Source organism: Haliotis cracherodii, unplaced genomic scaffold, assembly GCF_022045235.1.
Source record: "Haliotis cracherodii isolate W230 unplaced genomic scaffold, xgHalCrac1.p SCAF_21, whole genome shotgun sequence".
NCBI lineage: Eukaryota > Metazoa > Mollusca > Gastropoda > Lepetellida > Haliotidae > Haliotis > Haliotis cracherodii.
In genome coordinates, this window is record NW_027266277.1 from 13261947 (window position 1) to 13388311 (window position 126365).

A 126365-nucleotide genomic window follows, 5' to 3' on the forward strand; every position below is an offset into this window, starting at 1 on the left:
GACGTTGAAAGATGGTACCTGTTGTTACCCCTGCCTGGTCCTCCGCATTAAAGGTTTGGTTGGTTGCTTGCTTTGTTGTTTAACGCCGCACTCAGCAATAGTCCAGCTATATGACGGAGGTCTGTAAATAATCGAGTCTGAACCAGACAATCCAGTGATAAATATCATGAGCATCAATCCACGCAATTGGGATCTATGACATGCATCAACCAAGTCAGTAAGCCTGACCACCCGATCCCGTTAGTCGCCTTTTTCGACAAGCAGAGTCACCTTTTACGGCAAGCCTGGGTTGCTGAAGACCTATTCTACCCCAGAATCTTCACAGGTTTCCGCATTAAAGGGATAAAACAATGACTAAGCAGCTTTAAGTCAGTGTACTGTGTGTGTGTCGGGTATCCATGTTTAAGTGCATATATGTGGTATCTCCACAAGGGCTTGTAACCCAAGAAATGGCAGCTTTAAGATAAACACATGTACCGTCATGAGCAATGCAAAAAGAGTGCAATAAACTTGAACATCAGTATTACTGTCTCTGAGGGGGGTATCCATGTTAAACCGATGGTATCTCAGTGGGCAATAAAACTGCCAAATGTCTGGATTAGTACAAGGAGACGCGCTCACAAACATAAGTGAAAGAGTGAGTGAGTAGGGTTTACCGATGCTTTTAACAGTATTCCAGCTATATCACGGCATGTCAGCTTAATGTGAGAGGAAAACACAAAGTGATGCAGGTCTCAGACCTTTACCACTTCGGTGAAACCCACGAGCACAGGTATGGTGCTGACAGACCTAGGGATGCAACTCTGCACAGCGAATCGCGGCGCCTTAGACGACTGGGCCACCCGTGCCCCCACACGCACATAAAGGTCTATCACTGAAGTCTGATAAACATCAAGAAAAACTCATACTCAGTCATGAAAACAGTTTATTTAGTATATTGACATGATTCATACATGTTCTACAATTAACAGATATGATACATACAAGAGCATTACAATTTCATCGTTAGCATCCATCAGCAGTAAGTAAACACACACAAAAGAAGGGGTCTCACACCAGAGGGAAACTTCAGGTGATTGTGAATATATATGGTACATGTTGCTTCCAATATGTCAGGACAGATATGTGAGTAAATACTATTTCAGGTGTGTCGATGTGTGCTGCGTCAATGTGTGCTGTGTCAATGTGTCCTCTGTCAATGTGTGCTGCGTCAATGTGTGCTGTGTCAATGTGTCCTCTGTCAATGTGTCCTCTGTCAATGTGTTCTGTGTCAATGTGTGCTGTGTCAATGTGTCCTCTGTCAATGTGTCCTCTGTCAATGTGTTCTGTGTCAATGTGTGCTGCATCAATAATGTTTCAGCAGCCTGTAAATGTTTGAGCAATGTCAACAATATTTCAACTGTGTCAATGTTACAATTGTATGTCAATGTTTCAACAATGTGTCAATACCATTTCAACTGTGTGACAATGTTTCAGTGATGTATTAATAACATTTCAACTGTGTGACAATGTTACAGCTATGTATTAATAACATTTCAACTGTGTGACAATGTTACAGCTATGACTATGTCTCACCTATGTATCTATAACATTTCAACTGTGTGACAATGTTACAGCTATGTATTAATAACATTTCAACTGTGTGACAATGTTACAGCTATGTATTAATAATATTTCAACTCTGTGACTATGTCTCACCTATGTATCTATAACATTTCAACTGTGTGACAATGTTACAGCTATGTATTAATAATATTTCAACTCTGTGACTATTCTATGTCTCACCTATGTATCTATAACATTTCAACCGTGTCAATGTTTCACCAATGTATTAATAATATTTCAACTGTGTTTCATTGATTCAGCAATGTGTCAACAATGTTTCAGCTAAATGTCCATAATATTTCAAGTGTGTCACTCTTTCAACTATACGTCACCAATGTTTCATCTGCATGTTGTTTGTTTGTTTGTTTGTTGTTTAACGCCGCACTCAGAAATATTCCAGCTATATGATGGCGGTTTGTGAATAATCGAGTCTGGACCAGACAATCCAGTGATTGACATTACGAGCATCTGCATGTAAAAGGTCTCTTCAGAATGGTTTTCTAACAGTTTCAGACATATATCAGCTTTCCTTCATGTATTGTTCTTTCGTCCAGCGGTATGGCACTCTACCAACCATAACATACACAAACATCTTCTCCCTCAAAATAGTTAACCAAAGACCAACTTTCATTCAGTAACAAAATCTAGTATAAGTAACGTTGACCTCACTGTATTCAATTCATTATGTAACAGATATATGATGAATAATACCACAACAAAGGCCATAACAAACCAATCGTATAGGTGCATCTCTATTTTAAGAGGGCCATTTTCAGTACCGCCATGAAAGTAATGTTCTTGTTCTATACACAAACAGCGCCAGTGATATACCGTATTTCCTCTAATCTAACAGACAGTGTCTATCTGTCTTAACATGGTAGTAAGTGAGTTGGGTTTAAAGGCACTTTTGACGGTATTCCAGTTATATCACGGCGTGTGAGCTTGATGAGGGAGGAAAGCCCGAAGTGATGCGGGTCTCAGATGTTTACCACTTCGGTGAAACCCACAAACATGGATGTAGTTCTGACAAACCTAGAAACGTGAACTGGGACTTGAACCCACGATCGCACTTTCTGGCGTGCCGAAGGGACACAACTCTGCACAGTGATATTGACAGAGGGTTGATGAGAGGCTCTTTGTCAGTTTCTTCTGGGAATCTGACATTTATTGGAGGAAATACAGTATATTGGCTGTGCAGGGTATTCAATGAGTGAGAGGGTAGGGTCAAAAACCTTCCAAGCAATCTTACAGTTGAGGACACAAACTGGGCTCACAAACTGCACCATGTGTGGAATCAAACCGAGGTCTAAAGTGGGATGATGGAAAGCATGAGTCCACTAGGCCACCCGAACACTCCAATGCAAATAGGACAAAACTTGGCAGAAATGACACTTCTTGCATATGAAAATTACAAAAATATTTCATAACTGGGGATGCACCTTTAATGCACAATATAACATCATAACAGGGTATTCATTATTTAAGCACATCACCATAAATCTTTCACTCACAAGTATATATATTTTTTGAAACAATGGATGAAAAAACCCAACATGCAGCAGCTTTGCTTGTTTTTTAGCAATAGTCCAGCAATATGAGGGCTGCCTGATCTGCTGCATTCAGCAATATTCCAGCAATATGTCAGCGGCCTGTAAATAATCAAGCCTGGACTGACAATCCAGTGGTCGATATTATGAGCAACGATCCACTCCGTCAGGGTACGATGCCACGCTATCAAACAAATCAGTGAATCTGACCACATGATCCATTTACCATATTCGACGTAATAGGCGCCCAGGGCGTTCTCAAAATTAGAAATAGGGGGGCTCTTATTAGAATATTATTTTGATGAAATAAAGAGAGTTGAAAGATAAATTGAAATTGAAAAAATCAATTTCAATCCTCATAATTTTTCGTGGTTTATCCTGAAATGTTTATGTACAACAGATATAGTTTTCCAGGATTTAATCGCCCATATTTAAGAGTGTATATAACACACGAGTACGTATTATACACGAATAAATAAGTCTTGTGTACATTGATCAATCAGAAGGGGTGCTAATCGGGATTGTTCACTAGCCAATATATCAGCAAATGACGTGGGCACTTATTAGAGCGGGGCGCTTATTTTGTCGAATACGGTAGTCACCTTTCATGACCAGAATAAGTTGCGGGGGACATATTTCAATCTGGAACTTCCACAGTGAGACTAATTCACTAAGAACACAAACAGCACTACCATGCATTATATTCCTGCAGACATTGCTCACAAGTCTGATCACATGAACAATACGAATAACGCCGCCAGTCCTTACTCTAGTGACAGCCGTTCTCTCACAGTCACAGTGTGGGATACAGTGGGTATGTTGTAAATATATAGTAAAATATCTGATCAGTGTAAACAATGAGTACAATATGAGACAGTATCCCCTGCCAACAATGTGATCTTAGCGCCACAACTCCAGTAAGTCCAGGAAATTAACTTTGCATTCTCGTAAGATTTAATTACCGTTTCCGGAAATACAGTTAACGTTACGATGCCATTAAGTTATGTCAAAATGCTTCGATAATAAATGTCTCTCATACTTCACAAAAAATCTTTTAAAAAATGGTGTGATTACGAGAGTACCAGGCAACTTTAAATGAAACAATCTTCGGACTCTATTGAAGATATCATATTAGGATTTATGGGACCTTACATTGACGAGACTTTCATGCAGAAAGGCCCTGGTGCGACACTTGTAGCGCTAAGATTTCACTTTGTGAAGCGAGGCTAAGGTGATCTGATGACAAAAGTCAACTCTGCTTGAAATGTATGTTCGTAAAGGGTCCCATTGTGTATGTTTCTCAGGGTGTTGAGAAAGACAAAATGGATGGAAATTGTCTACCTGTCGTTTCTATGGCAATGAAAATTCATATGAAAAAATGATACAGGGTAATATTGGTGCAAAACCACGGACTTGTATATAGTATACTTGGTTATATAGGTCCGTTGCAAAACTACCGAGGACATTGAACAAATATTACCTCCAATGAAAGTGTCTCAGAGTAATGGACATGGTAATATACAGAATATTCAGTACAAACAGCATTGTGTTTTAAGGGATACAAATTTCTAGGGTTTCAGGCACTTATACGGTGTCAAAACGTTATGATATATATGAATAAATACTTCAAACTAATTGTAAGCTTTAGTATGGCAACAACCATGAATGTTTGTAAAATTTGAGTAACCATGGTAACATGAAAAGCAGGAATAAGAATAAATATGCATGTATATCAAAGTTCATAACTAAACCGTGACAATGTTGAGAAGGAAAGTATTGTCTGTCCCTAATACCTATAAATACATTATACAATATTTCCATAATGCTGAAAAAAATTATTAATGTTTCATAATAAACATGATAGATATATCCTCTGCAGTATATTCAAGATCTTTGGTAAAGAATAGTTGGAAGAACAGTTTTCACAAATATTATTTGGCGTCATGCATATACTTGGATGAAGACATCCACACATATACAAGGTCCATATACCTTATAGTGAGTTGGGTTTGACATTGAGAAACATAGAGAGTGAGTGAGTATGGTTTTACGCCACTCTTAGAAATATTCCAGCAACATCGAGGGCATCACACATTGTACCCATGCGGGGAATCGAACCCGGGTGTTTAGCATGACACTGCCCCGAGAAATACAATGAAATTACAAGTTTGTGTATGGTGCTGACAAACAAAGGATAATAATTGAGTATAGGTCTGGAATTTGATTCCATGACTAGCAGATCCTGGCATGGCCAAGGGATGCAACTCCGTAAATATGCCACAAGTTGATCCCCATACAGCTTAATCACATGGGTAGCAACATGGACATGCTATAGATTGACAGATCAAATGATGTCCATGAAGAAAAAAAAGCCTCTTGTCCAGCCTTAGCATTTATCAAGTCAACATACGAAATGTTTCAAGCTCATCGAAAAGCATCAAAGCTATCATCACCTCTTGTCCAAATTGCATTTCATATCAGAATACATTTAAGAAAATACAGTATTAATAATATACAGTGTTTCACATTGGTTCATCTTCAAGTACGATAGAGAATACTATCAGAATAAAAACATGGTACAGCTCAACAAAAGAAACCTCGGCTTATCTTTGCATTGTTTTAAGTAGCAGTTCTTTGTGTATTCCAAAATCAAATGTTCACTAATACTTGAAGATATAAGCAGAAACACATTCTGACTTTGTGTCCAAGGCTGGTCAAAGCTCCCTACACGAGGTGAAAGGTCACCAGGCTCCACGGTCCAAGTCTGGCTCAGGTTCCTTTCCACAAGGCGATCTTAGCATTGTGATGATCCTAAGCTGATCATCTTAGTGCTAAGACCGGTTGATGGAATGGGGCCCAGGTCTAGATGTTATCATTTGTGCTATGTGTCAAGTTCCATCAATGCCTCTGTGTTAAAACCTTTAACCAGATTGATATTCATCATGGGCAGAGTGGGGTGTGACTGCAACCCAAGATCTGCCAACTGTGCACTATCCAAGAATGAACTGTTTGATTAGCATTCTAGCTTGCTTCAATACCTGTGTGCTGAATGTTATTCTTACTGTTCATTTGGCTTCATCCAATTATCAATGCCACTTGCTATCTATCTACATTGTTGTCAATGCATATATCCCTCATCCCTCTCATCACTTGGTTGTTGTCACTCCAGCTTGATAACAGTTTAAGAAGGAACCAGAAGTTGCTTACCATTAAGATGCAGGTTTTCTTATCCAAGATTGAGTGAGTGAGTGAGTTGGGTTTAAACGTCGCTTTTAACTGTATTCCAGTGATATCACGGCGTGTCAGCTCAATGTGGGAGGAAACCCCGAAGTGATGCAGGTCTCAGACGTTTACCACTTCGGTGAAACCCACGAGCGCAAGTATGGTGCTGACAAACCTAGAAACATAATCGGGGCGAACCGGGAATCGAACCCACAATCATAGGTTTCTGGCATGCCCATGGGACGCAACTCTGCACAGCGAATCGCAGCGCCTTACACGACTGGGCCACACGTCCCCCCCTCTTATCCAAGTGTTTGACCAAAGGTAAGGCAGATAGCATTGCAGGCTGAATACAGACAAATGATTAAATCTGCACGATACAGTCATAACATATAGATGGGAAATACATACATAGGGAGTTAGGGAGATCCATCTAGGAAATGATTCTGACACCTGATTTCATAAGTAAGTTTGTTTCTTGATGTAACTTTCTTTTTTGATGCGACCAGCTGTAACCATCGCAACTGACATGAGTACAGAAAGGTCATCTGGGTGCCACATCATTCTGAAATTTAATGTCGGTTCAAGATCTAACAGCACCTTCATTTTCCGACATGTTTTACAAAATTGCACAATATGACAGCCATGAACCTTTTTCCTCCTCTTTCTTGAATGACAGATCCTCGCTTGGGCCGTCATTTTCATCTTCATCCATATCAGGGTCAAGGTCGGTGTCACTGAGATCAGAATCTGACTCTGTATCAGAGTCACGTCCTGGACGATTTAATCTGGATATAAAGTGCACATAATTCTCTTCCTCCTCCTCGTCTTCCTGAGATGGACTGGAACAGAAAACAAGAAGATGAAGTACTGCTTGTTTTCATACACTGAACAATATACTCTACAAATCTCAAGCATACTATGCTAAACGAAACATGTTGGGGAATTAAATGTTTGAACAAAGACTTTGTACTATGGCATATCTGAATAGAGACTCATGTCCTTTGGACATTTCTGAATAAAGGCTGTTGTTCTTCAGACATATCTGAATAAAGACTGTTGTTCTTCAGACATATCAGAACAAAATGCTGTTGTTCTTCAGACATATCTGAACAAAATGTTGTTGTTCTTCAGACATATCTGAACAAAATCCTGTTGTTCTTCAGACATACAAATGTATCTGAACAAAAGGCTGTTTTTCTTCAGACATATCTGAACAAAAGCCTAGTGTTCTTCAGACATATCTGAACAAAAGGCTGTTGTTCTTCAGACATACAAATGTATCTGAACAAAAGGCTGTTGTTCTTCAGACATATCTGAATAAAGGCTGTTGTTCTTCAGACATATCTGAATAAAGGCTGTTGTTCTTCAGACATATCTGAATAAAGGCTGTTGTTCTTCAGACAAACGGTGATCTCTCGCTACAACATCACCTATGGGGTCCAAATAATAGAGGATCAGCGGTTGAACCGAGATGGAGTGGTAGGGTGTGGCGAGATGACCAACGCAACAGTACAGAGTTTGAAAAAAGAAGAGAACATAACGGTTGTTTATGATTCAAAATATAAAAAAACAGTAAAAAACTACCTCAACAAACTCAGGTGAATAAACAGGTGATAACAAACTAGGTCAATAAAAATGTGAAAATTGAGATAAAACATCACTAGATATGATGCTTTACCATTTACATTGTATTTCCAACTCACCAAGTCATTGTTTAATGTGCTGAGATTCAGATTACCGTGCGTGTTTTCTCGTGAAAGAAGTCGAAAAAAATAAGCAGTTCACATGAACCAGTGATTTGGTTAAAAACTACACAATGATACAACTTCAAAGAATGTTACATGCTCGCGGTGATCAGCTGGTAATGTTGTTTTTTTTCGGTGGAGAAAAACATTGGGTTAAACTTGAGTTAATCAAAAATGCACATAAATTTTGGGAGCCATGCTTTAACCGAGTGTTTATTGGAGGGCACAATAGCGAGGCAACACGATATCTGAATAAAGTATCTGATATAAGCACTACATGCATGTACAGGGTAAGAAATTGAAATAGATCTAGGAATTTCAACAAGAGTGCTCTGAGGACACAACATCCCCCGCATGAATTTTTTTAACAAGTCAAATGAAGCTCCGTAAAAAAGGGGCAGTAACTCTATCAAAATTAGTCGAAACGAAACGGGACTGCAATATGCGTATCATCAACATGTCGACATCTTGTGTGTAGAGTGTCAGGGATATTCTCTGGAAACTGTAGGAGGAGTTGATTTCACAAGCTTAGTACCCTCTCTCACAATAAGGCAAATGAAGCTTCGTAAAACAGGGGCAGTAACTCTGTCAAAATTAGTCGAAACGAAACAGGACTGCGATATGCGTTTCATCAACATGTCGACATCATGTGTGTAGAGTGTCAGGGATATTCTCTGGAAACTGTAGGAGGAGTTGATTTCACAAGCTTAGTACCCTCTGTGGGACGGACAGACGGACAGACGGACGGACTGCGCCACGACATAATCCCCCTTCGTCCATTTCTGGCCCGGCGGAGGATAAAAAGTGAAAAACTTTTGTTTTGACCATTTTCTTATATTCAGCGTAAAAAGGTCACAGAAACTTTTTCAAGGTTGCAGATGTTGTTAATATTTTAAAAGCACCTGCTAAGTTCATTGTCGGGAGGTTTGTGTCCTGTATACGACTTTGCCGAGACAAATGGGTACATTGTATGTTAATGTCATCACAATACAGGTACATTGTGTGTTAATGTTATCCCAACACTCATCTCATTATACCCAAACAATGGGACAGTTTGCACTTGTTTAAACATCACAATGGATAAGTCAGCCCAACACTAGACAAAGGACGGGCTGGTTCTCAGGCTTTTAAATACGACAAGGTCATCATCCCCGTCTTGACATGCTCACATCTGCACATCCTACACCGTGAATCCCCATTGGTCTGGACGGACCAATCACAGTGAATTAACCTGGATCAACAATGGGAAGAAAAGGGATGGGAAATGGAGATGTTTTGAAAAAAAAAAAATTGTTCATGGAAAAAATAATTTTGCAGGCTTGTCAAGTCTTACAAAGGATGTGACTGAAAAACATTCCGTCCCTAACTATCTATATCTATCTATCTCCAGGCCCTGACCAGAATAACGGATAGTCCATTATGCTTAACTACTGTCATTATATACTACTCAAAGGAGTGAGTGAGTGAGTGAGTAAGGTTTTACGCCGCTTTTAGCAATGTTCCAGCAACATCACAGCGGGGGACACCAGAAATGTGCTTCACACATTGTACCCATGTCAGGAATCAAACCCAGGTCTTCGGCGTGACGAGCGAACGCTTTACCCACTAGGCTACTCGACCGCCCCTCTATTCAAAAGAAGTTAGGCCCCTGAAGATTGGGGTTAGAATAGGTCTTCAGCAATCGGATCGAGTGGTCAGGCTCGCTGACTTGGTTGATGCATGCCATCGCATCCCAATTGCGTGGATCGATGCTCATGATGTCAATCACTGGATTGTCTGATCCAGACTCGATTATTTACAGACTGCCATAATATAGCTGGAATATTGCTGAGTGTGGCGTAAAACAACAAACAAACAAAACAAGTTAAGGAACACCTGTTTTTGTCATATAACTAAGACATATTAACTGTGCAGTAAACTATGTTTATAACGAACACTCTTATAATGAACTGAAAGATATGATAAACTTTTTTTGGTCTTGACCATTTGATGAACATATGCTTAGGACGAACCATAGTCATAATGAACCTAAATTAGTGGTCCCTTTAAGTTCATTATAACCATAGTTTACTGTAGCAATATGCAAGAACTGGGTCTTTTTTAACTACTTTTGAGTAGTATATATATACACATGTAGACATTCCTGAGTGAATGGTCCACTGTTAAACCAATGGAGCCACAAGGCGTTGTAGCTCACCTGACTTATGAACAAATCATAACTGACAAGTTTAAAACGAACACACAGAATTCCAGCTTGCCTTTAAACACTATAGATAGGGTTGTTTCAGCTCAATACACTTTATACTTTAAGATGTGTCGAAAACGTAAAAGGACGGACAATGCATCACAACATAAGCTCACTTGACTTCAAGTCAGGTGAGCTAAAGACTGGGTTATCAAAGACACAGGTATTTCTTCAAAATTCGTTTCAGTAGTTCATAATTTTCTTTGGAAGATCGTTGAACAATGAAATACAATATGATCCTTTTTAAATTGAAATACTGAGTGAAATCTCTAATTCCTTGTTACATATCAAATCAATTTATCAATTTATTTCATTTCAACAATCAGCACTCCAAATACTCTTAAAATAAAGGTAAGTAAAAGTAACAAAATCGTAAGGTAATACTTAAATATCATTTCAAACATTTTGTATTACAATATTCATTTACTAATCTGTTAAAATCAAAGCATACATGCATAAACATACTAAGCCAGGTTCAGACAGTGCATCTCCATGCATGATAATAGCAGCCAGTGATTGAGTGAGTTGGGTTTAACGCCGCTTTTAACAGTATTCCAATTACATCACGGCGTGTCAGCTTAATGTGGGAGGAAAGCCCGAAGTGATGCAGGTCTCAGACGTTTACCACTTTGATGAAACCCACAAGCACGGGTATGGTGCTGACAAACCTAGAAACATAATCGGGGCGAACCGGGATTCGAACCCACAATCATAGGTTTCTGGCGTGCCCAAGGGACGCAACTCAGCGAATCGCGGCGCCTTAGACGACTGGGCCACCCGTGCCCCCCATGATAATAGGAAACATGGAGGTGGATGAGCTGAGGGGATCCCCGTCATGTCACATCATCAGCTGTGTGTGGGAGACAAGCCCAAACTTTGTTGTTTAACACCACACTCATTTTCCAGCTATATGACACTGGTCTGACGATAATAGGATCTGAACCACACATACCAGTGACTGACATCATGAGCATCAATCCATGCAAATTGGATACAATGAAATTTAATAAACCAGTCACCGAGTCATAGCACCCGATGCATTTTGCCTGACCACCCGACTCATTGGGCCTGACCACCCGATCCATTATCCTGACCACCTGACTCATTGGGCCTGACCACCTGATCCATGGGCCTGACCACCCGATCGATTGTCCTGACCACCTGACTCATTGGGCCTGACTACCTTATCCATTGGGCCTAGTCATCCATCCATTGGCCTGACCACCCGATCTTTTTGGCCTGAACACTGATCCATTGGCCTGACCATCCAATACATTAGGCCTGACCACCCGATCCATGGGGCTGACCACTGATCCATTGGCCTGACCACTGATCCATTGGCCTGACCACCCGATCCATTAGGCCTGACCACCTGATCCATTGGCCTGACCACCCAATCTATTGGGCCTGACCACTGATCCATTGTCCTGACCACCCGATACATTGGGCCTGAAACCCGATCCATTGGGCCTGACCACCCAATCCATGGGCCTGACCACTGATCCATTGGCCTGACCACCCAATCCATTAGGCCTGACCACCCGATCCATGGGCCTGACCACTGATCCATGGGCCTGACCACTGATCCATTGGCCTGACCACCTGATCCATGGGCCTGACCACTGATCCATAGGCCTGACCACTGATCCATTGGCCTGACCACCCATCCATTGGCCTGACCACCCGATCTTTTTGGCCTGACCACCCGATCTATTGGGCCTGACCACTGATCCATTGTCCTGACCACCCGATCCATTGGGCCTGAAACCCGATCCATGGGCCTGACCACTGATCCATTGGCCTGACCACCCGATCCATTGGGCCTGAAACCCGATCCATGGGCCTGACCACTGATCCATTGGCCTGACCACCCGATCCATTAGGCCTGACCACTCGATCCATGGGCCTGACGACTGATCCATGGGCTTGACAACTGATCCATTGGCCTGACCACTGATCCATGGGCCTGACCACTGATCCATTGTCCTGACCACCTGATCCACTTCGTCACCTCTTACAGACAGCATAGGTTACTACAGTCCCGACCTATATTACCCATGGTCAAATGCCCAAAGTGACACAGGCTTCAGACATCTACCACTTTGATGACACCATGCATGAACATGTGTAAAGTGATGACAAACTGAAGATAGTGATCTTAATGAAATATGGATTCAAACCCACAACCAGCAGATCCTTGTGAACTAAGGGATGCAACTCTGGAAAGTGTGTTGACTACATCAAGAAAGATCAGCCCTGGGTCATGAAAACCTGTGGGTGATAGCAAGACCACCATTCTTGGTGCCAATGGCTGATACCAAGACCATTCACCATGACCCAAGTGCGTCATAGCAAGAGCTTGTCTTCTCAAGTGGATCCAATAAAAAATTAATTAAACAACTCTTAACAGTATTGCACTGCATTCCATTACACGCCACACTCCCAAACAATCTATGCAATTTAATCATCCATTCAGATACATGGCAACAATAAATTATTATCAGTTCAGCTACAGTTGTCAACGATAAACGTGTGAAGTCAGGTGAAACCATGCAGACCACCATCATGCCGCCACACGTCTAGCCAGTAACAACTCACCTCTGTAACCATGCAGAAAATAGCACACACAGCTGTACCATAAAGCAAACAAATTCCACTATGAATCAATTATGGCACCATGCACAAACCATGTTTCAAGGACAGATGAGTGCGTGAGTTGGGTTTGAAGCCGCTTTCAACAGTATTCCAGTTATATTATGGCATGTCAGCTTCATGTTGGAGGGTAGGGCAGATGACGACCAAGTGGTTTAGTTATGCCATCAATGTTTCAGTCACTTCAAAACATGTGGGGAATCAAACTCAGAATTTGTGCAGGATGAGAGCGTGCTCCCTTAGCGACCCTGAATCTCCATGGAACAGTGGTTATGGTTATGGTTTGTTGTTTAACGCCGCACTCAGCAATATTCCAGCTATATGACGGCGGTCTGTAAATAATCAAGTCTGGACTAGACAATCCAGTGATTAATATCATCAGCTTCGATCCACGCAATTGGGATCGATGACATTCATCAACCAAGTCAGCAAGTCTGACCACCCTATCCTGTTAGTCGCCTTTTACGACAAGCATAGTCGCCTTTTTCGGCAAGCATGGGTTGCTGAAGACCTATTCTACCCTGGAATCTTCACGGGTTGCTGAAGACCTATTCTACCCCTGAATCTTCACGGGTCCCATGGAACAGTGAATAGAATCTGTTACACTTCAGAGATAACTTCTGTAAGCACCAACAATATCATGATGGCAACAGTGAGAGGCAAGAGATGGGTCAATCCAGTGACTGATGTCATCAGCATCATTCTAAGCAACTGGGATACAATGACATGCATCAACCAGATCTAACCTGATCTTCACGGCGACACTTCGAGAGAATGGGCTTCACTTAATGTATGGAATTCAACAGGTCCTTAGCATCGCGAGTAAATGCTTAAACCTCTACTCACAATAACACATGTTATATATGGGATAACACTTTAATAGTAAAGTACAGATTCTAAGACTGTTTGGGGTTGAGTCTGATCCGGGATTCGAACCCACACTATACCTCACTGCTACTGGAAAGGCTTCACACATGGTAACCTTGTTGGGATTCAAACCTTGGTCCTGGTCACGGCGAGCCAACGCTTTATCCACTAGACTGCCAACTGCCCTCACACAACAAATACACACACTACACAACCATGCATCAGATGAACTACCTTCACAATTCACAACCACAGAAGTACAACATCAACAATCTTGTTTATTATACCTAGTCAACCACACAAAAAGTAGGCTACTAAAATGGTCTATGCATCTACAGTAAGAATTACGTCAAAGAGTAATTGTGAAAAGATAACACTAAAATAAATCTGGTGAAGAGTGATATTTTGTGTGTTCATGTGCCCTCAAATGAAATGGGTTGACAAAATGTTTTCATTTTTTTAATTTCAGAAGTTTTTTTGTAGGTACCTCCAGGTGTGATAAAAAAAGGCATGATCCAAAGGTGCCTGATCCAAAGTAAAACCATAGCTTACTCCAGTTGCAGAGCACAAGTAGGCTCCAGTCAAAAAGATAAGCACCACTTATATTACGAAATGTCTAAGCCATTTTCAAAAAAATCATATCCCATATTAATTTTTTAAATGTTTTCGCCATTTTCAAAATCATATCCCGTATCAATTTTCAGACAAAACATATTTCTTCCTTGTACCAACTTTTCAGCAGATATTGGACATTTATCAAAATATATCAGTGTACCAGTTGAGAAAAGCAAACGATGAATAGAAGTTTTGGGATATATGACAATATAGGAGAGATGCTTAAATTTTCTCTACGTGCATATTTGAGGCTTGGTTAATTTAGATACGTAAATGTAACTCTTGTAAGTGGGTGAGTGAGTGAGTATGGTTTTACGCCGCTTTTAGCAATATTCCAGCAATATCAGGGCTGGGGACACCAGAAATGGGCTTCACACATTGTACCCAGGTCTTCGGCATGACAAGCGAACGCTTTAACCACTAGGCTACCCGACAGCCTCTTAACTCATGTAAAATGTTCTTTATAATAAATTATCTTGAAAACATAGTAAAATGTATGCATAAATTTTTCATTTTGTCTGGAACCTGAGATATAAAAAATAAACATTGATACTTGATAAGCATAGACCAGATGTAGTAAGCCATCAATAATAACAGAAAGTATTACCTTTGGTTAGGTCTGACCAACCCTTCAAATCAGACCAGGTAAAACCCTTGTTGGGACAAAAAAAGAAATCAGTATAATACTTGTATGTAAATAGAAAAAGTCAACGCCAGAGAATTACCCGATTCCACTGGACATAAAAGGCAAAATAGCGGTGAAAATTATATGATCACTGAAAATCAGGGATGAAAACAGGTGATCGTGAAAAGGGTAAGCATGTCTTGCTCTTCCCGAAGCATCCTCAATGCACACAATTTGCATACAAAGTAATTGTTTGTTTGTTCCCCACAGTCCTCCTACTGCTAATTCTGTCATGAAAAGAAATATATGGAAACAATAGTACGAAAGGTTTGACAAAGCTTTGAACTATTTCATGTCAACTTCATCCAGAGAAACTCCATTGTTTGCATTAAGCTGATGGTGCTGACAAACCAAGGATAACAATGAGTTTGCCACTAACGTGGCTATATCCCCCGCCCCTGTTGCAGAATTTATGACATAATTAAATCTAAACAAACCCTAACCCTTTGTAAGCAAGGTGGAACTTGTCACGGAAATTGTAAAAAAAAGAAGAGTTTGGAACCTAAGTCCATCTTGTTGCCATGGAAACAAAAAATAAACATTTCTAAATTTTCTAAATACCAAAAGGCACCAGTTCAGCATGTACTTGACAGACCTGCAAAGTTTCATGAAAAAATATTGAACGGTTTCTGAGTTATGCTCCGGAAACGAAACGTGACGGATGGACGGATGGAGCCCGTTTCTATATCCCCCGCCAACAGAGGAATTTAGGGCTAGAACCATGACCTACCGATCCTGTTATGGCTAAGGCAGAGGTGCCTTCACTATTTATGCCCTATCAGTAACAACTGGATAAAACATGACATGCAAAGTAATTTGGAGTAGGTTTGTCTTATTTGTCAGTAATAACAGCATCTTCCTGAGGCAAGGGAGTTAACTGACTGGTAAAGTCCAGTTACCACCCTTGCCAAATTAGGCTGGAACTTCTGGGCTCGACTGTAGCGCCACTAGTGGCTTTTACGATGTCCCTTCTATATGTCCCTCCTACCGACCAATCAGATTCCACCTCTTATATCGCTTGTATTTTCTTCAAATAAAATGGCGTTGCTCAGTGAAGACAAACTGATTGATAATGAAGACCTATATTGTAATAAAACAGGTCTAACATCGCAAAGTACATCGAATCACGTTAGCACTTTGATTAAAAACATGAAAAGATTAGAAAAATATCTGTTGACGCTAAGTTGACAGTACACAACTTTGCAAATCCTGCAATCGACCGAAAACTACACGCAATTTTGATTGGACTGTGCATAGACTTGTTAGTCCAGCCAAAATATAACTCCATAATTCCAGCCTAGTTCGGCAAGAGTGGAAACTTGACTTTGATAGTCAGTTAACTCCCTTGCCTCGGGAAGATGTAATAACACGAGCAACCGGCAACGTTAGTTGGTCTGTTTTTTGTTTCAAATTTCTATCACCATCCGCCATTGCAAGCGACATTATTGCTTTTTTTTGTAGTACCCAGTGCACATGTCATTTTCACATACTGATCACACATTGTCAATACTTGCTCAACATACTATTACAATGCTCCCAACATGCATCATGTTCATCTTTAGGCAAAATTACATGCAATGCGACGAGTGAACTAATAATAATAATAACAAATCTGTATATTTCTTACCGAAATAGTTGACTTTATCATCGTAATATAGTAATTTTTAGATTAAAATCGTACTGATTACAGTGATATCGTAAAGGTGGTCACTTCTGCTGAGGAAATCAAGTCGTAACGCCTTCGCCCACATGGTCACCTGTACAGTAAACATCAACATGGGTAAAGTTAGTTCTTGATCGGCTGCTGATTGTGGGTTCGAAATCCCGGTTCGCCCCAATTATGTTTCTAGGTTTGTCAGCACCATACCTGGACACGTGGGTTTCACCGAAGTGGCAAACGTCTGAGACCTGCATTACTTCAGGCTTTCCTCCCACATTAAGCTGACACGTCGCGATATAACTGGAATACTGTTAAAAGCGGTGTTAAACCCAACTCACTCACTCTTGATCGGCTGCAGTCCATGTGTTTCATAGAAGTTGGTTGAAGACATGAACCTCTTACAACCTCTTTATCTTTAATTACAATGTTTCACGATACTTCTTGGTCAAGACCAGTGAAAGCATTGCAAGCAACCATCCACGCTGTTGGGGAAGAATCGCGCACAATCATCCACGTCAGCAAGCCTGACCACCCGATCCATTTAGATGACCCTTATGACCATGACCATCAAGTCTGACCACCCAATCCATTCAGATGACCCTTATGACCATGACCAGCAAGCCTGACCACCCAATCCCTTTAGATGACCCTTATGACCATGACCAGCATAGCCTGACCACCCGATCCCTTTAGATGACCCTTATGACCATGACCAGCATAGCCTGACCACCCAATCCCTTTAGATGACCCTTATGACCATGACCAGCAAGCCTGACCACCCGATCCCTTTAGATGACCCTTATGACCATGACCAGCATAGCCTGACCACCCGATCCCTTTAGATGACCCTTATGACCATGACCAGCAAGCCTGACCACCCGATCCATTTAGATGACCCTTATGACCATGACCAGCATAGCCTGACCACCCGATCCCTTTAGATGACCATGACCAGCAAGCCTGACCTCCCGATCCATTTAGATGACCCTTATGACCATGACCAGCAAGCCTGACCACCCGATCCATTCAGATGACCCTTATGACCATGACCAGCAAGCCTGACCACCCGATCAGTTTAGATGACCATGACCAGCAAGCCTGACCTCCCGATCCATTTAGATGACCCTTATGACCATGACCAGCAAACCTGACCACCCAATCCATTCAGATGACCCTTATGACCATGACCAGCAAGCCTGACCACCCGATCCATTCAGATGACCCTTATGACCATGATCAGCATAGCCTGACCACCCGATCCATTTAGATGACCCTTATGACCATGACCAGCAAGTCTGACCACCCAATCCATTCAGATGACCCTTATGACCATGACCAGCAAGTCTGACCGCCCAATCCATTTAGATGACCCTTATGACCATGACCAGCAAGTCTGACCACCCAATCCATTTAGATGACCCTTATGACCATGACCAGCAAGTCTGACCGCCCAATCCATTTAGATGACCCTTATGACCATGACCAGCAAGTCTGACCACCCAATCCATTTAGATGACCCTTATGACCATGACCAGCAAGCCTGACCACCCGATCCATTCAGATGACCCTCCATGACCAGCAAGCCTGACCACCTGATCCATTTAGATGACCCTCATGACCATGACAAGCATAGCCTGTGACCAACTCTGACTCAGAATACCCAGGGCTTGTTGCTTGTTAGTTGTTTAACGCCGCACTCAGCAATATTCCAGCTATATGACGACATCTGTAAATAACAAGTCTGGACCAGACAATCCAATGATTGACATCATGAGAATCGATCCACGCAATTGGGATACGATGACTTCTGTGTACCCTGGAACAACAATGACCCAATGACCCAAGGGGTAGACACAGTATTCCTGTTGTATTTGTGTCAACTCAATGTGGGAGGAAAGCCTGAAGTGATGCAGGTCTCAGACATTTACCACACAGGTTTCTGGCATGCCCATGGACGCAACTCTGCACAGTAAATCGTGGCGCCTTAACCAACTGGGCCACCTTTTCCCCCTGACAAGTAGAAGTTTCTTGATATGTGAAAATAGAGATAGGCAGGTCTTCAACATCTTTCCAGGTGTAAATTTGAAGGGTGGTTAATTGAGACGTGCCACCTGTACCCCCTCCTAACTGACACAACCATATGCAGAACAGTGACATGGAAATAACATTTCTGAACTACACATTCGCATTGTAGCACAATCTTGCTCGATTGTCAAGGAATGGCATAGTCATGTGACCTTTGTAAGCCAGCTTTCTTAAAAATTAAGAAAGTTCAGGCATATAGGAAAAAAATATTACAGGGTTTAAAATTGGTATTTAAAAAGAAATAAATAATTCTTAAATTCAGAGGCATTAAAATTGCATTCAGTGCAATAATGTAAACCTAAACATTCCTCATGTTGGTGCTGTTATCAGTGAAATATGATTCCCCTTTTCAAAGCCATAACATTAGTTTTTAATTCAAATGGATTTTACAAATGGGTGCACAATTTGGTGTTTAGTCTGATGCACAGGTAGGTTTGTTTGTTTGTTTGTTGTTTAACACCACACTCAGCAAAATTCCAGCTATTTGATGGCGGTTAGTAAATAATTGAGCCTGGACCAGACAATCAAGTGACTGACATCATGAGTACTGATCCACGCAATTGGGATACGATGACATGCATCAACCAAGTCAGCGAGCCTGACCACCCGATCCGGTTCATTGCCTTGGCCTCTTACGACAAGCATAGTCGCCTTTTATGACAAGGATGGGTTGCTTATGACCTATTCTACCACGATCTTAATGGGTGCACAGGTTAGTGTTCAGTCTGATGCACAGGTTAGTGTTCAGTCTGATACACAGGTTGGTGTTCAGTCTGATAAACAGGTTAGTGTTCAATCTGATACACATGTTGGTGGTCAGATTGGTGAACAGGTTGGTGTTCAGTCTGATCCACAGGTTAGTGTTCAGTCTGACACACAGGTTGGTGTTCAGTCTGATACACATGTTGGTGTTCAGTCTGATGCACAGGTTAGTATTCAGTCTGACACACAGGTTGGTGTGCAGTCTGATACACAGGTTGGTGTTCAGTCTGATCCACAGGTTAGTGTTCAGTCTGATGCACAGGTTAGTGTTCAGTCTGATCCACAGGTTAGTGTTCAGTCTGATCCACAGGTTAGTGTTCAGTCTGACACACAGGCTGGTGTTCAGTCTGATACACAGGCTGGTGTTCAGTCTGATACACAGGCTGGTGTTCAGTCTGATGTACAGGTTGGTGTTCAGTCTGATCCACAGGTTAGTGTTCAGTCTGACACACAGGTTAGTGTTCAGTCTGACACACAGGTTAGTGTTCAGTCTGATCCACAGGTTAGTGTTCAGTCTGATACACATGTTAGTGTTCAGATTGGTGAACAGCTTTGTGTTCAGTGTGGAACAACCTCTTCTGAATATTCCTTGAACCTGGGACTAGTCAGTATCCTTTCAATCCCGAGGCCATCACGACCAATTTGGCTGTCTAGACTTAAACATGACCCACACAATATAAACCTGCCATGATGTCTCCACAGTGCTTGTGACAACCATCTTGACATAACAGCAGTTTCCAATTTCAAGAAACAGGTTAGTATTCAGTCTGACACACAGGTTGGTGTGCAGTCTGATACACAGGTTGGTGTTCAGTCTGATCCACAGGTTAGTGTTCAGTCTGATGCACAGGTTAGTGTTCAGTCTGATCCACAGGTTAGTGTTCTGTCTGATCCACAGGTTAGTGTTCAGTCTGACACACAGGCTGGTGTTCAGTCTGATACACAGGCTGGTGTTCAGTCTGATACACAGGCTGGTGTTCAGTCTGATGTACAGGTTAGTGTTCAGTCTGATCCACAGGTTAGTGTTCAGTCTGATCCACAGGTTAGTGTTCAGTCTGACACACAGGCTGGTGTTCAGTCTGATACACAGGCTGGTGTTCAGTCTGATGTACAGGTTGGTGTTCAGTCTGATCCACAGGTTAGTGTTCAGTCTGACACACAGGTTAGTGTTCAGTCTGACACACAGGTTAGTGTTCAGTCTGATCCACAGGTTAGTGTTCAGTCTGATACACATGTTAGTGTTCAGATTGGTGAACAGCTTTGTGTTCAGTGTGGAACAACCTCTTCTGAATATTCCTTGAACCTGGGACTAGTCAGTATCCTTTCAATCCCGAGGCCATCACGACCAATTTGGCTGTCTAGACTTAAACATGACCCACACAATATAAACCTGCCATGATGTCTCCACAGTGCTTGTGACAACCATCTTGACATAACAGCAGTTTCCAATTTCAAGAAACCGTGGTGCAACAATTTAATCATTCTTTTGGTATAAAATCTGAGTTGGCTATATTTTTATGCATTTCTTTTTTCCATAAGTCCAAAAAGTTGAAAAACAAATACAACAGAATCCTGTCTAGGTTAATGTAGAGTATTTTATGGTAAATGTCTATTGTCCCAAATCAGTTCTAAGCAAGGGTGGTACATTTGTTGTTTTTATTTTCTGACCTATCCTAAAATTACAACCAAACTAAAATTTAGAACAAATAGGGCCATGGCAATATAGCTCACCTGAACATGTATTCAGCTGTAAAAAATGTCTATTTTTATCTTTTTATTTGATATTAAAATATTTTCTGCAACATATATTGAGGACAAATTGACACATTTGAAACTGGTAAATAAATTTCGAAAATATGTCTTTCAAGCAATAATCACTCACTTATCTACAACAATGGACGCTGTATGAAATATGGTACAACGTACAATGATGGAGTACACAACAAGGATATGACCATACAGGCCTCAAAGTTGCGACTAAAACGGTCACCAATGCGACCTAATTTTTAATTTGCCTACTGTCTAAAATTCAGAGGTAGCCAAATGACTACCTTGAAAAATATCCTTGTGGCAACTAAATTCTATTGCTACACATCTTTAGACACAAAAATAAATATGTCTGCTACTAATTGTACTCACAAATAATTCCTCCTAAAGTCAACAATGAACCAAAATACATAAATATTAATGTAATTAGTAATTAGATTAAAGATAATTTCAAATGCTTTTGGCTACCTACACTATTGGCTTGACTTCTTAATTTTACCACTGGCTACCTGGAAAAAAATACTTGTAGCCATATGGCTGGCTACTTGGTAAAGATTTCAACTTTGAGGTCTGCCATATCTTGCAATGTGTTCTCTGAGCGTGTGAAGAGTGGTGCAAAATTGTTTTTGGACTCATCAATTTGGGCATTATTAAGGGACCAGTTCAAAAGTTTAATGTCAAATAAAAAACTTTATTCCTTAAGTTTTGAGACATAACTCCACCCCCAAAAAAACCTTCATTCTGAAAATGTTGAATCGGCTCTTTTTTGTCATGTGTGTTTTGCCCTGCTTTTTCTGAATGTTTATCACCCATGAGTGAGTGAGTGAGTGAGCGAGTATGGTTTTACGCCGCTTTTAGCAATATCCCAGCAATATCACAGCGGGGGACACCAGAAATGGGCTTCACACATTGTACCCATGTCGGGAATCGAACCCGGGTCTTCGGCGTGACGAGCGAACACATTAACCGCTAGGCTACCTGACCGACCCTTATCACCCATGAAGGTCTGAGTCAGAATAGGTCTTCAGCAACCCATGCTTGTCCTAAAAGGCAAATATGCTTGTCGCAAGAGGCGGCTTATGGGATCGGGTGGTCAGACTTGCTGACTTGATTGAAACATGTCATCTTATCCCAACTGATCCATGTATTGTGATACGTAACACAATATATATCGCATGCATTCTTTCATCTATAATTTGTTATAAACTGAATAAATAAACTTCCCTGCACATTTTTGAAAACTTCGCATTTTGTTGGATGTTGCTATGGTCACAATGCATGCATAATAGACAAATTGTTCACAGGAAAAAATCGCAAATAGTTTTTTTTAATTTCTTAATTTTAATATGAGTAGTCACTCGTGTGACAAATTACCTACTGGAAGATGTGGACTTGCTGAAATTATACAGATATTATAATAAAATGTGAAAAACAAACTGAATTCACGAAACTACAAACTTTCTCTGGTGAGCAATCTTGGCTATTCAATCTTGGCTATTCAAATCATATAATTAGTTGTATTTAGGAAGTAGTATCTTATAAATAAATGATGTAATTAACATGATTAAAACCATCAAAACCCTTTCCATATTCATAAAAAAATATCTGCTTAAAGCTTAGTTGATTGTAACTAATACATTCCTGTGAGACCCGTGAAGATCAGGGGTAGAAAAGATCTTCAGCAACCCATGCTTGCCGTAAAAGGTGACTTTGCTTGTCGTAAAAGGTGACTTTGCTTGTCGTAAGAGGCAACTAACAGAATCAGCTGGTCAGACTCGCTGATTTGGTTGATGAATGTCATCAATCCCAATTGCGTGGATCGATGCTCATGATGTCAATCACTGGATTGTCTGGTCCCGACTCGATTATTTACAGCCCGCCGACATAAAGCTGGAATATTGCTGAGTGCGGCGTTAAACAATAAACAAACAAACAAACATCATTCCTGTGTAGTAATGATTTCTCCTTCCAAAAAGCAATGAAATATATCCCAAACACATTCCTAATTGCAAAACAGAATCGTTCCTGAAAACCTAATCCTTTTTTAGCACACAGTTTTGTAACCAGCCAATAAAAGATAAAAGTTTCAACTTTCATCGAAATCAATGTCACATCCCAGGGCTGGTTTCCATGTTGCCTCAAAACTCACTCACTCACCCACCCAGGGCAGTAATTAGGAAGTCTAGACAAAGGCACCTCTTCTCGGAGAGAAGCCACTTTGAAAACATTAGTCATCTAATCCATCCATTACCTTCCCTTTCAAACCCAGATACAATTTCCATTGAATCAAGACAAGATCAAACAAAAGAAAACTTTGAAATAAATTCAATCCAAGTACAGATGGCACTACAACAGGTTTCAAAAGTCAAACGAGCGAAGGCAGCACATTCAACAGGATGTCTTCTACCATGTCCTCATTTCACAGGACATAATTATGACAACAAGCAGACAGCCCACTAAGAAAGGGCAAGGCGGCCAATGATTCATCAGCCTCCAGGCCCTAGCTATTTCCCCAATATCCCACAGACATACGTTATATTTGTCTCAATACGTTCCTAGAATTGTTCCATTGTCTCGTATTGCTCAAATGACTCACTGTCGGTGTATTAATAGCCGGCTGTCATTAATTGGCCCGAGACAGTAGCAAGGCAGTATGACTTACTCGGGCTGGCGTTATTTATGCTTGTGTCACAGATCTATTCCGAAATAGAAACGAATATAATTGCTCTCAAGTGCTTAGCATGTAAAAACCCAGTTTGGTGAAATCAACAGGGGTGGGAGCTATATTTATAGTCTCCCATTACAGATTTAAACTGGTCACATCAGAGAAAACAGTGCTTCGAAGCTAATACACAGTTATTTAATCAACTTTGGTATTAGGGAGGTTGTAAATAAATGAAAACAAACAGCCCTCGAGTAAAGTCATACATTTAGATACGCGTCGAGGGCAAACTCGTCACACAAGGCTAGATTTTCTTGTAAACAACACGATTTGCAATAACAATGTTATATTTAGGTGTTTATGTTCCTTGGATTATGATTACCATAAATGCCATAAAAATTCACATCCTTTTTGTAACACACAGCAAGAATATTAGACAATTGTGTTTAGCAGCTAAAAAAGGTCAAAATCCAGTGGGAATTGCCTCACAAGGGACGTAAATGTTCAAAATTTAAGTCTCAATGTAATTAGCTGATTCAGGCCTTATAATATTTGTTTGGCAGAGAGAAAGGTTTTATTCATTTTGTTTGAGTGTTGTTGACCTTTTAATTTATGTAAACATACTGTATTCCTGCTAATAGCTGCACTTTCTTTTCTTGGAAAGACACTGAATGTGAATTGATACAAGTGAACAATTTCTAGACTCAGACAAACACCAAGGGCACAAGGCATTTTTTTAGGGAAATTTGTCAAAGAAGTTCCTAGTCATATACAGCCTTTGCCTCAAATGGGTCTAATCCATACCTAGCAAGTTTGATTCAAGTTGTTTAAACACATATTTCTTAGTCTGCTCGCTTAGATTTTTTGTTGTTTAACACCACACTTAGAAATATTTCAGCTATATGACGGCGGTCTGTAAATAGTCGAGTTTGGACCAGACAATCCTGTGACTGACATAAAAAACATTGATCCACGCAATTGGGATACGATGACGTGCATCAAAAAGCCAGTGAGCCTGAACACCCGATCCTGATAGTCATTTCTTACAACAAGCATAGACGCCTTTTGCATCAAGCATGGGTTGCTGTAGACCTACTCTAGCCAAGATCTTCAAGAGTCACATCCCAGAAGTAACACTATGACATCATGATGTCCGCACAGTCTGCGGAATTGTTTGGGTGTTAACAAGGTGGTGAAAGGGTTAATCAAAGATATTTACCACTTTGGTGAAACCCACGGGTAAGGTATGGTGGAGTGTGTGTGGTGTATTGTGCATATGTAGTGTGTGGAGTATGGTGTGAGATATGGTGTGATATGGGGTGTGATGTGGTGTGTGTGGCTGCCTGCTTGAACGAGGCCACTAGCCCACTGAGATACCATGCCAACAAGAATACCCCACTCAAACACAGTACACTGACTCCGAGCAGACCAGTTCTTGTTGCAGCCCCTTAATGCCGAGCGCCAGGCAGGGTAACAACAAGTACCATCTTTTAACATCTTTTGGACGTTGGGCCCGGGAACCGAATCACCGACATCTAGATTCAGTTGTATAGGGGAAGGAATGTCTCCCAAGGATCCAAGATCCTGCCCAAGTCCAAAAAACCAGAAGACAAGCTGCAAGATGGCTCCTGTGACAGTCGGTGATTCCCAATGAGACTGGCTGACCCTGGGCTTGAGATGAGAGACTACGGTACGACGTACTGTAACACTCATGGACCTATCTAGGGTACTCGCCTCATAGGCACTGACTACCTTGCCCAAATGAACTTCAAAACCACCTGAAAACATATAGCTCTCGGCCTTGACTTCACCAGGCTGAGGATGTGATCATATCCTGGACACCAAGGATGACGGAATACATGATTCATGAAATAATATACACTTCCTGACAAAAGATAAGAGTACTAAACAATTATTTTTTTTAAAATACATCTCTCAGTAGTAAAAATATTCTGAAGACTTGATTCATGCAATTTTCAACAGTAAAGATAGGAAGATTTGGAGCTAATCAGATACTCTGCATATGGAATTTCAAACAGAATGAGACCAGACAATGACTACTTAAATGTCTGGGTCCTAATTTAATGCCTAATTAAATCATCTAGAGACAATTTAGTCTGGAAAAAAAATCTGTGTTTATGAATTGTAAACGTGGCAGTGACAACTGGGCTAAAATGGTGGAACATAATTAATTGATTTCATACAGATGTAATTCCATCGCAGACAATGAAATCACTGATTATGTACAATTAGACAGCAACATACTGGCGATTGTTCTCATGGCAGTGAAATATTGGTGCAGCCTTCTTTCTGCTACAGTTCATTTCGTCTAGAGTCAGTTTGAGTCAGTGTTCTTAAAAAAACGCCTGCCCGGAGGCTCGTGTCAGGTAGATTTTGTGTCGGGCCTGCAGTTTCAAATTGGTATGAGTCCTCAAGACCTGCAGTAACTTTACGTGTTGATTTATTTGTCACAATAAGCTGCAGTTTGTTACATGAGGGCCTTAAGAGTCTAGTCAGAGCCTGCAGCTTCTAAAGTCTGTGGATCCATATGGCAGCCTGGCAATTGTTTTTATTTCAAACACTGAGTTCCACTACAATAATTGTGTAAGATTGGATGATTCGACTACGCTCAGTTAATGTCATCCCTCACTTGATAATGGACGGGTCCAAACTCCATGATACTGGAGAACAACCTCAATATAATTAAAACTTAAAATATCCTGCTCATGAGTAGCCTAGTAGAAAATATGTGGAAGCATTCTTTGACTAACACAACAATTATTAAGAAGCTAAGCTTCCCCCTTTCTCCGGAGTAGTCTGTGATATGTTTTTTTCAATTATTTTAGTATTAATAAAAACATACAACTTCTGATCATGTCGATCATGTGGCTCACTGGTAACAACTTGTGGCTTGTCTCTGGTGGGTCTATTGTTTGTAGGGGTGGTCGGGTAGCCTAGTGGTTAAAGTGTTCGCTTGTCACGCCGAAGCCCCGGGTTCGAATACCGACATGGGGACAACGTGTGAAGCCCATTTCTGGTGTGACATGCCGTGATATTGCTGGAATATTGCTAAAGGCGGCGTTAAAAAAACATACTCACTAAACAATTACTTGTACTTTCAGTCACTGGTTTGTCTGGTCCAGGCTTGATCATTTATATAGCTTTAATATTACAGGGTGTAAAACAAAATTTTGTCACTTCTTCAGCTTTTTAGCTCTATATAAGATAGATATATAACATATTCATGATAAATCACGAAGAACGACGTGTGGCTTATTTCACGATAAAACATTGTTCTATAATGACCTCATTTCTGAAGATTTGAACACGCCCTAAGCTACTTGACGACGTCTTTAACAGGACGACGTTATTTTTTAGATGGAAGTGTCTGTTGAGCTGTTCGTCATAGATGAAGCTGGACAGAGCAGCTGAACACAATGAACCTAATGATCACACACAAAGGTGGGAGAGATATGACAATCTGTATTGGAAGAAAAGATGCAGATTATCAACATAAAAACTGTGAGAATACCATACTTAACCCCCTGTACATAAAATGCAGTTGTCCGACATTGCCCAGGTTGGATTGTATTCGGGGACTCATCATTATCTAAATACAGGTGAATGTTTTCAAAGCTTGTACAATTTATTGACATCCTTAAAAAGGCTGTAGAAAATGTTGAAATCTCATATATGAACAAAACTACTTGTGGTCTTTTATCGTACAATAAAACACTGCAGAAAGAATAAACCTGCACCCTCATGTTTTATTCTCCCTGCAGTGTTTTATTGTACAATAAAGAACCCACAATCATAGGTTTCTGGCGTGCCAAAGGGACACAACTCTGCACAGCGAATCGCGATGACTTAGACGACTGGGCCACCCGTGCTCCCCGCCCCCAATGGGTAGTGAGGAAAAATGGGGTTTAATGTTTTTTCAGAAACATGCATGCAAAAGTCCAAAGGGAGAATCCAAAATGAAAAAAAAACATGTGGAAAAAAAATTTAAATTTGATAATTCATCATATGACATGTTGCCAAAACACATCTGATGAAATAAAGCATTTTGAACAGGTTTCTTGGAGCACATCCAATCATCACTGCGTTGTCGGAGTTTCCAAGCAAAGATTTATTTAGGTGTTGATGCATCTTAAACATCGGCTATGCTTCAAGGTGTTTAGTCATCTTCAATTCTGGGGGCTACGTGTGAAATTGAATAGAATTAAGGTTATCTGCTAGATTCATATACATCATAAAACGTGTGAAGCCGACAAACACAATGGCTTCTGAATGCAAATTAGTGGTCTGCCAATCACCTCAAGCCTGGCTGCTCTTTTAGGATGACAAGTCAGCTTTGACAGTCACAGGACGCGTATATTTGGTTGGTTGTGTCGCGATAATGAGCATGTTTAATGTCTGTAATAATCCCATAGACTAGGGAACAACTAGATATGAGTCACATCTAAACTCATAATCAGCCTCATTGTCTGACAAATTGAGGTGACATGTGATGTAACTGGTGAGGTTAATGGGGTTTAGGGTCGCGTCCAAGATTATTGCACTTTAATAGCAACGTGCATGTGTGTGTGGCTGCTTGTACTAGTCCGGACTGATGCCGATTTACAGTGCCAGCCCACTAAGATACCATGCTGCAGTTTAACATGAATACCCTACTCAGACACAGTATACTGACTCCCAGCCGTCCAGTCCTTGTTTTAGCCCCTTAATGCCGAGCACTAGACAGGGTAACAACAAGTACCATCTCTTAACGTCTTTTGGTATGACGCGGCCGGGCATCGAACCCCACACCTTCCGCTCTCCAGGTGGTAACTCTACCACTAGACCACAGGGGCAGTCTGTGACGTTTCATTTCTTTGTTTGTTTGTTCTTTAACGCTACACGCAGTAATATTCCAGCTATATGACGGCGGTCTGTAAATAATCAACTCTGAACCAGACAATCCAGTGATTGAAAACATGAGCATCTTTCTACGCAAATGGGATGCATCAACCAGGTCACCAAGCCTGACCACCCAGTCCCATTAGTCGCCTCTTACGACAAGCATAGTTGTCTTTTACGGCAAGCATAGCTGGCTGAAGACCTATTCTACCCCGGATCTTCACGGGTCTGGTCTGTGATTTAACACGACAACACAAGTGCATGTCAAGGGGTAAGAAACAGGGAAGGAATACATGTCAAACTGTAACTATTGATCGGACCATTGATGTGTCGCAGTCTCCACTGCCAGATGGTAATATATCAATACATAAACAAAAGTACTTCTAATATGTGAGTACAATTCAAAATCATAAAAATTTAAAAGAAAACACTGAATGCGTTCTTCAACACATTTCATTCGTATCATCAGGGAGCCTCATGTTAATATCGTAAATTTTACTACTTTGTTTGTTACATTTGCCTGTTATTGGGTACTGGAGACCTTCATTTCAATTGATGCACTTTTGGACCAAATAGCCAACCATCCATTTGTGGGTGCGTGGGTGGGTGAGTGAGTGAGTGAGTGAGTGAGTGGGGCTTGGGTGAGTGAGTGAGTGAGTGAGTGAGTGAGTGAGTGAGTGAGTGAGTGGGATTGGGTGAGTGGGATTGGGTGAGTGAGTGAGTTGGTTTCAATGCCGCTTTTAACAATATTCCAGCAATATCACGACCGGGAACACCAGAAATGGGCTTCACACATTGTACACATGTCGGGAATCGAACCTGGGTCTTTGGCGTGACGAGCAAACGCTTTAACCACTAGGCTACCTGAACGCCCCTCTTTGTACTTTTAAACTTTTAAAGTACACCTACCAGATGTTAAGTGTAACTATTGGTCGACATTTACAAAAGTACATTGGGAAAGCCATGATGAAACATCATGCATGTCAGGTGACATTCTGAACAGTTCGTCCTTGAAAAGGAGTGAGTGAGTGAGTTGGTTTTAACACCGCTTTTAACAGTATTCCAGCAATATCACGGCAGGGGACACCAGAAATGGGCTTCACACATTGAACCCGGGTCTTCGGCGTGACAAGCGAACGCTTTAACCACTTGGCTACCCGACCGCCCCCTTCAAACAGTGAAGTCATGTGAGCAATGAGGTGTTTTCATTGTACCCAATGAGTCACAAGAATGTACAACAAAATAATTGTGTAATTGTATAATTATATGACATTGTAGTTACTGTTAAGTTTCTGTCTAATGGTGCTGGTTACCGCTCTGCATTCATATCGAAAATCGTGTGTCTCAGATTGAACAATAACCGATTGTATTCACTTATTTTCTCCATACGAATTTTATATGTTTTTGGTCATCATACATGCTATTGTGCTTTAGCGAGTCAGCAGTCACTAATGATATAAACATGGATTGTGACCTCTCTTTAATTCATATTTTTATTTGTGTATAATGATGAATTCATGTGGACCATTCAAGTTGTACCCAGTAAACTGCAGTCTTGACTTTACTTTTGAGTGGAGTGAGTGAGTGAGTGAGTGAGTGAGTGAGTGAGTGAGTGAGTGAGTGAGTGAGAGTAATATTCCATGTGTGAGGGCACTGTGTAGAAAGTTTGAGTAGCTAGGTAGGCTGTATATATTGTGGGACAAGAGTATGTTTACACATCTCTCACGCATTTCACAACATCAGAACCAGCTTTCATGTGAGGATCACTCATCATCCCTGATTCCCTGCCTAGCCCATCTTGGAAGCTTGACCACTGTCGCTGCTGGGTGTATATATATTATTATCACTAACTTTTGCTATACCACTGTATTTGTGTATTTGATATTGACCACTATATATATACCACCATTGAATATTGTACTACCATTCTATTGTGTGGAGTAGTTTCTATTTATTTGTAAACCTAGTGAATTTTTGTGATACATTTGTTGATCGTATACCAACTGTTGGTTGTTGGTTTCACATTAAGTTCTTCATGTACAGATTTCTGGGTTAACATATTGTTTCGATTTGAGAATTGACAAGTAACAAAACTTACAATCAGTTTGACTTTCCAGACTGATCGCTTAACTGATTAGTCAATTAATTGCTCTTGCACTTACAGTCTAGGCAAACATGACCATTCCAGGTCTGGTGACAGACACAACCTGACTCTTTGTACAACACCATCATTAAAGGTGAGGTGAAATGGGGTTTAACGTCGCGTCCAAGATTATTGCACTTATATAGCGACGTGCATGCACACATGTGTATGTGTGTGTGTGTGGCTGCTTGTACTAGTCCGGACTGATGCCGATTTATAGTGCTAGCACACTGAGATACCATACCTTAACATGAATTCAGACATAGTATACTGACTCCGAGCCAACCAGTCCTTGTTTAAGACCCTTAATGCCGAGCACCAGACAGGGTAACAACAAGTACCATCTTTTAACGTCTTTTGGTATGATGCGACTGGGGATCGAACCCCAGACCTTCCGCTCTCTGGGCGGACGCTCTACCATTAGACCACGGAGGCGGTCCCATCATTAAAGTCTGACACATAACACCATTCAACTGTCTCAGGGGAGGGGGATACTGGGATATTGTATGGAGGCTGCTAGGGCTGTTATGATTCACTCACGTATTCGGTGAATTGAAATCATTATTCGTGGCCACTAGAATTAAATATCTATGAATATGCAAGCATGTGCATTTCAATTCCATGTTCCTTAAATATCCATAAGAACATGTTATATGCACATATTTCTTCAAAGACAACACTCCTATAATATTTCATTTGACAGTATTGTGGTCACTGATCATTGTCGCATTTCAGCAGATACTATATAGTACCTGGATAAGTGAAGTATATAAATTTTATAATATATTAATAACTAACAAACCATGAATTAATATTCGTATTCGTTACCCTAGATTCATGATACAAATCATATTTGCCTCATAGTGTATTCATTGCAGCCCTAGAGACTAGATATTTTTTCAGCTATACCTGCAAACCAGCATTTTTTCAGGACAATTTTTGTTTTAGAAAATCCGATCCCCCAATCCAGACTATATCAAATGGTTGATCTCCAAAGATCAAAGCTTATTTCCACTCTATTTGCAGGCAGCTATCTCACGTTGTTAAAAATAAACGGTGCCGTGGGCTGGAGCTATTCAAGTGATGAAGCATTGTATAAAAAGTCAAAGCCAAATATTTTCTTATTGAAAGGATTACAACGGATGGGGCTCTGTATGATCAGCTTATGTGCTCCAGATTGCTATACAGAAGACATGTACTCTCTGTGCCCAACACTTTTGTGTTTACTTGCCCAAACCTGTCTCTTGACATCATTTTCAGTAAATCCTTGTGGACATTTAATAGTAAAGCTAACTCAACCGAAAGAAATTTCACGATTCTCAGGGTTCAGACTAGTGGCTAAAGTCAGATATTGCTTATATAAATTAGCATTCATTTCAGGTTCCTATCAGGGAGTCGTATAATAGACAGCGGTAATGTGAGGGATAAAACATGTCCAAGGTTTTTTTATGAGTTTTAAAACCCGCCATCTGAGGGTTTTACATTTCATAAAATCCCCAGGGGAAGTGTTTTATCTTACTTATAAAATGAAAACAAAATCTGAAACAGCATTTGTGAACAAATTTATGTTTCAAACTGGAGCTGTGTATCGCCTGGTATGTTCCTATACAATTCGTATCATGATACGGACTGACGATACAACTGACGAACAAAAGAGTTCTAAATGAAGGGAATCTTATCAAATGTAACAGTTAGCCAAACGCGTCCTCAGCTACCAGATTCTCGTAATCTGCCATGCTTACTGGTGGCGCTTTGCTACTTTGCCATTATGGGAGGTAACTCCATTGGTTTCTGTTCTATTTATACAGTATCACAATATCACAGACTGACTGATTCAAGTATCGTAGGTGTCAGTGAATTGTTACAGCTCTAAAATAGGCTATTTCAAACACTTTCCATAAACCTTAGGAAACGGACATAGACCCGTGAAGATCCGGGGTAGAATAAGTCTTCAGCAACCCATGCTTGCCGTAAAAGGCGACTATGCTTGTCGTAAGAGGCGACTAACGGGATCGGGTAGTCAAGCTCACTGACTTGGTTGATGCATGTCATCATATCCCAATTGCTTGGATCGATGCTCATGATGTCAATCACTGGATTGTCTGGTACAGACTCGATTATTTACAGACCGCCATCACATAGCTGTAATAAGCTGAGTGCAGCGTTAAACAACAAAGAAAGAAAGAGAAACAGGAAACGGACATAAATACTTTTTCAAGTTCATGTACGCCATCAAAAGATGTTTTATCAGCACCTCTGTAGTCCTATAGTTCACCCACTAGGCTACCAATAAGAAGATTGCAAATTCGATCCACTGAAACATAAATTCAACAGTATTTTGTGCGTAAAATCAGGCGGATATTATATATAAAATACCCATGATTTTAAAAAAAATCAAAGGTATTTCACATGTTTGAGATTTACTGTAAAACAGGATGACATCACAGGAGGTTTCTGTAATAAAGGTATTGGATGTTTTTTAGCCCTAGTTGGGATAGAGATGTGAAACTGTGTGTTTACTATTTCAGCCCATCAGAAAGTGTTAGGGGCATAAAATATGGACATCAGCATGGCGATAAAACTACGGTGTAAATGAGAAAAAGGTTCTGGGTTTGGTGCTCGTCCAGTTCACGTTCGGCATGGAAACCAGAAAGAAGGGATGTGTGGCAGCACCGGTTTACCGGTAAATAGCAATGCAAAGTTGCTGTTAATACGTGTCATGATACGATTGCTGGGAACTGGTTTTCAAGATACAGTCGGATCACTTCAGGAGTTTCCGTTAATGGTCGTATATCACGATCAGAATGGTTGAGAATAATTTCAAATTGTAACATGACCAACCCTTACTTGGAGGCAATGCGAACAACAGAGGTAAGGCAGCTTTCTGGACACATATTGAGGATAAATCTTCATGTAGGTAAAATTGTTACATTTTTTTGTCTGTTGTTTAACACCGCACTCAGCAATATTAGAGCTATATGACAGCTGTTTACAAATTTGAAGTTGCAATATATTGCAATAGGGAATTTCTGCCAATACCCATCCTTACCAGGAACACACATAATTTGTACGCTAAACAATGAATTCTGGGTAATTTAAACCAGTGGTTAACTGCCAGGTCACACTTGTTACACAGTAACCACCCAATCCACATTGAGTCAGCTTGTTACACAGTAACCACCCAATCCACATTGAGTCAGCTTGTTACACAGTAACCACCCAATCCACATTGAGTCAGCTTGTTACACAGTAACCACCCAATCCACATTGAGTCAGCTTGTTACACAGTAACCACCCAATCCACATTGAGTCAACCCTTAGGACAAGGGTACTGATGACCTAATCTACCCTGAAAAACCTAACGTGTTTGTTTCAAATCTCCAAATAAACAACCGACTGAGCTCTGCCCCATCTGACAGACAGGTAGATGTGTACCTGGATACCCAATAATCATCTAGGTGTAATAAACTCCCTGTTCCAAAGTCAGTCCCCACCTTACTTAGCGCTTTGAAAGGAAATACAATAGTACGCATAGTGAGGATATTTGAGAGCCGCGTCATCGTACCGGTATGTTGTGTCTGATAACACATACTGCTCTACCCAGTCCTGTACCCTTAACTATAAGCCCCCTATTCATGTCATTCAATACCCTTCACGGATGTTGATTCCTCACAGTCCCACAAAGCAAACCTCCTTATTTATGTTGTCCTTCCATCACCCGAACAACCGACCTTCTGGTGTATCACTCCTCGGCCCAGCTTTCACGAGTATTGTGGTTCACAGTACACGTAGACCCACCCAGTACTATATCCTGACCTACTAACCACTTCTTGTGTTGTTTCAACACCAAAACACCTTCCCTAAGCTACACCACCACCCCTCCCAAGCTACACCCCCAACAAGGTGCCCCCTTCACTCCAAAGCCACCCCCAACAAGGTGTACCCTACCCTCCCAAGCCACCCAAACAAGGTGCACCCTTCCCTCCCAAGCCACCCCCTACAAGGTGCACCCTTCCCTCCCAAGCCGACACAACAAGGTGCACCCTACCCTCCCAAGCCACCCCCAACAAGGTGCACCCTACCTTCCAAGCCACCCCCTACAAGGTGCACCCTACCCTCCCATGCCACCCCTACAAGGTGCACCCTTCCCTCCCAAGCCACCCCCTACAAGGTGCACCCTACCCTCCCATAAGCCGCCACATCAAGGTGCACCCTTCCCTCCCAAGCCACCCCCAACAAGGTGCACCCTACCTTCCAAGCCACCCCCTACAAGGTGTACCCTTCCCTCCAAAACCACCCCCAACATGGTGCACCCTACCCTCCCAAGCCGCCACATCAGGGTGCACCCTACCCTCCCAAGCCACCCCCAACAAGGTGCACCCTACCCTCCCAAGCCACCCCCTACAAGGTGCACCCTACCCTCCCAAGGCGACACAACAAGGTGCACCCTACCCTCCCAAGCCACCCCCAACAAGGTGCACCCTACCCTCCCAAGCCACCCCCAACAAGGTGCACCCTTCCCTCCCAAGCCACCCCCAACAAGGTGCACCCTACCCTCCCATGCCACCCCTACAAGGTGCACCCTACCCTCCCAAGCCACCCCCAACAAGGTGCACCCTACCTTCCAAGCCACCCCAACAAGGTGCACCCTTCCCCCCCAAGCCACCCCCAACAAGGTGCACCCTTCCCTCCCAAGCCACCCCCTACAAGGTGCACCCTTCCCTCCCAAGCCAGCCCCTACAAGGTGCACCCTTCCCTCCAAAGCCACCCCCAACAAGGTGCACCCTTCCCTCCCAAGCCACCCCCTACAAGGTGCACCCTTCCCTCCCAAGCCAGCCCCTACAAGGTGCACCCTTCCCTCCAAAGCCACCCCCAACAAGGTGCACCCTTCCCTCCCAAGCCACCCCCTACAAGGTGCACTCTTCCCTCCCAAGCCACCCCCTACAAGGTGCACCCTTCCCTCCCAAGCCACCCCCAACAAGGTGCACCCTTCCCTCCCAAGCCAACCCCTACAAGGTGCACCCTTCCCTCCCAAGCCACCCCCAACAAGGTGCACCCTTCCCTCCCAAGCCACCCCAACAAGGTGTACCCTACCCTCCCAAGCCACCCCCAACAAGGTGCACCCTACCTTTCAAGCCACCCCAACAAGGTGCACCCTTCCCTCCCACGCTACATGCTCATCCACATTGCTACCCTTGGCCCTCTCCCAATCTGACACTGAGCCCCGATAGCAGGAAGGACATTTCTACACACCTGTAGCAGAGATACCCATTTGAGACAACTGATATCAAACATTTGTATGAGATCGGGTTCCAGGTCCATGATTGGCTACGCCATGGTGATGACCTAAGGTCAAGTTATGACAGACTACTTTTCTGATTTTAATTCATTGGGAGTGAGTGAGTGAGTGAATTGGGTTTAACGCCGCTTTTAACAGTATTCCAGTTATATCACGGCGTGTCAGCTTAATGTGGGAGGAAAGCCCGAAGTGATGCAGGTCTCAGATGTTTACCACTTCGGTGAAACCCACAAGCATGGGTAAGGTGCTGACAAACCTAGAAACATAATCGGGGCGAACCGGGATTCGAACCCACAATCATAGGTTTCTGGCATGCCCAAGGGACGCAACTCTGCACAGCAAATCGCGGGACCTTAGACAACTGGGCCACCCATGACCCCTACTCATGCTTTGGCCAAATCCACCTACGACAGTGTAATCATTGGAGTGTTCCATACATGTTCTTTTGGCTTGTGTAGTTTGTATTATCATCATCACCTTGATAATCCACAGATATGATGGAAACCTTTCTGTGTAGCTTCACATGAGTTATGAGTCATAACAAAGACGTATATACAATCTATATACATCTGGTTGTAAGCAGTACATCACTTGATGACACTCATGACTGTTGAGTGAAGTATTAATGCGGCGCTGTCATCATGAGAATAGATCAAATGCATTGATTAGATGTAGATGTATGTGTGTAAGAGACAGATTACTGCACTCGTGCCTGTCAATCTCACGTTCACTCGTTGGTTATGTTTTGAAACAACTCGTGAGATAATTGATATCTATGGAAGCCTTTTAGGGCCACATGGTTTTTTTCTTGAAATTTCAAGGTACTATGTTGAGATTTCAAGATGCTATGTTGAAATTTCAAGATACTACCTGGGTATGTTGAAATTTCAAGGTGCTTTGTTGAAATTTCAAGATGCTAGCTATGTTGAAATTTCAAGATACTACCCGGGTATAACTCGTTGGTTATGTTTTGAAACAACTCGTGAGATAATTGATATCTATGGAAGCCTTTTAGGGCCACATGTTTTTTTCTTGAAATTTCAAGGTACTATGTTGAAATTTCAAGATGCTAAGATGAAATTCATATTAAGTTGAAATTTCAAGATTTTTTGTTAAAATTTCAAGAATATTCGTTAAAATTTCAAGATGCTATGTTCAAATTTCCAGATAAGTTGAAATTTGAAGATTTTATCTTATCGTGAAATTTTAACATAGTATCTTGAAATATAAAAACAAATGGCCCTAAAAGGCTTTCGTATATATCTGACACCCACTCATGTTTTAATCTCGGTGTATTGGAGTGCATGTCAAATCGTGACCTCCTCGCATGACATGGATAACTAGGGTATTTCCCTTTCCTGTTCTTCCTCGTTTGTCAAAATATAATGGTTACAAATATATGTGCCTATTTTGAACTGACCTCAAAACTCAAATATGTGAACAAAGACATGAATAGAGTAGGTAGAGGATATCCGTGTTGATGGGTCATAGAATCTGAAGTTCAGCATTAAAAACAAAAGTCCTGATAATCAGATTTCAGTGGGTGGGTGGGTGGGTGGGTGCGTGCGTGCGTGCGGAGTGAGTGAGTGAGTGAGTGAGTGAGTGAGTGAGTGGGGTTTAATGCCCAGTGACTTTTAACAGTATTCCAGTTACATCACAGTGTGTCAGCTGAATGTGGGATGAAAGCCTGACGTGATGCAGGCCTCAGACGTTTACCACCCATAAGCACAGGTATGGTGCTGACAAAATTAAAAACATAATCAGGGCGAACAAAGATTCGAAACCAACCGTATTCATTTGTTTCTCGGGGCCCAAGGGACACATTTCTGCTCTGCGAATTGCAATGCCTAAGACAACTTGTATCCCACAAAGCAAATCCACTCCTATTTGCCAGAGATATCCTTGATTCTGAAAAGGACCCGCTTATAACAAATCAGTAAAAACTTAATCCTTTAAGTACTTGTTTGAAAGCTGTACCATTGCAGGATGCAATAGCTTAAATATCAGTAATTTTTTTCATCTTTTTCTGCAAAACGAGGATAGCACCAACACTGCTAAAATAGCGATCCAAGTATCAGTTGGCCCGTCGTGCCCATGAACAAGAGAAGATACCAGTATGTTTGTTGCTTAACGCAGCACTTGGCAATATTCCAGCTACATGATGGTGGCCTGTACATACATAATCAGGTCTCGACCAGAAACACCAGGCATTTTTATGTGAGCAATAATCAACGACATTGGGGCACTATGACACGCTATCATTCATGTCACCGATCCACTTAGTCGACTCTTATGACTAAAATATATTGATGGGCACCTGTTCTAACCCATGGGGGTTAAAATATGCAGGTTATTATTGATAGATCTTTATTCCTTACACGATTATATTTTTTTCGTTACCAATCGCTACCTTAGTTTGATGCACAGCTAGACATTGGGTAAAGGGGAACAACTCTATCTGTTTCCACTGGGTGTCAGTAAGACTAGGAGGGGTGACAGTTCAGCTTGTTAAACTGTTTTTGACAGTATTTCATATTATCCCTGTGGGCTTATTAGTTTACCATTTGAAACCTCTGGCTAACACTGTTGGTCCCAAATTCAATCTCAATCTTTATGATCAATAAAGCCTGCAAATCTGAAAAAACGATGTTTTTTTGCCTTAAAGAGGCATTGACGTCTCAATGCCTTTCCCTATTCAATCTACCCATTCACTCAACTAAACTACATTAACAACGATTCTTTCCTCTCCAGGAGAGACTGCCCCATCCCTACCCCACACCCTGCTTGACTTCTACATGACCCATCCATCTGTCCTCCACCTTACCCTACTGCCCACAATCCCAGCCAAACCCTACCCCCACAGCTCCATCCAGACCACATATGCCCGACACAACAAGCTGTCCTCCATCCTACCCTACTGCCCACAATCCCAGCCATCCCCTCCCCCCACAGCTCCATCCAGACCACATATGCCCGACCCAACAAGCTGTCCTCCATCCTACGGGCCCACAATCCCAGCCATCCCCTCCCCCCATAGCTCCATCCAGACCACAGCTCCATCCAGACCACATCTGCCCGACCCAACAAGCTGTCCACCATCCTACCCTACTGCCCACAATCACAGTCATCCCCTCCCCCCAAAGCTCCATCCACACATCTGCCCGACCCCAACAAGCTGTCCTCCACCTACCCTACTGCCCACAATCACAGTCATCCCCTCCCCCCACAGCTCCATCCAGATCCAGATGCCCCACCCAACAAGCTGTCCTTCATCCTACCCTACTGCCCACAATCCCAGCCATCCCCTCCCCCCACAGCTCCATCCACACATCTGCCCAACCCAAACAAGCTGTCCACCATCTTACCCTACTGCCCCCAATCACAGCCATCCCCTCCCCCCACAGCTCCATCCACACATCTGCCCGACCCCAACAAGCTGTCCTCCATCCTACCCTACTGCCCACAATCCCAGCCATCCCCTCCCCCCACAGCTCCATCCACACATCTGCCCGACCCAACAAGCTGTCCTCCATCCTACCCTACTGCCCACAATCCCAGCCATCCCCTCCCCCCACAGCTCCATCCACACATCTGCCCGACCCAACAAGCTGTCCTCCATCCTACCCTACTGCCCACAATCCCAGCCATCCCCTCCCCCCACAGCTCCATCCACACATCTGCCCGACCCAACAAGCTGTCCTCCATCCTACTGCCCACAATCCCAGCCAACCCCTCCCCTACACTACCATCCAGACAACATCTGCCCGACCCCATCATCTGTCCTCCACCCTACCCTACTGCCCCAGAAAGACAGCTGAGGTGGCTCCCACATTAATGATGCAATCTAGCTGAATGGGACAACAGGATCCAGTGCATTACCCTCTATGGCCCAGTGACCCTAGCTAACTCGGGGAAGGGAAAGCCAGCTATTTATATCCCAGTCTGAAAGGAGTGTTACATGAATGGCTTTTCAAGGCGAAAGTATCTATATAGCTTACTTCCAAATACCTATGAAACTATTCCAAAGCTATTTCTCCCCTGTGACTATGGTGCTTGGAATCTGTGCTGACTTGAGAACCAAGGCTAAGGACGGAACCTGTTGAAATCCTCCACAATGGTGTTGGCAGTGACCTTGTGTGGCTTAAGTGGGCCAGTGATTTACAAGACTGGGCCTAGTGGCTTGTCTAGTCTCTGACTCACCATCGATATTGATGACTTCACTCAACAGATGAATGAAACCGATGCTGAAAATAACCTTTTCTCATTCCAGCATCAATTATCGCAAGGAGAAATTTCAATTTCTATTTTGGCTGGGTAGAAAACATCCTCAACTCTCTCATAATTTTTCTAGCCGGCTAATCATTTAAATTCGTTCAAAAACCCTTGACAGATTTAATACCTTTTCCATCTATTACTGCAATCTGATATCAGTAAATGTGGCTAAATTTAACACTTGAAACCTCACACTTCGCATTCGGAATCAAATTGAATTTTGCAAGTCAAAGATACTGGTAACCTAGCTCTTCATTGAAAACACAGTATATCTATCTCCTAATTAAACCCAATGCAGTGTATTTGAATGATGTCTGATGTTATCAGACTCTTGCGTAAATACTGACATTACCATGACAAAATGACTCCTTAGAGAGACATATTTCTGGAATACTGCTTTTTACAAATAACTATGGTGTGATCATATTGCAGTTGAAAATATAAAGATGGACTACAGCCTGACTCATAACTACACTTGAGATTCCACTGATCTCTCCAAAACGAAAATTGTCAAAAAATCAATCATTTAAAATATAACAGATTCTGAAGACAAAAAATCCTGGAAAAAATAGATACACTGACTAAACCAAAAGATGGCAAAGAAAAAAAGAAATTTATGTAATCCCGTAAAAAGCTAAGCAAACGAGTCTGACATTAAAATATATTTCAAACGCTACATCCTGAAAGCAGAAATTCCTGGTGTGGGACAAAGACTGGTTTATTTTGAGTGTAGAGAGGAAATGACCTCGTGCATCATGGAGAGGTCAGACCGAGTGTGTATGTCAGGTGATCCAGGGCACGCCAATCATTATGCTGCTGCCAATGACTCAGAACATATTTAAAATTCTTTGCTCCAGACTTCCTTGAAACCAGAAAAAATTCCCCGACTTGTGTTCTTTGTTTAGAATGTCGAAAGAGACATTCAGTTGGGACCTGTCTAAACACGCGAGAACACGCTTGCACAGTTTTCTAATGGCTTCTATATGCCCCACATGTCAACCAGCTTTTGCTTGGTGTATTTGAATTTGGGAATGTTTTTTTTTCCAGAATAATGTAAATCTAAAGTTAAATATACATTTCTAATGAAGCTGCTGTCACAAAGACCCATTTTTTATTTACCCCACTCTCCATTTAACGGCACTCTGAACTTTCACTTACCATATGGTGTACTTTAAACTAGCTCTAAATACATTTTCAAAATTGACACATAGTGTTTGTGGACATATCGTCCCTGCATCCCCCTCCGAGTGAATTTGCATATTGGATTGAATAACATGAACAATATAATTATGAAATATGTATGTTTTAACTACTTGAAGTGAATTACCACAGAAGCCAACAGTGAGTGAGTGGGTGAGTTGGGTTTAATGCCACTGTTAACAGTATTCCAACACAATTCCAGTCATATTACGGCCTGTCAGCTTAATGTGGCAGGCAAGCCTGAAGTGATGCAGGTCTTAGACGTTTACCACTTCGGTGAAACCCACGATCACGGGTATGGTGCTGACAAACCTAGAAACCGGGATTCGAACCCACAATCATAGGTTTCTGGCGTGCCCAAGGGGTGCAACTCTGCACAGCGAATCGCGGCGCCTTAGATAACTGGGTCACCCGTGCCCCCACAGAAGCCAAGAAAGGTCAGGTGACCTCATAGGGATATGTCCATTGTGTATTTCATCAAGTACAGACAGACGGGAACACACATAGCAATTTCTTCCCCTGTAGATACTCCGAGACAAGACATTGATGTGGATGGGGATGAAGTCTAATAATCTATTCATAATAGCCTAATGGTTATGGCACAGCGTCCGCCATAGAGCGGAATATCCTGGGTTCAAACCCTGGCCGTGTCATACCAAAACATGTTAAAAGATGGTACTTGTTGTTATCCTGCCTATCCCTTGGCATTAAGGGGCTAAAAAGACTGGTCGGCTCGGAGTCAGTATACTGTGTCAGAGTGGGGTATTCATGTTAAACTGCACATGGTATGTCAGTGGGCTCGCACTATAAATTGGCATAGTCCAGACTAGTACAAGCAGCCACACACACACATACATGTATGTCGCTATATAAGTGCAATAATCTTAGATGTGACGTTAAACCCCATTTCACCTCATCGCAACAAACCTAAAAACTTGAGCTGAACAAGTAATTTATGTCCAAATGTTGCCTAGGATATTTATGTTTTAGACACATTTATGGCCTGGTTTTATATACTACTCAAAAGAAGTTGAGGAACACCCATGGCATGACAGATTAACAGTGGTAATATGAAAGAATTGGGTGTTCTTTAACTTCTTTTGAGTAGCATACACATATATATTGAGGCAGCACTCTTTCTACCAATTTACCTTTACAATTTACCATATTCGACGTAACAATCGACCCGCTCTAATATTGGCGATATTTGCCAATATGTTGGCTGGTGAACAATCCCAATTAGCACCCTTCTGCTTGATCATTGTACACAAGACATTTATTCCTGTATAATCCGCACTCGTGTGTGATATGCACCCTTTATTAACGGGCAATTAAAATTTGGAAAAATATATCTATCGTGTATAATACGGACAGACTTTTCTTTTGTATCATTTCAGGCTGTCAGCATAAACCACAAAATTTACAATCTTTCAACTCTTTCAAAATTATATTCAAATAAGAGCCCCCTATTTCTAATTTTGGGAGCGCCCGGGGCTCTTATTACGTCGAATTCGGTAATATTTTGCCAACTGACAGTTTCATTTCTTTGTGTAAAATTGACATTTTTCTTACCAATTCTTCCTGCCATGTGATTTAAAACGATCAGTTTCTTTGAGGAATTATTTCGTACTTCTCCGCCAGTTTTCCATCGATGTTAGAGTTTGACATATCAATAACCGACTGCCTTATGCAAGACAAAATTAAGATAGAGCTGATCAAATCATTAAGTTGTTACAGTAAACTACGCTTATAACGAACTTAAAGGGACCACTAAATTTAGTTCGTAATAAACGTAGTTTACTGTATTTATATAATGGATATAAAATGTCCCACATTGTGCTCTCAACAAGTATGAGAAGCATGGGGAAGCATGGCATTACAATACTGGCCAACCAGCCCGCTGCACTCGGTGACTGGGGAGAAGAATGCACACTTGCGTCATTTAAAGGACATTCTGACATCGGAGGTCACAATTCAGGCTTTTGATTTCAAGTATCATATAGAAGCAAGGAGAAACAAACTCTGTTTTGATTTACCGATTTCTTGCGTCAACTGCCAGGACACAGAAGGAAAGATAAAAATTGTCCTTGTTACGGTTGACTTGAAGTTAGTTTCTTAAACTTTCGAAATGAAAATCTATAAAAAGTAAAAATAAAATATTTCCAAAAGCATATTACCAATCAGGAATTATTCAAAAAAAATTTACTGCAGCAAATAACTGTAAAATATTTTTTTGGTAATATTTGGCAAATTGGCCACAAACAAATTAAGTTGTTCAGGGTATTTAGGAATCACATATCCAAGACAACAATGTCATAATACAGTTTGATTGTCATTTGTTTGGAGATGGACTTGAACAACAAAACACATGTTTTCTGATTTCTTGATTATGATTTTTTTCATTGTGTTTCAGAATATATCAAATATCATATGTCATGTTCATACAGTCTAAAACTATACTTAAGAATGTACTCTTACATGTATATATTTCAGTCAGACCAGTTAATCATCAAGTAATTTTCTTGACAAACGTCTAGAATGGTACTGTAATGAACTGTCTGCATGAAAATACTTTAGGAGAGAGGAAGACCTAGGTCATAGACTACAAAGAGTACATGTCATATTGGAAAATATGAATATGTCCTTGAGGAAACAAACAACGTTGTTGACATCACTGGAGGGTATCCTGGAAACTTATAGTCTTATATATGCTTCCACTATACAGCACATCGTGCAGTTTCCAAACACTCATACCAAAAACCACAAAACGGCACTTGTTGAATGGTTTAAATCCGTATTCACCAAATCATGAATTTGAAAAGTGTGTGATACTGATGATATTCCATGTCTCCCACCTTCGCGTTATAACGAGGGAGGGTGAAAAGTACCTGTCCTCTCGTCAAGGTTGAATATATGCATGCATCACGCCTTGATCACTGGAAACCAAGGTGGGTTACTCGAGTGCAAATAATGTGTCCCTGTTAACGACTTGCCACGTACACAACAACAATATTTATTGTCAAATTTCAAATTTTGTAATTTCGTTTTTTTTCAATATGTACTACACAGGATGTGCTAAACAGAGAAAACAAACAAATAAATATATATTCATCTGATCCTGAGGTGTCAACTCGAGGTGTCTTGTTTTGAAAATTCAAACATAACATAGGTAAATAGAAAATGTATTTTTTCTACATGAAATATAACTATGTGTGCATTGTCTGGCGTGCAAGTCCCAGTGGAGTACATTGTCATGTGTGTGCACAGCTGTGTGGACGTGGGTGGTAGTGTGTGTGGGTGTGTGTATAGCAAGCAGCTGTCAGGTACAGGGCCCAGCCACCCTACTGCAGGTAATAGGCTGAAAGACTGTCAAATGACTTTAGGGCCTCAATGTTATGAGTCCGGGGATTGTTTGTATAAAAACTTTGTGTGATTTGGGTTTTAATGTTATTTTTGACAGTAGTTCTGCCCTGTCTATTGTGACCTGTTTGTTGTTTGAGAATGAACCCAGGTATAAGTACAGGAATAAACCTAGGTGTAAGCCCAGGAATGAACCCTGGTATAAACCCAGGAATGAACCCTGGTTTAAGCCCAGGAATGAACCTAGATGTAAGCTCAGGAATGAACCTAGATGTAAGCTCAGGAATGAACCCTGTGTATAAGCCCAGGAATGAACATAGATGTAAGCCCAGGAATGAACCCAGGTGTAAGCCCAGGAATGAACCCAAGTGTAAGCCCAGGAATGAACCCAGGTGTAAGCCCAGGAATGAACCCAGGTGTAATCCAGGAATGAACCCTGATATAAACCCAGGAATGAACCCAGGTGTAAGCCCAGGAATGAACCCAGGTGTAAGCCGAGGAATGAACCCAGGTTTAAGCTGAGGAATGAACCCAAGTGTAAGCCCAGGAATGAACCCAGGTGTAAGCCCAGGAATGAACCCAGGTGTAAGCCCAGGAATGAACCCTGGTATAAACCCAAGAATGAAACCAGGTATAAGCCATGGAATGAACTCTGGCATAAGCACAGGAATGAACCCAGGTGTAAGCCCAGGAATTAACCTAGATGTAAGCCCAGGAATGAACCCTGGTATAAGCCATGGGATGAACCCAGGTATAAGCCCAGGATTGAACCTAGATGTAAGCCCAGGAATGAAAACAGGAATAAGCCCAGGAATGAACCCAGGTTTAAGCCCCTGAATGAACCTTGGTATAAGCCCCTGAATGAACCCAGGTGTAAGCCCCTGAATGAACCCAGGTGTAAGCCCATCTGTAAGCTCAGACATGAACCAAGCTAAAAGCCCAGGAATGAACCCAGGTGTAAGCCCAGGAAGCAACCCAGGTGTAAGCCCAGGAATGAACCCAGGTGTAAGCCCAGGAATGAACTCTGGCATAAGCAAAGGCATGAACCCAGGTGTAAGACTAAGTGTAATCCCAGGAATGAACCCAGGTGTAAGCCCAGGAATTAACCCAGGAATAAGCCCACGTTTAAGCTAAGGAATGAACACAGGTGTAAGCTCAGAAATAAATACATGTGAAAGCCCAGGAATGAACTCTGGTATAACCCAGGTATAAGCCAAGGAATAAACCCTGGTATAGGCCCAGGAAAAAATCCAGGAATTAACCCTGGAATAAGCCCAGAGTGAGTCTAGTTATCAGCAAAAGAATGAGGAAAGTTTGAGCCCATGTATGAACGAAGGAAAGCAACATGGTATGACACACCAATAACCATAGTCAGCTTCAGTTAAGGATTGGTAAACCCACAGTCAGCAGATCCTGGCAGCTAGGGGACACAACTCTGCATGTTTCCCCTTAAACCACAAGGTTGTCCATGCCCCCTTTTAAGAAATGGGCACTGGAATAGTTAGCGTTGAGGGGGAACTTGAATAACACACATCTACAAATATCACTGGGTTAATTTACAAATAGACTGATCCATGAAATAAGGTTGCATGATAAAACTGAGAAATCATGACAATCTGTTCATTCTATTTACGGAATGAGGAAATTCAAGTGATTTCTCTGACCTAAACCATGTTATGGTTGATGTACAATTTCTCTATAATCAGGTGCGTCAGTTTTACATGTTGAAATGCCCATTCAGAATAGCAAGTGAATTCCTGTCTCAAAATCAAACACAACAATACTGTGATGTCATCCCGATGTCAATGCTCCAGGATATGTTTCCTTGACTACGCTACAAGAAGACAGCACATGGGATTTCAGGAAATATTTCAACTTAAAACACTGCCTTTAAACCTTTGTACGGTTGAGTTGGTACAAGATTTTTTTTTTTGTTTATTAGTTGTTTAATGCTGCACTCAGCAATATTCCAGCTATATGATGGCGGTCTGTAAATAATCGAGTTGGACCAGACAAACCAGTGATTTACATCATGAGCATCGATCCACATAATTGGGATACGATGACAAGCATCAACCAAGTCAGCGATCCTGACCACCCAATCCCGTTAGTCGCCTTTTACGACAAGCATAGTCGCCTTTTACGGCAAGCATGGGTTGCTGGATACCTATTCTACCCCGGATGTTCACGGGGGGGTTGGTACAAGAAGGTACACATCAATGAAATCATAATACAGATGAATAAGCTTTTATAACTCATCCAGATCAAGTTCAGAACACTGTGAGTCAATCCCTATTTAAATAATTTTGCAGTTAAAATGCAGGATGAAGAATGAAGGAATTTATCCATCTAAATGAAACTGCAGTTCTCTACAAACGATGATCGTTTCGTCTCACAGTTGTTATCGTAATATCTTGAATGTTGTATGATGTCAGAAGTAAGCCTTCTCTTCCATCCAATCAGAAACTCTGAAAAATACCACATCCCTGATGTCTGCAGCTGTCTGTAACTCTGTATAAAATACATCTAAATAAAGGGAAATTTGTGTAAATGTTTTTATGGTATTTGGAATAATGTATAATAACACCCAAGTTGTGTTGAAATCCTATGTATGTGATTATGCCGACGCCATCTGAATTCTCAGTCCATGTTACCAGCCCAAAATTGGTAATACAAGAACACTGGTGCCTCATGAATAGTGATAATAAATATGAATCATATGAATAATATAAATAAAACAAATAATAATAATGATGATTATTATAATGATGATGATAATAATAACAATACAACTACTGATGATGATAATAATACAACTACTGATGATGATGATGGTGATGATAGTGATGATGATAGTGATGATGATGATGATAATACAACTACTGATGATGATGATGATGATAATAATACAACTACTGATGATGATGATGATGATGATGATGATACAACTACTGATGATGATGATGATGATGATGATAATAATACAACTACTGATGATGATGATAATAATAATACAACTACTGATGATGATGATGATGATAATAATAATACAACTACTGATGATGATGATGATGATGATGATGATAATAACAATACAACTACTGATGATGATAATACAACTGATGATGATGATGATGGTGATGATAGTGATGATGATAGTGATGATGATGATGATAATACAACTACTGATGATGATGATGATGATAATAATACAACTACTGATGATGATGATGATGATGATGATGATGATGATACAACTACTGATGATGATGATGATGATGATGATAATAATACAACTACTGATGATGATGATAATAATAATACAACTACTGATGATGATGATGATGATAATAATAATACAACTACTGATGATGATGATGATGATGATGATGATAATAATAATACAACTACTGATGATGATAATACAACTGATGATGATGATGATGATGATGATGATGATGATGATGATGATGATGATGATGTATGAAAAAAGTATAATAAAATATTATAATATTTTTACTGCTTACGCTCTTTCCCGGTCAGTTTGTTTACAGCAACAAACATGAAGTGAAACCTGAAGTAGATCTCACTAATCAGCAGTTCACAGGAATATAGGCCCATGTAACGTAGCGACAGGTTACTGTGCTTCTAATTCTGAACACTTATTTAATAACACTGGGCCCAATTCATCAGTTGACAAAGGTCATATACATACATAGACATAATTATAATACATCATAACAAGTTAAGTACCACGGAGGACATTAACCTGTTTACGACTAACACATTAGGACTTCTGACAGAATTAATCTAACCTTTGCCAGCAAGCAGACCGACTTTCACAGCACAAGCCTCACAAAACATGGATTTATTATGCAGTGGCTCTAGGGTCACTGTTTTGGCTTGTGAAAAATTCTTGTCTCTAGAGCATTTGATATATTTTTTTTTCACAAAGTAATCTGCAATGTTTGCAGTATTAAGTAATCTTATCCCATCATTTAACTTATGGTAACCTATTTAGACAATAACCAACGAGCTATGAAGAATTACGGATTCTTCGTCTTGTGTGAATGAATGGTGTTAATCCTCAGTCTTTGGCAAGGGACACAGCATTCATTTACGAGGGACAGGTAATATGTAATTCCGAGTTTATATATGTTATTCTATATAATACTCATTGACGGTTTAAGAGAGAAAACGAAGAAAAAACACATGAAGCGTCAACCCCACAGGGAAACTAAACTGAAGGCAGCTTATTGTTAAGATGACGACTGTTATCATTTTGTGACGTCATCATGAATGAATGACGTTGTATCATATTTTTCTCAACTAAGAAGCACTGTGACGTAACATGGCCACTGTGACCAATCAGCATTGAGAATCTCTAAAATGCACATTTGCCAATATCGGAAAGTTACTACATGGTCTACAAATAATTATTCTTGATGATCTCAATGCGCAAAAACAGACCATCTTCAAGAGTAATCATTCGTTTTCTTATACAGACATTAACTTTAAAATTTATGAAGTCTTGAAACCGCCCTCTGTTTTGTTACAGTAAGCTGCGAACCTTAAAATGTTCGTACCAGGTGCCATCTTGTTTTCTTGCAGACGAGTTAGTATCCATAACGTGACAGTTCAATACTGATCATGTGACAAGTCAATATTCAAGGTCAGTGTCTTGCACATGATTTCGGGTCTCCATTGAAATGTATTGTTTTGTCACATGGTATGGATTAACCAATGGAATGGCATGATTCTTAAAAGAGGTATAAAAATGCAGTTTCATCGATTGTACAGTCAAGTCTCGAACCGATTAAATAAGTGCTATCTAGACCCGTTATTCCAACAGTCTCACACTCAGACTCAGACACACCTAATTTGCAACGAATTACCGATATCACTCATTAATCAGTCTCGTTAATCCGACACAGTGATCAGCCTACTCCGTTGTCATCTGCCTGCGAGTACACAGCCCGTGTTTTGATGCGAGACGCATCGGCTGGTAGCTGCATATTACAATGGTTGCAGAGATAAACTTGCTCAACAACAAACAATTAATGCTTTAAATAAAGAAAACAGGATAATCACATGCTTAGATTACCTCAATCTCATTTCAAATACAAGTTCTCGCTATCGCCAAGGACATCCCATTACAGGTCATGTCAACAACCTTTCGCGAACTATGACCAACTAATGAAATGACTAATAGGAAGTCAGCGTTAGCCACTTAGAAAGAAGCTTTCTTAAGCTTTGCGGTTCCAGACTATGCTTTTTGAAGTATTTTGAATAAGTCATACAGTCCATAACAGTTGTTTTGTGTTGAGGTTTAGAAGTTACATGTTTAGAAAACATATTCCGCTAACTAAGTCACATAACAATATGAATATTTCACTTTTATTTTTTTTATTACGTGTTTGTATCCTTATCTATCGTGTAGATCGTGTTGTCCGATTTTTCGATCACAAACATTGATACTACTTAATTTCATAACTCCCATGCCTTGTTATTACCGTGATTACATGATTTACAAATATATTATTGTGGAAAAAATTCAACCATTTTAAGAACAGCAGACAAACAAATAGTTCCTGACATAAGTCATGTATATTTCTTCTTCCAGGTTTCTAAACTCTGGACAATATGCATAATGAGGGTGTAAGGTATAACGGCATATCGGTAAATTGAGGTTCATTCTTTCCACAATTCGTATCACAATATCATTGTTTCATGCTCGATATCGGCTGATTTCAAACTGGGATTTTGATCATGTGTTTAATGTTAAATACTTGCCAAATGTCTTCGCTGCCCAGTAGAGAGCATCTGGGTCCCGAAGATGGCTGCATATTTATTGAATGAGTAAACATTATGTTGAACCAGCATCTTGTTTTGTTCCATTTATGAACTTCAATTCATACCTTAACGTATCAGATTGCTACTGAATTAAAAATTTAGAATTATACAATATATCGTAATATGTATCGCAATATGGCCTTGTGCATTGCAAAATATTGTGATACATTTTAAACCTCAAATACCCATCCCTCAGGCATAACAAATGCGAAAAGAACAAGAGTTTGCCACTAACGTGGCTATATCCCCCGCCCCTGTTGCAGAATTTATGACATAATTAAATCTAAACAAACCCTAACCTTTTTTAACCAAGGTGGAACTTGTCATGGAAATTGTATAAAAAAGATGAGTTTGGAACCTAAGTCCATCTTGTTGCCATGGAAACGTAAAAAATAAACATTTCTAAAATTTCTCAATAGCAAAAGGCAACAGTTCAGCATGTACCTGACAGACCTGCAAAGTTTGATGAAAAAATATTGAATGGTTTATGAGTTATGCTCTGGAAACGAACCCTACCCTCACAGAACCTAAGTCCATCTTGTTGCCATGGAAACGTAAAAAATAAACATTTCTAAAATTTCTCAATAGCAAAAGGCACCAGTTCAGCATGTACCTGACAGACCTGCAAAGTTTGATGAAAAAATATTGAATGGTTTATGAGTTATTCTCCGGAAACGAACCCTACCCTCACAGAACCTAAGTCCATCTTGTTGCCATGGAAACGTAAAAAATAAACATTTCTAAAATTTCTAAATAGCAAAGGCACCAGTTCAGAATGTACCTGACAGGCCTGCAAAGTTTGATGAAAAAATGTTGAATGGTTTATGAGTTATGCTCCGGAAACGAAACGTGACGGAACGGACGGACGGACGGAGCCCGTTTCTATATACCCCGCCAACTTCTTTGGGGCGGGGGATAATTACAAGTTTAAAGTTCCACTGTGTCAGTACATGTTCTGAGACTAGTACAAAAAGGGCAGGCTCCTCCCAGCAGCTGACTGTCGATTGCTTTGACTGTTTTCTATACCAATCCCCATGACTTATTCATAACTTGGGCTACTTTATTGACACAGTGTGTGAGTATTTATCAGTTATAACTCATTCATAGTGTAATAATGGAGGTGGATCGATGTCCTAGTGGTTGATCTAGATGTCTCTCTCTGTAAGACCGTGACAAGCCAGGTACTTCAGCACCCAGGTTATGGTGGTTGATCTTTTCGAACTACGAGTGCAACAATTGAGTTTGTGAGTTCGTGATTAGCCAGGTAGCCCGGCACTCAAGTTAGGGTGGCTGGTCTTTTCAAACTAAGAGTATAACAATTGAGTTAGGGATAAGTGTGTTCAGAACGAACTGTGGTCCCCAAACAAGGCAGTCTCGGAGCTGCTGAATATTGGAGTCTTAAATATAATTTATTTTACTTTTTGTATACAACTTTGTCTACCAGTTTATATTTTATCAAAATTGTACATAAATAAGTGTACATAAAGTGTCACTGAACAGCTAAAATATTAGGTGCAATATAAATTATTATTATTATTTTTATTTTTTTTATTATTATTATTATTATCATTATTATTTACAGATTAAAATAAAAATGCAGCAAAGAGGGTTTGGGTGATCCTGGCACAGTCAGGCTGGTTATTATTATTGTTTTTAGTAGTAGTAGTAGTAGTAGTAGTAGTAGTAGTAGTAGTAGTAGTGAATGTTGCTTAGTGCTACAGAGAGACATATTCCAGCCATATATCGGCGGCCTGTAAACAAGTGAGTCCGGGCAAGACAATGTGGCTGACAGAGGGATTTTGTTGGAGACATTTGGCATTAGTACATTTTCAACATTTTATAATTGTTTATGACATTCTACTATATCTCAACCAAATTTGAAAACTATCTTTAGGACATTTTTGATGACGATCAGTCAATGACCCAGACAATGAACCAATCATTGATATATGCAACATGCCATGATACTGGCATAGGATTTCACACAGTCGGTCACAATCACGATTAAATCACCACGCCTGAGCAACAATCAGATTTAGTCACCATGACAAACAACAGAGTACCTCGGACCTACCAGTGTTCTCATCCAGATATATATTGAGCCACTGAGAATTTAATCAAGTGATCATTCACATTTTACGGAGGCCTTTTTCTCCTTATTTTTTCTTCTTGAAATTTCAAGATACTAGTGAGTGAGTGAGTTGGATTTAACGCCGCTTTTAACAGTATTCCAGTTATATCATGGAATTAGCTTAATGTGGGAGGAAAGCCCGAAGAGATGCAGGTCTTAGATGTTTACAACTTCGGTGAAACCCACGAGCACGGGTATGGTGCTGACAAACCTAGAAACATAATCGGGGCGAACCAGGATTCTAACCCTCAATCATAGGTTTCTGGCGTGCCCAAGGAACGCAACTCTGCACTGCGAATTGAGGTGCCTTAGACGACTAGGCCACACACGCCCTTAAAGACACTAACTTTATGCTATGTTTAAATTTCAAGATACTTAGTTGAAATTTCAACTTATTATCTTGAAATTTAAAGATCATTATCTTGAAATTTCAAGTTAGTATCTTGAGATTTCAAGTTAGTATCTTGAGATTTCAACTTCGTATCTTCAAATTTCAACTTCGTATCTTCAAATTTCAAGAAAATAATTAAAAAAACAAATGGCCCTAAAAGGCTTCTGTACAGTGGGTATTGAAAGTCTTCTTCAATATATTTTTACTCATTTGGGTCCTGTTGATTGGGTTTTGTAAACCGATAAGTAGATCGATTTAAAAAATTCTACTTCTATGCTGTATCAGGTAACATGTATTGTAATGAGCATATGTACGTGGGCTGCTCCAGGTGGGTCAATGGTGATTAATGTGTACGTCACAATCAGCGAGATGTTGCACGTCTGTGCATTATTCAAGCAGTAGAGTTAGTTCACATATAAGTGATGCCTGCATTACGTCAGTAAGAAAAGATCTATAAAGACATATGTACTGGTATATATGCAAGCTGAAAAGGCTACATTGTGTATTATACTATTGGGTTACTGTATTCGACGTAATAAGCGCCCCGATCTAATAACCGCCCACTGAGGTATTTGCTAATATATTGGCTAGTGAAAAATCCCAATTAGCACCCCTTCTGACTGATCAATGTACACAAGACTTATTTATTCGTGTATAATACGTGTGTTATATGCATCCTTAATCGTGGGACATTAAATTCTGGAAAAATATATCTGTTGTATATAAACATTTCAGGCTGTCAGCATAAACCACAAAATTTACGATTTTTCAATTCTGTTGTTTTTCACCAAAATAATATTCTAAAAAGAGCCCCCTATTTCTAATTTTGAGACCGCCCTGGGTGCTTATTATGTTGAATACGGTATCAATTTTGGTCATGCATATTTGTATGCAAGCAACTCAAAATAAATTTGGTTATTGTGATTGAGTTTGCGCATTTGACGCAAATACGACCTCATCTGGAGCTCTGTTGACGTAGGCCCCCGTGGCAAATGAATAAAAAGAGCATCATTATATTCTGTATATGGATTGGTCTGAACTCAAAGATACTCTCTTCTTTCCTGAACACTGTTCTGGTTTCTGATGGGAATTGTTCAAATTGTATGATGGATAACTGCTTTGATTGATTGATTGTTTGTTGTTTAAAACCGCACTCAGCAATATTCCAGCCGTATGACGACGGTCTGTAAATAATCGAGTCTGGACCAGAAAATCCAGTGTTTGACAACATGAGCATCGATCCACACATTTGAGATCGATAACATGCATCAACCAAGTTAGCGAGCCTGTCCATCCGATCCCGTTAGTCGCCCCTTACGACAAGCATAGTCGCCATTTACCGCAAGCATGGGTTGCTGAAGACCTATTTTACCCCCGATCTTCACGGGCCGATAACTGCTTTGAAAAAACAATTGATGATTGCATAATGATCTATTCTGAATCTGACTACCCTCCACGGTGTGACACACAATAGACATGCATCTCACAGACCTTGAAACAACAATAAACAAAATTCAAAGAAGCCTTGACATAAACATCTTGTCTCTGACATGAACATATTTTACAGAAAAAAACAGTTGTTAATTCATCTAAAAAATGTAAAATAAAAAGGATCCCAGAGACTTAAAGATTTGCATGAGCTTTATTGGGTATATTTGTTCAGGGTCTGTATGACATACTATTGAGGCAAGTCTAGATTTGAAAGAGATTAAGAAAATTTAAGAAAACAAATAATGATATATTTTCATTTCAGAGACTAAATGCAAGTCTACAGCATATCCTGGTTAAGCATATTTTCACTCCAACATAACACAGTGACTTTAAAATGTTTTTTTGTCCTTGTACTTTTTTGGGCAAATTGTAAAGCAGGCTCAAACAAGAGTGAGTGAGTGAGTATGGTTTTACGCCGCTTTTAGCAATATTCCAGCAATATCACGGCGGGGGACACCAGAATTGGGCTTCACACATTGTACCCATGTCGGGAATTGAACTCGGGTCTTCGGCGTGACGAGTGAATGCTTTAACCACTAGGCTACCCGACCGCCCCGGCTCAAACAAGATACTAAATCGGTAATGAATGCTCTCAGGAATCAACTTCATAGCCCAGTGTTTAAAAATGAAGCATGAAAGTCAGAGTGTCCTTGTCATAACCCTTAGGGGCGGTCGGGTAGCCTGGTGGTTAAAGCGTTCGCTCGTCACGCCAAAGACCCGGGTTCGATTCCCGACATGGGTACAATGTGTGAAGCCCATTTCTGGTGTCCCCCGCCGTGATATTGCTTGAATATTGCTAAAAGCGGCGTAAAATCAAACTCACTCACTCACTCATAACCCTTAAGTTACAAGCTAAAAACTCTGAGGTTACCTTGTTCCCAATACCAGCAGAGAAAACCCAAGGGCAGACTAAACCTGCTGCAGTAAGTTATTGAACCCATGTGTTTACATATACCACAAGACAATCAGCCCATGTGGTCAGTCAGCCTTGACCATGACAGTGTCCTGGCCTTGACCACATGGCCACAGCTGGCACTCAGCCACCTATCTGTATTCAGGAACAGGTGTAAGTTACTCTCCTATGTTGTTGTATCTCACAGGGACAGAACCAAGCCCTTAGCCTATAGCAGTAGCAACCTGTTATGTTTTGATTATACATGTGTATGCTTGCCAAGTGGGTGGGTGGGTGAGTAAGTGAGTTGAACGCCGCTTTTAATAATATTCCAGGAAAGCCCTAAGGGATGCAGGTCTCAGACGTATACCACCTTGGCGAATCCCACAGGTATGGAGCTGACAAACCTAGAAACATAATCAGGGCGAATCGGAGAGTGAGTGAGTGAGTGAGTATGGTTTTACGCCGCTTTTAGCAATATTCCAGCAATATCACGGCGGGGGACACCAGAAATGGGCTTCACACATTGTACCCATGTCGGGAATCGAACCCGGGTCTTTGGCGTGACGAGCGAACGCTTTAACCACTAGGCTACCCGACCGCCTGCGAATCGGAGAGAGAGCATGAAGTGCTATGGAGAAGATGCTCTTTATCAGTTGTATATAACCATGGTCTATAAATGATGAAGTCTCGACCAGACAAACCAGTGATAGATATCATGAGCATCAATCTACACAATTGGGGTATGATAAATACTTGCTGAATTTGGTTTAAAGTCGTTTTGAAATTTATAATTTCAGTTGTAACACGGCATGTCAGCTTGATGTGGGCGACATCCTTTGGTGATGACAGCCTCGGACCTTTACCACTTTGGTTAAATCTACAAGCGTTAGTACAATGCTGACAAACCAAAAAACATACCCATAGGATTCTAGGACTGCAACCCAAGGTCGTTGGGTTTCTGGCACGCCTAAGGGACACAACTCTACACAGTAAAATGTGGCGCCTTGTATGACGCCTTGTCGGTTTCGGGTAATAGGTGGCCCTGTCATATAAGCTGCAGCAGTTTGCTCCCTTGGCAATGCCAAAAACCTATGGTTGTGGGTTCAAATCCCAGTTTGCCCCGATTATGTTTTTTAGTTTGTCGGCACCATACCCATGCTCGTGGATTTCACAAAAATGGTAAACGACTAAGACCTGTATCACTTTGGGCTTTCGTCCCACAATGGGGTGGCAGGCGGTGCTATAACTGGAATACTGTTCAAAGGGGTGTTAAAACCAACTCACTCACTCTTCCACTCCCGTCAGTGCGTCATCTACAAGAGCCTATGACCTTGACCTATTCATTGCATGAAAGGGGAGTATATACTCGTACACAAGTCGTCAGCAATTCATCAATATTGATCTCAACCTGACTTTTAATCAGTTGAACAGAAATGGATACCATGATCGTTATCCGGGTACTGATCTCTGGTGACCTGGAGTATCAGAAAATTAGTAAAGATACAATCAGATTGAGAGCTTTTCTCTAGTTACTACACATGCAAAGGTTACCGAAGTCGAGGCAGCCATCTTTCAATGAATACATGAACACAGATTCTCAGATAAGTTCTTTCTGAAAATGATGCCGTCAAACATGATCAAGGTCTTTGACACTTTGGTGAAACCCATGAGCTTAGTGTATGATGCCGTCAAACATGATCAAGGTCTTTGACACTTTGGTGAAACCCATGAGCTTTGTGTATGATGCCGTCAAACATGATCAAGGTCTTTGACATTTTGGTGAAACCCATGAGCTCTGTGTATGATGCTGTCAAACATGACCAAGGTCTTTGACACTTTGGTGAAACCCATGAGCTTTGTGTATGATGCTGTCAAACATGATCAAGGTCTTTGACACTTTGGTGAAACCCATGAGCTTAGTGTATGATGCCGTCAAACATGATCAAGGTCTTTGACACTTTGGTGAAACCCATGAGCTTTGTGTATGATGCTGTCAAACATGATCAAGGTCTTTGACACTTTGGTGAAACCCATGAGCTTAGTGTATGATGCCGTCAAACATGATCAAGGTCTTTGACACTTTGGTGAAACCCATGAGCTTTGTGTATGATGCTGTCAAACATGACCAAGGTCTTTGACACTTTGGTGAAACCCATGAGCTTAGTGTATGATGCCGTCAAACATGACCAAGGTCTTTGACACTTTGGTGAAACCCATGAGCTTTGTGTATGATGCTGTCAAACATGATCAAGGTCTTTGACACTTTGGTGAAACCCATGAGCTTTGTGTATGATACTGTCAAACATGATCAAGGTCTTTGACACTTTGGTGAAACCCATGAGCTTTGTGTATGATGCTGTCAAACATGATCAAGGTCTTACAAGTTGTTTGTGTTGTGTGGGTGCATGGGTGTGAGCGTGCAAGCTAGTCTGGTCTAATGACGGTTTTATAGAGTTAGCCCATTGAGATACCATGCAGCAGTTTAATATGAATACGACACTCAGACACATACTACTAAATCGAGCTGACCAGTCCTTGTTTCATCCTGTTGATGTCCTGTTAACGTTAAGGTAGGCTGAAAATAAGTACCATCTCTTAACTTCTTTGGGTATGATGCAACCGGGGATCGAACCACCGACCATTAACTCTACAGGAAGATGCTTTATTGACTAGACCAATAATTTCTCATTAAAAGTAAGTAAGTAAGCGAATTGGGTTTAACGCCACTTTTAACAATATTCCAGTTATATCACGGCGTGTCAGCTAAATGTGGGAGGTAAGCCCAAAATGATGCAGGTCTCAGACGTTTACCACTTCGGTGAAACCCACGAGCACAGGTATGGTGCTGACAAATCTAGAAACATAATCGGGGCGAACCGGGATTCGAACCCACAATCATTGGTTTCTGGCGTGCCCAACTCTGCACAGCGAACCGCGGCGCCTTACACGACTGGGCCACCCGTGACCCCGTCTCCTTTAAAATATTTGCTGACCTACACGTCTTCTCTTTGGAATGTATTTGTTGTCCTTGAAATGACCCCACAAGTAGTGGGCCGATGTACAGGCTAAGTACACACGAACGTAATGTACTTCTACATCCTCACGCACGACCGACTACACACGGGGGAAGCTGGTACCTCGTCACACAGGTACACAGGTGTGTATGTAGGTGAGTAGATACACCGACCTGCATACACAACACTCTAGGGTCATGGGAGGTCAACATCGCTAGCGCTAATAGGTGTCACTCATGACTGACTCATAGTCACAGTAAGTCATAGTTAACTCTTGCACTTAACCCAAGCCCCATTCCACAAGCAATCTTAGCGCTAAGACAATTGTAAGCCTCTGTTAAAGTATGGGAGTTATGAACACCATAGTGCTAAGATCTCTTTGTGGAATGGAACCCAGTGAGTGAGTGAGTGAGTGAGTGAGTGAGTGTGGGATTAGGTGAGTGAGTGAGTGAGTGAGTGAGTGAGTGAGTGAGTGAGTGAGTGAGTGAGTGAGTGGGATTGGGTGAGTGAGTGAGTGAGTGAGTGAGTGAGTGAGTGAGTGAGTGAGTGAGTGAAAGAGTGACATGGATATATTCCACTCTTAACAATAGTCCAGTAATATCATAGTGGTGGACACCAGAAATGGATTTCACACATACCCATGGATTGAATCAAACCCAGGCTTTCGTGTCACAAGCAAATGCTTTAACCACTAGGCTATCCCACCGCCCTCATGTCAATGGAGTCTGAAACCACTGCTGTACGTGACAGCACCATGGTGTGAGAGAGCGTGTTCAATTCATCAAGTATTCATGGTCATCCAAACAGAAATATCTATTATCTGGGGATCTCCTTGTGTCATTGACCTACACTTGCGATCATTGATGGTGACATTTTATTCCAAATTGATCACATGGTCTTATTATAAAGCAGGTTATAGATGTAGCTACCATGTTGATTTCTCATTATAGGCAGAATTCTACAGAGCATATTGATCACTGGTCTATGTCAGTTATCAATCAGCTTCATCAGCTTGTGTGGGGACTTTGAACAGTATTCTGGCCACTTTAAGGTGTGGTGTGGTGTGGTGTGGTGTGGTGTGGTGTGATGTGATGTGACGGGAAAGATCTGATGTGAGATGATGTGATGTGAGATGATTTGAGATGATTTGAGATGATGCGATGTAATGTGATGTTATGTGATGTGATGCGATGTAATTTGATGTGATCTGATGTGAGATGATATGATGTGAGATGATGTGATGTGAGATGATTTGAGATGATTTGAGATGATGCGATGTAATGTGATGTTATGTGATGTGATGCGATGAAATTTGATGTGATCTGATGTGAGATGATATGATGTGAGATTATTTGAGATGATTTGAGATGATTTGAGATGATGCTTGGCTTGATCTTGAATGAGAGCCCAAAGTGATGAAGATCTTAGATGTTAACCACGTTGGTGAACCTACGAGCTCGGGTAAGATGCTCTTGATACATGTCATCGATCCCAATTGCGTGGATCGATGCTCATGATGTCAATCACTGGATTGTCTGGTCCAGACTCAATTATTTTACAGACCGCCTTCATGTAGCTGTAATATTGCTGAGTGCAGCATTAAGCAACAAACAAACAAACAAACATTCCACCACAGCATGTCAGCTTAATGTGTGGAAAAGCAAAAAATGAACGTCTTGTTTGTTTGGTGTTAAAATGCCACACTCAGCAATATTTGGGGGTGCCAATCCCATTTTGGTACACCTGATGCTGAGCCCCGTGAGAGATTTCCCAGATGTATACGTTGGATGCCTTGAATATCACAATGTTAAAATATTTTTGTCTGTTTTTCTTGCAAAGAATGAATATACATTGTACAATATACAATGTACCATGAGTATGCTGGGTCATGCATTCTATGTTAAAATCCCAGTCTAATGTACTTGTATAAGCTGTATACACTGAAATTACTCTCTAGAGTTCTTAAGGGGGCACGGGTGGCCTAGTCGTCTAAGGTGCCATGATTCGCTGTCAGAGTTGCATCCCTTGGGCATGCCAGAAACCTATGATTGCGGGTTTGAATCCCGGTTTCACCCCAATTATGTTTCTAGATTTGTCAGCACCATACCCGTGCTCGTGGGTTTCACCGAAGTGGTAAAAGTCTGAGACCTGCATCACTTCAAGCTTTCCTCCCAGATGAAGGTGATACGCCGTGATATAACTGGAATACTGTTAAAAGCGGTGTTAAACCCAACTCACTCACTCACTCACTCACTCACTCACTCACTCGAGTTCTTAAATTGGATTTCAAGTCAAATTAAGTGGTGATTAGAATTGGGTTTTTAGGCACCCTCATATTCCAGCGGCCTGTATATCATGTCTGGATGAGACAAACCACATATTTCCGAGGCAAGGGAGGTAATTTACTATAAAAGTCCAGTGGAGAGACGATTTGTCATTAGGAGGGACATAGAAGGGACGTAACTTGAAATAGCAACTGGTGGTGCTACGATCGAGCCCAAAAATTCAAGCCAAGTTTGGCAAGGGTGGAAACTGGACTTTTACAGTCAGTTAACTCCCTTGCCTGGAGAAGATGGACAAATACGAGACTGACACACCGCTCTTGTACGATGACAAAAAACAACCAAGTCACAGGGTCTGACCACTGATCTCGTCTAGTCATACCATGAAGCAGGTATACTGGAATGCGACATCACAGAGGAATGCCATTATAAACAACAAAGTATTTTGAATTTTCGAACTGCAGCCAGACACATTTTCATGCTATGGTCCTCGTTCCTAACATCATTTAGGCCATAATACCCTAATATTCAAATTTCAGAAAATCAGGTGTTGTTGCTTTCATTGGTTTTCCATCCAAATTAGAACACGTGTGAAGGCAATAGTTTACCAAATTGGCTTCATACAAAAATCCATATCAGAATAGATCTATCAATACAACACATTTCTGCTTGGAGTTGGATTTCCACAAAATCATCCTTTAAAAGTAATCATCATTCTTTTTAAACAGATCATATTTAAATGTAGAATCACAAACAAATTCAAACTTTCCAGTGCTTCCTGGGGAAACTTTATAGATATTACCTGATTACGAAATGTTGAGCAATATTAAGTTCACGACAAGACCAGTTCAATATATTCTGGTCTTCCCAACATGTGCTGTTAACTCTTTGCCTGACTAAAAATAGTCCCAACCATGCTGGGCCCGTGAAGATCCGGGGTAGAAATGATCTTCACCAACCCATGCTTGCCGTAAAAGGCGACTATGCTTGTCGTAAGAGTGAGTGAGTGAGTATGGTTTTACGCCGTTTTTAGCAATATTCCAGCAACATTGCAGCGGGGGACAACAGAAATGGGCTTCACACATTGTACCCATGTCGGGAATCGAACCCAGGTCTTCGGCGTGACGAGCAAACACTTTAACCACTAGGCTGCCCGACCGCCCCTTTGTCGCAAGAGGTGACTAACGGGATTGGGTGGTCATGCTCGCTGACTTGGTTGATGCATGTCATTGATCCCAATTGTGTGGATCGATGCTCATGATATCAATCACTGGATTGTCTGGTCCAGCTGGAATATTACTGAGTGCGGCTTTAAACAACAAACCAACCAACCAATCCTAACCATGCTGAAATTGTATAGCAGCTGGAAATGTAAAAAAAACCAAATACATATATTTATCATATAATGGGTAGGTTTCTCGGAAGGATAAAGCCAACGGATAAAAACGATATCCGTTGGGGTCATATGCGGATAGAGATGCAAATATCAAAGGTCAAGTATGACGACTTTCACTGTTTGTAAACAAACATGGCGTCGCTCTCGTCATTCGGCGATCGAGTCAGAATTAACCATCGGGAATCTGGATAAACTACAGGGATAATTGCTATCATTATCAAAAGAACAGTCTAATATTCTGAGAATCAGTGTCTAACTGTGACGTAGCTAAGGCATTTTATAAGTTTTGGCAACTTTGGAGATATAAATTTTGAAACAATTTTGCCAGGGCACGAGGCATAGCCAAGCGGGATCAGTAGCCATATCTGTGCTTGTAGAACTCGGCGGCTTAAAACCTTCTCCACATATTAAAATAGTTGGATTGGGCTGAACTATGTTTGAATTGTTACCTTGTTTCGTTTTGTCGCTGTGTGTACATCTGACTACACTTCTTAACGTAATGACAGGACAGGCCGACTGTCAACAACGTCTGACCGTGGCCGTGACGTCCCATAGACTAGGGTTAGAGTAGCTTCCCTTTGACAAAGGGCAGTTACTCTAGCGGACATACCGGTGGATTGCCGCAAAAGGCAATTAAAAACAATTGTTGTTTTGCATATATGTTGCTTCGCCACTGTATAAGAAACAGATTTCAGTTGGAACTATATTAGCTACTGTCACTGTCCGACTGACACATCACTTACCCTGTGACGTAATAAATATTAATGCGCGCATTCCAGGAAAACTCGCAATGTTTCGGTAATGTTTGTGAGAGAGGGAAAGCGATTTTGAAGCACAGAATTAAAGAATGACATTATATGATAAAGAGGTTATCACGCTTGTGTGTTTGGGGATGGTAAATATCCTGCATTAGGAATAAACACTATGTATTTAGCTCGCCAAGGCTTGCTAAATACAATGTTTATTCCTAATGCAGGATATTTACCATCCCCAAACACACTCGCGTGATAACCTCTATTTAAGAACATCAGCTGTTTTTTCTGTCACTGCTTGGAAATATGGGTATAGGCCAGCAAATTGGATTCGTACAAAAATCCCTATTAGAATAGAGTTATCAATACAACACATTTCTGCATGGATTTCCACAAAATTTTCCTTTAAATGTAATCATCATTCTTTTTAAACAGATCATATTTAAAAATAGAACTACAAAACGAATTTAAACTTCCTGGGGAATCTTTATCACTATTGCCTGATTACGAAGTGTTGAGCAATATTAAGTTCTGTTATAAAAACTGTTTAATAAATGTATGATAATATTTCTGTTATAAAACTCATTGTCCAGCTAAAAAAAATAAATTAACATGATGAAATTGAATAGCAAATCAAATAAAAAATGCAAAAAAATTATACAACAATCATAAAACATTTCTTCCTTGATAGGCATTCAGAAGTTGGAGTACGAAGTAAGGATTAGAATCTATGGATGAACAACTTCTTTATTACATACCCCAGCGTACCATCAACTCATCAACTTCTGTATATCATCAATCAGCAATCTAAAAAACACCAAAAAATCCTCATCCTAACCGACTCCCTCAGTGGACTACAAGCCCTCAAAAATAAAAACACTAAAAACCGCCCCAAACTAATAAATCAAATACTCAATAGCTCAAACAACTTAACTAAGGTAGGTAAACAAATAGAGTTCATTTGGATCCCCGCCCACGTAGGAATCTTTGGAAATGAAAAGGCAGATAAAGCAGCAAAATTATCCCTTAAACTCCCAGAAATAACCTTAAACTTACCCAGCTCAAAATCAGAAATCAAAAGTGTCACTAAACAAAAAATTAACAAAAAATGGCAAAATATATACCAAAACTCAAATAGCCAAATCAGGAAAGTACTCCCAAAAACCCTAACTAAACCAAAAATACTACACCCATCCAAAAAAATCGACAGAATAATTACCAAACTACAAACAGGCCACACCAAACTAAATAATCACCGTAAAATAGCTAATCTACACACAACAGGAAACTGCCCACATTGCAAACAACAAGAAACACCAGAACACGTACTCATTCACTGCACACACTACCAAACACACCGAACAACACTACAGACCACCCTAAATCTTAAAACCGGACTTACACTAGAATCAATCCTAAATCCACAAAATAAATTAGAAAAATTCAAAGCCTTAGGCATATACCTAATAAAAACAGGACTAATTAGTCGCATTTAAACCCCAAATAAAATATTAAAACCAAAACTACTTTATTAGATAACCACCCAACACACACAGCTCCCTTAGTTCGTCCCCCACCCACTCTTGGCATTCTTTCCAAATCTCAAAATTTCAAAATTACTATATAAGTAACCCCTAAAGCCCCCTCCTGGGTTGCACAAACTCACTTTTCCCCTTTTTGGAAACACATTAAATGGCCTGGCCGGGCCCGTGTGCGACATACGCTTGCAGTCGGAAAGCGCACGTTAAATCTCCAATATAAGTAAGTAACTGTATATCATTTGCTTGATAACGGTGTTAGAACCTACACCGAAACGTCACTCTTAATTGTAATAAAGAAGTTGTTCATCCATAAATTCTTATGCTTACTTAATCATAAAAAATACATTTTACCAAATGAATTCAATGCCATGGTTCAGCACATAATATAATGTCTTGACGATGAGACTGCTCTTTTGACATAAAGCAGTCCTGAGTCATAATTACAAACAAGTTGAGTACATGCGTACTGTTTTTAATGGTTCGTAATATCAAGATGCCGCACACAGACAGAAAAGGCATGAAACTGTGGCCAAAGGGAAGTAACTCTTGTACTAATGAGGTCCCAGGGCAAGATCCAGAACAATGCAATCAATTTGTCAACAAAGAAACGGGAAACAATATTTTTGTCAAAGAAATCAAAACCTCAATTTTTATTATACAGACATAAACTTTGAGTTATCATTTACAAACAATATATAGATTGTGTGCTCATGAATTAAGAAGGCTGGAGCCAAAGAAAAATACAAACTTATATTTTAGCTTTTATTATTTTATTCAAAATAAAGTTATCATGGTGTCAAAATGCTAAGGAGATCAACTTTCAAACCCTGAGTCAATATTCCCAATTGTGATGAGGATGAATACATCAGATGCAGATGTGGATTTCATCTTCTTGTTAATTCATGGAGAAGACAGGGCATGCATGGTCAAAGGGAGATAACTCTATGGTAACATCAATCATTCAGTGGGTGCAAATAGACTTTTTATAGTTCCCATCACTGGTAAATTTAACCAACACCTCCACCAAATTAGCACCCCCAACAATCTTGAAGTTCAGTTATAGGATAAGCTCATATTTGGATCTTCTAGCCCAAACTTGTATTTATTTTGTATTATTGTATTACATTTTAGTATATGATAGTTTCAGTATGTAGACAAGTGTAAGTCGATCTCACTTGACAAGATGGGGTAGCCATGGTTACAGCGTCTACTTGTCACACCAACTTCCCACATGGGGACAATGTTTACTACAGCCAGATAAAGATATGGGGCATTTTTTAACTTCTTCAGAGCCTTATGAAGTTAAAAGTTAAGATAACTTGAATCTGATATTTATGTTTCCGATTCCCACAGTTTCTGACTGATCACTGAGATATTCTTAGTTCTTTTCAAAGAAAGAAAACCGTCATTTTCACACTAAATGCCACAATAAAGCAGCGGTAGAAACTAACATTTTTAGTCCATTAGCGCTTATAATGATAACATAGTGCAAAACCCATAAAAAAACCAAACATTTCTACGACTCAGTATGATACCTTAACTATTGAACAGTGTTGCAAGGACTATAGGACTAGTACCAATTTCTAACACTCCAATAATGTCTGAATCCCGTTGTAGATATACAAATCCTCCAAAATATCAATTATTGAATCTGTTTCCTTTCTCTTAATATGATTCCACCATTGAAGAACATCTTTATCAATGTTAACAGGCAAACAATTATTTCCACTCCATGATGTATTATACTCCCTCACATCCTTATATGGTATTCTCTGGGTCTTGTGGTTTCTGAGGGGGATATTTCTAAGCTTAAACAAAAGCTGAAGACAAGAGAAATTTAAAAGGATACTGTATTCGACATAATAAGCGCTCAGGGCGCTCTCAAAATAAGAAATTGGGGGCTCTTATTAGGATATTATTTTGGTGAAAAACAACAGAGTTGAAAGATCTTTAAATTTTGTGGTTTATGCTGACAGCCTGAAATGTTTATATACAGATATATTTTCCCAGAATTGAATTTCCCATAATTAAGGATGCATATATAACACATGAAATATACAAGAATAAATAAGTTTTGTGTACATTGATCAATCAGAAGGGGTGCTAATTGGGATTGTTCACTAGCAAATGTATTAGCAAATATCGCTGTGTGCGCTTATTATACGGTATGTCTTATTTTACCCTATCTACTAACATGAACAAATCTTAAATCCATTGCATTGCTATACGTATCAATACTTCGAATTTCTAGACATTACATCTTCCCGAGGCAAGGGTGTTTACTGACTATAAAAGTCCAGTTTCAACCCTTGCCGAACTAGGCTTGGATTTCTAAATTTGTGTTCTGATGAGTTCTAAATTGTTGGCTGGACCAACGATCCATGCATAGTGCCATCAAAATCGGGAAACGAATTAGACATCTGGTTAGTAAACTGCCATTCAGATATTGGTCGATTTCAGGATTTGCAAAGCATGTGTACCGTCAACTTGGTGTTGACAGATATTTTCCAAATCTTTTCATGTTTTTAATCAAGGTGCTCAAGTAATTTGATGCACTTAGCGATCTTAAAGCCGTTTTATTACAATATAGATCTTGACTAATGATAAGATCATCATGACTGCACACAGTCATTTTGTTTGAAACAAATGCAAGAAATATGATACCATAATCTGATTGGTCAATAGGAGGGACATAGAAGGCACATAACTCGTAACTGCCACTGGTGGCGTAACGATTGAGCTACGAAATTCCAGTCTGGTTCATCAAGGCTGGAGTGAGTGAGTGAGTGAGTTGGGTTTAACGCCGCTTTTAACAGTATTCCAGTTATATCGCGGCGTGTCAGCTTAATCTGGGAGGAAAGCCCGAAGTGATGCAGGTCTCAGACGTTTACCACTTCGGTGAAACCCACGAGCACGGGTATGGTGCTGACATACCTAGAAACATAATCGGGGCGAACCGGGATTCAAACCCATAATCATAGGTTTCTGGCGTGTCTAAGGGACGCAACTCTGCACAGCAAATCGCCGCTCCTTAGATGACTGGGGCCACCCGTACCCCAGTTAAAGCATGAGGATGCTTTGTTCAATATTATTCAATTATTCCACAAGTTTAAAGAAACTAATTCATCGATAATAATAATCATCATCATCATCATCATCATCATCATCATCATCATCATCAAAATAAGTGCATTTATAATGTGCAAAATTCCAGTCACCAAGTGGATGCTCATAGTCATAGCGCTACACTATTATCACCCTGATTTTCGATTTTCATTCTCAGCTCCCTGGGGACCTATTCTCTTCCCCAGGATCCCCACAAGTTAGTTGTATTATAAACTGCTTTGAAAGTGTTTCTGTTGGATAACTGCTTTGCACCATAATGTGGACGCAAAGTCCAAAGAGATGCAAGTTGTGGACATTCATGTAGGGTGCTGACATATCAAGGATTATAATCTGGGTGGCACAGCCAGCAGATTCTGGCATGGAAAAGGGAAACAACTCTGCAGTGGGAATATCCAGGATAAGAACCTACAACCAGCAGAATGTGGCATGGCAAGGGAAACAACTCTGCAGTGGGAATATACAGGATAAGAACATACAAGCAGCAGATCCTGCCATGGCAAAGGGAAGTAATTCTGAACAGAGAGTTACAAGTCCTTAGGCCACTGAGGAAGATTGTGCAAAACACCTTGAATTTTCAGGACAGGTGAAATAAATACCACAGTGATGTTCTGTAAAGCTAATACACAGGCTTGGTATGGTTGGTTGACAGTGACAACCCATGCACACTGTCAAATGATTGTCAACAAGCGTATAGTTGACAAAGTCATCTATATCCCCTGCCTATTTTATCATGTTATGGTCCCAAACCAGGTAACTAACCCAACATTTCTCTTAGGTGGTGTCAAAATAGCTGCAATGGAAATTCTAAAATAAACATGTCTAAAACTCCTTAATATCAAATGACACTAGTTCAGTATGCGCCTGATATATAGACATGCAATGTTTGGCAAGGAAATATTTAACAGTTTATTTGTTATATGCCTTAAGTAAACCAATCCTATATTAAAACTAAAATCCAACTTGTCATGGAAACATAAACAATAAAACTTTCCAAAAGTGCTATATATCAAAAGGCACCAGTTCAGTATGTGCCCGGTAGACATGCAAAGTTTTGTAAGAAAGTATTTAACGGTTTTTGAGTTACGCTCTGGAAACGAACACCACCCCTGTAGAACCTAAGTCCAACTTATTGCCATGGAAACGTGAAAAATAAAAATTTCTAAATAATTCCTAAATAGCAAGAGGCACCAGTCCAGTATGTGTCTGGTAAACATGCAAAGTTTTGTAAGAAATTATTTAACGTTTTTTGAGTTACGCTCCGGAAACAAAGTCTACCCTATAGAACCTAAGTCCAACTTGTTGCCATGGAAACGTAAAAAATATAAATTTATAAAATTCCTAAATACCAAAAGGCACCAGTTCAGTATGTGCCTAGTAGACATGCAAAGTTTTGTAAGAAAGTATTTAATGGTTTTTGAGTTACGCTCAAACACCACCCTTATTGAACCTAAGTCCAACTTGTTGCATGAAAACGTAAAAAATAAATATTTGTAAAACTCCTAAATAGCAAAAGGCACCAGTTCAGTATGTGTCTGGTAAACATGCAAAGTTTTGTAAGAAATTATTAAACGGTTTTTGAGTTATGCTCCGGAAAGAACAGCACTCTTACAGAACCTAGGTCCAACTTGTTGCCATGGAAAGGTAAAAAATAAAAATTTATAAAGTTCCTAAATAGCAAAAGGCACCAGTTCAGCATGAATCTGATAGACATGCAAAGTTTCATGGAGAAATATTTAACGGTTTCTGAGTTATGCTCCAGAAATGATTTCGGGACGCACGCACACATGCACGGACGGAACCCATTTCTATATCCCCCGCCAACTTCGTTGGGGCGGGGGATAATAAACCAAGTCATACTGGTCCTTACTCTTGACAGTGTGAGTGTGTATGTATGTGTGTGTTCTTGTGTGTGTGTGTGCGTGTGTGTTTGCACAAATATTCAAGCTTTTTGATGATGGCCTGTAAAATAATCACGTCTGGACCAAACAATCCAGTGACTGATATTGTGAAAATGCTAAAAACCATCAGGGTACGATGACACACAATCAACCATATCACCTAGCCATGTCACCGATCTATTTAGTCATCAGCCATGGGTTACTGGGGCCAATTCTAACCAGAATCCTGACAATCAATGGCTACTAATGACCTATGACGTCCCAAAATCCCTGACAATCAATGGCTACTAATGACCTATGACGTCCCGGAATCCCTGACAATCAATGGCTACTAATGACCTATGATGTCCCAGAATCCTGACAATCAATGGCTACTAATGACCTATGACGTCCCAGATTCCCTGACAATCAATGGCTACTAATGACCTATGACGTCCCAGAATCCCTGACAATCAATAGCTACTAATGACCTATGACGTCCCAGAATCCTGACAATCAATGGCTACTAATGACCTCCCAGAATCCTGACAATCAATAGCTACTAATGACCTATGATGTCCCAGAATCCCTGACAATCAATGGCTACTAATGACCTATGACGTCCCAGAATCCTGACAATCAATGGCTACTAATGACCTATGAATCCCCAACCAGCGATTAAATTATGCAAAATAAAAACTGAAACAAAAAATGTTTCCAAACAAAAAAACTTTCTTATAATATAAGCAGGACAAGCTGGAACGCAAGATCAACCAGTTCATAACATCCTCAAACATGTCCAAAGTAAGTACTCCTTAGCTTGTGCATGACCTAGGATTATTTCCACTCTTTGAAAAACAAGAAGAAGAAATGCGTGACATATATGTGTTATGACATATGTACTTACCGGTGAATGGCGTCTATTTCCCACACCTTCAGCTGCATGCCTCCGGTCACCAGCACCAAATTGCCAGACTTTGTTCTTGCACATCCAAGACAGATGATTCTCTCCGTGTCTTCGTCATCAAGAGTGGCAAGGTAGTCTCCGTGTGGTAGAGACCGAACTGAAGACAACACAAAATCACAATACAAGATCCCCGCTAGAACTGGAGCACACTAAAACAGTCATTGATTCAGAGTTTATTTTAAACAATCAGGCGCCAATGTCATAGGCGATTGGAGAATATATTTCGTGTTTCCGTCAAGACAACCGATTTTGTTTGTTTTGTTTGTTGATAAGAGACACACTCAGCAATATTCCAGCTATATGATAAGGCCTGTAAATAATCAATTCTAGACCCTACAAACCAGTGATTGACCTTATGTGCATTGTCCTCCTTGTCGGGTATGATGATATGAATGTTTAATTTGAAGTTTATGTTGTATTTAGTACTATTGCTCTGTTGGAAATGTATTTGCTCAAGGCCCCACCCCGCCTTCAAACTAATACTGGTGTCTCATTGCTGGAAATCTTGCCGAGGGTAATGCTTTAAGCATGTATCATTTGTCTCAGCAATGGGCTAAGGGGAACAACTCTGTCATTCTTCCAGGTTCAAGCAACTTAGCGTCATCTCATGACCAAATGCGCTTACTTCATTGGCTGATGCAGCTTTGTCAGCCATGTTCTTACGAATACAAATATACTGACCCAAATTCCTTCATTGGACTTCCACATTCCTGGGTATAAACCCATGGGAATTCCCAGGTATAATTACATATAATAGCATTGTTTCTGATCATTTAGACCCTTGAACTCAGCGTTTTAGCATACACTGAGAAACATCAGAGAGTTTGACTGCATGATTGTTCAAGAATATCCTCGCTACGACCCATCCTAGTGAACAAAACGTAGAAATGCACATCCACGATCATGGTATGGACTCGATTCGTGTCTAGACTGACATTTACATTAGTATACATTAGACTCGTCTTGATAATCACCTTTCAATGATTGGCCAACTGATCTATGGTTATCAACACACGTAACCGCCACAGGTTCATTAACAACTTCAGAAATCTCTCCTGTCACATTTATCGTGTCGGACCTTTTGGCGTCTTATACTTGATGTAAATGTATTACAACGCGCAGTCATTGTGACTTACTTTCTGAGGTAGTTCTAAACAGGCCTTTCTCACCCAATGAGTGTGAGTGAGTGAGTATGGTTTTACGCCGCTTTTAGCAATATTCCAGCAATATCACGGCGGGGGACACCAGAAATGGGCTTCACACATTGTACCCATGTCGGCCCCAATGAGTGTGAGTGAGTGAGTTTGATTTAACGCCGTTTTTAGCAAAATTCCAGCAATATCACGGCGGGGGACACCAGAAATGGGCTTCACACATCAAACCCGGGTCTTCGGCGTGACGAGCGAACGCTTTAACCACTAGGCTACCCGACCTCCCCTCTCACCTAATGATGATTATTTGAATACATTTCTTGTAAACAAACTACAACAGATGTTCCTGGAAAACAAGTTGAGCATACATATGCTTATGTCACCTTTCTTTTTGGGGAACTCTTTTATTCCGCAATACAGCTGGTTGTTGCATGGTTGTAAACATGAAGTACCACATATAGATCTACTGCTACACCCCTCGAGGTATAAAATAGTGATATAAAAAATTATATATAAAAAAAAATTATATTAAATTATTCACGTTCACTTTGTGGGAGCTCATTGGAGTATGAACCTTCATAGAGTAAAGGCCAAACACTGACACAAAATCTCTATGAGCTGGAGAGACCCCCTGTGGGTGCCATCTTGTTTTGGCTCCTACTGATACTACTGTATGGACAACTACTTTACATGCAAAGAATGGCATTGAGCAAATTTGACTGGAAATCAAACTCAAATTTAACAACTTTTGCCAGTGGTTAATTTTGGTTGGTTTTTTTCAGTAATGACATATGAACATGAGAATTCATTCTGCACACATATTTGTCTGTTATCGAAAATGTCTAGGTGTAATTAGATTAGGGGATTTTCCTACTGGCCTATAGAGTAAAGGCCGTAAGAACGTCAACTCTTAAGCGCAATAAACCAAGTCACTGAGCCTGACTACCTGACTCTGACAAGCATAGGTAATTGGGGGCCAACCGTTACCCAGAATCACCAGTATAAGTAAAGCAATACATCCATCTTATTTAATGAGACTGCTAAAGCCCCTGTTGGACCGACTTACTGTTGATGTAGCCGAGGCCGTTGTCGAGGTCGTAGCTGGAGGCCACAAGGAGGTCCTCGAAGCAGCAGATGGCGTCAGTAGAGGCAAACTCGTCTGTGTGGTTCGGTAACTTCTTCACGATGCCTGAAACAAGCATGGGGATGACACTGATAAAGTCAGCCAAATGAGTGAGTGAGTGAGTTAGGTTTGATGCTACTTTGAACAGTGTTCCAGTTATATCACAGCGTGTTAGCCTAACGTGGGAGGAAAGCCCTAAGTGATTGACGTCTCATGTGTTTACCACTTTGGTGAAACCAGCGAGCACGGGTATGGTGCTGACAAACCTAGAAACAAAGGTTTCTCACGTGTCTAAGGGACACAACTCTGCACAGTGAACTGTGGTGCCTTAGACGACTGGGGCACCGGTGTCCCCACAGCCAAATATGGATGTAGGTTAACTGCCCTGGAAATGTCAAACTCTTAAATGGCTGAAAACTGGCTTTCTCAGGTTTCACTTGCAGGCTTTGGACACTGGACATTCAAATCAATAATTGTGGCTAAAATATGTCAAATTAGTTGATTTTTAGAACTTTCAAGACAAATCTAAGATTATATATTGTACTTTTTTATTTACATCTCCTAAAAAAATCTACTTTGGTCCAAGACTTGTTCGCATTCAGATTAGAAAAACACATGCCACAACCATCTCTTAAGCCACTAACATGTTATATTCCACTGCTATCAAATATTGGCCATATCCCTTACCTCTCTTCCACTCCAGGAGCTTGATATTGATGGCATCGTCCCCATAGAACACCATGTGCTTGAACACCGCTAGAGATCGGATGAACCTCGGGGTCACCAGAGCTCCAGACACTGATCTGAGTTTCTCCGACTCATACATACACGCCAGGCTGTTATCTCTGATCTGGAACACTTTGACCACACCGGTCGACGACGTGCTGAAGATGTGATTGTCTGCGATCTGGAAACAAAATTGACGGAATAAAACACTGAGGTTTCAGTTTGCAATTTGCTGGTTTTGTTTGTTGGTTTGTTGCTTAACACAGCACTCAGCAATATTACAGCTCTATGATAGTGGTCTGTAAATAATTGCCCTGAACCAGATAATCCAGTGACTGACATCATAAACATCAATCTACCCAACTAGGGTATGATGATATGCATCAAACAAGTCAGCGAGCCTGACCACTCGATCCTGTTAGTCGCCTCTTACGACAAGCATAGTTTGAAGACAAATTCTCACCTGATATCATTTAATGTGTATAGGTTATTAGAAGGAAGTATGTAGCCAATCTACAGTGGCCCATAAGGGACATGGAGTCTGTTTTTTCCATATTTTGATATTTCACTTACTGTTATCGTTACCTTTTGCAAATTAACACGATTTGTCATACAAATATGTGATAAATCATGAATAAAGACACAAAAACGAAAATGGCAAAAACAAAAGCGAAAATGGCAAAAACTAAAATGAAAATACAGAAAACTATTTTCACCGCTGTGATAATATTTCCCCTGCGGAGGAAATAGTTTTCACCGCGGTAGAAATATTATCACTGCGGCGGAAATAGTTTTCTGTATTTTCAGTTTAGTTTTTGACATTTTCGTTTTTATTTTTGACATTTTCGTTTTTGTTTTTGACATTTTCAATTTAGTTTTTGACATTTTCGCTTCACATTTCAGCGATTCAATAGCTACTTGAAAGTACATTTTGCATGTTTTCGGTTGTTTTTATACATGATTTATCACATATTTGTATGACAAATTTTGTTAATTTGCAGAAGGTTAAGATGAATGTAAGTGAAAGTAATATTGAAAAACAGACTCCATGTCCCTTATGGGCCACTGTACCAATCAGATGAATAGATTATTTAACAGGTAGTGAAAAACAATTTTGAATTGTCAAAGTGTTTCTGAAAGCCGATATTTCTTGTTTAACACCACACAAGGAATATTCCAGATACATCACAGCGGGCTGTTAATAATCGGGAGACAGATATTATCATGAACGCCACACTGTCCAGGTACAATGAGATGCTTTCAACTGTATTCAACCGTCACATCCCATTCAGTTGCCTCTTATGACAGCATTGGTTGTTGGAGACCATTTCTTACCCCGACTCCCCCACGGGACAAAGTGTTCCGGTACAAAAGTTGTAGACAATCATATGTGCACTGACCTTTATCGCAGTGACAGCTCCCTCAAAGGCGATGACAGAGTCAAGATTCTCCATTGGTTGTTGGAGACCATTTCTTACCCCGAATCCCCCACGGGAGAAAGGGTTCCGGTACAAAAGTTGTAGACAATCATATGTGCACTAACCTTTATGGCAGTGACAGCTCCTTCAAAAGCCATGCCAGAGTCAAGATTCTCCATTGGTTGTTGGAGGCCATTTCTTACCCCGAATCCCCTACGGGAGAAAGTGTTCCGGTACAAAAGTTGTAGACAACATAGGTGCACTAACCTTTATGGCAGTGACAGCTCCTTCAAAGGCGATGACAGAGTCAAGATTCTCTTGGTTGTTGGAGACCATTTCTTACCCCGAATCCCCCACGGGAGAAAGTGTTCCGGTACAAAAGTTGTAGACAATCATATGTGCACTAACCTTTATGGCAGTGACAGCTCCTTCAAAAGCGATGACAGAGTGAAGATTCTCCCCAGTCTCCATGTCCCATATCTCCATCTTGCCACCATCTGTAATTGATATGATCCTATATAGAGGATATTACCGTATTCGACATAATAAGCGCCCACAGTGATATTTGCCAATATATTGACAAGCGAACAATCCCAATTAGCACCCCTTCCGATTAATCAATGTACACAAGACTTGTTTATTTGCGTATAATACGCACTCATGTGTTATATGCACCCTTAGTTATTGGCAATTAAATTCTGGAAAATTATATCTGGCGTATATAAACATTTCAGGCTGTCAGCATAAACCACAAAATTTACAATCTTTCAGCTCTGTTTTTTTTTCTCACCCAAATAATATTCTCATAAGAGCCCCCTATCTCTATAATTTTGAGAGCGCCCTGGGCGCTTGCTACGTCAAATACGGTATATCAGTGTCATTGTCATATTGTGTCATACAATGTCATACACCCATGCCTAAATTCTGGTATCTCGTGTGGGAAATACCAGAATTTAGACAGTCGTGTCATAAACATAGTATGACATGAGTGATTGAGTGAGTGAGTATGGTTTTACGCCGCTTTTAGCAATATTCCAGCATTATCGCGGCGGGGGACACCAGAAATGGGCTTCACACATTGTACCCATGTCGGGAATCGAACCCGGGTCTTCGGCGAGACGAGCGAACGCTTTAACCACTAGGCTACCCGACCGCCCCTAGTATGACATGAACATGAACATAATGTTCTATTTATTACCGAAGAACATGTCTACATACAAACAAATTTTAGTGGCAACAGCAGCAGATCCTCAATGATCGATGACATGAACAATCTTCAGCTATGACGTCGTTTCTAGTGTGATGTCATTCTGACCTCATGTCACAATAACATTCGCATGACGTCAACAATGCCGTCTACATGACGGAAACAATACACTGATGTGATATGACCCTAGGGCACATGATTTTTATTAACCCCAATATGTTTGCCCTCGTAGGTAAAAAATTACAAAGTAACATGTCTGCATTTAGAGTGAGTTGGGTTTAATGCCGCTTTTAACATTATTCCAGTTATATCACGGCGTGTCAGCTTAATGTGGGAGGAAAGCCTGAAGTGATGCAGGTCTCAGACGTTTACCACTTGGCGAAACCCACGAGCACGGATATGGTGCTGACAAACCTAGAAACATATTCGGGGCAAACCGGGATTCGAACCCACAATCATAGGTTTCTGGCGTGACCAAGGGACGCAACTCTGCAAAGTGAATCGCGGTGCCCTAGACGACTGGTCCCGTGCCCCCTTCTGCATTTAGAAAAAGCTTAAGAGATATATATTTACCACAGTTTGGAGTCGTCTACTTTTTTAGTTTAGTGCATTATGCTAATATACAATCTCTTCGGCAACCCAAATTATATATAACTTTACTCAGAGACAAACAATTAGTGAGAGGAATGTGTAGTGAGTGAGTGAGTGAGTATGGTTTTACGCCGCTTTTAGCAATATTCATGCAATATCACGGCGGGGAGAGGAACGTGTAAATTTCGAATGTCTCTTCACAACTTCCGTGTCAACATTATTCGTTAAAGGTCAATGTTAAATAGAGAATCTCACCCTCGTGTCTTTTGATATCAAATATATCAACACGAGTTGATAAAAGAAGAAAAATTCCAAGGCTTGCCGAGGATTTTTGCCACTTTTATCATCTCGTGTTGATATATTTGATATCAAAAGACATGAGGGTGAGATTTTATTTATCATCCAACATCATTCTTTCAACTTTTTCAATTTGTAGACAGTAATTAGAAGTGTCTTCAGTGTAAAAAGTACTGCAAACCACTTCAGTAGCAGAGCCATTAGCGATGTCATTTGATTGTGACATGGTAACCAGTGATGTCACAATGGTCTGCAAAGCATTGTGATGTAATTTCATTGCAGCGATATCTACAGTGTAGATATCGCTTGATCTCATCCAAGCGATATCTCCTGTGGGAGCCAGTTTTGGATGATAAATATACTTCATACAGAATCTACATGTAAAGAATGTGACCTTCATTTAGATAAGGGTGAATAGGTGAAGGGTGAATACTATGTCTTTTTTGTATGTAAGAAATATATTCACTAAAGAAATAGTTTTTTTACCTCATTACAAAAATATTATAAAGGTAATATTACGTTTGAAAATTTATTTAACTCCTGTGATATTAACGTACTACGCTTATTTGATAGCTTTATATTTATGTAAATATTTATAATGAGATCATCAAAGATGTAACACTCTGGACATCTGGCCTAAAATATAATTTATCTTACATCTGTACTATAAGCCATGTGGTGAGTGAGTGAGTGTGGTTTTAAGCCGCTTTTAGCAATATTCCAGCAATATCACGGCGGGGGACACCAGAAATGGGCTTCACACATTGTACCCATGTCGGGAATCGAACCCGGGTCTTTGGCGCGATGAGCAAATGCTTTAACCACTAGGCTACCCGACATTCCGCATGGGTGAAGACATAAGAACATATTCATAGTCCCAACATACATGTATGATTCGTTTTTTTCAGTAGCCATGAACAGCCACATGAAGACAAAAATGACCACAATACATTTTTATAATCAGAGGATGGGCTGCAAACAGCCTACTATATCATTGTATTGAAAAAGAAACAAAGGGAGGTAACTGTAACTGCACCTGTTCCTGTCAGGATGAGGCCCTTCTGGTTACAGGCCAGTCTGGTGATGGGGTTGTATGTGTACACCGACTTCAGTATGGCCCCTGAAACAGGAAGATGATTGTGTTGAGTCTTCCTCAGCTCTGAACAATACAGGTGTATATCCAGACATGCTCAGAGGCCTATATTTAGCCCCAAAGCCGGAGCAAACGTCAATAAAAATTCTCAAATTGGAATTTAAAATATCCCCAATCGTGTTAATATTGTTATAACTTATGTTATGGCTTTGTAGAGGTAACTGATACAGGTAACCGTATATATCAGTCAGTTAACTCCCTTGCCTCAGGAAGATAGCATGAACAGGGGGTCCCAGGCTTGTGATATTTGACACACTTCACTTGATTTCCAAGAATGTTACTGGTCCCGAATCACTGGACAATATGTCACATGCTCAGAAGCATCGAGCCTCCCAGAAATGGGGATTTCTATGTTAGAGTGAAGAACATCAACCACTGACAACCTGAACATTGAGTTTATTTGTTACCATTATAGAAATATCAGTTGAATATGGAATCTACCATTTGGATTACTTCAATTATTTAAATAGTGATATATTTTTGCTTCACAAACGACTCGCAATGTAAATTATTTGCATTCATTTTCAATTTGAATGCATGCGTATTGGACACAGTATCTGGTAAAACCTTGTAATAAATATTTCAATAGCAATGTTCAAACAAAGGGTGGGCCCATCATTAATCTACGGTTCTTGAAGTCTGGTGTTATAGCATTTGAATCTGGGACCCCCTAAATTTTCATCTTTTAACATAAGGGTTATGACAAGGACCTCTAGACTTTACTGCTTAATTTCTCACACTAAACAGTCAATTCAAAAACAAATGACTGGTTACCTAATCTGTTGGTAGTATCTTTTAATTTTTCCAATTTACCACTATCAGATGATTAAGCTTTTGGCAACAGTGGGTCAATACATAAAGATATACAGCAGTGTTTGAAATTAAGCTTGAAAAGTAAGGGGTCCTTCACAAAAGTATTTGTTATAAACGTAGTTTACTGTAATTCCGAACACTCTATTTTACATTTTGTTTCTTTTAACTTCTGAAAATACTCTCTCTTGCATGTTTATCTCAATTGATTATATGTATATCTACAAAATTTCCTCTCTTCCGTCCGCCACTACACGTGTCTGCGTTCGCTTTTGTTCATTCCAACTTTTTGTTTTAACCAGGTTGTCCGGATTTTATCTGAATATTATAATTGCAGAGCAACATACAGGAACATTAATACTATGCTGCCTCTAGCAACACTTGCCAGTGCCTGGAGCAACATACAGGAACAGTAATACTATGTTGCCTCTAGCAACACTTGCCAGTGCCTGGAGCAACGTACAGGAACAGTAATACTATGCTGCCTCTAGCAACACTTGCCAGTGCCTGGAGCAACGTACAGGAACAGTAATACTATGCTGCCTCTAGCAACACTTGCCAGTGTCAGGAGCAACATACAGGAACAGTAATACTATGCTGCCATCTTGTAACACTTGCCAGTGTCAGGAGCAACATACAGGAACAGTAATACTACGCTGCCTCTAGCAACACTTGCCAGTGCCTGGAGCAACATACAGGAACAGTAATACTATGCTGCCTCTAGCAACACTTGCCAGTGCCTGGAGCAACATACAGGAACAGTAATACTATGCTGCCTCTAGCAACACTTGCCAGTGCCTGGAGCAACATACAGGAACAGTAATACTATGCTGCCTCTAGCAACACTTGCCAGTGCCAGGAGCAACATACAGGAACAGTAATACTATGCTGCCTCTAGCAACACTTGCCAGTGTCAGGAGCAACATACAGGAACAGTAATACTATGCTGCCTCTAGCAACACTTGCCAGAGCCAGGAGCAACGTACAGGAACAGTAATACTATGCTGCCTCTAGCAACACTTGCCAGTGCCAGGAGCAACATACAGGAACAGTAATACTATGCTGCCTCTAGCAACACTTGCCAGTGCCTGGAGCAACATACAGGAACAGTAACACTATGCTGCCTCTAGCAACACTTACCAGTGCCTGAAGCAACATACAGGAACAGTAATACTATGCTGCCTCTAGCAACACTTGCCAGTGCCTGAAGCAACATACAGGAACAGTAATACTATGCTGCCTCTAGCAACACTTGCCAGTGCCTGAAGCAACATACAGGAACAGTAACACTATGCTGCCTCTAGCAACACTTGCCAGTGCCTGAAGCAACATACAGGAACAGTAACACTATGCTGCCTCTAGCAACACTTGCCAGTGCCTGGAGCAACATACAGGAACAGTAATACTATGCTGCCTCTAGCAACACTTGCCAGTGCCTGGAGCAACATACAGGAACAGTAACACTATGCTGCCTCTAGCAACACTTGCCAGTGCCAGGAGCAACATACAGGAACAGTAACACTATGCTGCCTCTAGCAACACTTGCCAGTGCCAGGAGCAACACACAGGAACAGTAATACTATGCTGCCTCTAGCAACACTTGCCAGTGCCAGGAGCAACATACAGGAACAGTAACACTATGCTGCCTCTAGCAACACTTGCCAGTGCCTGAAGCAACATACAGGAACAGTAATACTATGCTGCCTCTAGCAACACTTGCCAGTGCCTGGAGCAACACACAGGAACAGTAATACTATGCTGCCTCTAGCAACACTTGCCAGTGCCAGGATAAACATACAGGAACAGTAATACTATGCTGCCTCTAGTAACACTTGCCAGTGCCTGAAGCAACATACAGGAACAGTAATACTATGCTGCCTCTAGCAACACTTGCCAGTGCCTGGAGCAACATACAGGAACAGTAATACTATGCTGCCTCTAGCAACACTTGCCAGTGCCAGGAGCAACATACAGGAACAGTAATACTATGCTGCCTCTAGCAACATGATGCTGTATAGCCCAGACACAAGGGAGGGACTGGCAGTGCTATAAATAGATCTGGCTGTTGTAGGTAGTAGTCCCTCATGGAACACTTCATGACCAGGCCAATATTGTTGACAGCAGCCAGTAAAATGTCTACCACCACCAGCACCACCACCATCACTATAACCACCACCACCACCACCACCACCACCACTACCACTATAACCACCACCACCACCATCACCACTACTACCACCACCACTACCACCATCACCACCATCACTATAACCATCACTATAACCACCACTACTACCACCACTACAACCACAACCACAACCACCACCACAACTACTACCACAATCACAACCACTTCCATCACCACTACCACCACCACTACCACACTGATACAACTACCACTACAACCACCATAACTACCACACTGCTACCACTACAAACACCATTACTACCACAGCACTACTACTACAATCGCCATCTGTGGTCCACTAATAAAGGCGACCAACCTGTTGCAATGTCCCAGATCTTAAAGGAGCAGTCCACTATGGCAAACACCAACCTGTGGCAATGTCCCAGATCTTAAAGGAGCAGTCCACTATGGCAGGTGACCAACCTGTTGCAATGTCCCAGATCTTAAAGGAGCGGTCCACTATGAAAGCTACCTACCTGTTACAATGTCCCAGATCTTAAAGGAGCAGTCCAATATGAAGGCTACCTACCTGTTGCAATGTCCCAGATCTTAAAGGAGCAGTCCACTATGAAAGCTACCTACCTGTTACAATGTCCCAGATCTTAAAGGAGCAGTCCACTATGAAGGCTACCTACCTGTTGCAATGTCCCAGATCTTAAAGGAGCAGTCCAATATGAAGGCTACCTACCTGTTGCAATGTCCCAGATCTTAAAGGAGCAGTCCACTATGAAGGCTACCTCCCTGTTGCAATGTCCCAGATCTTAAAGCAGCAGTCCACTATGAAAGCTACCTACCTGTTGCAATGTCCCAGATCTTAAAGGAGCAGTCCACTATGAAGGCTACCTACCTGTTGCAATGTCCAAGATCTTAAAGGAGCAGTCCACTATGGCAGGCAACCAACCTTCATGACCAGGCCAATATTGTTGACAGCAGCCAGTAAAATGTCTACCACCACCACCACCACCACCACCATCACTATAACCACCACCACCACCACTACCACCACCACCACCACCACCATCACCACTACTACCACCACCACTACCACCATCACCACCATCACTATAACCACCACTACTACCACCACTACTACCACAATCACAACCACTTCCATCACCACTACCACCACCACTACCACACTGATACAACTACCACTACAACCACCATAACTACCACACTGCTACCACTACAAACACCATTACTACCACAGCACTACTACTACAATCACCATCTGTGGTCCACTAATAAAGGCTACCTACCTGTTGCAATGTCCCAGATCTTAAAGGAGCAGGCCACTATGAAGGCTACCTACCTGTTGCAATGTCCCAGATCTTAAAGCAGCAGGCCACTATGAAGGCTACCTACCTGTTGCAATGTCCCAGATCTTAAAGGAGCAGTCCACTATGAAGGCTACCTACCTGTTGCAATGTCCCAGATCTTAAAGGAGCAGTCTGTTGATCCGCTGATGACAAGCCTGTGGTGAGGTGGCTTGCCAGCCAGATAACCTACAACACAAGAATCAGATACATCAATAGCGGTCTACACATCCAACAAGAGCATTCTCTACAGTCGAGTTGGGCTTAACTCTCCTTTCCACATGTATTTCAGTTATATTGTGGCATGTCCATTTAATCGAAAGTCCGAGGTGAGGCAGGTCTTAGACGTTCAGTTTGCCTCATTTCAGGTAGAGCAAATAAAGACGTTGTACTCAACAATAAAGATCGTCATTACTTCATGGGTTTCAGTACAATCTGATCCTCCGCCCACTGCTGTGAACTGTAGTCAGTATTTGTACCAACACATAAAGCCACACCCTTGCTCCAGTGACAGAGAAACTAGTGAGTGATCTGACCAGTGAGTGTTGAGAATACATCACACAAACAGCAACATTTCTCATGCAACATGTGTCACAGCCTTCCGGATATCTACTCTACTGTGCTGCTTCAATATCAGGATACAGAACGGTTAACAGAGTAGGACTCATCGACTTGAGCATCTTCCTGAGTCAAGGGCGCTAACTGATTATATAAGTCCAGGATCGACCCTCGCCGAACTAGGCTGGAATTTTGGAGTTACGTTTTGGCTAGACTAACAAGTCTATGCATTGTCCAGTCAAAATCGTGTAATGAAATCATGTTCATAAACTGCTGTGCAGATTTCGGTCGATTATAGGATTTGCAAAGCATGTGTATCTTTTCATGTATTTTATCAAGGGGCTCAAGTAATATGATGCACTTTGCAAGGAAAGACCCATCTTTTAACAAAATAGATCTTGATCACCGATCAGATCATCTTGACTGGCCGCTGCCATTTTCTTTGAAGCAAATGCAAGTAATATGATAGGTGAAATCTGATTGGTCAATAGGAGAGACATAACTCATAACGTAATAGCCACTGGTGGCGCTTTGATCGAGCCACAAAATTCCAGCCTAGTTCGGCAAGGGTGAAAACTGGACTTCTAAGGATAACTCCCTTGCCTCAGGAAGATGTTCCATAAGTTACACACAACCCCACAACAACATGCATCATGACTACAAGACATACGGGCCGAATGTATTCATGGGCAATGGAGGAACATAGCTTATCCAAAACGGTGAAATATTTATGATGTTAGCACAGGTATAGTTGAGGGTGCCAATCCCCCCATCCCTTGAATCCCGAATACCAAATTTTCACTGTGATTCTCTTTGCTCATCCATAGAGCATAGAGAATGGGGTGCAATTTGAAGTTAAATTTCAGAAAAAATAAAGAACATATACTATACAGTGATTCCTCGATATACTTCAGTCATAAAGGACATGTTACCATCTCTAATATCCTCTATATAGACCTTGAATCCCACGTACCAAAAATGGTCAGTCGCCTCATAGTTTTACGACTGACAGAATACATAATTCAAATTTAAGGTAACAAAGGGACATTACTCTCTGTTGCGTAATAGTGAGTGAGTGAGTTGGGTTTAACGCCGCTTTTAACACTATTCCAGTTATGTCACGGCTTAATGTGGGAGGAAAGCCCGAAGTGATGCAGGTCTTAGAAGTTTACCACTCCCGTGAAACCCACGAGCATGGGTATGGTGCTGACAAACCTAGAAACATAATCGGGGCGAACCGGGATTTGAACCCACAATCATAGGTTTCTGGCGTGCCCAAGGGACGCAACTCTGCACAGCGAATTGTGGGATCTCAGACAACTGGGCCACCTGTGTCCCCAAAAGTGCAATACTATAGCAATAGCTAAAAAGCCCCCAGTAACCCTTCTGAACACAAATGCAACACAAACACAGATAGTTGAGACCGACCTGACTTTTGTGAAGCTTGCTCTGACAGGAGAAACACAGTTGTCACACTGCCAGTATGTCCACCAAGGTTTCGGAGTTGTCTCCCTTCCTCGAGGTCCCATACCTTCAATGTTGTGTCTCGACTGAAAAAAATAAACTTCTGATGATGGCACATATCTTTAAAATATGCAATGCAAACCACAGAACTGGATCAAAGCAATATTCAGGAAAATGAAAAACGCTTTCACCAATAAGTTGAAACTCAATGGAATCAGAGACCATATTCCGATATTTGGTCTCTGATCAAATCATGTGGCATGAAAAATGACTTCAAAAAGACGAAAACATGTGATATAAATCTTTGAATGTTGTCTTTCTAGTTGATAGGCATTTGGAAGCTCGAAGGTCATGAAGACATGAAACGTTTGATGGACAACAATTTCTTTGTTCTGCAAAATTCAAGAATGTTCTATTGATCAGGTTTCAAATTTTTAAGCGAGAATTTGTCAAAATATGTTTCGAAGCGTAGTCGCCAATTTGAAATTAGTGCCGTAAAGTACGAGAAAGCCGCCTTCTGATTGGCTAATGTTGACTTCATGTCAGTAATTCCATTGGTCGGTCAGAGTTAGCGAAAGGTCGGTCTGACGTGACCCGTAATGGGATGACCTCAGATCTTTGTTTAGCAGCAGCGAGAACTAAGATCGGATTTTAATGACATTTTAATGAGATCTGAGGATATCCCAGTACGGGCCATGTCAGAAAGACTTTTGGCGAACTATGACCGATCACTGAAATGACTAACAAGAAGTCGACATCAGCCAATTAGAATGCAGCTTTCTCGAGCTTATGGCACTCATTTCAACCTGGCGACTTCCATTTCAGACTATGCTTGAAACATATGTTGACACAGTTCTCGATTAAAATTTTGAAAACTGAACAAACGAACATTCCTGAATGTCTGAAATATGCTTGAGGTTATAGAGCAGTGCTTCCCACATACTGTGCAACGCCTCCTCCATTCAAATGTTTATCCTATGGAAGCGAGAGACAGACAATAAGTTTGAAAGAATCTGTCAAATGGGCTGTAACTGTCGTTCGCAAAACCCGTCTTAACCTTTTCGAGATTGCATTATTAGAAAACCCATTCCGACTGTCACTTTCATGATCTGGTAAGCGACGCTTTGATTGGTCGGATGAAAGGTCGTTATGACGTGACCCGTAATGAGATGTCCTCAGATCTTTGTTCAGCGATAGCGAGAACTAAGTTCTGATTTTAATGAGATTGGGTAAAATCAAAGACAGTGTTGTGATAATTTGGTTATTGAATTTCTTCATGGAAATTTGTATACAAGCAACTCAAAACTAATTTGGTAATGGTAATTTAGCCCATCTGGAGTTCGGTATGCCCAAAATCATTTCTCACCTAGCTGTGACAAGGATTCTCCCATCAACTACGAGGTCGTTGACAATGTCGCTGTGGTCTGGATACTCCGAGATGAAACAAAATGAACTCTTCCATTTCTTCCTCAAACTGTGAATAGGATCTTGAACATCTGTCACAAAAAGATACACAAGTCATGTCAGTCTCGGGGCAGTTTGTAGATAATGAAGTCTTGTCATGGTGGGGACATATCTTTCCCTGGAACTACCCAGAGGGAGGCCCGTGAAGATCCGGAGTAGAATAGGTCTTCAGCAACCCATGCTTGTCGTAAAAGGTGACTATGCTTATCGTAAGAGGTGACTAATGGGATCGGGTGGTCAGGCTCGCTGACTTGGTCGATACATGTCATCGATCCCAATTGCGTAGATCAATGCTCATGTTCTCAGTCACTGGATTGTCTGGTCCAGACTCGATTATTTACAGACTGCCGTCATATAGCTGGAATATTGCTGAGTGCGGCGTTAAACAAAAAACAAACAAACAAACAAAACTGGAGGAAAGGTAGGATGACGGTTATGAAGTGAGTGAGTGAGTGCCACTTGGCCCTAGTACATCTCCACCACTGGGCCTAAGTACACCTATGTCTTTTGGCCCTAGTACATCTCCACCACTGGGCCTAAGTACACCTATGTCACTTGGTCCTAGTACATCTCCACCACTGGGCCTAAGTACACCTATGTCACTTGGTCCTAGTACATCTCCACCACTGGGCCTAAGTACACCCATCCCACTTGGCCCTAGTACATCTCCACCACTGGGCCTAAGTACACCTATGTCACTTGGCCCTAGTACATCCCCACCACTGGGCCTAAGTACACCTATGTCACTTGGCCCTAGTACATCCCCACCACTGGGCCTAAGTACACCTATGTCACTTGGTCCTAGTACATCCCCACCACTGGGCCTAAGTACACCCGTGCCACTTGGTCCTAGTACATCCCCACCACTGGGCCTAAGTACACCCGTGCCACTTAGCCCTAGTACATCACCACCACTGGGCCTAAGTACACCCGTGCCACTTGGCCCTAGTACATCCCCACCACTGGGCCTAAGTACACCCATCCCACTTGGCCCTAGTACATCCCCACCACTGGGCCTAAGTACACCTATGTCACTTGGCCCTAGTACATCACCACCACTGGGCCTAAGTACAGCCGTGCCACTTGGTCCTAGTACATCTCCACCACTGGGCCTAAGTACACCCGTGCCACTTAGCCCTAGTACATCTCCACCACTGGGCCTAAGTACACCTATGTCACATGGCCCTAGTACATCACCACCACTGGGCCTAAGTACACCCGTGCCACTTGGTCCTAGTACATCTCCACCACTGGGCCTAAGTACACCCGTGCCACTTAGCCCTAGTACATCCCCACCACTGGGCCTAAGTACACCCACGCCACTTGGTCCTAGTACATCTCCACCACTGGGCCTAAGTACACCTATGTCACTTGGCCCTAGTACATCCCCACCACTGGGCCTAAGTACACCTATGCCACTTGGTCCTAGTACATCCCCACCACTGGGCCTAAGTACACCCGTGCCACTTAGCCCTAGTACATCTCCACCACTGGGCCTAAGTACACCTATGTCACTTGGCCCTAGTACATCTCCACCACTGGGCCTAAGTACACCTATGTCACTTGGTCCTAGTACATCCCCACCACTGGGCCTAAGTACACCCGTGTCACTTGGCTCTAGTACATCCCCACCACTGGGCCTAAGTACACCCGTGTCACTTGGCTCTAGTACATCTCCACCACTGGGCCTAAGTACACCTATGTCACTTGGCCCTAGTACATCCCCACCACTGGGCCTAAGTACACCTATGTCACTTGGCCCTAGTACATCTCCACCACTGGGCCTAAGTACACCTATGTCACTTGGCCCAAGTACATCTCCACCACTGGGCCTAAGTACACCCATGTCACTTGGCCCTAGTACATCTCCACCACTGGGCCTAAGTACACCCATCCCACTTGGCCCTAGTACATCTCCACCACTGGACCTAAGTACACCTATGTCACTTGGCCCTAGTACATCCCCACCACTGGGCCTAAGTACACCTATGTCACTTGGTCCTAGTACATCTCCACCACTGGGCCTAAGTACACCCATCCCACTTGGCTCTAGTACATCCCCAGCACTGGGCCTAAGTACACCCGTGTCACTTGGTCCTAGTACATCTCCACCACTGGGCCTAAGTACACCCATGTCACTTGGCCCTAGTACATCTCCACCACTGGGCCTAAGTACACCTATGTCACTTGGTCCTAGTACATCTCCACCACTGGGCCTAAGTACACCCATCCCACTTGGCTCTAGTACATCCCCAGCACTGGGCCTAAGTACACCCGTGTCACTTGGTCCTAGTACATCTCCACCACTGGGCCTAAGTACACCCATGTCACTTGGCCCTAGTACATCCCCACCACTGGGCCTAAGTACACCTATGTCACTTGGTCCTAGTACATCTCCACCACTGGGCCTAAGTACACCCATCCCACTTGGCTCTAGTACATCCCCAGCACTGGGCCTAAGTACACCCGTGTCACTTGGTCCTAGTACATCTCCACCACTGGGCCTAAGTACACCCATCCCACTTGGCCCTAGTACATCTCCACCACTGGGCCTAAGTACACCCGTGTCACTTGGTCCTAGTACATCTCCACCACTGGGCCTAAGTACACCCATCCCACTTGGCTCTAGTACATCTCCACCACTGGGCCTAAGTACACCCGTCCCACTTGGTCCTAGTACATCCCCACCACTGGGCCTAAGTACACCCATGCCACTTGGCTGTAGTACATCCCCACCACTGGGCCTAAGTACACCTATGTCACTTGGTCCTAGTACATCCCCACCACTGGGCCTAAGTACACCTATGTCACTTGGCTGTAGTACATCCCCACCACTGGGCCTAAGTACACCTATGCCACTTGGCCCAAGTACATCCCCACCACTGGGCCTAAGTACACCTATGTCACTTGGCCCAAGTACATCCCCACCACTGGGGCTAAGTACACCTATGTCACTTGGTCCTAGTACATCTCCACCACTGGGCCTAAGTACACCTGTGCCACTTGGCCCTAGTACATCCCCACCACTGGGCCTAAGTACACCTATGTCACTTGGTCCTAGTACATCTCCACCACTGGGCCTAAGTACACCCGTGCCACTTGGCCCTAGTACATCCCCACCACTGGGCCTAAGTACACCTGTGCCACTTGGCCCTAGTATATCCCCACCACTGGGCCTAAGTACACCTATGTCACTTGGTCCTAGTACATCTCCACCACTGGGCCTAAGTGCACCCGTGCCACTTGGCCCTAGTACATCCCCACCACTGGTCCTAAGTACACCTATGTCACTTGGCCCTAGTACATCCCCACCACTGGGCCTAAGTACACCTATGTCACATGGCCCTAGTACATCTCCACCACTGGGCCTAAGTACACCTATGTCACATGGCCCTAGTACATCCCCACCACTGGGCCTAAGTACACCCGTGTCACTTGGCCCTAGTACATCTCCACCACTGGGCCTAAGTACACCTATGTCACTTGGCCCTAGTACATCCCCACCACTGGGCCTAAGTACACCTGTGTCACTTGGCCCTAGTACATCTCCACCACTGGGCCTAAGTACACCTATGTCACTTGGCCCTAGTACATCTCCACCACTGGGCCTAAGTACACCCATGACACTTGGCCCTAGTACATCCCCACCACTGGGCCTAAGTACACCTGTGTCACTTGGCCCTAGTACATCCCCACCACTGGGCCTAAGTACACCTGTGTCACTTGGCCCTAGTACATCCCCACCACTGGGCCTAAGTACACCTGTGTCACTTGGCCCTAGTACATCCCCACCACTGGTCCTAAGTACACCCATGTCACTTGGTCCTAGTACATCTCCACCACTGGGCCTAAGTACACCTGTGTCACTTGGCCCTAGTACATCCCCACCACTGGTCCTAAGTACACCCATGTCACTTGGTCCTAGTACATCTCCACCACTGGGCCTAAGTACACCCATGTCACTTGGTCCTAGTACATCTCCACCACTGGGCCTAAGTACACCTGTGTCACTTGGCCCTAGTACATCCCCACCACTGGTCCTAAGTACACCTATGTCACTTGGCCCTAGTACATCCCCACCACTGGGCCTAAGTACACCTATGTCACTTGGTCCTAGTACATCCCCACCACTGGGCCTAAGTACACCCGTGCCACTTGGCCTTAGTACATCCCCACCACTGGGCCTAAGTACACCTATGTCACTTGGCCCTAGTACATCCCCACCACTGGGCCTAAGTACACCTATGCCACTTGGCCCTAGTACATCTCCACCACTGGGGCTAAGTACACCTATGCCACTTGGCTCTAGTACATCCCCACCACTGGGCCTAAGTACACCTATGTCACTTGGCCCTAGTACATCCCCACCACTGGGCCTAAGTACACCCATGACACTTGGCCCAAGTACATCTCCACCACTGGGCCTAAGTACACCTATGTCACTTGGCCCTAGTACATCCCCACCACTGGGCCTAAGTACACCCGTGCCACTTGGCCCTAGTACATCCCCACCACTGGGCCTAAGTACACCTGTGCCACTTGGCCCTAGTACATCCCCACCACTGGGCCTAAGTACACCCGTGCCACTTGGCCTTAGTACATCCCCACCACTGGGCCTAAGTACACCCGTGCCACTTGGCCTTAGTACATCCCCACCACTGGGCCTAAGTACACCTATGTCACTTGGTCCTAGTACATCCCCACCACTGGGCCTAAGTACACCTATGTCACTTGGTCCTAGTACATCCCCACCACTGGGCCTAAGTACACCTATGTCACTTGGCCCTAGTACATCCCCACCACTGGGCCTAAGTACACCTATGTCACTTGGTCCTAGTACATCCCCACCACTGGGCCTAAGTACACCTATGCCACTTGGCCCTAGTACATCCCCATCACTGGGCCTAAGTACACCTATGTCACTTGGCCCTAGTACATCCCCACCACTGGGCCTAAGTACACCCGTGCCACTTGGCCTTAGTACATCTCCACCACTGGGCCTAAGTACACCCATGCCACTTGGCCCTAGTACATCCCCACCACTGGGCCTAAGTACACCCATGCCACTTGGCCTTAGTACATCCCCACCACTGGTCCAAGTTCACCCTACCACTGGTCAAATACACCCCACCACCCTCCCCCTAGCTGAATATTATGAGATGAAATTGTCGAGGGAATAAGTCTTACCCGACTTCTTTTTCTTCAGTGCTACTTTCTCTGTGGTCTGTTTAACAACTGGTGGTTCGTGCTTCTTGGGCGGGTTTTCCTTCTCAGACAGGTTCTCCTTCTCAGACGGGTTCTCCTTCTCAGGGCTGTGGACGCACAAGATAGAATTGAATAAAGAAGGTGAAAATATAAACATGTAACTAAACAGTAGGAATGTCACGTTTCACGAATACATCGATAATATTCTCAGATGATACGATACAATACGCAATACGCACTTACCTGTATTGATTCATACGTTAATGTATATTTTGATTCATATCTTAATCCTGTATCCTTTCACACATGGACCCATTACTTCTGACTTAATTTATTTAATTTATTTGGTGCACTTTTAAAGTATTTCGCAAATGCAACCTTGCTGCCACTCCAATCTTATCTGACATAAAGTTTTGATTGAAATAAGACATATTTAATTAAAATATGAGACAATGATATTCAGGATGTTTCAAGCTTTTTTAAATATGTTTATGTGTGTCTATGAAATACAATAATTTACAGCACATTTACGCAAATTAAGTATTGCGATATGCATTGTATCGCGAACAAAGTATCGTGATATGTATCGTGTCTGGAGATAAGCGTATCGTGACATCACTAGTAAATAGAATCTTTCTAGTATCTGCTACCTGGCTCTATTTGGATGTTCAGAAAGAAAAGATGATGCAGCAACATACCATTTGTTTGTTTGTTTGTTTGTTTGTTTGTTTGTTTAACGCTGCACTTGTTAATGTGTCCAGCCTATAGCCATCTTACGCAAAGTTACAAAGAATCTAAATTTTACATCTTTCCAAATATTCTGAAGTTTAATACACTACTGTCATCACAAGACCCTATCATCAATATGAATACAGCAAAGTATAATATGCAGTTATGTTGAAACTGCTTTTGTTAAAAAGCAAAGAAATGTATTATATCTTATACTGTTTGTGAAGTGAGGGTGAAGGTGAGCGCTGCACTCAGCAATATTTCCGCTATATGACGGCAGTGATTGATATCATGAGCATAGATCTACGCAGTTGGGATACAATGACATGCATCAACCAAGTCCGCGAGCCTAACCACCCGATCCCGTTAATCGCCTCTCATGACATGCATGGGTTGCTGAAGACCAATACTCACATGGCCCTTCATGGGCTTCGCAGCAACATACTGATTAAATATGGTATTCCTGAGGGAAATCCGTCTATGTTGTATCTACTTCTGACAGGAGTAAAAAAATACATATTACTTACATAAATATCTATTCCATGCACAATTAATGATATTTTTGGTTTCTTTCATCATTTATTTTAAAATTTCATTATCTAAGAAAAGATGAAAAAGTGTAGATAAATTGGATCTTTGCCAAAACCTTCATTTTCGCATAACATTTAGTAGAGTCCTTAAATAGTAGTGTCGTGGGTCTGTTTGGTTTGCTGGTATAGTGCTTGAATCTAGAGACCTCCAAACGTTAAACCTTTAACATTAGGGTAACAATACGTACACCTTCATTTTTTATACTTTGGCTCTAGACCAGTGGCTAAGTCACAAAGTGCATTGATATCTTTAAATATGTGTTTATTTATTTAATATTCCTGAACAAAACTATGATAAAAGACAAAATAACTATGCAATGTTTTCTAATCTTATTTGGTAACAAAATGAATAAGAAGCAAAATAGTTAAACAACTTTTTGAAACTACTCATGTTTCATGAAATAATTTGTTGTTCATGTACACAGGTATTTGATCTTGACTAGTCATGGTGAGGGACCAAGGGAAGTAACTCATTCCCAAGGGAAGTAACTCTTTCCCAGACTTGGATTTCTGTCTGATCTCGACTGCTATCCAAACAGGAGGAGTCCCACTGAAGTTTGGTTTAGACAGATTCCACTTAATATTAGTCTAGGTTAAGAAAGGGACTTAAATATTTCTATTTTAGATAAATAGCAAAATACAGTGTACCAGACAAACCGTCATATAACAGGAATATCGCTGTGTGCGGCGTTAAACAAACAAACAAACGATCCAGTCATACCTCCTTTTTTCATCTGGCTCTGTTTCCATGGCAACGTCCTCATTGTCACTGTCAGTGGGATCTTTGATTCCTGTCATTTCAGCCTCGGTCTCTGTAAAAGTTGACCAATCATCCGAGCCGAGGGACGATTCATTAGGTGAATTGAACGAGTCAAATTTACCAACATCTTCATCGTCAGACACCTGTGCCAGGTATTCCTGTAGTCTCTCCCTAAACTGGGACTTCTTCCCAATCTGAATAAAAAACACCAAAGAAAGGCTTATGAGATATGTATGATATCGTATTTGCCATAATAAGCACCTGGGCACGAGGAAATTTGACAAAGGGGAGCGCTATCAAAACCATTCACAAGTTAAATTTTTTGTCAGAGATTGCAAGTTAGTGAACAAACATAGTTCAAACGCAGATGAAACTAAATGTTTTTGATGACATACTTCTCAACTTCTGATAGGGATAATCAGAATGTCATTCTATTTAAACATACACCTGACACTAAATAAAAATCAGTTTTGTGTATCATGGAAAGATACAAATATCTCTTTGAAAAGTGAGTGAGTGAGTATGGTTTTACGCCGCTTTTAGCAATAATCCAGCAATATCACGGCGGGGGACACCAGAAATGGGCTTCACACATTGTACCCATGTCAGGAATCGAACCCAGGTCTTTGGCGTGACGAGCGAACGCTTTAACCAGTAGGCTACCCGACCGCCCCCTCTTTGAAAAGAAGAGTAGAATAGTTACAAGGCAATTAATTCCCTTCTTCACATCAGTTTTCTGTAAATAATCTTAAAAGTACACAAGAAAATATGTACTGTCATGTAAATTTGGATTTAGTAGCGGACGTTGATAGATTACCTATAGAATGGTCTTGGAGTTGGTCAGGGTGGGCTTTTTGGCGTCTACCAAATACAGTTTGTGGAGTTTCCAAATGTAGCGAGTGATGAACCCCTATTTTTACCAGAATTTCAGCCAGATCAGTGATGTGACTGAGTGAGTTGGGTTTAACGTGACTGAGTGAGTTGGGTTTAACATGACTGAGTGAGTTGGGTTTGAGTGAGTTGGGTTTAATGGGACTGAGTGAGTTGGGTTTAACCTAACTGAGTGAGTTGGGTTTAACCTAACTGAGTGAGTTTGGTTTAACGTGACTGAGTGAGTTGGGTTTAACATGACTGAGTGAGTTGGGTTTAACGCCACTTGTAGAGGGAGCATGTGCTCCACGGCTAAGTGCTCATTTTCTGCCTTAGTCCAGACACTGTAATTAATACCATGCGTGAAACTGAGACACTGTCTCCATGTAATTGGGGCTTTCATTAACTGCTTAATGGGCTGTCCTCAATCTAATTAAAACCAGACCTGAGTTCTCGCTACCGCTAAACAAAGATCTGAAGACATCCCATAAGGGGTCACGTCACAACGACCTTTCATCCGACTAATAAGAGCATCGCTTACCAGATTATGAAAGTGACAGTCGGAATGTGATTTCTAATCATGCAGCCTCTAGATCATCTATTAGCCATTTCAGACAATTCTTTTGTTCAGATTCCAAATTTGCAATCGAGAACTGTTCAAAATTTGTTTCGAAGCGGAGTCCCCAATTTGAAATTTGTGCTGTAAAGCACGAGAAAGCTCCCTTCTGATTGGTCAATCCATTGCTCAGTCAAAGTTCGCGCAAGGTCGGTCTGACGTGACCCGTAATGGGATGTCCTCAGATGTTTGTTAAGTGGTAGCAAGAACTAAGATCTGATTTTAATGAGATAGGGGCTGTCTTCAGATCCTGTTCCCACATCTTCCCGATATTAAGGTCCAGTTTCCACCCTTGCCAAACTAGCCCGCAATTTCTGGGTTCGATAGTAGCACCACCAGTGGCTATTACGAGTTATGTTTCTTCTATGTCCCTCCTATTGACCAATCAGATTCCACCTCTCATATCACTTGCATTTGCTTCAAACAAAATGGTGACACTCAGTGAAGACGATAGGATCGATAATCAAGATCCATAAAGTAACAAATGGGTCTTACTTTGAAATGTGCATCAAATCACGTGAGCACATTCATTAAAAACATGAAACGATCTGTAAAGTACCTGTTGACACTAAGTTGGCCGTGCAATCGACTGAAATTGGCACGGCAGTATGCGACCGGATGTTGATTTCATTATGCGAATTGATTGGACTATGCTTAGACTCGTTAGTGCAGCCAAAATATAACTCCATAATTCCAGCCTAGTTTGGCAAGGGTTGAAACTGGTCTTTTGCAGTCAGTTAACTCCCTTGCCTCAGGAAGATGATCTCTGGACGGCTCATTACAGGTCACGGTGAAACGAGATCGAGAAAGTGAAAGTCAATGTGTTTTCTAATCATGCAACATTCAAAAGATTGACTGGGTGCATTCAGAATGACAGTTATAGGCTGCACAACTGATTCCAAATGCAACTCAATATGAATGCAACACCCCCCTCCTCCCAAGCATCAGTGGATTTATATCTGGAGAAAATTTTCTCTGTCAGATTTACAGGAGAATCCTCACCTTAATCCAACCTTACATGAATCCAATCACACACCAAATAGCACCGCTTATTAGCGCTGAGTAGAGTACTTCCGCTAAAACAATACATGTGCGCCGGCTCATCATGCTCATGTCAGCCTTTGGCGCAGTCGCAAAGAACAAAGACACCGTGGGTGGCATCTGTCTGGACTTGCAGGTGTGATCAGAGATGACATTAGTGAGAAGAACTCTTCTCTTGACCCCAGCCGTGACAATTCACAGGATGTAATTAGCGTTTGAATGACCTTGTTTATCTACTTGTTACAAGTGCTGCTCAATAAACAGTGGTGTGGAATACATAGTTGTTTGTTTTCAGCATATGTCTAGGTTGGTATTTCGGCTATCCAAAATGTCTTATTGGTGATATAAATGCGATGTTTAATAATGTAGGCAAAGACTGTCGAGGCTCACATGCTCTTGACCGCGAAAACTTTGTTGACACATAAGTCAAACGACAACAAATATGACTTTTAACGAGTCAAAGTATGGCATATATGATATATGAATCCATTTCCGGTCAACTTAAGTCCGTTTCAAGGCGTCAGTAGTGATAATCTGATCGTGTCTGCTGTAAACCAGAGACCATCGTCGGTGTGTACACTAACCCGGAAATATCAATCAGCTGTGCACGTTTTCTCCAATCTACCGGTGATTCAGTTAAAAAGTACCAAATGATACAACTTCAAAGAATTTTGATGAAATGGTTGAAAGAAATTGTATCAGAAATTATTATTTTATCAGGAGTAATATATTCCAATATGTGTTATTTTACAATATGTTAAAAATGATAAGAACCATAAGCGTAGCACTTTGGTACAGCTGATTGCTAGTGTAGGATATTTTGGTATATGAAACAATTTAACCAGTCACCGTATAGGGACTTTCCGCGCGACATGTATTTCGATTGCGAAAACGTTATGTTGGCATAGTCTTCAAATTGCCATAAATATGCCTTTTAACAAGTCAAAGTATGACATTTATGATATATGTATCCATTCTCTGGCAACTAAAGTTTGTTTCAAGATGTCAATAGCGGTAATCTAACAGTAGTTGCTGTAAATAACGGTGTGATCTACCGATCACTTCACACACGATTTCGCCTAAATGAATGTAAACAAATATTGAATGAAATTTTTGAATAGAATAAATAAAATGAATTACAAACATAAGTCCAGATATACACTGAACACCTTTTTATAACCAAATAGTACAATAATGGGATTAAATTGCGTACTTCAGTTCAGATCTGTTGACTAGTATTTAATGTGTTACATAATCATGGTGATCAGCTGTTAATGTTTTTTTAGATGAGGGGAAAAACATTGTGTTAGATTAAAACTTGAGTTTATCAAAAATGTAAGTAAATGTTGAGAGGCATGCGTTACTGCGCTATAACCAGGTTAGCGCTATATTGAAGGGCGCAATAGTGAAGGAAGGCTCTTTGAGCGCCCAGTTCACTTCATATTCCAGTTGTAGTCGACTCGCCAAGTGCCAGATACAAATGTACTCGGTTTACTTCCTCATCTTACACCACCTGGTTGTGTATGTCCATTCCACTAACGTCTCGAAATCGAAGTGGTGACTAAAATGTGTATACATGTATTTCAACAGTGGCCAAGCTTATATGTTGACATGGTTCACACTATAATCCACATCGTGTCAGTGTAAAACTTCAGTTTCTTGAAAATGAAAGTAAACTTTGGGAAGCCATTCATTACCGCACCATAACCAAGTAAGCACTATATTGAGGGTCACAATAGCGAGGGAACACTGTATCTCTGATTCTCAGTTCTGTAGATGTAACATTTTACTGAATTTATTAGCATGATTTTGGGCAAATACATTCTAAAATAGGCAAGTAAGAATGTTGGTCATACTTGCCCTTGGTCAAGTAACCTCTTCCATAAATTTTCAACCCCTGATTTTATTAAAGTTTACGCAGAGGTAACAAACAAATAGAAAAGGGCCAAGGTGAAATGTAGATCCAAATATTGAACCTGCTCGCTCAGGTAAATTGATACTGATTTAGCAATATTCCAGCTATATCAGAAAATGAGCTTAACTTTTGGAATGGAACTGGGGGTTGGGGGGAGGAGACAAGCGAACGCTTCTATTCAGACACACATATTATCATGATAATCTCCACAGTTTTGCACCACAATCAGTGAATTAGTAAGAAGTGAAACATGCACAAGCTAGTGTGTGTGTGAGTCATGCATGAATCGCCACTGAAGTGTGCACTCAAGTGGGAATAGTTACTTCAATCAGAGGTAGCCGTCTGGAGTATCAGATTACACAGGGACGTGACATTTCAGTAAGAATACACCCAAATATTATACACTGATCTCCGGAAATAATTATATCAGTTGAAACATACGGCATTAGGAAGAGAGTTTGTTTATTAAGCCTACCAGATAATTCTGAGAATAGCAATTGGACATGGATTGACGAAAATAACAAAAACAACTGAGGTACATCAACAATTTCAGCACTCAGTTCATTTTTCTTAAGAGTTGTTAAGCCACAACGGACACGTGCAATTTACGGAATTATTTCGTTCAAGCATACATCTTAAAACAAGCTATCGCATATATACATTTTAGTCTTTAATTTAATGTTACCAAATGACTCATTTCGCATGATTTGGTGGTTACACATCGCCATCGGCATCGATGCCATTGAATGACGTGTCCTACCATTTTGGACCTCAAAGGGCAAACACGGCTTTCGTTTGAACAAACCTTTAGGCGCTCCTCTTCTGAAAGCTGTCTTCCTAATCTCTCTAGGTTTTCTATTTGCCTCAGTTTCTTCCTAAGTTTCCTAATTTGACGAGCCAAGTTGATACTCATGGAGGGAGCAGACATGTTTTCATTGCCCGTATGTAATTTGGGGAATTCCCATAAAGGGAAATAACTCTATTATTAGGCTATGATTTCTGAGCAGTCGGAAATTCTCGGGTAAAAGCGGCACTGCTGTAAAGGCTACCGGATTTGTCAACAACAACCCTGTTATGCAGTTCCAAATGAATTTCCTAGTAATTAACTTTCGTTTCAAGAGGATGAAAGAATGAGGATATGTCGGCTGTTTCGGGTCATAATCTAAACGCGTAGGTGTCAAAAATCAAGATCTGTCGAGCTCTGATTATTATTATTATTCGTCGTTTGTGATCGTAGAAAACTTTACTGACGTAAACTGGCAAAATGGTCTTGTTATAAATATTATATTTCGTAACGTGGATGCTAGAGATCCAATACAGTTGTCTATGCACACTTATTAATTTGTCTGAGAGGATGTCATTTAGACCAGATTTGGTTCCAGGGTGTGGTTGTACAAAGCGATCATAGCGCTAAGGTGATCGTAACTCCCATACCTTATCATAGACTTACGACGATCGTAGCGATAATCGTTTTTTTGTACAACGGCACCCAGTCCTGTAACAATTGTTTTTGGAACTCTGACACGTATTACTAATTCGTTTAATGGGTTTGCAACAGTCAAAACATATTTGTTTCAATTTTGGTTTGTTCCTTTGAGGTATCAAATACGCAACGAACATTACAGATACGCTACAACAATAGAACTTATGCGTTTCATCAAAATATTGAGAAGTAACCCTGCGTATTCGATTAGCAAATCAGCAACTTATTTTGAAAATATAAACCGGCGTTCTGTCAACCTTGCCAAACTAGACGATGACAGTTACATCATGATCATTTGCCATCACACTTTCTTGTGGAAGTATCGTGGTATTTTTGAGTCCTATTTATATAAAGCACTTGAACCCACACGACACCAGTAGGCAGGGACTAGATGAATAGTGTTTTTAAATACCGTATTCGACGTAATAAGCGCCCCACTCTAATAAGCGCCCAAAGGCGATATTCGCTATATATTGGCCAGTGAACAATCCCAATCAGCACCCCTTCCGATTGATAAATGTACACAAGCTTTATTTATTCATGTATAACACGCACTCGTATGTTACATCACCCTTAATTATGGGCAATTAAATTCTTGAAAAATATATCTGTCGTATGTAAACATTTCAGGCTGTTAGCATAAACCACGAAATTTACGACCTTTCAACTCAAAATAATATTCTAATAAGCGCCCCCTATTTCTTATTTTGAGAGCGCCCTGGGCGCTTATTACGTTGAATATGGTATTTAACTTAGATACCCATCTATGTATAAACTAGTGGGTAACAGAAATTTGAATACCCAGATAGAATTACTGATACCCAATGATTTTAAAATGCATGGGTAAAATACCCACAACACCAAAAGCTTATCTGGAGCTCTGGCTGGGACAGGTAACTCGGTCATGTGGGTCCTGATCTGAGTAGGATACAGGTACACACAGGACTACAATATGTGGGACTGTGTGAGTTGTTGCTCATGGTATCAGTCATTAGTGTACCTTGCCAAGACATATGTGGTTATTAATAGTCAGATTGACACATAAAAAACTCACTCACTCACTCATTCACTCACTCAGAGATCCGGTCTTCAGATTAGGTCTTCAGCAACCCATGCTTGCCGTAAAATGGGATCAGGTGGTCAGGCTTGCTGACTTGGTTATTGCATGTCATCGTATCCCAATTGCGTGGAACGATGGGCATGATATCAATCACTTGAGTGTCACTCACTCACTCACTCACTCACTCACCCACCCACATACTCACTCACTCACTCACTCACTCACTCACTCACTCACTTGCTCGCTCACTCACTCACTCACTCACTCGCCCACCCACCCACTCACTCACTCACTCACATGTTTCAGACGCTGATCACCATGGCCTCTAACGACGAAGCTGCCACGCTGGTGATGGCAGTGCTGTGCAGATGTAACTGTCGAACATCCTTGCCGCAGCTGTTCAAGCACCTTACACAAGATGGGTTCAAAATACAAAACAAAAAAAGCCTTATGAAATTTCTGGAAAAATATCCAAATGTATTCCAGATTGTCCAAACACCAAACCCTGCTGCCAGCATTGTGTCTCTCTACGCTCCAGTTCCCATCTGTGAGGACCATTCCACAAAGAAGGGGATCTGTAACCATGGTTTCTGTGGCAGTCTTCACATATGTAAATTCTTTCTTTTGTCTGACTCATGCAAGTTTGAGTCGACATGTGCTTATGGCCACGACCTTCAAACACCGCACAACCTCCAAGTTCTACAGCCCTTTCTTATGGACAGGCTGAGTACTCGGGAGATCAAAATAATATTGAGGTGCATAGAAAACCGCACCTTCCTTACTAAACCAGAACTGTGTAGGTTCTACAACACGATACAAGGATGCAGTAAAGCAACTTGTCCATTCCTACATCTCTGCGGTCATTTCATGTCCGATGCATGCAAGTTTGGCAACACGTGTAAGAGGAACCACAACATCAATGATCCACATGTCACAAGCATCTTGGGCAAATACGGTATTATCACTCAAAGACCTGCACACATTATTCTTCAGGACCTCAGAAGCTTATTTGCCACACTCAGCGAGAGACCTCTAGCCAGGCACAGCTCAGTAACATCTTTGCCGGAGTCCACTCAGCCACCCACAAAAGGACCGAGATCCAGATCAGTTAGTCGACTAAGAAACCGCAGAGTAAGCTCCCCTTCACCAACCCGTTCAGATTACCATGACCTTCAAGACCAGTATGGTAACCATGGTTATGGCAACTCTCCTCCCAATATGCATCCTCCACAGGGCCTATATGGATATGGAACTCAAGCTCGAAATCCACCATTCCCTGGAAACCAATATGGTGGACCTCCTAGAACTCCTGGATACGGCAACTGTCCTCCCAATATGTCTGGCCTCCAAGCTCAGTATGGCAATGCAGCATATCCCAATCCTGATGACCAATACGGTCGTCCTCCAAGAAACCCAGGATATCCTCCTTCACATTGTTATGAACCCCATGGTCAATACACTAGCCACCTGCCACCCAATGTCCTCCCAAATCCCTTTGGACACCCTACTTTGAAACAAGGGCAACCCATTTCTTATCACCAAGAACCCCAAGGACCACGGATGCAAGGGCATGAATCCCATGGTGGACGACCTAGAGCAGGGATGCAAGAGCCCCTGCATCAGAACCTAGGACAGAGGAATGAAGGAGCTCGACCCAAGTCCTATCAGAAGGCCAGATCCAACTCCAGGGGAAGACCTTCCTACGGGAAACAGGTGTCAGAGGCCTCCGACAAGGACACTCTGGATATTTGTACTTATTTCTTGAAAGGGAAGTGTTGGTATGGCCAGACCTGTATGAGACACCACAAAGAGATGATCTATCAGTGGCAGTGTCGGGAGAAACAGGGACCTGCTGACTGTCCACAGGACTGGAAGGATTTTGATGAGGAATCTAACACCAACATAGAAATGAACTTTTGTCAACCTGAAAAAAACGATTGTTTTGAGAAGTAAGTATCCTGTTTATCATGAAATATTCTCTAGCAAGCATGCTTGTTTCAGTTCTCTTTAGCAAGCATGATTGTTTTCAATTGACTTCAACAAGCATGATTGTTGTCAATTGTCTTCAACAAGCATGATTGTTTTCAATTGTCTTCAACAAGCATGATTGTTTTCAATTGTCTTCAACAAGCATGATTGTTTTCAATTGTCTTCAACAAGCATGATTGTTTTCAATTGTCTTCAGCAAGCATGATTGTTTTCAATTGTCTTCAACAAGCATGATTGTTTTCAATTGTCTTCAACAAGCATGATTGTTGTCAATTGTCTTCAACAAGCATGATTGTTTTCAATTGTCTTCAACAAGCATGATTGTTTTCAATTGTCTTCAGCAAGCATGATTGTTTTCAATTGTCCTCAACAAGCATGATTGTCGTCAATTGTCTTCAACAAGCATGATTGTTGTCAATTGTCTTCAACAAGCATGATTGTTGTCAATTGTCTTCAACAAGCATGATTGTTTTCAATTGTCTTCAACAAGCATGATTGTTGTCAATTGTCTTCAACAAGCATGATTGTTGTCAATTGTCTTCAACAAGCATGATTGTTTTCAATTGTCTTCAACAAGCATGATTGTTGTCAATTGTCTTCAACAAGCATGACTGTTTTCAATTGTCTTCAACAAGCATGATTGTTTCCAATTTTGTTGAATGTTTGTTTTTCCAGATTGGATGATGTCATCAACATCAGCTTCATTGACGACCCGATGACAGGCACCAGAAAGGACTCCCAAGTGGACATTCGTAGACTCTCCACCTTATCATCAGAAGATGAGAGTGCAACATCTGTGGTCCACCAGTGGACAACGGAATGGAAGTGGTACTGGGAAACTCAGTTTGGTGACTGGACAGAGTATGGAGTAAAGGTTAGAGTTAAGACAGAAATACGGAGGAAACTGTCGAGACTGGGCCTGAAAGACAGGTCTGACAGCAGTCTGTGAGGGGGTCAAAGTTTGATGCCACTTTGTTTACGATATACATTGGGGCGGTTGGGTAGCCTAGTGGTTAAAGCGTTCGCTCGTCACGCCGAAGACACTGGTTCGATTCCCGACATGGGTACAATGTGTGAAGCCCATTTCTGGTGTCCCCCGCCGTGATATTGCCGGAATATTGCTAAAAGTGGCGTAAAACCATACACACTCACATTACAATATACCTGAAAATCCTGATCAATGAAGTGATATCCGAGCACATTGTTCAAAACAATTGTATGTGACATTGTTGAAAATTAGGTTGATGTTGATGATGTCTGCTCATCGTGTATATTTTCAAAACAATGACAATAATAATACATGTATTCTGCTGGAACTATCTCACTCTGCTTGTATTTCACAGGATTTTCGTGGTTTCACGTCAAGTATGGACAGTGAGGCAATAGAGAAGGCGTATTTAGCTGATCCCAAGGGATCAATTGAGTTCAAGACAGATGAGTTCTGCTACAAGCTCAACTTCTCTGCGATGATCCAGGAAAACACAAAGCTCACTACAACAAGGGCGGTCAGAAGGCGGCCATACTTCTACAAGAAAGCTGACTTGAAAAAAAGGTTAAATCATAATCAATTTGATTTGTTTTCACATGGCATGATATAGATGTCATTTTGTTAAGCAGGACATTAATTGTAGTGTGTGAGTGACTGAGTTGTTTTTAGTGCCGCTTTAAACAGTATTCCTGTAAGGGCTGGGACGACCCCCTATTACCCGGCCCTACCCGGGTACCCGTTGTATGTCTCAAAGAGTTATTCCCCTTCACTCAAAACATGGCTGAAACTAAAAGCAGCATTTGGAAATATTTTGAATTAGTTTCATCCGGAAACAAGACCAAATGCATTTTGTGTTCGGCACAGCTTAGCCATAAAGGGGGCGGCACGTCATCCATGTGGAAGCACCTAGACAACAAACACCCATCTGCAACATCAAAACAATTGGCAACAACTGCTGTTCCCACCAACTGCAGACAAATTTCTATCGAAGGTTATAAATTATTCATTATATTGCATTTAAATGTAACTTACTATTTTGATTTGTTGACCATACCAGTGACTCGTCTGTCTTCACTTATCAGGTTTTGCTTTGCATGTACGAATGCATGCATGTCAGCCAAGGGAACTAACTCTTCAAATACTAAATAGTTCGCTTGTTCATGAATGACTGTAAGTTACAGCAAAGTTCGATCCCAGGTATTTCTTGATTGCTTCCTTATAAACATTTAAATTTAGGTATTTTATTTTGACGGTTACGATAATGAAAAAAATATGACATTTAAAAATCTAAAATTAAAAAAACCCTGAAAATGGCAAATTTGTTTCTTTCCCTGAATATGTGGAATCTTAAAATATTTTTCTTATTTTTTTGCACGAATTATTTAAGTTTGTTTCACTCAGCTTTTCAGGTCATGTTAGTAGACCTATTTCGCAAGGAACATACCAAGCTTACACAGAGAAACCTTCTTTTTGAAGGGGAAGGTCTGAAGAATTTTTGCTTAGCCTTAAACCCAAGCTATACTCCACCATCACACAAGACAATTCGAAAGTACATTATGAACATGTACACGGATTGTAAATCCGAACTTTTGTTAAAACTTAACAAGAAAAGCGTTGCTCTAACGACTGACATGTGGACAAGCCTAGGTGGCACAGGATACATCCCTGTTACCGGACATTACATCACAGATGATTGGCAAATTTCAAATATCATGTTGGCCACTAGAGATTTAGAGGATCGACATACTGGCGTTAACATTGCCAATGCTTTGGTCAATTTAACCAAAGAATTCAAGATCCATGAAGTTATTGGCATTACGACAGATAATGCCGCCAACATGGACTTGGCTTGTCGAACCGCGGGAATGCAACGTGTAAAGTGCTTTGCTCACACTTTACAACTAGTTGTGAATGCCGGGCTATCGCTTCCTGTCCTTGACAATCTCTTTATTCACTCGAGAAAGCTGGTTGCATTTTTCTCCAAATCATCCCCACAACAAACACCCTAAAGGAACACCAGAAAAAAATTGGCAAGAACCCAAAAAGTGTAGTATCGGATGTTCAAACCAGGTGGAATTCCATCTTTTTCATGGTTGAACGCCTTCACCTGATCATATCAGATATTTATGCTGTGATGAATGATGCTCTCTTCATCAAGCATAAGCATCTTAATCTGAAGGACAACCATTGGGTGTTGATCGAACAGATGCTTCCTGTTCTCAAGCCACTGGTCTCTGCCACAGAAATTTTGTGTACCGAAGAGTATCCAAGTTGTGGATCTGTGTACCCATTGGTCTATGGTCTTGTTGGCAATCACCTGAAGTCTTCAGAACTAGAGTGCGGGATTGTCAGGGTCAACTTTTCCAATGACACGATGTTTTCCTCCATCTCAGAAAACATTATCAGCTGATCACCGTGATCACGTAACACCGGAAATACTAGTAAAAAAAACTGAAGTACGCAATTTAATCCTATTATTATAATATCTGGTAATAAAAAAATTATTCATTGTTTATCTGGACTGGGTGTTTGCGACATATTTTATTAATTATATTCAAAATTTAATTCATTAATCAAAATAATGTTTACAGTAATTTTGGCGAAATCGAATGCGAAGTGATCGGTAGATCGCACAACTCACCGTTATTTACAGCAACCACGGTTAGATTACAGCTATTGACACCTTGAAATGAGCTTTGTAATTACCTCAAACCATTTCTGACAACACACAAATATTTTCTAAGATAATCATCAGTTTACCTGTACAAGTACCTTTTCAGGCTAATCACAGTAACAGTTATTTTAGGCTAGACTAGGTAGATTTGCGTTATTTGGATATATGCTATTTGCATTACCCTATGATTCGTATTTATCAAATGAAGCCAGAGCAGCATTTTTCTAGCATGTCCGACAGTACTTTAGGGCCACCCATGCTCCCAGCATATCAGTGCATCACAATACCTTTTACCACAGTAAACTGATCATTTAGGGGTTATACTGGAAGCACACTACATGCACTAAAATTGAGAATGGATCCAAATAATTTTGCCTGTGGGTCCCATGGCATGCTAAAGAGTAGGCCTGTATAATTCAAAACAAATCAGTTCAGTTATCATAGCATACATGTAAATTTTAGTGAGTATGGTTTTACTACGCTTTTAGCAATAATCCAGCAATATCACAGCAGGGGACACTAGAAATGGGCTTCACACATTGTACCCATGTCAGGAATCGAACCCCGGTCTTTGGCATGACGAGTGAATGGACCACTAGGCTACCTGACCGCCCCTTCATCAGTGTAGTTCAAGTGAATAATATTGCTTGCTGTCTTCACAAACTTTATTCTCCCACTTACCCTGCGATCAGGCTGCTATGAATCAGTTGCAGGAACTTGCACATAAGGCATATTGAAACGAGACAGCTCAGGTCAACAATGATTGATTGATTGGTTTGTTCGGTGATTGGTCGATTGATTGATCAATTGATTGGTGGGTTGGTTGATTTAATGCAATCCTTTGAACATAGATGTGGATGTTATTATGGATTTATCTAGACCTGCCCATGTCTGCAGCAGTTGTCAGTAAAATATTATAAGTAAGAAGTAATCCTGACTTGACAGTAGACTCCATTATGTCAAATTAAAAATGTGTCACTTTATTAATGAGAGCCATGGACACTTCATTTCACATTATTTTCATGCTAGAATCTGTTGTATGATGTACAGTATCTGATGATGTACAGTATCTGCTGATGTACAGTATCTGATGATGTACAGTATCTGATGATGTACAGTATCTGATGATGTACGGTATCTGCTGATGTACAGTATCTGATGATGTACAGTATCTGATGATGTACAGTACCTGATGATGTACAGTATCTGATGATGTACAGTATCTGATGATGTACAGTACCTGATGATGTACAGTACCTGATGATGTACAGTATCTGATGATGTACAGTACCTGATGATGTACAGTACCTGATGATGTACAGTATCTGATGATGTACAGTATCTGATGATGTACATGTCTTTATCAGGAACATGACACCTTCCTCTGACAATGTCGTTGTGCCGGACGAATGGAGCAGCACGAAGTTCAAGTCACCCAAAGAACTTTATGCTCATTTCAGCAGCCCAAAGGTCAGTAGCCTTGGACTAAAAAAATAATAATCTTGGTTTTCAGGCACCGGCCACATCATCATACAGTTCGCGCTCGTTTCGTTATTATTTCCACTTTTAAAAAAAATAAATTCCTTAAATATTCCAAGTTCAATGGTAGTCAATACTGTATTCCAGTATCTCACATCAAGGAATACATTTATGTAGGGAGGCCCTTTCCCAGGTTGATTTTACTGTTTATTTGGTTACATACTAGTTTTAACAACCGACAAAAAAACACCGCCCACACTATATTTTCAAAAGCCATTGCCCGAGAACCAATTCTTTTGGGGTTTTTAAGCCTTGTATATTAAAGGTGTTACTCCTCCACAACCCATAACCATTGGGGGCTGTTGGGTAGCCTAGTGGTTAAAGTGTTTGCTTATCACACCATGTGTGGAGCCCATTTCTGGTGTCCCCCACCATGACATTGTTGAATATTGCTGAAAGAGGCATAAAACCAAACTCAATTACTCCTAATCATAGGTGAGGTAAGGTGAAATTGGGTTTAACGTCGCGTCCAAGATTATTGCACTTATATAGCGACGTGCATGCACGTGTATGTGTGTGTGTGGCTGCTTGTACTAGTCCGGACTGATGCCGATTTATAGTGCTAGCTCACTGAGATATTGATAGTTTAACATGAATACCCCACTCAGACACAGTATACTGACTCCGAGCCGACCAGTCCTTGTTTTAGCCCCTTAATGCCGAGCGCCAGACAGAGTAACAACAAGTACCATCTTTTAACGTCTTTTTGTATGACGCGGCCCGGGATCGAACCCTGGACCTCCTAATCATAGTGTATTCCCACTCTCCAACCTTTGTTGTGGCTGTGTATGCTGCTACATTCTCCTGTCCTCTGCATTGTTTGTCAGTATTGTTTGTGGGAGCCTAAATTCTAATGGAACATTTTAAATCACATACTTTATATTTTACAAATAACATGGATAAATATTTATATAATTAAAAGAACTGTGTATTTAGTATTGTTTTAGTAATGTATAAACCTATTCATTGGGAGCGCTATTAAGTAAGAGACTTCTTTCTATAGGCATTAAGACCTATTGTGAGGTTTTACTTTCCAGTCGGGTTAAATCTCATAAACAGGGACATTGTAATGTCCCTGGGATTTTATATAATGTCCTGGGTCTTTTATTAATATAACTTCTGTTCAGATTGTAACATGTAATGAAATGTAAAATCAAATGACAAATGTTTTCTTTATATTCCCGAGGATCGAACTCGCAACCTTCATATCTGTAGCCCAGCGAGTGTACCACGAGGCTACAGAGGTGTTGATAAGCCTCACTGGTTTTTAGAATGTCCTTTTCAAGATCTGTACGCCAGCAACAGATATTTTATGCACGTTTCCTAAGGTTCATGGAAAGTATGTTCGAAACATAAAAATGTTGATAAATGTTGTTTTAAGTTTCTTTTCGCCCCCTTGGTTTTTCCCTCTCCCCAGGGCATGCTCTGTCTACCAAAACTCTTGTGAGCGTGTTTTCTCCAATACATTAAACATGGAGTCATTTCAGTGTTGATGTCTTTTCAAGGTTGGAAAATCCACAGAAGAATACAAGAAAGTAGAAGATCTTTTCTTCAAAACTCTCCCGAGAACCAAAGTGATTAAGTCAATAAGTCGCATAGAAAATGGAGCATTGTGGGCGAATTACAGTGTGTGAGTATGCATTTCTCCTTTCCTCGCGAATATAACGTTAATTAAGAATTGACTTCAATATTTTTTTGCATTTGTGGAGATATTAATGTAACACATTATCTGATTTACGCAAAATGAGCGCACCAGTTTTTACTTTTATAACTTCATAAATGCAAAAATATATTGAAGTCAATTCTTATTGATAAATAAGTCAACAAGAATAAATTCAGACTGCTGGTTTGATCAGTAACTCTACGACAGGTCGCAATGATACAAACATCAGCGCAATAATGCAACACAAGCCCCACCCACCATATTATCAGCCAATCAGGAAGCAGTAATATGTTAGAGGGCATGGCCTACAAAACTTTGGCTTATGGAAGCATAAACGTTAAGATAGTTAGGGTTAGCCAATCAAATCGCACGGAATCACTTACAACTGAGAGCTCCATTGTAATGTCTGTATATTTACACCTCTGTGGATGTGCTTAAGTAGTTTTTTATGCTGGATGTAAGCAATGGGGACAACAGGGTGGTGACAAGTTGGTTGTGGGATGACTGTAGTCCGTTTGCTGCAAAATCGTATCGATAAAATGCAAAATAGATATAAATCCAAAAGCAACAATTCGTCTTAAATGGCATGAAGTCATTCATTTGTCCATACTAATTCGTCACCATAATTTTAGACATTGTCATGAAGGTGAAAAAAAGTTGCGAACAAACTGTTGTTACACGATGTAACCAATCATAACAACAAAAATTTGAAAAGTTGCCAAAATAATCATAGACGAGCTCGGCCTTTGGCCTTTTTTATTTTTATTGCCTTGTCTATGATTTTTTTTGCAACTTATTTTATTTTTATTCTTATAATTATTTACATGGTCCTGTGATACTGGTTAATCCTCTCATAAGATCCTGTCATAAGCCGAGAAATGATTTGCCCAGGTCAACATATTTCAATGTTTGGTTTATACAGGCATATCATTAAGATACATTAAGAATTCCGTGACCACATTAACCAAAATTTGATCCTGGAATTTTGAAAGGAGTGGGAGGCAGTCTCAGTTAAGATATTGAAATGTTTGGAAGCCCACTTCTGGAACCACCATCTGGTGATTAAGTGAAGTTTAACACACATTGTGGATAGTCAATACTTCATTGGTTTGTATTAGGGCTGGGACGGGTAACTCGGGTACTCGGGTCGGGTACCCACAGGACTACCAGGACCCATGGTTAGTCACCCGTGTAAAAGTGTGTAAAAATATGAACAAAACAGACTATTGTGAAACTGAGCATAACCAGGTGTAAGTAGATCAAGGTGAATGTCCATGACCTATGACACCTTGACGACAGATGAAAACAGGTGCTTGAAACCCACGTGCATGTGATTTATCATTGATTAGTGATTTGTGAGTGGCATTGTGGGATAGTGAATCATCGTCAAAATATCAGAACGTAAAAGTAACATATTCCCTTCTCAAACAACAACTTACATGTCATTATTATTATGTACATAAACATAGCTGTTATTTTTTTATTGTTGTTTTGATAACTTTTTTTCCAGGCTAATTTGCATAATGCCTATAGCCTGTTTCTGCCATGTCAATTTGGACTTAGTTTTATTTTTGAATGTTGAAAGTGCCTACAAATTACCTCCTGTAAAGTACATTTTGTATTGAGCACTGAGATAAAACTAGCAAATCCAGTCTTGTACTTTTCCAGTTGTTTTGTTATTTTGTATTTACATCTATGTAATGCTTTTTGTCGATTATTAAATCCAGCAAAACAGGTTTTTTTCATTTCCATGAGTACTTTAGTTTGAAAACACCTTGTTTCTCCATTATCCGTGCACATGTATTGCTTGGCTGAGATGCAGAGACTATTTGTACCCAACGAATCCATCCATTGAGAGGGAAGTGAGTGAGTGACTAACCATGACACACAATTCTTTCGTGTTACTTTCATATTAGTTTCATATTAATGTTGTTAATATTGTTAACTATTGTCATATGAAAGAATCTGTAACTTATTTTTAGTAGCATGTTCGAATGGTTGATAAAAAGGATAATTCTACCGCTATGTCACACCAACAGGAAAATGGCGCAGATGAAAACCAAGGCTGGAAAACCTGTGAAGGAACTGAGTCTGTTTCACGGAACTTTGCAGCAACTCGTCGATCCCATCTGCCATCAGGGCTTCGATTTCCGATTTAGCGGAGCGAGAGTTGGCACAAAGCATGGACGTGGAAGCTATTTTGCAAGAGATGCAAAATACTCTCATGCTTACTCCAAACAAACAGATTCACCAAACCCAGAAGAATCAGAGAAGAAAATGTTTGTGGCAAAAGTTCTAGTTGGAGACAGCACAAGAGGAGAACGTGATTATGTGCGTCCTCCCATCAAAAGTTCCCAGAATGAGTATGAGCTGTACGACTCATGCGTGGATAACACCTCTGATCCCTCCATCTATGTCATCTTCACCCTGGAGCAGTCATACCCGGAATATCTCATATCCTATGTTTGAGGAGGATTGATTCTGTATCTTGAGGAGCTTGTTGAAGTGTTGAAATTTTACCAGTGGGCTCAGTCATTTGTTGTTTCACATGAAGTCAAAATTTCCAGTGACTTCATTCGAAAGGTAGCCACAGGCGGGGTGTCATTCACAGTTGTCATGACACTTCATGGCTGAAAACATCCATGTCATACATGCTTCTTATTTCTCTCATTAGGGGATTAAGTCTTCCTCTGAAGAGACGGAAACGTATTGTTTTTGCCTCGGTTCCCATTGGCGTTGGCATTGGCATTTGCATTACTCATCAGCTTACCTGGTGTCTTTTGCCTTTTTTGAAATATTTCAAAATTTTATCTTTGTATGTTTCCATGGAAACGATTTTGATTTTGTCTCAAACGAGAGTAGGGTTAATTTCCGGGCAGTAACTTGTGAACCGTTCAACATTTTTCTATGAAACTGCACACATGCTTTGGTCATCAGCTTCACTTGTGCCTCTTGCTATTTTTAGATTTGTCAACATATTATATTTCTACGTTTCCATCGAAACAATTTCGACTTAGTCTCAAACGAGGGTAGGGTTCATTCCTGGAGCCATAACTTGAAAACCGTTCAACATATTTCAATGATACTTGGGATATGCATTGCTTATCAGCTTCATTGGTGCTTTTTACTATTTTGACATTTTTCTAAAAAAATATTTTGTTACGTTTCCATGGAAACTATTTGGACTTAGCCTCAAACAACTCTAGGCTTTGTTTCCGAGCCATACTCTCAAACTAATGAATATCTTTGCATGAAACTATACATGTGCAAAGACCATATGCTCAACTATTGCCTTTTCATATTTATATTTTTTTTTATTTTTTAGGTTGTTGTGTTTCCATGGAAACAGTTTGAACTAAGCCTCAAACAAGTGAGTTTTCCGCCAAAACTCTACAGTGAATGAATATTTATGAATGAAACCATGATCTTTCTTGGCTATATTTTGCTATTATTGTTTTCACATTTACAGGAACAAATTGAATTAATGTATCGCAAAAAAAAAGAGGGAGGAGACCTATGTTTTTGAACAGAAACAGATTCTAGTAATTTTTTGTATTGCTGGTTAACGGATCCGCCAATATGACAAATAGCGGAATGAAACTAAAATAACCCAATGGTTTAAAAAAAATTATGAAAAAAATAAGTTAACATGAAATATGACTCAGATTATGTCACTATTGTGCTGCCATTACCATCCTTTGTGTTTTCTACCCATAATTCCTTGCATGTTTATATGTTGTGATGAGGATGGTGATATGGCATTGACCAAGATCCAGAACTAAAGTGAGTGAGTTGGTGAGTATGGTTTTACACTGCTTTTAGCAATATTCCAGCATTATCAAAGCGGGGGACACCAGAAATGGGCTTCACACATTGAACCCATGTGGAGAATTGAAACCGGGCGTTCAGCGTGATGAACTAAAGCTTTAACCACGAGGCTACCCCACCGCCCCCGCCCTACTCGTAGCATAATGTGATTGTTGTGAAACCAATGATGATTCCAAACAAGCTGATGATGTACCAAATTCACTATTCACAAGAAGTGGGTTTATCATGAAGTACCTTCATTGTAGCTGACTTCATATACCGTGTTCATCGTAATAAGCGCCCTGCTCTTATAAGCGCTCACGGCGATATTTGCTAATATATTGGCTAGTAAACAATCCCAATTAGCGCTCCTTCCGATTGATCAATGTACACACAACTTATTTATTCGAGCATAATATGCACTCGCCATCGTGTGTTATGTGCACGCTTAATTATGGGCAGTTAAATTCTGGAAAAATATATCTGTCGTATATAAACATTTCAGGCTGTCAGCTTAAACCACTAAATTTTTTATCTTTCAACTCTGTTGTTTTTCACCAAAATAATATTCTAATAAGAGCCCCTATTTCTAATTTTGAGAGCGCCCTGGGCGCTTTTTATGTCGAATACGGTAAGTGATATAGGACTGTTTTGACAAGTCATATTGGTTGTTCTTGGTGTATGATAAGAGATCAACCATTTGATGTAATGATTTAAAAAGGGTTATTTATTTCACGAAACTAAAAAAAAATTGCTTGATTGGACTATGCATAGACTCGTTAGTCCAGCCAAAATGTAACTCCATAATACCAGCCTAGTTCGTCAAGGGTGGAAAGTGGACTTTTATAGTCAGTTAAATCCCTTGTCTCAGGAAGATGGACAAATAATGATCTAAAAGCTTTTTCCCTAGTTTTACAATATAATGCAATGTTAAAATACCTCTAAATTTGAGAAAATTAGAACTTTAACAAAATGTCCCAATTTTGAAAGAAATGATGAGTTTTTCTTTGTTTTCATGTGGTTAATAAGTGAATCATTTGTCTTGAAACGGTGACAGAAAAAATATTTTGTCTCCAAAAATATCTCAGGCTGCCCTTCAAAGTAAAAACTGATCAGCCATGACAGCAACTGATGTGTGGTGCCAAACCGGTATGTACTATATCTGTTTATTTGTATATTTAGTCAGTGTAATGGGACATGTGCTCTAAGAAATTCCAGCATTTCCATTTAACACCTTCATTGATAAATACATTCCACAATCTACATCACTTCAATAGTTGCCAGAGAGTCATCAAAGCTCCAGATAACTTTTTGAGCAATTGAGTTTTTACTGCAGGGTTTCTATTCTGATTAGGTTATTATATTTTTCTTTGGGTAACCAATATTTTTTCACTCATCTATTCAACACGCTATTGGTTTTTTTCCCAAAATTAATGAACATTTTAAGATTTTAAAAAATGAAATAATGTTTTAGATGTATATAACTGTTCTAAATATAAAGGCTTGAGTCGGAAAGTAAATTAGCTCGTAATTGTGTTTCGGAAATTAGCTCCTTTGTACGCATGCTGAAAAAGCTTCATTGGGTATTTACGTGTGCTGTTTTTATAGATTTGAGTTTTTCATTTAATGCATGCATTTCTGTATGCAAGTTAATTGAAAGAAATTGGGTTTTGAATATTTCAAGGGGAAATTTTTACACAAAAACGCTGCTTATCTGTAGTTTTGGTCATTTTGTCACAGGAAAATGGAATTAAATCAACTTTGAGTTTTTGAACTGATTTAAAACTTAAATTCTTTAATAGTCAAAACTAATTGCTTAATTGACTCACACTCGCAAATTAAGTTTAGAGGTATCCAATCTGTGTTTGAAACTTAGATTGGTTCTAGTTCTTTAACTGTTGTCACTTCAGAAGTTTCAAACGCAGATTGGATACAACTAATTATATATATACATTTCCGGTGGGAATTTTACATTGCATTGATACAAGTGACTGTTTCAAATTTGTGTGTTTGTTGAAGTAAAAATGGCCTTCATGTTTAATGACTATACATTATGATCCCCCATCCCGCAGAAGTTGGTGGGGCGGGGCGGGGGGGGGGACAAAAAACAGGCTCTGTCCATCCGTCAAGTTTTGATTCCATAGCAGAACTCAGAAACCATAAAAGAAAACTTGCTACACACATTCACCATGTGGGGTAGATTTGCTTTTTGCTGTTTATGTTTGCCCTGCGGTTTTAATATATTGATATAAATTTTGGAAAATATGGACTTTGTCTTTGAGCTGAATGGAAGCAGTTGGTGTCATTTCTGGATCAGGTGACTCTGGTATTCACCCTCTTCCACAAGCAGGTGGACAAACGGATAATTTACAATGTCGCATTTGATTGCACATATCATTGTCTTTAAGATTGGACAATGTGTGGGGGACATGGATGACTTCGTCTTCTTTTATAATATAATATATATATGATATATTGGCATGAAATTATGTGATTATAATATTGTTTGTTTGTTTGTTTGTTTGTTTGTTTTGGGTTGGACATGATATCTGCCTGTCAGGAAAAAAAAGAAAAAACTGAAAAAAGGCAAAAATACCACAGAAGTGGGTTGCATATCTTCATATAATCTTGTTATGTGTGTATATACATTGATTCTTGTTTTGTAGTCACTTTGAAATTCTTATATATGTTTATGTGTCACAGCAGTGAAATGACAATGAGATGTATGCTCTGACATGTTTTGACATTAGACCAGCAATTTTGAAGTCATTTATGATAACTAGGACACCCTAATAAAACATTATGCCATTAACTTTAAAAAAAATTTGGTCAACTTTCAATAAGTTAACAGAAACGTGTCTTTATGTAACTTTCTTTTTAATGTGTTATCAATTAAATCAAATAAAAGTGTCAATAGCTTTTCTTTTTAGTTATTTTTCGTAACAAATTACAACCATTTCATAAGGGTATTTCCTGATTTAAAAAAGTACTTTATTCCTTGTTTATAAGGGATGTTTTACAAAACTATTAAACTGTCGCAAGCAGTAGACCTATTCATTCTAAATTAGCATTGTAACGTTAATCATTATTAATTCAATATTATCATAAGATATGTATAAATATGAATATTGAATATTAACATTGTGTTACTGTATTGCATTTTAATTATCTCTTCAAATGTAGGAAAGAAGTACTTTTTGAGCAATTGAGTTTTAACTCTAGGGTTTCTGTTTTATTTGGGTTATTACATTTTTCATTGGGTAACCAATATTTTTTCACTCAACTATTCATCACTCTAATGAGTTTTTCCCCAAATTAGTGATCGTTTTAAGATTTTAAAAAAAATAAATTATGTTTTAGATATATATCTGTTCTAAATATTTTGGCTTGACTCGGAAAGTAAATTAGCTCGTAATTGTGTCTCGGAAATTAGCTCCTTTGTACGCATGCTGAAAAAGCCTTATTGGGTATTTTACACAAGCTGTTTTTATACATTTGAGTTTTTCATTTAATGCATGCGTTTCTGTATGCAAGTTAATTGAAAGTAATTGGGTTTTGAATATTTCTAGGGGGTATTTTACACAAATACGCTTCTTATCTGTAGCTCTGTATTTACGAGCCTAGTAATCTTTCAGTGTTTTGTTTTCAATTAAAAAGGTAAAAACTGACTTGTAAATTTGTGATAACATTGAAAATGTTACTTTTAACTTATTATCTATATTTCATTATTTATTGACAATTTCCTTGAGCACTGGCATTAAATGATCTTATTTATCATATAAGGTATACCAAAGAAGCCAGCCAGTCAAAATCCAGCCAATCACCAATCGCAACATACATCACGTGACGATTACGTGTGCAATATTTTTTTCACCCTGAAACATGGCGTGTGTTAAATTGAGATCTAAACGATTTCTTTTCCCAAGTTGACAATTTTTATTTCAATGAAGCTCACAATGGGATCACATTTGTTTTCTTAGTGATCTACGATGTCATCGTGACTCTTTTATTTTGTATACGATAGGATACTGGCCAATTTTATTGAACAGATGTATAATTGCGGGTACTTGAGTACGAGCTGAGTCTCACCCCTCGGGTACTCGAGTCCATATTTTTGGACCCATTAAAGCCCTATCTGCCAATGCATAAATAAATGATACAGTAAAATGTTGTATGTGGCCTCAACAAGATAACCAATATTTTTAATTATTACCTACAAGGGCAAACATATCGGGGTTCATAAAAATCATATGTGCCCTAGAGTCATATAACGTCAGGAGACAACAGTGTATTGTTTCCTTCATCCGAACAGCATTGTTGACGTCATTTGAATCTTATTGACGTGACGTCGGTATGACGTCACACTAGAAACGACGTCATAGCTGAAGATCATCAGCATCAGTCAACAAGTTGTGGTTCCGCTGCTGTTGCAACTTGCTGTCCTTATGGGTAAACACTCAAATTTGTCTCTGTATGTAGACATCTTCTTCGGTAAAAAAATAGAACACTGTAATCGTGTTCATGTCATACTATGTTTACGACACTCGTGCCTAAAATCCAGTATTTAGACATCCATGTCATACATATAGTATGACATGAACACTCATATAACATCGTATATTTAATCCAAGGTCAGGTAGATGAGATGTGTGACCATGTGTCTGAACGTTGTTGGTTGAGACCAACCGGATTGTCATCTATTTGTCGTATTTGTTTCATCGACATGTCAGTATTACGGTTGTAGCTGAGTACACGATGGGTAGATTTCATCCCATGTAACCTTATCTTGTTGAAAGTCGCGACTAAAAGAACAGAGTTATCAAGCGTGCAACCTGGTTGTTTCCGTGTCATTCCCTGATGGTGAGGAAAGTTGTTCATAATATCAGTCACTGGCTTGTCCTAATTTTATTATTAATAGGCTGCCAGTATCTTGCTAAACAGCAAGTAAATGTCTGTGACAGTGTTACTTGGTTGTATGATGTTTTGACATATTAATATGCATGTATGCCTGTTTTTGCAGTAAGTTGCATTTTATGCCACTCTGACCAATATTCCAGCGATATCAAGGCGGAGAGATCCAGAAAAGGGTACACACTGTACTGTGTGGGCAATCAAACCTAGGCCTTTAGCCTGGCGAACAAAAGCTTTAACCACTAGGCTTTATGTGATGCTACATATTGTATGGTCTGTGTTTGATGATAGAAATGGTCTTTGGTGGTAGAAATGGTCTTTGGTGGTAGAAATATGGTGATATATTTACTGTATTTACCGATGTATGTAGTATGTTGCTTGTTTGAAGTTGTGGTTAAGCCATAATGGTTGGGGCAAAATTTCTTCTATATTTTCAACATTACCGTATTCAACGTAATAAGCGCCCCGCTCTAATAAGCGCCCACGGTGACATTTGCTAAGATATTGGCTAGTGAACAATCCCAATTAGCACCCCTTCAGATTGATCAATGTACACAAGACTTATTTATTCGCATATAATATGCACTCATGTGTTATATGCATCCTTAATCATTGGCAATTAAATTTTGGAAAAACATATCCGTGGTATATAAACATTTCAGGCTTTCAGCATAAACCACAAAATTTATCTTTCAACTCTGTTTTTTTTATCACCAAAATAATATTCTAATAAGAGCCCCCTATTTCTAATTTTGAGAGCGCCCTGGACGCTTATTACGTCAAATACGGTAGTCTATGATGATACATATTGTGTGATGAGGTATAGATGCTTCCAATATACGTCATCAAGTTGCAAGCACTTGTTCCAATATCAAGAGGGGCGGTCGGGTAGCCTAGTGGTTAAAGCGTTCGCTCGTCACGCCGAAGACCCAGGTTCGATTCCCGACATGGGTACAATGTGTGAAGCCCATTTGTGGTGTCCCCCGCCGTGATATTGCTGGAATATTGCTAAAAGCGGCGTAGAACCATACTCACTCACTCACTACAATATCAAGTGTCGTGTTCACTGCAGTGAAATATCAAGTGTTATGTTCTCTGCAGTGAAATATCAAGTGTCGTGTTCACTGCAGTGAAATATCAAGTGTCGTGTTCACTGCAGTGAAATATCAAGTGTCATGTTCACTGCAGTGAAATATCAAGTGTCATGTTCACTGCAGTGAAATATCAAGTGTCGTCTTCACTGCAGTGAAATATCAAGTGTTATGTTCACTGCAGTGAAATGGGGCGGTCGGGTAGCCTAGTGGTTAAAGCGTTCGCTCGTCACGCCGAAGACCCGGGTTCGATTCCCGACATGGGTACAATGTGTGAAGCCCATTTCTGGTGTCCCCCGCCGTGATATTGCTGGAATAATGCTAAAAGCGGCGTAAAACCATATTCACTCACTCACTCACTCACTGCAGTGAAATATCAAATGTCATCTTCATTGCAGTGAAATATCAAGTGTTATGTTCACTGCAGTGAAATATCAAGTGTCGTGTTCACTGCAGTGAAATATCAAGTGTTGTGTTCACTGCAGTGAAATATCAAGTGTTATGTTCACTGCAGTGAAATATCAAGTGTCATGTTCACTGCAGTGAAATATCAAGTGTCATGTTCACTGCAGTGAAATATCAAGTGTCATGTTCACTGCAGTGAAATATCAAGTGTCGTGTTCACTGCAGTGAAATATCAAGTGTTATGTTCACTGCAGTGAAATACTGTAAACAGCTTTATTTCTGAGCCGTTAAAATATTGCGAATACCACACCAAAGACAATACTGCGACGAGATATTTTTGCGAGTTGCCGTGTTGAGATGACACCTCGATTACCAAACAATAGACAGCTTCTCTCCGAAGCTAGTTAATCTGAGTTGGCCGGAAAGTTGACCAGTGTCATGAAACCGATTCACGCAAGATGACTTGTTTCCTGTGTGGACAAAAAAAATTGCAAAGGACACTGACGCAATCAAGCGAGGCTGGAAGAAGGCAGGATTACTGTGAGGCAACAGTGACACTAGTTGGTCTGTTTACACTGTCATTTGTGATGTATTGTGTGACCATTCTGCATTCATTTGTGTTTTTAACTTATTGAGTAACTTGTGGTTCTGGTTGATGATTTCAACATTTGATGACGTTTTGCAATGAATAAAGTATGTATGTATTATTTATACTTATTTTTGCGTTTTTAATTTTTGCGATTGAGTTTCGTTCGCAAAAGTCGCAATAATAAAACGGTCGCAAAATATTTCCTGTTTACAGTATCAAGTGTTGTGTTTACTGTGTTTACTACTACTTTTCTTGATTATTGCTCTCCATGAGTCTGGTGTATTGAATATTAAATGACTATAATCTAATATCATACCTAATATCTGATGTTTTAGCTATAATTCTTCAAATGACATGTATCCATTTTCATTGCATATATCTTTAATTGAGTAAATTCCATCATTAGCCCATTGCTCTATGTAGTATGTTGCTTGTTTGAAGTTGTGATTAAGCCATAATGGTTGGGACAAAATTTCTTCTATATTTTCAACATTAATAATTATTTTCTACAAAAGTTGTTCACAACTTTCAATACATCTTTCCAGTAGGGACTTTTAACATGAGATTGCTTGTCAACATTAGATAGACACAATTTTTTTATGGATAACAACTTCTTTAATACTGTAAAAAGCAACGTTTCGGTATAGATCAAGCTTGACAAAGGTATAAGGATCTATACCGAAACGTCGCTTTTTACAGTATTAAAGAAGTTGTTATCCATAAAAAAATTGTGTCTATCTTGTCATCCGCCAACTTCTTAGTAATGCCTATCAAACAAGTTGTCAACATTAGCACCCAAGATGAATGTATCTTTATTTGGGATATTACAAGTGTTACTATATGGGTTTTTTTACAGTATATTCTGAGAGAAGACAGTTTTTGTCCATCAAAATAGGCTCTATGTTGATCATGAGTGTAATCTACCTTCCTCGTATTTTGTCTTTATTGTGTCATATAAAATTGTAAAATATTTTGACACAGGATAAGACATACTCTTCAAGAGGGTTTGGTGGTGTTTAAAATACCGGATTCGACGTTATAAGCGCCCCGCTCTGATAAGCTAATAAATCGGCTAGTGAACAATCCCAATTAGCACCCCTTCGGATTGATCAAGGGGCGTCGGGTAGCCTAGTGGTTAAAGCGTTAGCTCGTCACGCCGAAGACCCGGGGTCGATTCCCAACATGGGTACAATGTGTGAAGCCCATTTCTGGTGTCCCTCGCCGTGATATTGCTGGAATATTGCTAAAAGCGGCGTAAAACCATACCCACTCACTCGGATTGATCAACGTACACAGGATTTATTTATTCGCGTATAATACGCACTCGAGTGTTATAACACCCTTAATTATGGGCAGTTATATTCTGGAAAAATATATCTGTCATATATAAACATTTCAGGCTGTCAGCATAAACCACAAAATTTATCTTTTAACTCCAAAATAATTTTCTAACAAGAACCCCCTTTTTCTAATTTTGAGAGCGCCCTGGGAGCTTATTACGTCAATAATAAGTATGTGCAAGTTTTGATAATGCTAAAGCTTTTATGACTGTAATTTTCTCCTATTAAGGTTTGAATTTGTTCTCCAGTTTGCAAGCAATCTATTTCTTCTAGCTTTCTTTTTGTATTGATGACCCAGTGTTCCCCTAAGTTTGGATTAAATATAATTCCTAATACTTCATATTGCTATTTGTAAACCTTGACATAATCGATCATTGCTACCAGCTTTTTATATCCATATTGATTTTGACTTGTCTACATTAAGTTTTAATAAATTCCACAAAATGTCTGTCTTCAGTGTGGGTATAACCACATATAAGCTATCATCTCTACCATTTAATAATATTTCAGAAAAAGCAGCATATTGCCCAAGATTGTATTCTTTATCAATAATAAAATTGAAGGGATTATTGTCAATATTTCTAATCATACACCCTAGAATTTCACCTACTAGGAGGAAAATATATGGTGACAATGGGTCTCCTTGTCGATGGCATCTTCCATTTGTAAAAATTCTGATAGATGTCCATTTTGTATTTTGTATCTCAACATTCCGTGTCTCAACATTTGTGCATCTCGTAAGACCCTGTTTTCCTCCCTGTCTGCGTCACCTCACTACCAAACAATTGTCTCATGGCATTTTTGTACTGGTGCCAACAGACAAAGAAAGTAGCTACCGTATTCAACGTAATAAGTGCCCTGCTCTAATAAGCACCCACAGCGATATTTGCTAATATATTCGCTAGTGAACAATACCAATTAGCACCCCATCCGATTGATCAATGTACACAAGACTTATTTATTCTCGTATAATACGCACTCGTGTGTTATATGCACCCTTTATTATGGGCAATTAAATTCTGGAAAAACATATCCGTCGTATATAAACATTTCAGGCTTTCAGCATAAACCACGAAATTTATCTTTCAACTCTGTTGTTTTTTTATCACCAAAATGATATTCTAATGAGAGACCCCTATTTTTAATTTTGAGAGCGCCCTGGGCGCTTATTACGTCGAATACGGTATATATGTTCAATTGTCATTGACGAATATTGCCATATACTTGGGGCTACCAACATCCTATTTTTATGTGAATTGTATTTAATGACAGTTAATGCTAAAAACAATTTGTTTGTGAAAGATGAAATATGAGAAATAGAATGCTATCCACTCCACAATTTTCTATTTTGTTTTATTAAAATCTTTGTTTTATAAAAATTTAGTCTGAGCTTTTTCTTGTATACATTCAAAGTTGATAATGAATGTCTGGGTGTATAGGAGGATGGTTGAATAGGACAGAGTGGGTGTATAGGAGGATGGTTGATGAGGACAGAATGGGTGTATAGGAGGATGGTTGATGAGGACAGAGTGGGTGTATAGGAGGATGATTGATGAGGACAGAGTGGGTGTATAGGAGGATGGTTGATGAGGACAGAGTGGGTGTATAGGAGGATGGTTGATGAGGACAGAGTGGGTGTATAGGAGGATAGTTGATAAGGACAGAGTGGGTGTATAGGAGGATGGTTGATGAGGACAGAGTGGGTGTATAGGAGGATGGTTGATGATACACTGATGGATGTAGGATGGGTGTGTAGGAGGATGGTGGATTGGTATGGGATATATAATACACACATTTCTTGGCATGTGTGATTATGAAATGGTGGGTTGGAGATCTCAAGATCTAAAAACAACAAAGTTATATCACTGAGCGTAGCCTTGGTCACCATGGCCTGGGTCCATCTCTACATTCTTTGAACCTCCGTAACTTGTGACCTTGAAGGGCCATATGATGTCACCTAGTGACAAAGGTGAAGAAATCCATTCACCAGGTGTTTGCAAAAAGGGGAACATGTCCTGCCCCAATTGTACCCGTCAAAGTGGTAAAATTTGGAAATGTCCTCCAATATGTTTTGAAAGCCTTTCTCAGGCCTTGTTACCCGTGAAGATCCGGGTTAGAATTGGTATTCAGCAATTCATACTTGACGTAACAGGCGACTGTGCTTGTCACAAGAGGCGGGTGGTCAGGCTCGCTGACTTGGGATGCATGTCATCGTGTCTGATCGATGCTCATGATGTCAATCATAGGATTGTCTGGTCCAGACTCGATTATTTACAGACTGCCGACAGCTGGAATATTGCTGAGTGTGGTGTTAAACAACAAACAAACAATAGGACTACCTCACTGCCCCCTGTGGGGTGTTTATGTTCAATAAATCTTCTTCTTCTTCATATTAACAATGATGATGGTGAAGGATTGCTCTGTCCCAAATATCATAGAAATTGTTCAGGTGACATCTTCCCGAGGCAAGGGCGTTAACTCACCATAGAAGTGCAGTTTCCACCCTTGCCGAAATAGGCTAGGATTCCGGAGTTACATATTGGCTGGACTAACGAGTCTATGCATAGTCCAATCAAAATCGCGTAACTAACTAGACATCCGTGTCTAAAACAACAGATTTCAACGTGCAGATTTCAGTCGACTCCAGGGTTTGCAAAGCAGGAGTACTGTCATCTGGGCGTCGACAGATATATTTGAATTATTTTCATGTTTTTAATAAAGGTGCTCAAGTAATTAGCTCCACTTCGAGGGGTAAGACCCTTTTTAATTACAACATAGATCTGGATTATCGATCAGATCGTTTTGGCCGGGCGCCGCCATTTTGTTTGAAGCAAATGCAAGTAATATGAGAGATGGAATGTGATTTGTCAATAGAAGGGACATAACTCGTAATAGCCACTGGTGGCGATCAAGCCCAGAAATTCCAGCCTAATTCGGAAACTAGACTTTTACAGTCAGTTAACTCCCTTGCCTCGGGAAGATGTTCTGGTGATAGCTCAACAAATGCCCCAACTGCGTACAGCATCACGTGCATCTCGCCTAGTAACTAGTGTTGGGTTAGCTCTGTTAACCCCTGACAAAGTGATATTGACCTACGTTCCTTTAATGCTTATCTTAAGTTTTACAAACTCCGGTTCGGGCGCAATAATATTTATTCAACTAAATAACAACATTGTCTAATAACAGTTTGATGCTAATACCAACTAGTTTAACAGTTGGTTGCTGATGCTAGGGAAACAATATCTTGGCAAATGTTGCATCATGCAATGCCATAGATAAGCATGAGAAACTCCCCATAAAAAACACGTACATAGGCGATGAATAAAAAATAAAAATAATGGCAAAGCAGTTCAGGACCTGGTCAGACTTGCAGAGCATAAAATATCATGGATTGATACTATTTGAATAATTCCTAATACCGCCACTTTACATACTTGTTTCATAACAGATGGGTGTTGATGCAAGGCAAGATAAGTTTTTGGTCAACAAAGTGATATTGACCTACGTTCCTTTAATACTTATCTTAAGTATATTTATTTTAATTGGTATCAAATTGAAAACCTATAGGGAAAGATGACAGGATCGGTGGTGTATCAAGAATTTCAAACAGCAGGATCAAATCTCAAAAGTCAATTTACCAGTTGCTACCACTGGTATGCCATTATAACAGCACAGCTTTCGGGTTGTCTATCCACAATCATAGGATTCTGGTGTAACCAAGGGACACAACTGTGCAGAGCGAAATGCACCACCCTAAGACGACTGAGGCACCGCGGCTGGAATATTGCTGAGTGTGGCGTTAAACAACAAACAAACAATAGGACTACCTCACTGTCCCCTGCGGGGTGTTTATGTTCAATAAATCTTCACAATAAAGGGATGCAACTCTGCAGAGCGAAATGCAGCACCCTTAGACGACTGAGGCACCCGTGCAGTAAAAAAAGATTGGCAGACAAATCAAGAAATACCAGCATCAAGTGCACTTGACCCAACTGGCTTCCCTGACAACGCACGTGACTTGGCAAGTTATGCGGACGAGAGTATAGCGACTCTAGGACGCCATTACGGTAGCAGACGACAAGGACATATACCTGTTGACAAAGACGCTCTGGAGAGAGAATGGGGAATATTTCGGCCATAAGTATACAACAATTACAGACAGTTGACATATGGACAGATGTTAGTTACTGCCCATGCTTCTAAATCCATGGAACAATTCCCCAATGTAGTAAAACTAATGGAAATCGGTCACATATTGCCCATATCCAGCGTAGAGTGTGAACGAGGTTTTTAAAAAACAAAACCTTATCAAGACTCGACCTAGATGCTCTTTGACGATGGAAACATTGGACAGACTGATACGAATTTCAATTTGCGGACCAAGACTGAACGATTTTGAAACAGGCAGTTGTACAGCGGTAACACATTGATCGCCAAGATATCACAACCTATCCGCCGATGGCTGATCTGGGAAAAGTTGTAAATTTGTCCTATATATTTATATTTATGTATGTAAATAAAACAACAAACATGAATATCGGTGTTTATATTGTTTATTTCTTCATATTATGAATACGTAACAACTTGTAATGTGTGTGAAAAGTCATAGTAAAATATGCTATT

At 40.7% G+C, this 126365-nt stretch overlaps 2 protein-coding genes across 3 annotated transcripts; one reads left to right on the forward strand and one right to left on the reverse strand.

Annotated features, from left to right (window-relative positions):
* Positions 1 to 1564: 1564 nt before the first annotated feature.
* Positions 1565 to 99132, reverse strand: LOC139470832 (WD repeat-containing protein 5-like). 2 transcript variants are annotated; one of them, XM_071253146.1, is made up of 13 exons: positions 99009 to 99132; positions 93723 to 93955; positions 91665 to 91789; positions 86380 to 86509; positions 84978 to 85099; positions 83094 to 83180; positions 78561 to 78644; positions 75838 to 75926; positions 73973 to 74192; positions 73229 to 73351; positions 70952 to 71108; positions 15109 to 15154; positions 7133 to 7216 (listed from the first exon to the last, which is right to left on the reverse strand). In XM_071253146.1, exons 1-12 carry the CDS (start codon positions 99129 to 99131, stop codon positions 15133 to 15135), a joined length of 1515 nt encoding a protein of 504 aa, XP_071109247.1. In that variant the 5' UTR covers position 99132; the 3' UTR covers positions 7133 to 7216; positions 15109 to 15132. The 2 variants fall into 2 exon arrangements, with proteins under 2 accessions (XP_071109246.1, XP_071109247.1); XM_071253145.1 differs by lacking the exon at positions 15109 to 15154 and having other exon boundaries at positions 1565 to 7216.
* A 179-nt stretch (positions 99133 to 99311) lies between these two features.
* Positions 99312 to 114047, forward strand: LOC139470945 (protein mono-ADP-ribosyltransferase PARP12-like). Its single transcript, XM_071253268.1, has 7 exons — positions 99312 to 99373; positions 101053 to 102695; positions 103411 to 103609; positions 104079 to 104287; positions 107765 to 107867; positions 109442 to 109566; positions 111639 to 114047. The coding sequence occupies exons 2-7, from the start codon at positions 101065 to 101067 to the stop codon at positions 112066 to 112068; spliced, it is 2697 nt and encodes an 898-aa protein (XP_071109369.1). The 5' UTR covers positions 99312 to 99373; positions 101053 to 101064; the 3' UTR covers positions 112069 to 114047.
* Positions 114048 to 126365: the final 12318 nt, after the last annotated feature.

What these genes read in the sequence shown, in the direction of transcription:
- LOC139470832 (XM_071253145.1), bottom strand. Translation starts at nt 99,131, where the DNA reads ATGTCTGCTCCCTCCATGAGTATCAACTTGGCTCGTCAAATTAGGAAA. An exon ending in GAGCTGTCACTGCCATAAAG is followed by an intron (nt 74,193 to 75,837) that starts GTTAGTGCACAT and finishes TTTTGTTTCCAG; the next exon opens with ATCGCAGACAATCACATCTT. An exon ending in GCTCCTGGAGTGGAAGAGAG is followed by an intron (nt 73,352 to 73,972) that starts GTAAGGGATATG and finishes TGCTTGTTTCAG; the next exon opens with GCATCGTGAAGAAGTTACCG.
- LOC139470945 (XM_071253268.1), top strand. Translation starts at nt 101,065, where the DNA reads ATGGCCTCTAACGACGAAGCTGCCACGCTGGTGATGGCAGTGCTGTGC. An exon ending in AAAAACGATTGTTTTGAGAA is followed by an intron (nt 102,696 to 103,410) that starts GTAAGTATCCTG and finishes TTGTTTTTCCAG; the next exon opens with ATTGGATGATGTCATCAACA. An exon ending in CTCATTTCAGCAGCCCAAAG is followed by an intron (nt 107,868 to 109,441) that starts GTCAGTAGCCTT and finishes TGTCTTTTCAAG; the next exon opens with GTTGGAAAATCCACAGAAGA.